General features: G+C 48.3%; 1 protein-coding gene across 1 annotated transcript; it reads right to left on the bottom strand.

Moving 5' to 3' along the window:
• Positions 1–7,163: 7,163 nt before the first annotated feature.
• ITPKB (inositol-trisphosphate 3-kinase B) lies at positions 7,164–74,347 on the bottom strand. Its single transcript, XM_036380832.2, has 8 exons — positions 74,207–74,347; positions 71,753–72,827; positions 22,427–22,526; positions 21,639–21,852; positions 18,521–18,725; positions 13,551–13,652; positions 12,114–12,185; positions 7,164–9,515 (listed from the first exon to the last, which is right to left on the bottom strand). Exons 2-8 carry the CDS (start codon positions 72,659–72,661, stop codon positions 9,300–9,302), a joined length of 1,818 nt encoding a protein of 605 aa, XP_036236725.1. The 5' UTR covers positions 72,662–72,827; positions 74,207–74,347; the 3' UTR covers positions 7,164–9,299.
• Between the last annotated feature and the right edge of the window lie 49,438 nt (positions 74,348–123,785).

The raw sequence follows: 123,785 nt of genomic DNA, 5'->3' as shown, positions 1-123,785 counted from the left end.
ATACACCTCTGGGGTACATCCAGTCCTGCAGCAGCTCTTGCTGGGAGCCCCCCAGGGCTGCAGCCACAGCACCAACACCACTCCCAGCACCTGACCTCCTGCAGGACCCAGAGAAATCAGTGTAAGCAGGTGGGCTTTGCATGAGGCCATCTGGGAGAGTCTGGGCTACTGGCAGCTGTTACACTGGTGGGGCAAAGGCAGCTTGTGCAGGAGGGCTGGGGTCAGTCCTGGCTTGCAGCTCAGCCCAAAAGGGAACCAGGGTCTGCTCACCAGCAGCTCTCACTGCTGGCCATGCAGAGACATGGAAATACACCACCTGGATATTGGATCATTTAGAGATACACATTTAGAAAAACATAATTTCAACTGTACTCTGCTCAAACTAGCCTGAGCAACCTTTAAAAAAATGTTTGTGCAGAGGATGGTTACTGCAAGGTATGCATGTACTATCTCTAAACCTCAAAGTCATGCAGTACAAATGCACATTCAGATCCACATGCAGCTATGAGAAGGTAGCACCTGATCCTAGGAGGTAATATTATAATTACAGGCTATTTCAGAGCTTGTTTCCACAGGAAAACTGCAGCCCTGTGGAAGAGGATGTGAGCTGCAAGGCTGGCAGGAGTGTATGCTCATGTCTGGGGCACACCAAGCATTGCACTGCCAGAGATGTGAAGGGAAGTTTTGGGTTTTTAAGGGACAGGCCTTGGCTTCAGGCCAGCCAGATGAATGCCAAATCCCAGCCTTAAATTCTGCTTATTCAAAGGCCCACACGCTGCTGGGTGGGCAGCACAGGGATTAGGAGCCACTGTCCCTGCAGAGACAGTGTGTGAGTGCCCTGGCACTCTCAGAATGCTGCAACCTGCCCTGCTGGAACCAGGCAGCCAGTGCCACTGCCTGTCCCACCAAAAACACCCACTGTGACTGCCTGTCCCACCAGAGCAGCCACTGCCACTGCCTGTCCCACGCGTGCCAAAGGATACAATGGGTTCAAAGGATAGGATGGGCACCAATCTGCCCTGGGGATGCTCCCTGGGCAGCAGCACTCTGGGCTGCACCATGCTGGCTCACAAGTGCTCAAGAGACATCCTCTGATCCCTAATGATCCCCCTGTGTGAACAATGCCAATCACTTGGTTTTAATTTTTTAACAATAATTTAGTAATTAAATTTTTTAATTTAATAGTAATAAAATGGTTATAAAAATAGCAATATAATTAGAGTAATAAAAATTTGGACAATTTGGATTCGGACAATATGAGACAATAAAAACAAAGTTACGGACAGTCTGGGTACCTCTTTCTGGGCAAAATAAGCCCAAAAAAGGACCCACATTAACGAAGGATTAACGCTTAAAAGCAACAGCCTGTTGCATATTCATACACCTCATACAGGATGCATAAATTCCATTCAAACAAAGGATTCGGCCATGTCAGTGTCAACTTCTTCCTCCTAATCCTAAGGTGCCTTCGATCCTTAGCCAGGCAGGAAGAAGTTCGTTTCTTCTGAGAAGAGAACAATAAATTTTTTTCTCTGAAAGATTTAGGTGTCCTGTGGCTGCCATCTGGTGCGAGTACCTCATTCCTTTCTTTAAAAAATATCCCACTTACATAGTTCCTATTTTAACTACAAAAGTTACCTTTTAACTACAGGACTACATTTATCATATTATTAAAATGTTAATGCAGCACGACTAATCAATACAACAAAATCCACGTAGTAAATATCTGCATAGAGCCATATAGTATGCACTTTTCACACCCTGTAACCCAGAGGGCCTGCGAGCCTTCCTGCAGAGCCATTTCCCATGGGAAAAGCCGCTGGGCACATGCAGAACGTGGCAGTTGCATCAGGGCACAATTGCATCACCTGCCTGGGGCTGGTGAATGGTGGGAGGGAGCACGTGGCACCCCTCAGAGCCCACCCACGGGCCCTGCCATCTCCCCTCGCTGTTCTGGAGGCATAAAAAGAGATGAAACGTGAATTTAGCACCAGAAAAAGATACCACGCTGCCAGTGGGAAATGGTTTTTTTTTAGCCACAGATCTTTTGCAAAGGGGGAAATATATCTGTAGCATCTCTATCTTGCTACTACAGACTCCTGCTGCTTATTCTTCTCACATTCCCTTCTCTGAGCCAACCCCACTGCTACAAGAGAGCAGATCTCTGTGTGTGTGTCCCTGCAGAAGTCCTGGGGTTCCTGCCACAGAAAGCAGCATGTAAACCACCTTGGAGCAAAAGCCCCTTCTGACACAGAGGTCAGTCACTAGAAATTAAAGTATTTCATTTTATTTCCTGGCTCTGGTCAGGTGTTTGAGTAAATAATTTTGTGCCTCTATTTCTTTTCGTGCTCCTTCATCCTGGTGGTTTCAAATCTTAGGTTTCTACACTAGGGAAGGTGTGTTTGGACACCCCGGCACCAGGCAACGTGGACAGGGGGCAGCTGGCCCCAGGTCTTGCATTGTTAATACACACCAAATGAATGGTAGGAGGCACAAAGTCACAAAAAACCAGCCCCAAGCAGGCAGTGCAAGAGTGCCAGAAGTGGGATGAGCTGCTGGGGTGCCAAAATTTCCCAGTTTCCTCCAGGGCTGTCCCAGATTGGAATCACTCAGCAGCCTCCTCCATGGGCTTTCTCTTCTAAGTGGCACCAGCAGCAGCTCTCCTATGCTCTCTGGCTGCTCAGGGTGGAAGCACAGTTCCATCCTGGAGAGCAGCAGGAACTGCTGAGACAGCTGGACAGAGAACACCTGACTGTATAAAAGCAACAACAGCCCCCAGAGGCAGCAAATCCCTTTGGCAATGTTCCTTCACACAGGGCACCAAATGTGGTGGTGTTCACAGGGGTCCCAAGGCAAGGGAAGAGATGAGAATCTGACTCCATGTTTCAGAAGGCTGATTTATTATTTTATGATATATATTATGTTAAAACTATACTAAAAGAATAGAAGAAAGGATTTCATCAAAAGGCTAGCAAGGAATAGAAAGGAATGATAATGAACTCTTGTGACTGACCAGAGAGTCCGAGCCAGCTGGACTGTGATTGGCCATTAATTAGAAACAACCACATGAGACCAATCAAAGATGCACCTGTTGCATTCCACAGCAGCAGATAATTATTGCTTACATGTCATTTCTGAGGCCTCTCAGCTTCGCAGGAGAAAAGATCCTAGCACAAAAAGACTTTTCATAAAATATGTCCATGACAAATCCCCATATAAAGCCTTCCTTGCTGGAGGCATCACTCATGGTGGGTCAGGCACTGGGGGTGCAGAATGTGGCAGAGCTGTGTCCACAGCCCCACTCTGGGGGTGAAGTGTGGCCCTGGGCATAGCAGGTCATGACTGGGACCCCAGGACTGCAGGAGCACAGTGGGACCACTTCCATGGACTTCTAAACTGCATGGCAAAAGACAAACCAAACCAGCTGATGCTATAGCAGGGCCCTGCCCACCTCTCCCGTTCCCAAGGGGTTTCTAAATTTTTCATTCTTACACTTCACAATAACAAAGAACAAGTTTGTATTTTTTTAAGGGCAGTGGAGCAAACAGAATGCAGACTCAAATGAGAGGGATAGGAAAGCTGTCCCCAGGGGCTGGGGCTGCTGGGGGTTCCAACCCTGCACTGGCACAGGGAGGAGAGACATGTTCCCCCAGCCTCTCACCCCTAGAACCACCCAGACAGGAGATGTGGGCACCATGAACCCTTCATCCCCTGCCCTGCTCAGGCTGGCTCCAGGATAGAGCCTGTGAAAAATGTGTATTTTATGATTAGCTTTTTGCAAATATTAAAATGAATATTATATGTGTTATGCTAGAAAGTAATGCTGTATTAATTTTCTCAAGTAGTGTGTTAAATATAGCTTTAGGGTTATAGCATAATGTTAAAATAGAAACTATGCTATGTAAGATACTCTTTTTAAAGGGAGGACTTGCACTGAGATAGCAGCCACAGGACACCTCAATCTTTCAGAGGAAAAGAATTATCAGAAGAATAATTCTCTCTATCAGAAGAAACAAACTTCTTCCCATTAGGATTCAGAGAAAGAAGCTGACACTGACCAGACCGAATCCTGTGTTTGAATGGAATTTATGCATCATGGATGAGGTGTATGAATATGCAACAGGCTGCTGCTTTACGGGTTAATCCTCTGTTAACGGGTGTCCTTTTTCGGGCTGATTTTGCCCAGAAAGAGGTACCCAGACTGTCCATAACTCTTTGTTTTTATTGTCTCATATTGTCCGAATCCAAATTTTTATTACTCTAATTATATTACTATTTTTATAACCGTTTTATTACTACTAAACTTTTAAAATTTTAAAAACAAGCGATGGGCGTTTTTCACACTCTCACCCCTAAAACCACCCACAAAGGAGATGCGGGCAACACGAACCCTTCACCCCCTGCCCTGCTCAGGCTGGCTCCGGGATGGAGCCGCCGCTAGAAAGCGCAGGGTTTATTAATTTTAACCACCTCCCCAGCTCGTAGTGCGAAACCCAAACCCCAAAAGCGCCAGAGGTGGAGAAAAAGCCTCAAAGCAGCGGCGCTGGGGGCGCATCCCGTGAGGCGCGGGGCCCTTCCCGCCGTGAGGCGAGGCCTGCCCGCCGCCGAGGGCACAGCGCCGCCTCCCGGCCCGCGGGGGAAGCGCCGTGAGGAGCCCGCGTCCACCCCACATTTGTTGTCTTATATATTACTATATATCAACAGTTCTTTTATCATTATGGTACAAGGGTTCTATATCCTCAGAGCTTCATACCTCCTCGATGTTTCTCCTAGGCAACTCCTCTAGGCACTGACTGTTCCTGGTCCTTGCAGCAGCCATCTGACTCCAGTTCTCACCAATCCACTCTTTTATGCCACTAGTTCCTATTGGCTACAGGTGTTGCCTGTTATCATCTGGCCTGCTCCTAATCTTTAGTAATAGGATCCAGCTGCAACTCTTTGGGGGATAAGATTACATTCTGGATTACCTATACTGTGTCCTCCTACAGGCAGGAGGACATGGGGGTCCTGGGGCTCTTGCCAGGCTTCAGGCTGGGGGCTGAAGGATTTTACCCCATGGTAGGGGTAAAATCCCTCCTGAGACCCCCAAAACCTCACCAGCTTGTGTTGGGATCGAGACTGAGCACACTGATCCCTGTCAACCACCACACCAAGTCCTGCATTTTCTCAGGCTGCAATGCCCAGCTGGCCCCCAGCACCCCCGGATTTATGGGAGGCTCATTCTGTCAAGTAGTGCCCCATCAGACAAGACTGAAGGAAAGGAGCTGCCCCTCCCTACCTGCAGCCTGAACAGATGACCTTACAGCCCCTGGCACTGCTGAAGGTGCTCTGTTCTGGAAGGGTAGAGACCTCAGCAAGGTGTAAAGCTTTCTTTGTTGCACTAATGTAAATCCTGGCCCCTCTTCTCTATATTGGGTTTATGAATCAATTAGTTTATTGATGCATAAGGTGGCAGGGAGCTGTGGGCTTTGCTTTGGGGGTGCAGTAAAGCCAGGCAGGGAGGCCAAGTCAGGCTCTTGCTGTGCCATGTGCTGCTTTGTGCCATGGCCCATCCCAATCCTCTGATAAACCCTAGGATCAGCAGCACTCAACCACAAGGGGCTTCTTCTCCTGACTTACTCCCTTTTCCTCTTGAGAGGAATAGGAGGAATGTGTCTTTACAGACCATGAAAATCTGCTTGTAGATAGGGCCAGAGACTTACAGATAGGGGAGGAATGGGAGAAACTAGAAAATGTTGCCAATTGACGCAGAATGCTGCAAAGCCAAGGCCATGTTAAATTCCTGAACTTGGAGAAGAAGAAGAACAAAGACTGAATGGAATGATGTATGTTACTTTGTTATAGATACAAAAAAGGAGGGATGTGCATATTAGAGGGGGACATGCAGTAGGGAAGTCTGTACCTTCCAAGTGCCTAAGCCAATTGGGAAAGGAAGAGGGTGTTGTGACCAGGAAATTAGGATAAAAAGGAGGCTGCATCCTCCAACAGTTTGACAGACCCCAGGGGAAATGCCCCATGGCCATTCCCTTTACTCAAATAAAGTTGCAGGACTGCTCTGTCTCCTTTCTGGACATAAGCCTCTGGCACTGTGAATTTTTCTGCACACTCTCCACCACAATGTCATGGTGTTTCCTCAACTCTCAAGAGAGGTTTTCACAGAACAGGGCCTTTACTCTCTGTTTTTGCATTTTAGGGTGCAGCTGGGTAAGTTTTGGAGGTTTTTGTTTTCCTCTGAAGCTAGGAAGAGGAGTCACAGACCAGAGAGACCCCAAAAACTGGACCTATAAGTAAATCATGAGCTGTCAGTTCTGCTGGAGTGAGCTCAGCAGCCAGACAGGAAACTTGTTTGCTTCCCCACAGCCCAGGAGAGACCGCTGGTGCACAGGCAGCAGCCTCACATCCAGTGTCCTGCCAGCCCTGCCTCAGACCAAGAGGTTTCTAGTCTCCAAATTCCACACTGCAGGGTTTCTCCTGCAGTTTCTTTTGGAGGATCCGTGGTGAGCCAGGTCTGGTCCCCAGGCTGGGCTGCTCCTGAGGGTCAGGGCACTAAATCTGGCTTTAGTCACATCTGTGCTAGAACAGCTCCTGCTGTCCTGTGCTTGCACAACCAGCCAGGAGGGAACGGAGCTGCCTTCAGGCTCTACAGCCTGATTCCTTCTTCCCTGCAGAAACAACCTGGGGTTTTTTGTGGTCCAAACCCTCTGGCCCTGCCCACAGTGCAGCTGAGAGGGAGAGGAGCCGGGGGAGTGTTTGGCTGTGCCAAGCAGCTCTGATTCTCCTGGGTGCTTTGGGATTCTCCAGAGCAGGAATCACAGGGTGGTACTCAGAAACCACTCAGTGGGAGCCAAACACGTTCCAAAAAAAATTGGAGCTGCCTTCAGTGGCCTTCCCTGCAGAAGGGGGATGGAGGAATTCAGGCCTCTCTGGGAAGCAGCTCCCACTGAGCCTGGGCCTCCCACAGCCCCAGTTCTGCTCTCCTCCTGCCCTGTTCCCTGCAGAGCCAGTTCCTGTTTGTCAGGATCTGTTCCCAGCACAGGGTCCTTCCCTACTCTTGCTTTTATGCAGCACTGCTGGAGCCTGATTCCCCCCCAGCCATGGACATGAAAGGCTGTTCCAAGGCTGCCACAAGCTGCACAGGGCAGACACTGACTGCACACCAGGGGAATGCTTCCCATATGCCTTTATTTGCAATGTTACAGGACTTTTTTACAGGCACTGTGCATTGGTGTTCCAGACCGGTTTGGAATTTTTCTTCTGTATTACCCAATGACCAAGAGGTGTGGTGGGAGCAGGGAAAATCCCTCACAGCAACCATTCCAGCCTCCAGGAAAGCAAAAGACATCTGAGAGCAACAATCTGCTTCTTCTGAAGCCACAAAGCGAGGGATCTGGTTTATAAACAGGCTTAAAAAATAACGTACATATATAAGAGCAGCTCGAAGCTAAAGTACAGCAGTAAGTGGTACATAGCTACATAGCATATCTGTTCACACCCTTTCTCCAAAGTTGGAAAAGGCATGGCTTAAAAACTAAAAAAACACAGTTAAAAAAAAAATATTCCATGCATTACATTTTAGTGTTTTGTGCAATTAAAATGGGATGAAAATAAATATAACTTAAAAAAAAAAAAACCCAACCTTTTCCATGACACTAATGGAACAGAGGCAAAGTCTATAAGGCACTTCCACATGGGCTAGTCTAGAAAGCCTGGCAAGGAGCTAAAACAGTGCAACCATTTACAATGGCATCTGATAAGCACAAGACACCTGTCTGGTGAGCTATGAACTGAGAAAAACCTTAGGAAACTTCAGTCCTTGGGGAAGAGGCTTGGCTGCAGATGCCTTAGTGGCCAACTCCTCCTTATTGCTGCAAGGGAGGTCTCCTCCTTGGGTGCTGGACCCATCAAACTATGGCAGAGGGGCTCTGGAGCCCTGCTCCTGGGGAGTGAGAGGGGACAGTGGGTTTGGGGATGGATGGATGGAGCAGGTGAGGGATCCATGGCTGCCAAGCTCCTGCACCACCCCCTGTGCTGCAGGTTCCTCGAGGCGGGGGCTGCCGCAGCCTCCCCTCCCCGCCAGCCTCTCCAGGGATGACCTTTGGTGCAGCAGCCCTGCCACTGCTCGCTTCAAATGTTCCAGGAAGTTAAAAAATAGCCTCCACCCTAAACAGGGAACTGGGTGTTTTCACAGGAGCAGGAGCACAGGGGCCCTCACATGGCCCCAGCAGCACAGCCACAGGCAGCTCTGTGGAAAAAAGGGGAGGCACAGGGATGTCTGATCCCAGCTTTGCTTTGCCAAAGGTGTCTAAGCTGGGTGCTGCCTTGCTGCTGTGAGCCTTCACCTGATGCAGATGGAAATTATGGACATGCTCCAGGCAGGAGGGTCGCCCTGGGCTAGGTGTGAGCATTGGTGGCGCTACACGTGTGCTCAGCTGCTGACAAAAAAGACTGATCGACCTGGATGGCCACTTTAGGTCTCATAGTAGTCCTTTATGAGCTATTTTTCTCAGCTAGGGAGGATTGGAGACCCCAGCTAAGGCAGGCTGGAAGCAGTTCCTAGCGGGGGAGCTGAGGCTCTAGAGAGGAGCCCAAAGTTTTGCTCACCAGGGCACTCAGCATGGGGAATGTGGGTGGGAAGCACCTGGCCATGGCAAATACCTGTGCCTGACTACATGGCTCTGCAGCAGGAGGGAAGCCCTGGCCCTCCAGTGCCACTCAAAAATAACAGCAACCTCTACAAGATGTCTTGAACACAAATTAAACCCCAAATCTGCCCTTCTAGCAGCTCTCTGAAGGACTTGGCACAGCCAGCTCCCTGGGCTGAAAGGTGCTGGCAGAGACAACCAAAGGGCTCCCACTACAGTGTCCTTCACCATCTCCACACCTCGCTCACACTCTCTGACTGCCAGAGGGTCCCGGCATGGTCACTGAGTGTTTTCAGGATGATCCCGGTGAAGGAAGAGGCTCCTTCCTCCACCAGCCCCCTTAACATCAGGCTGAGCAAGAGACAAAAGCACAACAGGCGAAGCATGCCCTTGCCCCGGGCCACCTGCTCCCACTGACTCTGCAAAGCCAAGGTTTCAAGTTCAGCTTTTGTTCTGGCAGGTTAGCTCTCTATTTACAGGAGGTGGGGGGGGAAACAACCAAGACAACCTAAAAAAAACCACAACAAAAACACATTAAATAGGGAGAGTATAGCTTTCAAACAGGGAGGGCGAGGGCTGGAAAGTGTCTTGTAGTGCAGTTCAGAAGAGTCAGTCGGGGGCAGGCTGGGGGGTAGTGGCAGAGTTGGATGCGCAGCTTTAATGCAAGTCTTCGCTCTGGGACAACTCTGTCAGGATCTGAATGAGGTTGTCCAGCCCCCAGAGGTAGCCATCCTCTCTGTTCCCTTCCACCCAGGGCACGTTGTGCTGGAGAACTTGTCCCTCTGGCAGTGGGGTGGTTTTCCCAAAGTCAATCATCCAGACTTTGGCTTGTTCCTGCTTGTCGTGAATGAAGAGGAGAGAGCTCCCAATTACCTGTGGAGAGGTGAGACCAATTAGTGGTGCACCTGTTGCTCATTTTCAGCCCTCTTTGGGGCTTTTAGACACCTTGCCTCAGTCAGGCTGCATTTCCAAGAGATGCTGCTGCAATTTTGCATGAGGAAAAGCAAGCTCTGTGTGCCACCGGTTGTGTTTGCACATGCAAATGGGACACTTGGACAAGCTGATTTACTCATACAAATCCCAGGTCTTGGCAGAAGGAGAGGATCAGAAAAACATGGGCATGAAAGATAAAGATGTCACTTTGGAAAATGGGCTAAGGTCCCTTAGCAAGGAATGAGATGAACTGTCTCAACCTTCAGATGGGGATTTTTTTCTTTGTGATCAGCCTGTGCTCTTCGCACTCACCAATCCTGCAGACACCCCTGCAGGGATGGGGACACTCCAAGTACAAGTAACTTGCAACCTGCTGTCTCCTGCTTCAAACACCATTGAACTACACCCAGACTGCCCCTAGAATATCCTCCTGGCACTCACAGCACTCTGGGGATGCAAAGTATAGAGCTGCATGGATTTCCTTTTCTCTGAGTTCACTTGGCTGCATCTGCTTTGAATGGCTCCTTCATATCCATCCTGAACAACCTTGGGGGAAATCCTGCAGCAAGCAGTGGCCTGGGCAAGACCAGGGAAGCCAAGAGGTGCATTTGGGCTCTGACAGCAAAAGTCTCAAGGCCTGTTGCAGTGGGATGAGACCCCACAAGCCCAATGGTCACCACACACAAAGCAGAGAGATGCTCAGCAGCTCAGCATGCTGACCCACCCTGGCTCACAGTCCCAGCCAGGCTGACAGCCAGCAGCAGCTCTGCTGTGGCTTCCCAGTGCTTAGGAAATGTGTATTAGTATCAAGCCAGTCACCATCATGCTCTTCTGCTTAATCTCTTCTTCCAGTCAGAAGATTTTAGCGGGGGCTTATACAGAAAAGCACCAATGGGTGGATTTCAGAGCTGTTCCAAATGAAAACTGCTTTCCAAATTCTGATATGAGTGAATTGGTGCATTACAGACTCACCTGCCCCTATGTCACAAATAGGGACCTTGGAGACCAGAGTGCAAGGGCTGTAGCAGAGGTGATGCAGAGCACTGAGAGCCATGAGTGCCCCTTACAGGTGTGTAGGTACATGGAAGAGAACCCAGCTGGTGTCAGCCCTCCAGACCAGCAGCACTAGATGTTACTGGGGACTCCCACATCCCTGCTATCAGCAGGGCTTAGCCTGAGGTTTGCCTTTAGACAAGGGTTTTGAACAGGATGCACGTAGTGTTTGCAAAAACTGTTATGAATTTACATTTTTCAGGAGACTTTTTCCTCCAGTGTGTTGGGAAAGCGTCCAAGGTCCAGAGATGCGTATTATTTCCAAGAAATGCTTATCTTTAGCTCTCCTCCTGCTAACCTCTGTCTTGGCCAGGACAGAGCATTCTAAATTTAAGGAAAAGCCTTTTGCTGACATTCCTCATTTGTGTGTCCTGGACTGCTCAATCCCCCTGCAGCTCCTTGGAGGAGCCCTGCTCAGCAAGGGCCTCATGGAGGGACACAGAGCTTGGCAGACCTTCTGCTGTGCTTCATCTCAAAGTGGGATGGAAAGTCAAAGCTGCTGCTTTTTAATTTTTAAGGAGTGGAAACTCCTTTCAAACCCTCTTTGAAAGGCTGCTTTGTTTCTGTGTTTTCAAATGAAACCCTGGCACTTAGTTTCAGGGAGAATTTTGTTTCCTGTGTTGAACTGCCCTGAAACCCTCAGTTTTGACATTTCCCTTCCAACTGCCTTCCAGGCACTGCCACCAGGAGGCACGGCCTCATCTGCCTTTGGCTCGTGGCAGGACTCTCCGTGTCTGGCTGGGGCTGAGGTGCCTCTGGATGAGGGACAGTGGGCTCTTGGAGCTGTGGCTCCTGAGCCCTAGGATTCAAAGGTTCCTATGAGGCTCTTTATTCCTACACTACACATGACAAGGACAAGTACTCTCGTGTTTTGTTAAGTAAATGTAACAGCAAAATTATTGCATTAAATTGTGGAGCATTTCAGTTCCTGAAATGGCCAAAAAAGATAGTGTTCCCTCCTTGTTTTCCCATCAGCACTGAGTCTTCACTATAGAAAATGTTGGTATCGTGGGCACTCATTTCTGTATGAAATTCCTTTGAAAGGCAGAGTTCGTACTGTGGTGCCCCAACCAGCTCAGGAAAGGCATTTTTGGGGTATCTGCAATTTATGGCTGTGTTGAAGCCTTGTTTGATCATGTGGAGCAACTGTCAGCCAAATGATACCTGACATGCATTCAAATAGACATTTCTCCTGAGAAAACCCCTGTGATTTTACACTAGGGAATCTTCCCTGTCATAAACAGTCTTGAGTTCCTCCTAGATCACTTTTAATCTGTTTGAACATTGGCTTTCAGTGGATTTGAGCCCATGTCAGATGCACAAACATTGTATGCTATCATCTATATTTGCACTTAAGTATTACATACACACATGAAAATACAGATATAAGATTAAACCAGCCCCTGACTTTGACTTCTCTCCTTGGACAAGCTAGGATTAAACAGTTTGCCTCTCCAGGCAGATCTATATAAACAGCAGAATTACCTCATGGCACTTGAAGAACGGGGATGTCTCCAGGGTAGCGCGGATACCCTTCAACCGGTTAAGGTAACTGTTCTGGAATTACAAAAAAAAACCCAAATCCAAGGCATTAGTGTTGCAGGAAACCTACATAAAAAACACTGCATTGGGGCAGACAGGAAAGTCACCCCCATGCCCAGCATCCTCCCACAGACCTTTCATTCTGGAGAGTTTTTTATGATCCACTTTTCCTTTTGGTTTCTACAGCACCCTGAGCTCCTGTGGCTTTCAAAACTTAGTGAAAGCATCTGCTTTTGCTGAACTGGTGCTTTCTGCATCCATGGTGGGAACACCTAGTTCAGCAGCTGCTACTTCTTCCTCTCCCCTGCACTCCCTTCATAGATCAACTCTTCACTTCATCTGTCTTTTTAGCACTCAGGCAGTCACACATCACGAGACCCTTCTGCAACTCTGTTATCAGCACTTTTGCAAAGCCGGTCCCGTGGGCAGAAGGGCTTTCACCATGGCCAGCACATGGGTCAAGAACCACAAGCCTGTTTGAGCATCCCTGCCAATTGCTGAAGGCACTAAACATTCTCAGGGGGCTCCATTGATTTTGGGGTTTATATAGAAGAATCAAGCACAGAAACACACACACAGCAAGTATCTGAGCACTGTAAAACACTTGCAAGGGGAGAGGTGGGATTGCTGTACAAAAATGCACTGGCCAAGAAACCCCATTCAGAGCCATGGTATGATGTGTGCTCCAAGTTTTTTGGGGTTAAAATGCAGCCAGGCAACTTCATCTTCAGATCCAGGAAAATCCCTGGGTAAATCTTGTGAAAGCAAGCATGCCAGTTTGAAGGAGACAGTGCCAAGGGCCACTCCAGCTGGAGCCTTGCACTTGGAAACTTTATACAGTGCAGCTTAAAATGGGAGTGCTTTGTCAAATTGGTTATTTGACACAGTTAGTGTAAATTGTTTACACCCAAATCTCTCATTCTCCTGGCAACTTAGGGAAGCTTGGAAAATGCTGCCTGTGGCTTGCCCATGTGAAGTGTGCCTGGCACAGGATCACCCTGCTGCAAGAAGGGCACAGGCAGCCCCCCATGCAGGATGGGAGCCCCCAGTACTCATACTGGGGTACAGAGAGGGCTTGGGGTGACCACCAGCCCAGGGGTGAGGGACAGAGCATGGCTGTGACTCCTCAGTGGGTTTTGGGAGCCAATCCTGGAGATCCTCAGCGGACTCAGACTCAGACTCGGGTCAAGCAGCGCTGCTACAGCCAAGTCCCCTCCCAGTTCTCCACTGCACCAGGATAGTGTTTCTCTTCAACATTTCTCATGCTTTTTAAGAGACATTGCTCAGGCTTCAGCCCTGCAGGCCAGGGACCTGATGAGCTGAGGCCAGGCTCCATGGAAATGCCCTCTCCAGGCAATGCCCCCAACATCCCCCACTCACCAAAACATTCCTGTTTCCTCTAGTGAACTCGCTGAAGGCCTCCATGACTTGTTCCTTTGTCCGTGTCTTCTTGAAGTCCCGGTTCACAGTGCCGTCCTCTTTCTTGAAAAGAAGGGACAGGGCTGAGTTGGATGGGGAGGGAGTTGGGGCAGGAGCAGTGTCTCTGCAGCCATGCATGTTGCCAAGCAGGATGTGACCAGCGTTTTTGGCAGCTGAAGGATCTGTCTGTGGAGCAGGGGTGAGCAGAGGCAGCAGGTCTCTGCTTGCACATCCCAAGTTATCCCACAGCCCCAGCGCATTGATCTCTAATGCAAACAGAACTCCCCATCATCAAACACTTGCCCAAAGTCACTGGCAATGTGGACAAACTCTCCTCACAGACTCACAAACTCTCCAGGTGCTTGCTGCTAACAGAGGCTGGAGACCACCTGTATCTGGTGTTTCTGTGCCCAAATGGTTTCCCATGGCTGCTGTGGCTGAGAATGGCACTGACACCAGCCCTGGACTGTCTCCCTGGCTTGGGGAGGACAGCAGAGCATGATCATAATGGGACAAAACTGAGCGTGGATGGGAAAAACATCTCAGGAGCAGGAGCAAAACTGCTCTGTGAGAAATCCTCCTTAAGGACCATGCAGCAAGGAGCAAGCCCATGGCTATCTGGCCTCACTGGACCTTTGATAGTCCAAGGATCACAAACCCTTCAAGGCAGCAGCCTGGCACTGAGATGCAGTGAGCAGCCTTGTGCTCTCCTCTGCCTTTTCCCGAGGCACATCCATCCTTGGCCTGCCAAGGCATGGCTTGCCCACTGCAGGGACAACACTCAGCCCTGGCCCAGAGGCTCCTGTCTGAACCTCTGGGCAGCTTTGTAGGTCCCTCTCAATTTCCCTGGTCCTTCTGGGGCTCTGACTTTTACATCAACTCATTTCATTGTCCAGAGGGGCCCTGGGACAGGCAGGCAGATCTCACTTCCTGGATACAGGGGCTATTCTAAACCACACTTGCTCGTGCTCACAGCTCCATTGCAGGGCTCCATCCCACTGCTCCAGACAGCTCATTTGCACACAATACAGCAAAGGGACAGAGGCCAAAAGACATCCTATGGGCTGGGGAAGATGAAGGATGAAGAAGCAGAGCAGAGTCTGGGGGAGGAAGAAGGCACAATGAAATCACCTGCTCTGGAGGTTTCAGACCCATCCAGGGAAGTGGCCCAGCACAGGGCGATGTACATCCCCCTGGAGAGGTGGCTTGCTGTGGGCATGGTGGCCAGTCCAACATGGGGGAAGGTCAAGTGACCAAGGCAAGCCTGCCACCAAACCAGCACCTGAAGTGCAGTTTGGGATGAATCACCCAGCACACTTCAGCTTCCAGCTTGTGTTTTGTGTAAGCATTAACAAAGGTGATAACAAAAGCAACATAGAAAAGAAAAACTCCAGGAAAAGCTTTGTTTGTACCAATTGCACTGACTGCACCCAGCTTCAAATCACCCTGGACTCAGCCTGACCATTGTGCTGCCACAGGGTCCAAAAGCAATGCTCAGGGCTGGCAGAGTGTGTATTGGCAGGGGTCAGGGACAACCTTTTCGCTGGAGACTGTGCTGCAGAGCTGGGATCTCTGCTCTCAGCTGTGACCTTGCTGAGGATGCTCTGGTGGCACGTGTGTGGCGTTTGGAGGAAGGGCACTTTGCTGCTGTATGTCCCTCCTGGGAGCCCCTGACGTGGCAGCTCAGAAATGAACCCACCCTCTCCCAGGGGGATGATCAATATCAACCTGGAGAAGGGCCACAGCACTAATTCCACGTGTAAAGAGCACAACTTTCCACAAAGCATCCAAGAAAGGAGATGGACTTCTAAGTGCTCCTAAAAATAAACACAAATTACAGATGGCCTTTCCGATAAGGCAATCTCAGCTTCAGGAAGGCCAAGCAGCCTATCCCTAGTGCTGCTCCCGCCTCCTGCAGCTTCCTTGCCCAGCCAGAGGTTGCTGCCACCATGCTTGACAGCTGCCATGACACTCACAGGTATCTGAGCCCCCAGGGGCTGCCTTCCACGCAGGAGCAATGTGAGGGGGGCTGATAAGGGCTATCACAACCTCCACCCCAGCAGCGATTCCAGCTCGCGCTGGCGTCACTGGGGCAGGGCTCAGGTCAGCCAGATCTCTGCACACTTAGGGGGAGGCTTTCCTGGCTGGTTTTGGGACCCTGCAAACATTCCAGCCCTGTGGAATGCCATCCCACAGTGGCCTTGCTGCAGGCAGTGGTGAGTAAGGCTCAGAGCAGGGCAGCAGCTCGGGAGTGTCACTTCCTTCAACTGGGCCACCAGGGATCACTTGTGATACTTTCAGCATGGAAATTTTATTAATAGCTACTGTTTCCAACAGGTTCAAGCTATTCCAGAAAGTCAAATGAAAGTCATTATCTCCTTTTGCAAAGGAAAATTTCCATTTTAAAGAGGAAGAACTGGATCTTCAAGGCCACCTGGGAAAGGGAGAACTCACTCAGGAAAGGGTTGCTATCCTCATGCCATGCCCTGAGCTGCCTGTTTGCCTTACCTGACTGTGCTATCCAAAAAGTTTCCACTGCTCCTCTCCTTCCTTCCTATAACACCTTCCCACATGTCCAGGGTCAAATCCTGTCCTTCCCTTGCACTTCTCAGAGCTCTCCTCTGGCAGCCCCAATCCATGAGCGAGGGACAGGGCAGATTCACCACTGCTCTCCCCAGGGAAGCATCCACAGCAAGAAATAAAACAAGGGAAGACACCAATGGCACCTTCCCTAACACAGAAACTCAGTCCCAGAAACAGGGATAACAGCAGGGATACAGCAGAGCATGACCAGCCCTGTTGGAAAAAAAGCCAGCTGTGAAACAGCATGAACTGCTAATGCTTTAGCTTAGGGGAAAATAACCCAGAAGCTGAGGGATTTAAGGAGAATTACAGTAATTAGAGCCTTGATCAAATTAGTCAGCCCCCTAGCAGCAGCAGGAATACTGCTGGAAGCCAGAATTTCTCAACATTTTTCAATTAAAGGGCTGCTTCACCTCTTTGAAAAAAAAATCTACTGCTCAGATCAGGCAGCAACTTGTTTATGGTCAGCTAAACAAAGGTACAAATCTCATAACTCCTTTATGGCTTTTACTTCCCTTCACAGGGTTTTTTGGCCTCCCTGGGGATATGATTTGTTTGGGGTTTGTTTTGGGGTTTTTTTTTTACATTTTTTAATTTCAAGTGCTTCATATATAGCCTGCCCCCTAAACATGCCCAGACTGAGAAGCACCACTGGAAGCCAAGGATATATCATGCTGGACTATAAATAGATATTTCTGCTTACAGCAAGAAAGCAGGGGAAGAACCAGTGCATGGGAGTTTTAGTCCCAACTGGAAATGCTACCAAGGAAGTCTAAAAAATCTGTTGTGAGGGCTTTATTGGGGACCAGCTTCATTTGTTTTAATTCTGTCATTTTGACACTGCTATCTTCAGGCAGGAGGTTTGGCTAGAGAAACCCAGACAGGCACTCTGGGAGAATTCTGCTCAACTTGGAGAGGAGAAAAATAATCAGTGATCAAGAGACAGAAACTCCTCCAATCAAGACACATGCAGATATGAACCACTGTTTCCACTAAGAGCAAGTGGCTGCTCTGAGCTACTGCCTGGGCCCTCAGCAGCTACCCAAGCCTGAATTACTGCAAACACAACTTGACAGAGCTCCCCGTGGCTGCCAAGCCAACACCATGCCCAGGCATGCAATGAAACCCTTGGCTCAAGTGTGATATTAGCTTTAATTCACACTGGCTGGCTAGCAAAAGCCATAGGCCACTGCTGGTGCTCATGCAAGCAGTATCACTAATACTCTGTGCTTACAGACCTAACTGTTCAAGTGCCATCCCAACATCTTTCTCACCTCCCTGGAGAAAATCTCCTGGGCTGGCTCACCTGCTGGGGACACAGAAGCATCCCAGCTGGCGTCTCCAGAAATGTGAGTGCTGCTCTGAGCAGGAGTAGTCAGCAGCTTACACGTGCATGCAGGTGCTGGCAGAAAGTGCAGCTGTGTGTGCTTGTCCCATTTCATGGGGTTCAGCTGCTGAATCTTCCTGGACAGGCTGGTAAACACACCCTCCTTACTGACTGTGGCTGAGCTCACAGCTCCAACCACAGATGGGCACACGTTCAAGCTGGGATTTGGATTAATGGCTCAGCCCAGTGGCAGAGCAGAATTGAAAGCAAACAACTAATTTGAGTCTTCGAGTTGGAGGATGGCACTTTGTATTTTGCAGGGAGGGAGAAATCAACCAAGCAGCTGATGTAATGAGATTATGTCTAAAACCATCCTCAGGATGATGCCCTGAGCTCAGCTGCATTCTCAGAGGAGCAGCAGTGCCCTGGGTGAGGTGCCTGTGAGGTGCTTTGGCTGCAGGGGCTGGGGATGTCCAGATGTGAGCTGCTCTCACATGTATGAGACTGCATTTATGTATGCATGATAAGACTGCATGTATGTAGAGAAAGACATCACAGTGCCCTGAAACAACTGCCCTTCCTGCTCCCCTTGAAACTCTCCCAGAATTCTCTGCTACAGCTGTTTTCCTATTTCGATCAAACCTCAAATTTACCACTGTTTACCTTGTCCTTTTGGATTATTAAAAAGAGAAAGCACCTGAATTTCTTTATTTTTAATATATTTCTGGGCAATAGCTGTAAACTTTGCCACGATCCCAACTGAAGAGCTTATCTTAGCCCAAATTCAAAGAGCAGTAGGAGCCTTGACCCAGATTCAGGAAAGCATGTGGTTAAGCACATCCTTACACTCAGGAGAGCACTTCATGATGGGAATAAAGGCAGCCAATGACTGATGCTCATTTACACCTTTCTTGAACCGATTTCTTTTAATTTATTAATTAATTTAATTTGCTCTGTGTGTGTACCTCTGTGAGTTTGGCTAGTGAGCTGTTCCCCTGCTCTGCACACTGGCCAGACTCACCTTGATGCCCTCGATCCTGAAGCCCAGCGTGGCGGTGGAGCTGATGGTCTCCCTCCACTGCATGTAGCGGGGCTTGGTCACGGCACGCAGCACGTTCTCCTCCTCAGTGGGGGCGTCAGGGTCCACCTCAATCATCTTCTGGTACATGTCCTTCCTCAGGCTCGGCTTCTTCCGGGCCTTTATCAGCTCCTCCTCCAGGTACGTTCTGCAGGGAGCGAGGGGGTGTGTGAGCAGGGCACCACATGAGGTGCCATACACCCACAGACAGCCCTCAGCCCAGAAATCAGGCTGATCCAGGATAGCTGATCCCTAAGGAGTAGTGCAGCATAGGAAACGATGGAGCAAGCCTCATTGTGGCTGAATTGATCCTGATTTAATTATCACTCCATCATCCAGACCTGATATCTCTTCAGTTCATCAAGGAACCACAACCAGTCTGGCAATAACAAGGGAAGTTATTTCTCTTGCTGCTGCCACCCCAGCAGCCTCCTCGTGCCATCCCTTGCCCTGAGCTTACCCCAAAGTTCAGGAAACCTGAGCTAAACATGACTTTCAAGATATGCCCAAACTGTGCACATGCTCTGGGAGCCAGCTGAATTGAAGACAAGAAGGACATTACTGTGTCCCATCCTTCAGCATCAGCTGCTGCTGCTCCCTTTGAGGATCAGCCAAAGCTGCTCCTGTGCCTCTCCTGTGCTTTTGCCTTCCCTCACTCTGTGAACCACGAGGGCTCTGCCTCACCAGATGCTAAATTGGGTGTTTTTCTGGGGATGATTTTGCCCAGCATAGGTCTGCTTAAAGTGGACTTCCTAGCAAAAGCTTTCTCTTCAAGATGAAGCACAGCAAGGGATGCAGCCTTGGCCAGGTGCTTACCACCACCCCAGGTCCACAGGGTGCAGCCAGGATGGGGGAATGGGGGAAGGAAGATGGAAGGTGCAGAGGAGTGTGCCAAGACCTTGGTTTTATCCATACTTTAGAGAAGCACCCCTCTGTGCCAGAGCACAGTGGCGGAAAAGTTCTGCACTCTGGCAGATGCATAAAACCATTATCTACAAAGTAATACTTCCTACAGCAATAATAAACCACCACGGAATTCCTCTTGCAGCTCCCAAATCAACCCTGGCTCAGCCTGAAAAGTGTCCAGGCCCTCCTCAAACAGCCCACCAAGCTGGGTGAGATGTCCCAGCAAAACAACACAGGAATGACCCTATCTGTCACTGTTCTACACCTTCCACTAGCCATGGCCAGTTCTGCAGAGGGACAGTGCCCTGTCCCCATGTCTCTTGTGCCAAAATCCCAGCACGGAGTGTGTGATTCACCTCCAGAACCAAGCAAAACAAGCTGGGAGGGTGCTGAGTGGATTATGTGGGACAGTGTTCCTGTGTCCCACAAGGCAAACTGGTGCATTTGCTTAGGGCAGACATCCCCAGGCCACCAGCCCCCTTGAAAAATACTGCAGGTAAAAGCAATGAAAGTCCTTTCCTTGACTGAGACCACCAAATTCATGATGTTGGTGCAGATGGAATAAAACAGCAGAATAAAGCAGCAGCATGCTTAGAAGTGCTGCTCACACGGCTCAGAGGGCTAGAATGTCTTCTTTTGAGAATGACAGATCATCAATGTCTGTGGCCTGGTCCTCCCCATTGCCTCAGGCTTGTGCCATCACCAAGGCTTAAGAAAGACAAAGTTTTGTTTAGGAGCGACTGGAACAGGCTGCCACATCCCAAAGCCAGGTTGGCATGAAAAAAACAAATCTTTATCTGCCTGGCAGCAAGCTGCTGGCTCAGAGGACAGGTTTAATACCCCTGAGGTTTAGATTATTTGCTCAGCCATGGGGATGCCCCATTCCACAGCATTAACTCCATTCATCCTCTCTCACCAGCTCCTCCCATGGCACCATCTTATTTCAGGATAACGATGCCCAGCACATTTGCCCCCTTGCCTGAGCTCCCAAACCCCAGGTGCATAAATCACCTGACATGTGATCTGTGCATGGGAAGCTTTTTCCCTCCCAGAGACAGCCACAGGGGCACCTGGGCAGCACGTCCAGCAGCTCTTCTCCTGGTGGCTGCTGTCTGGGTCCAGAGTGAGCCCTGTTTCCTTCCCAGAGCAGCATGTGTGTGCCAGCCGGGGCCACATGGCTGCGCCGGGCCCTCTGCCCTTCCCTCCACCCCTCCCCTGGAAAGTATTCCCCGCCTCTTCCCTGCCGGCAGCCCGGCACGCCAGTTCGAGTTTCACATCGGGATTCAGGAGGGGAAAAAAAGATTCCTCCCTCCTACAGAAACCATCAGCTTTTCCAGCAGCGCGTCTCCACCATGTCTGGGCTGCGCCTTTGCCAGCAAGGGGGGTCTCAGCCCTTCCTGCCACCAGACTGCAGCACACCCAGGGCTGAGGGGTGGCCTGAGGCTGTCCCAAAACTGGCAGCCACCTGGGGCCACCAGCCTGCTCCCATCTGCTCTGGGACACCCTCGTCAGCTGTGGCACGGCTCACTCAACAACTGCTGCTGGCCAAGTGGCTGTAGCCTGGGATCCTGGTGGATCTGGAGAGATGGTTCTCAAGGAGGACACGGGTAATGTTGCTCATCTGTTAGGAAATATTTCAAGGGCTTTGCGTGAAAGGCACTGAGCTACTCAGCACACGCATTTTATCCCTCCAGTGGGCATCAGAGCAAAGGCTGAGCAGAGGGAAAATTTCTCGCTCACTGAAATTGTGCCTTTCAAAGAGTCTTTACTTCATCCCTCTGGCACCCTGGGCAGGATCTCCTACACCCCATGCCTTGGCTCTGTCCTCATGTGGCAGAGAGAACCTCCCTCTGTTCACAGAACAGCTACTGTGCCATTCCTGTGTACCCAAACCCAAGCAGAGTGCTGTCCCCTCCACCATACCAAACCTTTCCCAGCATGCAGGACAGTCAACAAGCAGAGAAGGAAGGAGCCTGGTGTATCCTTTCCATGCCCAGTTTTCCCCCTGGCTCTATCATAGTATTGGCCAAGCTTTACTTGCAGACAGATGAGCCTGGTATTCTTAATTGTGTGTTTCAGGCAGTTTTACCTAGGACATGCATTTACCTTTGAATACCCCATCTTAAACTCAGAAAACCTCCTCCATGCCACTCACCTGACCCCCATTTTGCAGTCCATAACACAGGGGGAGTCAAACTCAGCCAGCAGATCTTCCATCTGGTTGTATCTCTCCCCATCTTTGACCACATCTCCGTGGTAGGCAGGGACATAGGGCTTCAGGACATCGTTCATGAGGCGGTCAAGGCACCGCTGCTCCGATTCACAGTGCTTCTTCAGGATCCTGCCATTGGCCGCCGCCTTGAAACTACCTGAGGGGCACAAGGGACAATGTGGCACTTGCTTTGGGTAGCAGGGGGACAGGAAGGGCAGCCCAACACCTTGGGAGCAGCTCCATTTACACCTCACCCAAGGAGTCCCTACAGGCAGGGACTGAAAAGCTCAGGTTGCCAGAGGTTTATGAGCAGCACTGTCACACCCCAAGAAGGCAGAGACCCCTCCTGCAGCACCCACCATGTTTGCTTCACATCTTCTGTGCACTTTCCTCCAGGCTCACATCTTTGTGTCTATGCTCATGTGTGGGGCACCTTTGTGCTGGGCAGCATCACCTGCTTGGCAATGGGTCAGGAGCTGGGCCTGGCTCTCACCCAAAGCACCCAGGAAAAAGCAGCAATAATTCCTGCTGGCCCTGGAGACTGAAAGCTCAGAGCACCTTCACACTACCCTCACTAGCATTTAGATTAAGTCACTCTCCTGGGCTAGAGACTGGGAGCTGCAAGCTGTGACACTCATGCAGCAGCCTGAAGCAATTGAGGCCAACAAAGCTCATTAAGCTGGGATAATGAAGGGCCCTGCCCCCACTCTGTGCCTCCCCATGCTCTGTACCTGCATGTCCCGCTAGCTGGATCCAAGGGTACTTCTTCTTGAAAGACATCACAAACGGGGACCAGTGCACCATATTCTTGATCTTCCTCCATGACTTGCTCTGAGGGGAAAAAAAATCATGAAGGTGAATGCAATGTTTTAAGCTTTTACTGTCTAAAAAGTCACTTCAGGCAGCACGCAGCTGTTCTGGACAGGGAAAGAGGCACCAGAGCCAGCGCAGGATGGAAGCAAACAGAAAATCTGCTCTTTTCCCATTGTGCTGTGCCAAGCCTCTGGGCCTCAACTCTACATTCAAAAATCACGAGTAACTTCACTGAAGTGGATGGTGTTACAGCGTTGTTCCAGTTGGCTGCTGCTGCTGCAGAGCGCCCAGCCATCCGCACTGCCTCGTCCCTGCTGCTCCCTGCATCCCTCTGTGGAGCAGCAGGGACATTAACCCATCCCTGGGCACTGCACCACAGGGACACTGACCCATCCCTGGGCACTGCAGGGACATTACCCCATCCCTGGGCACCGCATTAGATCGCAGCAGATGGAGAGGGAAGGCAACCCAGGACTGCCATCCAGCCACAAAACCGAGCTGCAGGTCCTGAGGGGAACAAGAGCACAGGCACACAGAGGCTCCCTGCCTGGCTTTTGTTCCCCCTGAAAGGCAGCTGCTGTGTCCATTAAGCTGGCAGCCCACGTGTGCTGATCCGCCCGCTCTGGCCCATCCGTAACTACAGTTCAGAGAACAATTCCCTGCTGACACGTTGTGTTTCTCACCAGATAGATTGCTCAAAACTATTTACATGGCTCTAACGAAGGCTGCACTGGACGGCACAAACGGCTCCTTCCTGCGAGTTTTTCCCTGGATTGTTCTAGGGAACACACCACCAGCAAAAGGCAGGGGATGACCTCTTATCTTGGCCCCAGAAGGTGACGGCACAAACAAATTATGTGAACGATATACAAGGGCAACAATGGAAAAATGCCTTCTTGCAGGAGCTGGGACAAACAGTGTAGTCCTTGGCTGCTCCAAGCTCCTGGGTTCAGCTGGAAGCCAGCAGATAAATTATCCTCATTTGCTCCGCTGTGAAGGCATGGGAGGGAGCCTTCCAGAAAGCCCAAGTAATCTCTTCCTCGTGTTTGGAGAACTGGCCCCTGTTCCAGTAATGCTTCACAGACAGGCAGGGAAGAGCCAGCAGCCCCAACTTGCAGTTTGGATGCTTGCTGGGGGTGAACTCACAGCACAGGAATCCGTGCTGGGAACTGCTGACATGTTTAAATGGCGAGCAGCAAGAAGCCAGACAGAGATGTTCGTGTCTAAAGCGTGGAAATTACACCAGGGTTATCCCGTGCACCAGCCCACCAGGGAGCAGGGAGATGCAGGGTGGGCAGCACAGGAGTGGGAGAGGGGAAGAATCAAGGCCTGTCCCCACCTCACAGCCTGGGAGGAGCAGGGCAGCCCTTCCCTGGAAGGCTGCCCGTGGCCGGGAGCGTCCCAGCACAGCCTGGCACTGGGACAGCCTTGCAGGAGTTTGGCAGCAGCTGCCCAAGCACGGGGTGACACCGGGCATCCCCTTCTCCAGGGCTCCTCCACGCCGAGGGCTTGCTTGCTTTGGCAGGGGGGTCGGGCAGTTCCCTACCTGACATGAGGATGAATGTTTTTATTTCCACACAGAGTGCCAGAACTTGTGTGTTTTAGCTGTTCTTTGTTCTCCTTCTGGCAGAGAGCGAAGGGGAAGCGGGGGGGTGTCCCCTCCTTTTGTTTTTAAAATAGTAACATCAAGTCCTGGCTGATGTCATGAAAAAAGGGGGAAGAGAAAGTCTCCGGGGGAGTTTGGACTCTAAAGGAGTGTGACCCACCTCCTCTAAAAGAAGGAGTCCTCCCCTCACTTGCAGCACAGCATCGTAAGTCACTCAGTCCCAGGAAACATGCCAAGGCAATGTGCCTTCCCAAGCCAAGATTTTGGTTGATGGTGGTTAGAGCTTTACAGTTAAAACCTTGAGGTACTTCAAGGTACAGGCAGAATGGAGGCAAACAGTCCCCAAAGCAGGGCAAGCCACTCTGGCTTCCCCCTGCCAGGGCTTTCCCAGCAGTGATGCTCTCCATTCCAGCACTGCTCCCAGGGTAGGATAATGACCCTGAGTCCCCTGGAGACACAAAACTCAACAAAAACAACCCTTCTGCTGATCTGAACGGGTCAGAGAGCCAGTCACTCAGCACAGCCACCCGAGGAACAGGTAGCACGTCCTCACCCCCTCTCCGCCAGAGGGAAATGTTTTCACCCAGGCCTCACCTGGTTTCAGGCACACCTTTAGTCAGGTATTTCCAACCCAAGTTTTAAGGACATGTGTAACAACTTCTTTTATGGTGAGGCTTGAAGCAAGCTTCATCCATTTCAAGCCACTCCCAACCTGCTGGAAATTGACTGCAAGGTCAGTTGTCACTGCTGCAGGGGTGACCCACAATTCTGATTCACAGAGCCTCTTTCTCCCTGCTTCTCACAGGGGCAACCTAATAGGGGAGAAGAGGGACTGTTGTCCCTCTGATTCCTTCAGGAGCCACTGGATTTTTGTTTAACACCTGAGCCCCCTCCCAATGAAATAAGAAGAAGTTTGCTTCACCAAAAGAATGTTGCTGTGTTGTGTCAGTGCTCAAAAGGCTCAATTTTGCAAGGTGCAGGTCCCCTACTAAACCAGCAGCTGCATGACTCCATCTATCTCTGGGACAGGCAGCAGAGGAGATCCCAGAGGAGCAACACTGGCCAATGCCCCCAGGGATCCTGCCACTCCCTTTGCCTGAAGATAGCAAAATTCTCCCTAGGTAGAGTGTTGCTCCAGAAAGTCAGCCTTTGTACTTTCCCTTGAGCCCCAAGAGAGATGGGAGGTGGCTTTTAACCATCTGCAGGGTGGTTCACCATATCCTTCACCCTGGCAAAAGGTCTCTGTTTATTCAGAAACTGATGTGCAATCAGAGATCTCAAAGCCCAGGGTTTGGGATCCTGGCCATGCCAACCCTCATGTCAGTCTCTGCAGCCAGCCATGGAAAACCAGAGCCACAAGGTTCACACCACTCCAGTCTCACTCCACAGCCACATGCAGGAAACAGCCCCTCCACTGCCTCCTGCCCTGCCTGGTGCTATTAATAGACAAATTGAGTATTAAGGCTATTTACAGTAAAGAAATCTTCTTTAACACTGTGTCAGCCTGTTGGGAACTATAAGGTAGTCACCTCCGGGCTCTGTAGTAGTCTGTAACTTTTGGTTTACATTCCAAGGAGTTATTTGCTCACACATCCAGGAGCACAGGCACAGCTGTAGGTGCATGAAGGTGTGGTAACTCCCTGGACTCAAAGGATTTTTCACCATACTGAAAGAAACAGCTCTGCAGGTGGCATTACCAAGTGATGCAGCTGAAGGGCAGATCCGTGCTCTTCTCATTTGCCTGCAAGGAGCTGAACCTGCAGGTGGTCATTTCAAAAGGTGAGCACATTTCCAAGCCTTTTGCATGATCAAAGCCTGCACCTGATGTGGCACCCGGGCTTCCAGCTCTCCCCCAAACCCAGCCCTTTGCCTCCCAGAAAACTCAGGAAGCTGTGTGGACTGACTGCACTCTTGCACAGGCAGCAAGAGCATGGAGCCTGTATAAGCAGGGAATGTGCACGAGGTTGCTGATGCAATTCGACACTTTTTATTTAAAACCTGGTTCAGCATCAGCAAATGCCAACTGATTAGCTGTTAAGTAAATTATTTAGTGACTCTGGAAATATATTTAGCAAGGAATGGCACTGTTTTCCTTAATAGTCTGCCACATGGAAAAGAGGCTCAACAAGTGCAAAACCAACTCTAAAAAATAACTTCTCAAGGTTTCTGCAGCACTCTGCTTCTGCCTCTGCCCTCTTGCAGCTTTTGTTTACTGCACAGAGCAGTATCCCAAGCCAGGAGTGGGATACAGGCCAGAGGAGTTAATCCCTCCCAGTGAGCACCCACAATTGGTCAGGGGGAGAGGAGTGCTGGCAAAACAATTTTATCGGCTGTATGTTTAACTTTACTTATCTGAAGCTTAAAGCAAACTCTAGGCTTTCCCCATCTGTCAATAGAGGTTCGTATGGAAAGAACAACACAGGAGAATTTAGTGCCAGTGCAGAAGGTCAGAGGATATATTGTGTTTAATTAGATTAAACAAAAAGTGACTGATGAGCTCAGTGGCTGCTGTACATTTTCTCTATTGCATATTTATTCCTTTAATGTCTGCTCAAAGGAGACGTGCCTTTCTCAGACTGCCTGTGGCCTCCCTTTCCCAGCATGGACACTAGTGGAATTTGACTGGTGTTATTCCCCATGCATGGAGCCAGCAGGGTGCTCTTCCCTTTCCATGCATTCAGCCAGAGAGATAGGCAGTAACTGATTTAATTTGCGAAATTATGCTTTCCTATGGTTTTATGGGACCAAATGCTCCTGGAAATAGTAGGAGCTGGACCTGTATTTTAGTGCTTTTTATTAACATGGTTAGAGGCAAGATTACACAGCTGGGCCAGGGGATGGAAAAGAGTGGGAGCAGCATTAAATTAATGATTTTCCCAATTGTGAAAAGAGCTTCAGCTCCTTTCTCCCAGAAAAATAATGAAATATCCTAGGATCAGAAGAGATGCAGGACAACTATGAGGAGACAGTAATGTCACCAATGCCCACTGCTTCCCCAAGTTTCACTAGAGTTGCTGCAGTCCAGGGACTTGGATAAGTGAGACCCTGGCTTCCAGATTTTCTAGGAAGTGACATGAAGCTGTGCTGTTGCAGGCTCCAAGATGTTTCATTCACAGCTAGGAGGGTCAGGTGGCCAGAGCCTTTCTGATTTAAAAAACCAAGGCAGCAAGGGCTGAGAAGGGCAAACTTTGCTCCACAGAGCCCTCCTCTTTAATACTAAATGAGTGGAGGGAACTTTTGCCTGCAAAGTTCCCTCCGTGCCAGCCCGCTCCACGGCCATGCACATCCAGCCAAGGAAAAAGAGGCCATTTAGTTTTCCATGTTTAAAAGAATGAATGTGTTTTCTTTTGCTCTTTAAAAAGTAGTTAAGGTTTCCCTAGTGATGATTGTTTCCCTTGACTGGGAAAAACCTTGTCACTGCAGCCTTGGTGGGGAGGCCAGCTTTGTTCATTGTGCTGGAGGCCAGGCGTGCAGGGCAGAGCTGGCAGGTACCATGGAATGAATGCCTCCTCCTCCTCCTGCTGTGTCCTGCCTTGGGGGTGACCAAAATGCAGCATACACAGTGAAAAACCTGTGATGTGATGGTGCAGGGCTGGGTGTCTGCTTGGCTTTGCCATCTCTCAGCCCCTGGCTGCCTCTGTCCTTCAGGCTGTGACCACTGTCCCTGATGCTGGCAGCAATGACAGCCCATATTCTGAATTGTCTTCCTCCTACACAAACCCCTCTCATCCTTGCTGATGCTTCTGTACTGCACAGCAGATAAATAGCCTTGTTTTGGCCAGAGGAGCAGCTGGCAATGGAAGAGAGGGGCTTTGGATCAGTGGGCATTTCTTGATTTAGTCACAAAAGGCGTAACACAAAAGTTTCAGCAGCTCCCCAAAACCTGGCAGAAGCAATGCCAGTTCCATGTCCCACAGCTTCCACTGCACAAAGATAAAGTGAGGCCCAACATCAGGCTTCACTGAAGTTAATACAAGGAAATACATTGTGATGACTGACAGGCATTTCTGGTTGCCTAGAAATTCTAGTGTAAAGCCCCAAGTCTTATTAGATAAATTATTTTGATGACTGTGGTATAGACACTCCTGTTGGGGTGTAGTTACTTCTGTTGGGGTGTACCAGCTTCTGCTACTCTCCAAGGTCTCCATCTCATTTAGAGTGAGAAAAAATCCTAACACATGCACTCTTTTACTTCAACCATTTTGTTTTTCAGAATTGTCTTGTTTTAGCCAGGAATGATTTTGCCTTTCACAAGAGAGAAACCACTCCCCTCTGGTTTTGTGAGGAATGCCCTTTTCTCCAGTGGGATCAGGGAGTTGTCCCACCAAGACCAAAGATCTGGGGTAGAGGGTCACAGAGATAAAGCTACTGCTTCTCTGCTGTCTGCAGAGATCAGCATGTGTGATAGAGGAGCCTCAGTAAAAAACACATGAAAGCCAGGAACATCTGTTCAGATCATGGAAAAAATATTCCAGCGTATTGGAAAAAAAACAGGAGCCTGTTGCAGTCTCCCTCTTCCTGCTTGTGATGGAGGCAAGGAGAATCAGAAAGAGCAGAGGCAGATGAGTGAGCAGCAGCCCTCCAGCCTGACCTCCCTGCTGACAATGGAAGGAAGCAGAGGGGCTGGGAGCCGGGAGCACAGCAGTCCCCCACTGCCTGGAAGGACATCTGGAACCTCCTCACCACCCACAAACCCTGAGCAGAGTGGAGCAGCAGCCACGTCAACACCACACTCGGGGGAAATGGCTACAGAGAGGACAGTGCTGTTAGACCTCTCTGGCCAGTTTGGCAAAGAAGGGAAGAAGACAAAAAAGCCTAAGTGAGAGTGAAAGCAAAGCCTGCATTGGAGCCTCAGAGCTACTGTTGTCTCCATGAGGCATTTCTTCTGGTGGAGAGCCTTCACTGAAGCAAAGCTGAACACCTAATGCAGATCAGCCACAAATGACCCTCCCATAAAGCCAGTGGAATTATTAATTGCCAGCATCAGATATGTTCAGCCTGCTTTCCTGAGTGGGAACTGATCCAGATCTCTGCAAATGTATTTGTTACTCATTATGTACACACCAGTAAGATTTGTTAAGCAATTTTCAGCTTGGAAAAGGTGAGTGATTCAGAAACAGCTAATCACATTTGGTGGACTGCTACTTAAGCTGTACAGTGCTTCTTCCCCAGAAAGCAGCAAGCCTTTAAAAGTCAGCAGACTATAAAAATCCTTGCTGGTAGCCAAAAGTGGGCCTTGGTGAACTGATTTGTGAGAAGAGCCCCAGAGCAGTGCAGCTCATTGGGGCACAGAGCTGCAGGCAGCCAGATCAGGTTTCCAGCTGAGAAACGGGATGTGCTGCCCAGAGATCTGACCCTGCACCCCTCTATCAGGGAACTTGTCATCAGCTTTGATGGAAACGGCTCTGTTTCCATCTGGAGACTTGTGTTTGATCCCTTTCCCAGTTCCAGGGTATTCACCACCATCTTTCTAGTTCCAAACATCGTCTCAGCTTCTCAGCTCCTGCAGCAGCACAGCACATGCTGGGGACATGGGCTCCTGGGCCTGTGCTGGCTCTAGCACTTCTCACTCTCAATGCTGCTGGCAGGGAAGGATCCCTGCAGCCTTCCCAACCCTGCCACTGTGAATCCCAAACTGCTTCTAGCTGCCACATGCTGAGACCAGGAGCTGTGCCCTTCTTGACAGCAAACAACTGCATTGAACTCTGGTTACTTGATTTGAAGTCCAGCTCAGCTCCCTACAGACAGAGATGCAGTTTAGGATACAGAAGAGACTCAGGTCTTAAAAGTCACAACAGAGTGTCCCAGAGGGCAGTGGTTTGGTAAGGCACAGCCTTCCTGCAATAAAAAACCTGAATACAAAACCTGTGCTTGTACATGTCAGGGATCTGGGATGGGAGCTATAAACTTTGCCATATGCTCCCAAGGGATGAGCCAAACCCTGGAGTCCTTTGGGAAAGGGGGGGTGTCAGCACAGGGCATGTTGGGAACACAGGTAGTCAGGCCAGGAGGAGATCATAAAAGTGCCAGTTATCTCCAATCTGGCTGATTTAGATTGGTAGAGTTAATCATAGGACAGAAGCTGCCAAACACTCTGAACTACCTTCAATTTGAAGGTAAGTTTTTAGAGATTGAAACCAGGATTTAAACACATTTACAGCCTGCCTGGAGGCACCTGGGTCAGAGACACCAAACACAGGAGTAACCTCAATGACTGGAACAAAGCAACACTTTGTTCTTAATACCTGGGGTTTTTTTGAGACTGATTTCTTTCTGTCAGCTTCAGGAATGACTGAAATGCCCAGAGCTCATGTCCCCAGAGAAGGGGGGGTGGACAGGGATCTCCTCCCCGCAGAAGGCTCAGAGCAGGCACACGCTATGGTGTGATGATATCACATCACTCATCCTTTCATTCTGGCACTACCTAGCAGGGTGGACACGGGCCAGGCAGGGCTGCCACTGACTCCCAGTGCTGCTGTAGCCATGTGAAGCATTTCCTCTGGCATAGCACAGAGGGCATTGATACGGATGCTGTACATGCAACACCCTGGCAGCATAATGCCCATAAGCACTGATGATAAGCAAGCAAGGTTAGCCAAGCCAAGTCATGCCATGCCAATGAAGCAATCTGCAGGAGAAGCTGGGTGAGAAAGGCCTGGCTTGCAGACTTGAGTTTTGCTGTTGCTGAAACCCCCAGACTGGTTCACACTGGTTTTGGACACAGAAAACGTGTCCATTGTTGTTCCCTGGCCCTGTCCACTCATGGAGTTAGATCCCTGCTCTTCTGCTGTTTCACCATAACTGCACTTCATTTTGTGGAGTGTGTGCATGAGAAACACATCTCTCCCATGAGCACTTCCAAGGGAAATGTTCACATACTTTTGGAGTGCCTTCTGTGAAGTGGGAAGGCAGAGCTGGAAGGGAAGAAAAGAAAGGGCCAAGCTCTGGCTGTGGAAATTTGTTTAGAATAGAGAATTTTTAAAATTAGTCATTAGTGCTGAACATGCTCACATTTACTGGGTATAGGAAGTGTAAAAAAGGTGATTTAGAAGAGCAGTTATAAGTTTCACAAACATGACTAAACTCTAAAGCTAAATGTTCAACAGGCGTGACCTTTTAATTCCCCTTTAAATCAGTTTAGCACTTTCATTTGTGTTTGGAGTCCCTCGTGTTTAGATAGCACTTTGGTGATTTAAAGTACTATTTAGGAGTGTTATTGTCTCTCCTGCTTTGGAGCTGGGACCATGAATCCCCTGCTAAGTGGCTGGAGGAGTTTCTGCTTGCACAGGAGCTGCTGGAAGCACCAGCCTGCCTCGGCCGTGGCTCCCCAGCACTCCCAACACATCACCATGGCATGGTCCCCTTCTCCTAGGCAGCTCCTAAACATAATCAGCAACCAGCAGAAGCTCCTCCAGGAATGGGAGTGCAGTTTGAGCCTCCTTGGTCTCAGATCCTTACAGAAGGAGCACGGTAGAAACACGATGGCTTTGGGAAACCTCTTTGCCCAGAGAGAGGCATTGCAAGCAGCCAGGAAGCCACAGGCACACGCCACGCAGCACCCTCCTCACAGCTGCAGACCTGCTGTGTATGCCCCACACAGTGCCCAAAGCATCTCCCCACGAGACTTAGCACAGCATCTCAGAGGGTTTGGTCTCTAAAGAGCACTAAGAGCTATTAAAAAAGTGGCCTAAACCTGAAGGCAAAGCGAGATTTGTTACAGGCACTGAGCACGCACAGAGCAGTCTCCCCATGTGCTGCAGGTAAGGGCAGCTCAGCTCAGCTTTTCAGCTCTGCATTACTCCTGGAGGAACCAGGGCTTGTGGGCATACATGAGACTTCTCTCCCTCAGAATGAGAGAGACACAAGCTCGCTCACCATGGTGAACTCTGCTTCTGAGCCCACCCTGTGGGTGCCCTGAGACTTCCTCCCCCACCAGCTTTCCAGCCACACTGCCCTGAATGGATATGGGAAGCACAAACCATGCACTTTAGGAGCAGCTGCTTGTGGGAACTCCTTCCTCACCGGACACATCAACCACAGGCTGTGCTGGAGCCAGAGGCTCCCGAGAGCATGGCAAGACCAAGCCAATTACAGGGCTTCACACATGGACCATCTCATCAGCTGCTCATTCCCAATTCCCCACACAGCAGAGTCGGGCTGAGAACAGGGACTCTATCCACATTTACTTCAGCTAGATTACCCTATTCCCTATCCACACAGATCCAGCCCCAGCTGCACTCATGCTCTGCCAGGCAGGGAGCTCCTCACTGCCACACCCAGGAGCAGGCTCACCCAGCCTGGCGGGGACAGAGGGTGGCACTGGCTCAGCAGAGCCAGGGCTCCGGCTGTGAGCAGCCATGTGGGACCCTGGAGACCAGGATGGAGGGAGGAATTCTTATTAACAGCACATCTCAGCTGCCCCCCAGCCCACTGCAGCAGAAGGGCTGGCAGCAAGCAGACCTCACACAGAACCACCAGTCATTTTATCCTCGGCTTCATTTTCGGAGTCAGAGCCTTACACGCACCCCTTCACCATTTTAGTTATGAGTCATGGAAAAATGTCAGCTGCAGCTCCACAGCTCCACTCCTGCAGGGCCAGGTACCTACCTGTGCTCCCAAAGCCAACGTCCTGGCACGCCTGCCTGCTGGGAGGGCATCCGAGGGGCTGGCTGGGCAGCGCTGTGCCAGGGGAAGGCCGGCACGGCGCTGGGGGAAGAAGCTGTCACAGCAGCAGGCAAGGAGGTTTCATCCTCCACCGCTCCTTCCACGCTGCCTCTGAGACTGGTGAGCAGAGCTGGTGAGCCCTGCTGCACCCAGGCACTCCCCTGAGCCCTTAGGGAAGGGAATGGGATCCTCAGACACACAGAGGGTTACCCAACCCTACATCCTGGTGCGGCACGCAGCGCTGGATCTTCCAACCCAACCCTGCGCTGACACGCAGGGGTGGGGCGGGGGAAGAAAAAGAGGATTTCAGCTGTTAACTTCTAAGAAACTGAGGAAAAGCTTATCACTCCTGTGTGACTGGCCTCAGTCTCCTCAGAGCTGGTACATGCCATGCTGCAAAGGTGTCAGCTGGGGGAACACCGAGTTTTGGTGGAAAGGGGACTGCAGGGGCCAGCAAAGAAATTTGCTGCTTTGGTGCATGTTCACAGCTTTACACAGGGTGCTAGGGAGGAAAAGGTTTCTCTAACTTAAAAGGGAAATGTTCATCTGAAACAGGAAAATGGAACTTTCTTTTGAGCATTAATAGCAGAAAATCACCTCTGCAATGGCTGTGTGTTGAATCCCTGCAGCAGGGAGAGGATGCTTGGGGAAAAACACTCTGTCCCTGCCAAGTCAGCTCACTCAGGACCCCAGGAAAGCCCTGGGGGCTGCTGCTGGCCCAGGCACAAATGGGGACATGCTGAGGTTTTGGGGGGGAACACTGCTCAGTCAGGGTAATAGCAGAGTTGGTGAGTGCCCTGCGTGGGAGTCCCGGATGTGGGGAGAGAGGGTCTAAGTTCTACAGCAATGCTGACAACACGCTGACCACAAACAGCATCACCCAAGGATCACCCAGGCAATTCAGGTAAAGACAGATCCAGAGATCTGATTGCTTTTTTTGGGGAAAAAAAAAAAAAAGTGAAATTGCTTCTAAACTAAATATTTCTCTTGAAAGAGGCTATTTTAAGGCGGGTGGAGTGTGACATCCTTTAAAGAAGTAGAGATCGTGGGTTTCATATTAAAACTCAGATAGTCTTTCTTCGAACAGCATGTTATGGTTGAAGAGAATTGTAGTGAATTTTCTGGTCCAAAAAAGGAGACAAAGATGAAGGGTAGTTATCTCCAGCCCTAAAATAGTGAGGGCACTTGCAATACAATGAACAGAGGCAATACAATGAACACATTATAAACATGGGTGTAGCACAGGCAGAATTTAGCTCATTGTGTCCTAGAGTTTCTAAATATATTTTGGCTTGGGGGAAGAGCAAGGGAGAAGAGAAATGAACATAGGGAAGACGCCCAGTCTTCTGAACAACTGGGTTTTCCATCAAGGCACAAGCCCACGATCTCTGAGGCTGCATCTGTGGGTAGGAGCCGACTGCTGAACTCCTCCTGCTGCAGGCAACTATGTTTAGCTTCTCTTAGAAGGTGAAGGAAGCAGAATAGGAAGAAAAAAACTTAGTCATCTTCTCCCCTCAGACATTTTGCTGTTCATTTACTTCAGCAGCACATGAAGCACTTAGTCACTCCGTCCCCGATGGGCTTTTTTTCTATTTTTATTTTTCCAAATCAAAACAAAAGGAGAAAAAGGAGCTTCCTTCCCAAAGAAGCAGCTAGTGGAGGAGGCTAGTGAAGCAGCTAGTGGGAGTGTGAGCAGCGAGTGACCAGGACTTCACCCCACAGCTCAGTGGCTGCTGCAGACACCCAGGCGAGTGTTTGCATGCAGGAGGAGAGAGGGCAGGAGCTGCCACTTCCTCTCGCTCAGCGACAGCTCAATGAGCTGCTCCAGCAAGCCAAGGTGCCAAGCATCCTCTGGAGCTGAGATCTGCTTCGTGTACAGGCACTTGGCACCTGCCCACACAGTAAAATCAGTGTTCTAACACACCACTCATGCTCCAGGTGTTTTCCAGCAGCAAGGACTATCTTACAACCTAAGGCACATATCCAGCTTGGATGTCCTCCATTCTCCAACTCAGAAATACAGTGTCAGAGCAGCACTTCCTTTGGGGTTGATTTTAGTAAGCCAGCCACCACAGCTCCTGCATTACAGTCCTTAAGGACAGAAACTTTTGTCCAAAATGGCTTTGTCCAACGGTGTTGTAGAACACCGGAAAACTGCTGCCCTTCCTGACTTCTCTCATCCTCAGGAGAGCCCTTGACACTGTCCCTTCCCCCAGTGAGCCTTTTGACTGTGAAATGCAGGCACCAACACCAAGGTGCACACTGGTGCTGAGATGCAGCCTCAGAAGCGAGAGCTGGAACAAAAAAAAGGGAGAGCAAGGAACAAAGTGTCTCTGAATGCAAGCACAATCTAGAGCTGGGCATTTGGTTTCTCTCCTGTGCACAGTATCCTGAAGGGTCCGAGGACAGGAAGGCAACCCCCAAAACTCCCATCATTTCTCCCCCATCAGAAGCAAACCCACTGGCGTGGCAGTGACCCAGTGCTTTACTACTGACTCAGGATGGGGTTTTTGGAGGGCTCAGAAGGCACCCAGATGGCTCACAGCTTCCTGTTGCTTCAGCTTTACAATAAAGCAACATAAATAGATCTTCATTCTTTGTTGACATTTGATGCTGTACAGCAAAACAGGCATTGTTAACCTAAAAATAGGAAACGCTGTGGCAGCTTTGAAGAAATTCAGCGTTTTTCCTGTACTGATGCAAAGGCGGTGGCCGAGTGCCAGATGCCTCTGTCCTGCTTTGAAGCACGACGAAATTCTTCGCGGTGCTCGTAAATCAGCGCTTTGTTAGCACCGGGCAAGCTCCAGTGACACCAGCAAACCCTGGTATTTCCTCCTTCTGCCTCGTAAGGGAGGGGGGGATGCTCGACGCTGCATTTCATCCCCGCTGGAGATGGACAGCCCCGCGCGCCTATTGCCGAGCGCGGCACAGGCGGACGTTGCCACGGCAGCCGCTGACGCACAGCCGGGCCCCACTTCTACATTTTTCCATTACACGGTGTTGAAGCTTGCAGAGCAGGAGGTAGTGAGTGAGCCACTTTCCTGAGTGAGGCACTGAGAGACCAGCGAGGTGGCAGGGCTCTGCAGGGCAAGCCCTGTGCTACTTACAGCGCGTTTAAAAGGAGGAGAGCGCGATGCGGCCAAAAGCTGCCCTGTTCGGAACAAATGAGTGCACGTTTTCAGAGCTGGCTTGAAAAAAGGGCACACCTAGCACTACACCTCTCAGAGGGTTGGTATAGAAAAGTCAAGGCTCCAAGCAGAGTGAGGTGTGGGTGGAGAACCAAAAATTCCTGGTGGCTTTCCTTGTGGAGCACAGGGGGAGGATGGGCTGACACAGTCCTCACTCCTGGGCGTGCTGGGATCAGGGCAGCGTGGCTGTACCAGCACAGGCACTCCCTTCACTGGGTCCCACCCACAGGGGTGCCTCTTTCACTGCTCTGCCATCATCCCCAGAGTGATTTAAGGGGGCTGAGCCAGCCCTGCTCACTCTTGGGAAGGGCCTCTGCCTTGCAGCACGGATGGGGAGCAGCAGCACAGCCTACCCAGCCACAAAAGCAGCTCTTGCCACACACAGGGTGTCTCAGGTCCATGCTTTGGTGGCTCTCGGGGTCAGGTCTCTCCAGATGTTCCTCTTAGTTCATGGACTGATTTTAACCCTCCTCTCCCCCAGCTGGGTGCCAACAACCACAGGGATGGTCCTTTAATCAGCAGCTCGGGGCAGCAGGCTGCCCAGCTTCTGCACAAAGCCAGAGCTGCGTAACATCTCTGGTCACAGCTTATCTACCTCCCACGCAGCTGGAAGCTGCAGGCCACGCTTGTGAGGTATTAAATGCCACCAAACACAACAACTTATGCAGTTTTTAACCACCTCAGAGCCTCAGAGATAGGCAACTGGTGAACATCAAGCCATTTTTGGGCATACCTATTTCAAGTACAACTCAAACGTTTTGGGGGATGGAGTACACTTGCTGGAAGTTCAGCTAACTGTTATGGTGCAATTTCATCATGACAATTCAGGATCAACACTCTAGGGTCACTCTTTCCTCCTTGGTTCAGTCATTCTCCTGTGTTCACAAATCTCTTTGTCCTTCCCTGGTGTGGGCAGAAGTAGCAATCTCTGCATTCCTTGCAGGGATCTCCTGCCCTACAGGGTTAATTCCCCCAACCACTCTGGGGCACTGTGCAGGTACTGGGAGGCTGCAGCTGCCTCACAAATCCACTTCTCTTAGCAGTGTGCTGGCTCACAGTGTGGCAATCCCACCTGTGGAGTCAGGGACAAGCAGAAATGTGTAAAACTAAAGTATTAGTTCAGTAGTACTGGCATGGGAAACATCCCCTGTCTGAAGGAAAAAAAAAGAAGGGAAAAAACCCTGTGTGTTTCCAAGCTCTTGAATTGCTCCTGATGTTGATTAGGGATAGAAGGAAGCTACAGACAGGCAGTCTCACCTACAGGGTGATCACTAGAAATTCCCCATATCTCCCTTGCAGATTTTCTATATGAAAAACAAGTCCAGCTCTCTACAGAGAAGAACTGAGACCTTCACAGTCTCAGAACAAAGGGTGCCATGATCAACTCGAAATCAGAAGTTACCTTTTGGAACTTGCTGCTTTTTGGAGCCACTGTTTGGCTTGTGGAGAACAAAACCTTATTTTTTTCTCCTAAGTCACAACTCTGTGCAACAGCCTATAGCTGCCAGGGCCTCTCAGGGATGTAACTGGTCTTACTGGATCCCTGGCCTTACATGGAATGAGGAGGAGAGATTTGCAGAAAATGAGCTGTACTGCTTTGCAAATGTACTATCCCTGGCACATGGCAATCTCCTAATAAAAGCAGTATTTGCATTTTTTGCATAAAACCAATTTGGATTCACTGTTCCTTCACCTGCGCAGCACCAAGACTCCCTGCATGAAAAACAAGTCAGGAAGCTACTGATGAAAAAGTGGCATTTGTGGTACTAGCACTTCAGGAACTACTGAAAATGTTTCATGTGCTCCCTCTCAGAGCAGACAAAGTGTTTCAAACCATGGCCACCACAAGACATTTGAGTCCCACTCGTCACTGGGGGAGGCTCACACCTCCTCACCACCGTACACTGGGGTACTGCATGCCTAGGGTGGCACAGCTACCTAGGGACATGTCCCAGGACACCACCAGGGAGAAGGATCTATTTCTCCTGAGCTGGCATCTGTGAGATGTTCAAGGAAACTGCTGCCAGCACTCTTCCTGCACATGGGCCCTGGGCCAAGGGCAGGATTGCCACCCTAGGGTTCGGTATCGACCCTGTGCCAGCATTGCACAGCTCTGCACAGGAGCTGTGCAAACGTTGTGGCTAAATCCTCTCTGTTCCTAATCCCAAATGTAATTGTCTATGCAAAGCTGGTGCACCCAGGGAGTGACTGCCTGGGCCCCCTGCCTCAGCCTGCTCACCCCGCTCACCCCTGCACAGGGGCAAGGCAGGGACCCCCAACACCCATGCTCCAGCTCATGAGGGTAGATGTAAAAATCTCACAAGACCTAAATCTGTCAGTGCTGCTGTCCAGGCAGCAGTGGATGCAGAAGAAGAATAAAAAAATCCATAAGTAAAAGTATTTAGTCTTGGCTAACACTTGCCTATGGAGGCAGCAGCACAGGTTTGTCCCTCTTACGTAGTCACCAGCACAAGCAGAGGGAAGGTGTCCCATTTTACTTAGATTATAAACAGCTGTAAGCTTTTTAGGGCATTACAGTTAGTGGTTCTGTAATGGAAAAGTTTATATGCTGGAAACAGTGTCTTGTTAATGAGCTAAGGTATTTATAGTATTTTTAATAGCCACAGGGTGTTTGAGATATTAACAAAAAACGTGTTGATGAGGTGACTATTTGTGACACCCACTGATGTGCCAGACAAGAACAAGGTATTCTCAAGTCAATGACTGGCACATCCCAGAGAGTGGCTAGATGAGAGGAGGGTAGAATAGAAGATTTTTGTTTTCTGTATAGAGAGGTAGTTAAAAAAAGGATCATTGAAGGCATTTGGAAAGTTTTAGCTGTGGCAAGCAACTAACAGAGACTCTTTTGGAAGATGCAGGTCCCATTAAGATGTAGTTAATTTGAGTTTAAGCAGCTCCAAAGGAAAGGAGCAGAAACACTCACAGAACTGAGGATCTGGACAAAATCAGGAGGGGAGCTGCAGCTGTGTTTCAGCTGCACAGCAATGAGTGCTGGGATCTGGGACTGGCAGCAGAGCTCACTGTGAGGGCTCTTGGTTTCAGTGGAAAGTTTCAGATGCAGGGGGATGGGTAATGTTCATGTGGGGCACCATCCTTCGCCCCACAGCACCGCTGCTTCCTTGGATGAGAAAGGGGACAATATAAAAAATTACCCACTCCAAGAGTCTGGTCTCAAGGGCTGGATTTTGTGAGTCAGTCCCAGTCTGGTTGAGCCTCCCAGTCCCATTGGAAACTATGAAAGAAACCCACCCTCTCTCCAGACAAGCCTGTCCTTTGTGCACTGGAGATCCTGTTCCATGGGGCCCTTCACAACTCCTGTGCTGCTTTGGGCCACAATGGGAAGGCTGTGATTTGGGGGAACCACCCTGCCCTAGCTGGGCACAGGAGAGCAGCTCCTGAATTGAAGGCATGTGGTAAATTCACCCTGGATGAGTTTCCCTTTACAGAGCCTTGTTTGAGCAACTTTCTGGAGCCAACTTTTAAAGCCTGCAACTTTTTAAAGCACCCATGAGCATTGCCTGGCTGTAATTTAACCTTGTGATAATTTCAACCCATGCAAATGAAAGCCATAGGAGCAACTTGTGCCTTTCAGCCCTGCGAGAGAGCAGCCACGCCAGCCAAGCATCCCATGTCAGCTGAGCATCCCATGTCAGCTGAGCATCCCATGTTTAGGAGCCATTAACACCAGAGTCAGGGCAAGGAGGACATAAAGAAATGGGATATAAAGCCTGAACTCAGGGCTGGAGCTTTGCCCCTTGGGTAGCTGCATGCTTTGAGAAAGCTGAGAGCTGTACACAGAGATTAAGTTGATATCAGAGCTGTGATTACTCAGATTAAGATGGCATTTCAAACCCATGCACCATGCACGATGCTGCATCATCTGGGCATATGCAGCCAAAGATATTTTCCTTCCTGACCCATTCCCATCCCACATACACAGTGCTTGCTTCTCCCCTCCTCATTTTCTGCTGGACAGACAAAAGAAACTCGACCAGCACCTCACTGTGGCCATCTCTTGCCATGGAGAGAGCCAAGGAAGAGCCAGATGCTCCTGGAGCCCCATGCCCCAGGGCAGCCCTACACAGCCAGGGTGGCATGCTGATGCTGTGCCTGGCAGCCAGCTCCATCCCTGGCCCACCAGCAGCCAGAATTCACTGTACTATCACTTTGGCACACTCCTTCCTTCCTTGGCAAGACAGGCCAGGACTAAACTTTTCCATTGAGATGGATAAACAAAGACTTTGCTTTTCCCCCTGTAACAAAGTTTAGCCCAGGAAGTCACATGAGTGCAGCTGCATCCAGCATGTATATCCAAAATGGCTCGAGCTGCTGGCAGAGTATGGATGTACAAAACCTGATACAGGACAAAGCTCTGCCCTGGAAATGCCCTTCCACCAATGTGTGGAATTGCAGCAGAAACATCCTGTCCTTCCGCACGAAGGCCAAATCTGACCCTTGGCCAGAGTGGACTCCCCTGCCTCACACCATGTGTCAGAGAGGACACATTGTCACTGAGACTGTCAGAGCCAGCTCTGTGTCCTGGCTCTCCCCCTAACTCCCCACAGCTCCCAAAGCCTCCCCCTGAACTGCTGTCATGCATTGTCCCAGTGCACAAACGGCACCCTTGGCAGGACACTGAAATGCAGGTACAGGAATTCTGCTGCTGGAGGAGCCGGGCTGCCCCAGCCAGCCTGGGGACAGAGGCTGGAAAACTACCCTGACAAATATCTGTGCTCTGGAGGATGGAGAAACTATGAACAGTTTGCCTTAGGGGCAGCAAAAACACAGGGATTTGGTGATGGTCATTTTCTGCTATTAGAGCAATAAATCCATTCAACTGTCAGCCAAAACGCCAGGGAAAAAGAATGTGAGCGTAGGGAAAACAGGCAAAAAAAAAAAAGTGTTATTAGTTGAAAATATTTCATATTTTCCTGCAACTTTTAGAGGCAGTTCTGAGCCCAGCACCAATCAGTCAGAAAACCTGCTACCCCTGAATACCCCTGAACCCATGCCAGGCCACCCCTGTGGCTATTATGCTTCCCCTGGACTCCCTCACCCTGCACAGAGGTTCACAAACTCCAAAACACTGGGAATTTCATCTGAAGCCCCTGCAGAAGATAGCAAAAGCACACTGTGCCCTTTCCCCTTCCCAGGGAGGAAGGCAGGCTAGGAGGTTCAAGGGCAGTGTTGACAGTCTGAGGAATTGGAGTTGTTCCAAGCCTGCATTTTTCTTGCTGAAAAATCATTTCTATTGATGTCATTTTACTGCATCCCCCCCTTGCGCCCCTCCTCTTACCTCTTTTCCCTCTTTGGTGAGCTTTTCTGGATGTTTTCTGATGGAGGACATTGTCCTAGTAACCTCAAACTGACTGGTGGGGAAAATGCAAGGCAAACAGGCCAGGTGAGCAGATGTGTGGTGGCTCAGCCTATCTTAAAGCTGAATCCCTGCTGCTGCCTCCAAAGGTGCCTTCAGCATGGGCTGCTGACTACAGACAGGATCCAACATCTCGTGATCCTTTTGCTGCTCAGCTGGACATTTCCAGCCCCTACACTGGGGCTGCCCATCTGCAGGCAAGAAGCTCTGCCCCGTCTTGTTCCCAGTAAAAGCACAGACACGGAGGTGTTTGGCTGGAAAACTGTTAGTAACCCCATTTCCCAGGAATCTGGGGGCTGTTGCCTCAGCTGGAATCCCCTGCCTCGTGTTGCAATATGCCATGGCTGCCTGGTGGGAGCCAGTGACAGCCAATTCCAGCATTCCCACTCAACGGCTTGATCCCCACGGAAATGAGCTGTCAGGCCTGCACAACTGGGATGACAGCTTCCAGTTGTGCTGTGGTCTCAGCTTGCAGCCCATTCCCAGTGGATGGGCAGGATCCTCAGCCCAGGTACTTTGCCCTGTTGTGTTCTGCTCCTTCAAGCTGATTTTGGCAGCTGTGAACGGAGCAGGTCGCTCAGTGGGTCAGTGCTTGCTCTCAGTGACCAGGAAAGATGGATCAGCACAGAGCAGGGCTAGCCAACTGCTCCTTCATGCCAAGCACTCCCAGCTCATGCTCAGAGACATAGAGGTGCCACGCTGAAGCGCTGACAGACCAGCAGAGTATCACTAGAAGGGCAGTGGCCCCTCTCCCTGCGGATGAGAGCGACTTTCCAGGACCAGCGGGATGTCCCTGACTGGGGCTGAGCAGAAGCTCAGCTGCAGCAGTGAGGCTGAGAGGCAGGAGGAGGGCAGGAGCAGGGGCCTTGGAACTGGTGTCCAGAACATGGGGTTGCTGTGGGACAGACAGTCCCACAGTAACAGGACAGTTCCTGGAGCACAGGGCTCACCCCAGGGCTCACCTTCAAGAAGATGATGCCGACCCAAATGTTTTGCAGGACAGATCGATGATGAGTTTCTTGGCATGGGACTGGGTTGGACTACCATGATCCATCACCACTTTCTGAATTGAAGGCCAGGCTGTGCTATCTGACCACATTCATACTGGGGCAGGGTGGAAACTGATGACCCAGCTGAGGGGGAAGGAGGAATCAGCTCGACGCGCTGCGATTTCCGCTCAGCCCTGTTGATTCCTGCACTCACTGAAGTGGCTCTGCTTGTTGATGTAACAGGGACTGACTCAGTGGGAATAAACCCCGAGGGAAAGGTCCTTCTGAAATATTTGTTCCTATTATTTATTCTGTGGCTTAATCAGACATCTCTACAGAGAAATCAGCAATAACCTCGCCTTGTAATTTACTGAAAATGAGGTCACTGGCCCTGATTCACTTACAAGGGGCTTCCTAAGAACAAAAATGCTACAACAGAAGGAAGTGAGCCCACATCTTCCACATCCCAGGACTGCTAGCACCTAAAGCACATGTTTTGAACACCTGAGTCTGAAAACACCTTTGTTTTCTTGTCCTGGGATACACCTTCCCCAATTGTGTATGGCAAACAGGGAGATATGAGAACGTGCATTTTTGCTACAGCTGCATGAAAAGCCAGGTGCTGATGAATTGCATATCCATGTTCTGTCAAACACAAAGCTCTGACAAGGAAATGACAAGATTTGGCTTCATCCTTCCACTTTGATGCAAAGCTTCATTTGAACTTCAAGCTTATCTTTGCAATGTTGAGCATGAACATCTGCAATTTCTATGGGATCTAGAGGAAATCTCACAAGAGAAATCTAGCAGACAGCCATTTAGCATAACCACATTTCTAAACTGCAGGGCGACCATATTAAATTAGGTTCCTTTCAACACACACAGAGAAGAAGAACAGGAAAGGCAGAGGCCCCAACAGCTCTAGTCTGAGACTCATGTTTCATGCAAGTGACATTATTCCAAAACATAAGCAGTAGGTAAAAAGCCTACCCCTAGACTGATTCAACTCTACCACTACTTTAAAAAAGCAGTACAAAATAACCCACCCTCAAATTGGTCATGAGCCAGTAGAAGTCACTGGTTTGCTTGGAAAGTCCTTGTCTGGCACCCCCAGTGCCTCAGTGCCACCCAGCCAGTTACTGACTGCAGGCTTGTAGTGCCCAGGGTCTGGCAATAAAGAATGTTTTCAATGGTTGGGATGGCAGCTGAGATACTAGCAGATAAATGCACAAAAAATAAAGTTACAGCTTCCCAGAGGAGCAGCTCTTTAATGCCATTCCCACCTGATGAGTTTCTCCTATTACACAGCTTCCTTGAGGTTTGTCTTAGATTTTTTGATAAGTGTGTATAACCTTTGATAAGTGTGTAAACTGGGAGTTTACACACTGAGGAATTGTCAGCCTCGAGAAGAGTAATACATGAGCATTAAAGACTTTGAATCAGCTTTTTCAGATGCACACAAGTACTTCTCTCCACAGTTCCTCGCACAAAGTGAGTAGCTCCACAAGTTTAGGTATCTACACAGTGCCTTCATGCTGCTACAATGGCACTGTGTACATTCCTAAACTCATTGAGGGTCCACAGCCTCACAAACAAGGCTGTGGGGACCTACAGGAACCCAAACCTCCTCCCCTGCCCCTAGGTGTAGGGAGGGGCACAGGCATAAGACTGTGAGCCTGCCACAAGTGCTGCAGCCCATGTGGAAGGAGGCAATCCTGATTTGCCAGGTGCCTGCTGATCCCTGCCACCTCCCTCTGCCCCATTTTGCCCTGGCAGGATTCCTTCAGAGCTGAGACAGCTGCTCCAGCTGGCACAGAGACTCAGGACCTAAGGGGTGGAGATGTGCAGGGCCACTCATCCAACGAAACCCAGAGGTGGATTTTCCATCTGTGTTTCTGGGTGGTGCCCCACAAGAAACAGGGAAGGTGTTGCAAAGTCATTTTAACCTGGTAAGCCTTGCCCCTACCTGATCTCATTAATCAATTCCTCTCAGACAGAGGCAGTAATTTCAATGGTATGCAGCCAAACTCCCTCCTCCTCCTCCACTCCTCGAGTGATCCAAAGGTGCTTTACATACCACAGCACCTGTGCCCGGATCAACAGGCAGAGCATCTGCCTTCTGCTCTCCACTCTCCTCCACCAGTAAATCCTGTATTTCACACCCTACACACTCACACTTGTAGGTCCAAGCAGCAAACTTTTCCATTTTAGCTTGATTCATCCTTTCTGCATCATTTCTCCCCAGATTTGCCCATTCAAGCTGAGGCCCCTTGTGCAACAGGACTCAGAGCTGCATGTCCAGCAGCAGCCCCTCCATTTCACAGGCTGTGGCAGCTGTCCCTGCCAGCAGGTTACTCTGTGTCTTCCAAGGAAATGTGGCAAGCACTTAATCCCTTTGTTTTCCTATTACTTCTGAAGATTGCACCAAGCATTTGTCACCCCCAGATCTCCCTGATGACGTGGGACATTCATTTCTTCATCCCCATGGGATGCAGTTCCACGGATTCTGGAGGGGTGGGCAGGGAGAACACAGCCCTTCCCAGACAGCAGCGGCATCAGCTTGTGAAACACATGCCAGGTTTCTGATGGGCTGCCCTGCACAGCAGACACTGAGAGCCTTGGGAATTGAGTGGTGACTGAGAGGAGCCAAATTCCCCTTGTCACTGCCAGGGCTTGTGGGGGTGGCCATGGCATGCCAAACAGGTACCAGGAAAGCACAAGCAACAAAGAGACTGTGTGAGGCTCTTTTCCCTCATCCCTCACAGAGTGGTGAGGGATGAGGGAAAAGGGTGGGATGTGAGGAAGAGGAAGAGGGAAAGCAGAGTAACCCTTGCCTGCTGGGCTGCAGAGCTGAGCACTGCCCTGCTTCTTCCCCACCACTTAACCCCAAAAATCCTCGCACTGCCAAAACAGCTTCTTACAACACTGCTTCAGTCAATCTCAGCTGGCCTTGAGAACAAAAAATCTCTGCAGCTCAAGCCAGTAAAATCTAAGTTGTGGGGTGGTGGGGCTGTGGGACACCATTCTGAAGATGGAAGTGGGTAAGGCAAAAAGAACCCCAAATCTAAACTCTAATAGCATTTCACAGAGACACCACAGCTGGCATTCAGAGACTGCTCATATATTCCCTGTTGTGATGGAAGGCCTTTTATCATAAGTCAAATCAAGTAAATGACTTTTCCTCCTTATTCATTAAAACATTCCCTGCACCACCTATAGCCAGGGGCCTGACACAAAACACTGCACTGCCACAGGAATAAGCATTCTCAAGTCCCTCATTTCCAGAGACTGTAGGCACCAGACCTATGTCCTCCCCCATCACCCTGCTATGCAGCCACTTCATCCACACCAACCTCCCCTGTTCCCATCTCTCTGCCACAGAAAATCAAACTTTCCAAGCACCTGTCCCTCCTCCCTGTGTGCCCCCAGAGCCCTACCTGGGACAGGAATTCCCACAGCAGCCCATCATCGCTGGCTTGCCGCGGGCAGCCCTGCATGGCAATCCCACGGGAAAGGCTCCCCCACACACACTGAGAGCTCCAGGAGAGGAGTGCCCAAAGCACTAAGTGCTCTCCTGCCTCATGTTTCTCTCCTGAGGCTCTGACGACAGGTCTCTGCTGCACCCAGGAGCCTTTATAATTCCCACATGGTGATTCCTTGAGCTGGAGGCACTTTTCCCAGAGGTTTCCCGGATCTCCTGAGCAAGGCTGTTGCTATAAATCAGTTGGATTGCTTAGTCACCCCTGTTTGTCCAGTCGGTGCCAAGGCAGACCTGCTCTTTCACAGCATGTACTGTACTGCAAGGAGCCAGTTCCTGTAAATTAGATGCACCACTGCAAACTGAATCGCATATTGTTTTCTGCTGGCCTGGAAGAAACATACTTTACAGCCATAAATAAGAGAGAGAACAAAAAAGAGTCACAGAGTCATGTTAAAGGCTGCCTGACAGAGGGCCATGTGTGCCTGGGAGACTGTGGTGTGACTCCAAGGGCTGAGTGGTGGGAAAGGGGAGCTCTCAGAAGTGCTCTGTGCTCCAGCATGAGAGGAATGGCAGATTTGTCTTTACAAATAAGCTTTGGGTCTGCTGGTAGATGAAACCAGCACTGGGAGATAAAAGAAACAATGGGAAGGATTCCACTGATTGATGAATGGAAAAAGATATTTGCTTTTACAAATAAACTTTAAGTTTGCTGATAATGAAATTAGACATTGAAAGATGAAAGAAACAATGGGGAAGAAAAAACCCTAAATTCCATAAGAATTAAAAATTAAAAGGGAGGGTTATATATTAGAGGGAAATATCTTTGGTATCAGGTGTTCTGGGAAGTCTGTACCTCTCAAGGACCTCAGCCAATGGGGAAAGGGAGAAGGGAAATGCGGCCAGGAAATTGGGATAAAAAGGGAGGCTGTGTCCTCCAAAAATTTGAAAGAACCCAGGGGAATCCCCCATGGCCTCTCCCTTTATTCAAATAAAGTAAAAAAAAAACTCCTCTGTCTCCTTTTTGGACATAAACCTGGGGTGTTTGTGGATTAATTTTCCTGACAAGCAGGCACTGGATGTGCTCACTGAAGCCAGAGTTTTTTCCCTGAGGGCCACTGAAGTGTGGAGGGCCAGGACCCTTCCTGCAGTGTTTATGAGCATGAAGCACTGTCTGAACCAAAAGCTGCACTTCAGCTTCAGCCTTGCCAGCCTCAAAATGGGCTACAAACCAGGGGTACCCAGGTAAGTGGGTGCTTAAGGCTGACCTCTCTGCCAGGCCTTCCTCATTTCTAAAACTGGGCACTCAGGGATGCCTGTGACATGATTATTCCCACCTAGATGTGAGCCCTGGAAGCAAGAGAATATTTGCTGTCCCCAGCCAGGGGGCTGCACCCCACAACTCCCAACAAAGAGCTCCCATGCCTGCCCCTGGCACAGCCACAAATGTGCTCACAAAACCAAGGGCAGAAAGCCTGGTGGGTGACATTTCAACAAAAGTACAGAGAGTCCCAAATCAGCTGGCAGAAGCTGCTGGAAAGCTCCACTTTCATTGCCCCTCACTCTGTTCCTCCACAGGGGCTCCCAAAAAGGAGGGGAGCTTCTCCAGTGCTTGCAGTCACTGTGGGGCCATACCCACTTCTTCACTTACCTGGACAAAAAAAAAAAACTGTGTCCAGCTCTTTTCTGTTGGAAAGGTTTGTATATCAGTTTTATTGATTATAAAATCCAACTTTTGACTTGTGTGGTGTATTAAATACAAAAGATTTAAAAATCTGGAAAGGCTGTGACAGAGGAGGAGATATAATCAGGAAAGCCTGTGTAGTAATGCTGAGATAATGCTTAAAGTAAACAGGAATCAGGGCCTATTTGTGGTACATCCTGTGCAATAAAAGAGATTAAAAGATGATGCACGTTACTACCAAGACCTTATAGTATAATGTGCAACTTCTAATAAAACTTTCTGCATTTCAGAGGCAGATTGTCTAAATCCTGAGAGAGGCAAGTCACTGGTGATGGCTGCAGGCAGAAGTGACTGACAAAAGCAGCCAAATTGCTTCCACCAAAGGAGTTTCATAAAAAGGTTGCAGAGTCCTCAGGAGCCTGCCCAGAAAGTCAATGCTGCCAGTCTCCCTCTGGATTTGGTGCCTGGATTTAATGGCATTCATTTGCCAGGAAAATAGGGCAGTGAGAGTAATTAAGGAAAAACAGAGAAGGGAAAAGCACAACAAGAATTAGTACAATGCTCAGGGAAAAAAATCCAGCTCCGGGGAAGAAATGCTAGGGCCCTGGTACTAGCAACCACACTCAGCAGCCAAGACCCAGCACATTTGTCCCTGGGGCAATTTCTTTTTCTTTGGCATCCTGATGGAGTAGGGGCACTGGAAGGCTGGGATGCCCATCCCTCCTGGTGACAGGCCAGCAGGTGAAGCTGGGCCAGATCAGATTCATGCTGTGGTTCTGCTTAGCAGAGCCCCAGCAGGGCCCAAAGGTCACAGCCAGGCTGCCACAGGACCAGGGACAAGGCTATGGAAATTCAGACCTGCCATATCCTCCAAAGGATGAAGCTGTTCCCACCCCAGGCTGTTCCCACCTCAATGCACAGCACATTTGTAGACACCTGGCTTCTCCTACCCAGATGCTTGGTGAAAACTTGATGAAAACCTCATCAGGTTGTAATGCCAGCTTCGGGAACAAAGTGTCCAGAAAACCCAGGCAGAGAGTTCTTGCTGATAACAGAGAAAGCCAAGGGCAGATGCTCACAGTGCAGGATGTCCCTTGCTAAGGGAGGTGCTGTAGGTCCAGCCTAGCAGCCTGAACTTCCCCAGAGAGATTCCTGCAACAGAGCATCCCTGTGGGCCCAGCATGCCATCCTTCCCCAGGCTGTGGTGGGACATGAAGCAGGAGTGGGCACTGTTCTGATGTGAGGTGATAGTGCAGGACAAACTGCCTCACTCCAGGGTTTGCAACAATCCAGATCTTCTCTGGATCTGGATTTTTCTTCCTGAGCATTGTACTAATTCTTGTTGTGCTTTTCCCTTTTCTGTTTTTCCTTTAATTACTGTCATTGCCCTATTTTCCTGGCAAATGAATGCCATTAAATCCAGGCACCAAATTCAGAGGGAGACTGGCAGCACTGACTTTCTGGGCAGGCCTCTGCTTGTGAGCGCCCCTCTTAATGAGAAGGCTCTTTGGGACAGGTTTTATTGGTGAGAGTCACAGAGGGGCCTTGGTTTTAAAGATTCACCAGCTCTTTCTCATTCCCCACATAAACAGCATGTTTCTATTCTGACTTCTATTATTACAGCAACTAGGGATGTTTGTGATTTCTGTGAAACTTAAAGTAAAAGCTACCTTAATATTGGACAAAATCATGAAGGACTTCTTTTTAATAGTCTTTTTATTGAAAAAACTCAAATTTCACTGAGAGCATTGCTTTCCAGTAAGAATGGAGGCAAAATTGAAAGAAGTTTTGGAGTTGGTCCACAGGGTGTAAATACAACTGAGGCACTTGTCAGTGCATGGGTGGAAGCACTCACATCCCAGAGCAGGAGCAGAGAGGGAGGATGTCACTTCTGATCAGTGAGATCCAAGAGCTCCTGTCCCCATCCACACCCTGCACCACAGCACAAGGACATGTAAACCCCTCCTCAAATCGTGTTCTTCTCCCCAGACAAAAAGCTCACATCTGTAGCTCTGAAGGTCCAAGCACTGGCAGTGACAGTGGCTACTCCATGTGCAGATGTGCTGCCTGTGGTGTGTGCATGTGTGCTGTGGCATCTGTGTTGGCAAGTTATTCCTGTCATCCCTGTGGCCAGAGCACACTGAGCAGGTGCATGGCAAAAGCAACACCATGCCAAGAAACACCGTAGCAGAACAGGAGGTCTCTGGGTGTGTATCCCTGGGTTCTGGGTGTGTATCCCTGAGTGTGCACCCTGGTGCCCCTGCTCCTCCTCAAGCCACTCACAAGTACCCTCCCAAGGTCTCTTCCACCTGGCATGTCACTTACTGCACCTCAGGCCAGCTGAAAGGGTTTGCAAGAGAAGTGCAATCTGAAGAGGAAACCCATAAGGCCTCGTTTGAGGGTAGAAAAGAGAGATGTTTTTATCAGTGCTAACCTGCTCACCTTGGCAACCTGCCACCAGCAGAAGGAAACACACTGCTTCTCTCTTCTTTTAGGAGAGGTTAAGGGCTCCCCTCAGCATGAGGCTGTGTACATCTCTGTGGTCATGCACCCCTGTAGGATCTGCTTTTATGTCTGACCTCACCTGTCTAGCCCTTCAGCAGTTACTTTGGGAGGTGGCCTGTGAAAAAGACCCACACAAACCAAATTGTGGATTATTAACATTCAGAGAGCTAATCATTGAAAGGAGTTGTTGACAGAAAGGGATGAAACTCCCACAGGATTAGATATGCTGTGCTTTGCCTAACCCAGCAGCACACAGCCAGGCACTGCAGGCAATCTCTGTTGTCCTGTGCTGCCTGTGTGCAGGCACTGGAGCCTGGCTGGCAGCTGGCAGAGCTCCCAGCTTGATGGCATGGTAAAAAGAGCCAGTCTCACCACTTGGAGGAGAAAAACCCAGTGCAGCAGGAGTGGGGAATTTCTGTGGGAATTCTGCCACAGACTGAAACTGCAAGGCTGTCAGCTGGCAGAGTCAGAGGGTCCACATGTAGGAAGATGTTTTGCTGGACCAAGGAAGAAAAAGACAACCACCACAGAGAAGAGGCAGAGAAGAGCTCAAGAACTGGAAGAGCATCCCTTCCCATGGGGCCATGCAGCCTAATGTCACACAACACATTGCAGCATCCAACAGAACTGCCTGGACTACCCAGATCCACAAAACAAGGTAAGGAACAGCAGTGAGCACAGAGGAAGCAGGGGCTGCAGTCCCAGTAAAGCCTTCCCCTGGTAAATAATGATGCATGTTGGTCCCCCAGATGCCTTGGGACTGCAAGCTGGCTGCTCTCTCCAGCCCATCAGCTCCTTGTTGTGGTGCTGGTGCAGCAGTTTCTCCCTTCACAGTGTCTCATGCACCAATCACCCAGATGTACCTGCAAATCCTGCTTTTTCCAGGCCCACCACACGAACCACACAGGCTGTGGATGGGAAGCTGGGGAACAACTCCAACATTTAAACTGCACAGCTCCTGTATGAGGGAATATGAAGGACCAGCTACTGCCTGAAAACCCTGATGATGTGCCTCAAATCCCAAACAACATCCTTCTTCTCACTCCTGAGACCTTCCTGGCAGTCAGGTCCAGCTGAATTTCATAAGGACACCCACCCAGCAATCCCTGGGTCTGCTGGTGATGCTCCAGCAGAGTTTCCCTCCTGGCACAGAGCAGGATTGAATTCCCTGTGCTGAAAGGACAAACACAGCCATACACAAACCCCTTGTGGGCCAGAGCTGCCCACTCTCTAAGCAGTGCTCATGTAGCATGCAGAAAGCTGGAGGAGCCCTATGGGCCTAAACACTTCACTCTTTGCTTAAACAAATATAACCTAAAACCACCTCCTGAAGAAAGGGTACCTTCTTCCCCTCCCTAGCTGAAAAATTCAGCAGCATGCCTTAACCCAAGTATCTTACTGCCTCCTTTTTCCACATTTCTCTTTATTTTCTGTTACAATAACGCATCTCAAGCAGCACTACCCCTCAGACTAAAGCTGCAGGAAAAGGGTGGGGCTCTGTAACAGAGCTCAGACTGTGTGTAACCTTTTGAGGTGGCAGCCAGATCCTCAGCTGGTGTAAAAGTGAGAGCTGGGCTGAAGCTGAGGCAGCTTGGAGACTTCACAGCAGGAGAAGATGTTGCCTACCAAGTCCATCAGTGCAAGATGCTCAGGGACACCCTGCTGATGTCACCCTTCCAGGAACAGCCAATTGGGATCACTGCAAGCTTTGCATGGCATATGCTGGGAGTTCACACCAACTTTGGAGAAAAAACATGCCCTTTTGGGTCCTGCTCCTGAGGTGCCTGAGACTGACACTGGGCTAGTGCAGTTCTGTGTGATGGACCTGGGGCTCATCATTTGTGATGTGAGGTCTAAGGAGCTACAAAACCTAAGGCTTTCACTGTCTCAGGTGCTGCATTTAATAGGAAACTGGGCAAATGCTGTCACTGAGAGTTCCAGCTATAAGGGCAGCAGAGCCTCCACGGCCCAGATCACAGCAAGTGCATTCCAGGTGTTTGCTCCCATCTGTGCTCCTGTCTCACAGGAAGATGAACCCACTTGACGAGCTGCCCTCTCATTCAGAGCACAGCCTTACACCACCTCAGAAAGCTGTGGGCCTTTGCCAAGGGCCAGGCAGTGCCTCTGCAGCCCTCTCTCCATCACAGACAGCCCCACCCATGGAGGCTGCAGGGCAAAAATTCCATCTTGTTCCTTCCAGTGTCCAGCTCATGGTCCCTGCTGAATCCCACATGTGGCTGCCCATCCAAAGCTGCAAGCAGATGGCTGGGCTGCTCCCCAGCCCTTTCTCCCCTTGGCACAGGTGGGCTCAGAGCATCCCACAGCAGGGAGTTCCCCAGAGTGGCTCTGCATGGCACCCACTAATTTCTTCTCCAAGTCTGTGTGCACATCCTCACAATTCCATCTCACAAAGTGTATGTTGATTTACCAGGCAGGGTAGAGTAGAAAGCAATGAATGGAAGAGTTTTTGCAATGATCCTAAGATATTCCACTCGAAACTCATTAGTTTGCAGGCTAAATAATTCCATATATAAACTTTGTTGATCTCCTTACTCGGTTTTCTTCACCAAGACCTTTTCACTTTCAGCCTGAGGGGTGACAGAGGAAGGCAAGAAGCAATGTTTCGCACAGGCTTCTAAACAAAATAATCTGGAAATTATTACAGTAATGTGAAACTGGCTTACTGGGTTTCTACTGATCCCCTCTGAACAGGTTTAAAGAATTACTGGGGTGAGACAACATGTTTCAACAGCGAACATGAATGTGGAAATAGAAATGTGCTGCTCCTCTGGGCATTACCAGCAAGTGATCTCAAGGCACACACCTACTCTTAGAAACCTTTGTGTTCTGAGACCCCAGGACACAAAAGAAAATGAAAGCATGGAGAAGGGGGGAGGGAGCTTTTACAAAATTAATTGCACAAAAATAAGACTTTCTAACCCACCTGCTGCCTAGGAGTGAACTCTGCACCTTGCTAGAATTGGTTCTAACAAATACATGTCTTTTCTTGACTTGTAAGATTAAGAGCTTCCCTGGAAAACCACTCAAGGGGCATAAATATTGAGAATATGTGACCTGGGGATCCAAGCTGCTCTAAGTGCTTTTGCAGGCAGAGGAAATGCGCAGCATGAGAATGAGCAGCCTCCAGTAAAGGACTAAGGGAAACAGGAGCTCAATTACGACTAATCAGACCCAAGCACTAAAAGCATTTGCCCAACATCACCCTCATTAAATTAAAACTCTCTTCTCTTCCACAGTGGAGACTGTTAAATGAGCTCAGGCCATAGCAGAGACCCACAAACTCCATGAGCATGCTGCCACTTCTTGGTGCAGAGAGAGACATTCCCAGCTTTTCCTACAAACAACCTTGAGCTGCTCAGTCAAACTGTGCCATCCTCTTGTTGCCCAGCCTTTGGGGACATTTTCTGCCATTTTCTGCATGTAAATTGCACAGAGAGTTTGAAAGATGAGCCAGGGGACCTGCAGACCTAATTTTGGAGATGAGGACATGCACAGGGACTGGAACAAGGAAGGAGAGCAGGGCTCCAGGGAGCTGGCTGGGGCAGCCAGAGGATGCCTCCAACACAGACAGGCTCCAGATCCATCCCTGAGGGATCCCATTAAATGACTGCATCTGCCTGGGCTTCTCTTGGCACATCCCAAGAGTGTTCACACAGAGATGTGGTTGTTCTTTTCCAGCCAGTCCTCTCATCACCAGGGGAAAGAAGTTGGGTCTCCTTCAGAACAGTTGGCAAGGTGGCATGGGGCAAATGGCACCACTGGGGACGGGGACTGTTCTTCCCTGTCACACTGGTGCCTCCCTGTGTGAGTTAAAGCAAAGTAACCCCCACACCTGTGGCAGAGGCAGCCAGGAGAGCTGAGACACAACCAGGCAGTCCCACAGTGCAGCTGAGAGTGCTGGGGTCAGCAGCAGCACTCCCTGAAAATGCAGCACACATCTTGCTGCTCTTCCTTGAGGCTCTCAGGAATGATTTGCAATAAAAACTGCAGACACCTGAGGAACTACAGCCTGCTCCAGCATCACAGCTCCATTTTTCAGCATCTGAGGTGCAGAGGACTTTTGCACAGAAGATGTGAGACACGAACATTGCAGCCAGGTTTGTGCTGGTGCCCACACATGCACAAGCCCTGAAACTGGGCACACACCTCCTGCATGCACATGCATGGAGGAGACATGAAAGAACCCAGCTAGATACCATGAGATTGTTTGTACTCATTTACTGTAACATTTTGTCCTCTGGACTGAAATTCATCTCACCTATTTTTAGACATGTTCAATGTAGATGACTGCATCTATCCTAGTTAACTCCTTTTACAGTCACAGGGCAGCCCAGCCTCAGCTCCTCTCATGCTGTGCAGACAGGTCACATACACTGTGTTCTGCAGGGGCCTGTTTCTCCCCACAAAGGGAGGCTGGCTCAGATCTAGCTATCTGCCACAAATCCCATCCCAGCCATCCATCATTAAGTACTTTTAAAGTCTTGTTATCCAAGCTCTCCTCTCTTCCCCCTGCCTTTCCATGTCAGCCTTGCACAACGCTTGCATGCTTTCTCCCACTACTTTTTCACAATGCAACTTCTCACATTATTTTCCCCCTCCACTTTGCTCCTTTTCCATCTCCTGATGAGATTCTGCACTCAGTTTCTCCCAAACTTTCCATTCTGCCTCCACCGCATAGCACCCTCCTCTCCACCTGATCTCTGGCCGTCACCCAGCACCCCGACACAGCTGGACACAACTCCAAATAAAAGCGGCTCCATCAACCTCTGCCCTCATCCTCATGGGACACTGCTCCACAATAATCCATGCTCCATCATCACCTCCACCTAAAGGCAGCCCTCATCACCCCCAAAACTCAGTATTTTTTGCTGGGGCAAAGCAAATAAGTCCATTTCAAGGTAACCTTAGTGTTGTTAAGAACAGCAACGAGCGGCAATAGGCAGGCAAGTCCCTGCAGAGCCGTGTCACCTCTGCCACCCCTGCACCCCACCTTGGAGCACCCACACAGTTCCCCTCGCCCCCACAGCCACCACCGCACGTCCCCACGTGTCCCCACTCACCCCAGGGGCTCACCCCACACAGCTCCACGCCGCCATCCCAGCCGTGCCCGGCCTCGCTCTGCGCGCACTGCGACGCCCCAAGGACGCGTGGGATTTACACGTGCCTAGAGCAGATTCCCAGATGGCTTCACAGCTTCCCTTGTATTCTCTTTAGTCTTCCTGGCCCCCGTGGTCATTTCCCTTTTCCACCTGCCTTTCCCCTTCCTGCCTGCCTTATCTCTCTCTCTCCCGGCCCTGCTCTCCCACGCCGCACATTCCCGCCCCATCCCGCTGGGCACCCCTTGCTCCTGCACTCACGGCATGGTCTCCTCTCTGCAGCTCGCCCCGGCCTCTGCCTCGCTGCCACGGGAGTGTTGCAAGAGGAGGACAGCTGAAAAGACAATCAGCGAAAAAGCAGGGAGGGTCTGAGGCTCAGCTTGACAGAATCCTGGAGAAAATAGTGTCAGAAAGGAATCGTGCTCTAGTTCCAGCTGGAGCATGTGACGGGACCGAAAACCCTTTGTATGCCTCTGTGAGATCAACTAAAGGCAAAAAAAAGTGATGGCAGAGGAGAGGTGAAATGTAGGACATCACAGGTGACCTGTGATGGCAGAGGAGAGGTGAAATGTAGGACTAAGGGAAGGAAAGAGAAAAAAGAAAAAAAGTAAACAGGAAAAAACAGGTAGATTCTTAGAGCCATTTCACATGGGTTTTTTTTGAAAGTTGCACTTCCTTTGAATTATCTGTGCTGGAGATATTTTCAACCCAGCTCCACTTCCCTTGAAAGATTCATTTGGCATGCATTCAGTTCTCAGCTGAACTTGCAAAACATGAAAGAAGCTCCAAGCGTCATTAAAATGTAGGATCAGCCTCAATTCCGAGATTGACAATTGTACATCTTCCTCCTTGACTGCAAAATGTTGTCTCTTAACCTCTCCCTTGCTCCTCACCTACTCTGACCTCTGCATGCCCAACTCCCAATAAATGCAAGTTTACTTTTCCTCCAAATAGCATGGTAGACATCTCAAAATTACATAGGATCTTGATCAAATTATCTCCTAACTCATCTGGAATCTGATCCAAGGACACCAAGGGAAAGCTTTCTGCTTCACCCCTGGGTGCACATTATGTACATCATCAAAACAAAATGTTCTGTTTGCTTACAGAAAGAGCAGTAGTAACTTAAGTCCCTTTGGCATGAACAAGAGCCCTGACCTAGGAAGAGAAGCTGCAGTAATTTCAAAATTGTTGACTGCACTTTCACAGAGTGTACTCAAACCGCTTTTTCCATTGATCTGACTGACGACCCTGGTTACTCAAACAGCTCCTCAGCCTACTTCCTGTTCTGCTGGAGAGCTCAGCAGCCCTGCTAAGAAACAGAGGGAAAAAAACTCCAAAATCTAACTTTATTCTTAGGTCATTACAAATAGCTGTGGCGGATGGTTCCTATTTTTGCTCCAAAAATGTATTTATAACTTTACTGCCATCAGAGGGCACAGCAATGTGACCTCTCCTGCTCCCTGGGATGCCAGCTCAGCACAGCTGGTGAGCTGAGCCCATGCACCACTGCCAACAGGTCCACATCTCTGAGCACAGGGGAAACTCAGTCTTTGTGCCACATTTTGTTGCTGGTCTCCCCTTGCTGTGATTTCAGATGCCTTGAAGGAGCCAGATGGGAGGGGGATTTTGCAACGCAGGCAGCTCTCCATGGTCTATCCATGAATACAAACAATACACTTAACCCAGCCATCTGTGGTTGGTGTTATTCTTACTCTGGGTCACATTTATCCATTGTGCAAGCCCACCAGACTCAATAGAGATACAACAGAATTGATTTGGCTCAATCTGATTCCAGTCTTGCAGCTAAACTGAAGTTCTAGAGTGCTGAACCTTCTCCATAAAGGTGACAGGGACGTGTAGTTCAAATTCGCCGACCCTGGTTCCTGCAGTAGCAAAAGAAGACAGCAAGGGACCAGCAGACAGCAGCAAATAAAGTCTTTCCAGTGAGATCAGCTGGAGCTGCCACTGCAAAATCTGCCATTGAACCTGCACCTGGAGCTTCCCGTGCTTTTCCAAAAACCACAGGGTATTTTTTTAGATTAGTGGTGAAATCTGTGGCTTATCATCACCCAATACGAAAATTAAAGTGTCTTAGGGGTTTTAAAGGGATTAGCATGTATTTTCTAAAGTATTCTGTCTTTGGAGAATTTATTCCCCAAAGTTCTTACACTCTCTGAGACATTAAGTGCCATCACATTGTTAGTGTTTCCCGTGCCAGAGCTGGTTTCTCAAATCCCCGCTAGCTTCAATAAACACTGACACCAAGTAATAACATTCAGCATGTGTGTTGCAATGTGTGCTACGTTACAGCTGGCCACGCTGTCTAAAACTGACTTGCAATTTCATTCCCAAGCAAGGAACTTCATTGCGCCAGTATATGGAAAATGTTGCTGTTATGCAAACCTCTGTTTTCTGACAATAGCCAGTAAAGCCACTTCCCTCCCTCAATTTTATATCCTGGAAATATTCTAATTCTGTTTGTTACGCCATCAGGAGTTCTAGCTAGCTTTCCAAAGGCATCCGCTCTCCAGAAGACCAGCTGCAGGTTGTAGGCAGCCTTCAGAACTGCCCTCTTGGTGTGATTTCACTGCAGTGCTCCCTGCAGATGGAGCACCTGGGAACAGCCCACCAGCTGGAATGCCACACACACAACCATATTTCAGTTCGAATAAACAAACTGAAAGCTTTCCATAGGTGTCCTGGCCTTTGCTCTGAGGATTAATTCCCTTTAAACATGTAATAGCTCTAAGGGCATGCTAAAAAGAAGAGTATTCTTGCTTTCCTCCCCATGGAGGAGCAAGGACACATTCCTGTCAGCTGGAAGGGGGAAAAATGAACACTGCAGCATCTTAACTCAAGGGCAAACTGGGGAACATGTCAGCATATCTGATGAGAGTAAATTGAAATCCAAACACCACTAGAGCTGCTAGAGAATGCTTGGCATCACTTCACACAGCACCTCTGCACCATTCAATGACAAGGTGGTTTGGGATGGTTCAGCAACCCTGCCTGGTATTTTCTGGGACCTATCACAGCCTAAGATTCCTTGCTGACGGATGTATACAACCTTCCACACACTGTCCAAATGCAGTTGCTCACTCCGAAAGTCGCTGCCTCCTCTAACATAATCAAAGCTGTACTCCCATCTCCTGGCAGCTGCTTGTGTCAAAAACCTGTGAATCACTTCTACAAGTAGAAAAAGTAATTAGCTCTCAAATTGTGTTTTATATGAACTATCAGCAGGGAAGGAGTGTGAGCCCTCTTGTGCAGTTTGTACAGTCCTCGCTCTTCAGTGACCACCTGTATCTCCTCCTGCACCCCTGCCTCTGCATTCAGCTGGGAGAGAGAGGACTTTGGGTTTTGGTGGGGATGCAGGAGTCAAACACCACCTGCCCTCCCAGGCCTCACGACAGGCATACAAACAGGAAGGCAGATTTTGCTTTAGTTGTGTATGGGCTTTTTGTTTCAGCTGGGGCGGGGAGGGAGCGCTGGCATTCTCCGATTGTTCCAGGCAGGCAGAATCGGCTTACACGCTCTGCCCTCCTGGCCTTTCTTTCCACTCAGCCCTACTCTCAACCCAGGGAAGCAGCTCTTTCAACAGGCCCTTTGCCCACTCCTGCAGCTCTGACATGAGCTCTGCCTTGTTCTCACAGCCCCCAGCTCCTGCATCATCAGGTAGCTGAGACTCTTGAGTTTTCAGGTTTTTTTAAAAAGTACATTTCTCGGCTTCTGCCTCACAGAGAACAGATTGAAAAATTGTCCTGAGTGCGACTTAATAGGCATGGAAACCAGGAAAACAATCAAACAAGACCAGCACTTCAAAGAACCTTGAAACTTTTGGTAGTTTTTAAGGTAATCCTCATTGTTTTCTGGGAGAGCTTGAGTTGGCAGTGTTTGAACAGTAAATGATCGAGGGAATTGCATCGCTGATGCACTCATTGGCCTTGACTCCTCATCCTGCTACAGGCACTGATCCCTGCCCTCTCCACTGCTGGGGGACCCTGAGCCACCACAGAAAGTATCAGAGCTATCCCAGCAGGGAGCACAGCCTGCTCTGATGCTCAGCCACTGCCAGCCCCTCTCCTCTATCACAAAAATATCCGTATCCTGTCCACATTATGAGATCCATCTTCCAGTAACGCTCATATTACAGCAGGGCAGAAAAATGCTTAAAAATCTGCCCATTTCAGGTGAAACTCAGGATTTTCCCATGAATGGAAAAGATCTTTCCTATAGCCCCTGCCCCAAAGGGGCTGATGTTAAGAAGTTTGCCATCCCACACTGTAGCATCTATGCTCCCCCTCTTTTGTGCCCAAACCCTCCCAAGGCACAGAGAGGAAGGGCTCAGGAGACAATGCAGGTAAATCTCAGGCAAGGAGGCTCCACTCAGTCACCAAGGGATGAGGAAATGGCACAATGTGTCTCAGCCAGGCAGAAAACACAGCAGGGAACAGTAAACTCAGCTATGGCTCATGGTACAGCAAACATGTGTGCTCCTTCCCCTCTGCCTGGGGAACTCTGTGGCACAGCACGTTTTGGCTACAGCAAAGTGATTACCAGCTATTTGCTCATTTTCCTTTAATGAATCACTTGAATGAGACCAGTGTGAGTGTCAGGGGAGTGAAAGTCTGTCATTCAGCTGTCTGCAAACTCTGGCTTCTCTGAAGATTTCTAGATCAGATCTCAGGGCCTCAGGAGTTTGGGTTATTTTTCTAAATGAGGTTCAACACTGCATCTTCTGGGGAAGATGCCAGTTATCTACAAAACCTACAGCTCTTATTAATTTGATACCACAGGTTTCAGTCTGAATCACAGCAATGTGTGGTTGACCTCAGAATAAACTAAAGTACTTGCTCCATGGCATTAGACTTAAGGATTGGCCAGTGTGGGAGCTGGATTTATTTTTTAACACCAGAGCTCAATCAAAAAACTAGGGGAGAGGAAATGTTCAGGTTGGGCTGGACACAGCTAAGATCATGGGGCTGCAAAAGGAAAACTCCACAATGTCTCATCTGGAGCCAAAGCAAAAGGAGGTGTTTCATTTTGGGTTATGAAAGTCCTAAAAAACCTTTTCTCTTCTCTTCTTTCAATGTGTTTTAGTGGTGAGGTCAAGTTTTAAGTGAAAAATGCCCTTTTGAATCAAATCTACATTTCAAATACTTGCAAAACATAAACAAACCATCCCCAAAATGAAACAGTTCATTCTGAAAGTGTCAGAATGACATGCACTGCTATTTTTAACATCCCTCCTTCTTCCCCCACCTCTGTATTTTTTTTTTCTAGGCCAGAACTATTCAGAAAATGTGTTTGAATTTGTGAATCATTTTGACTCCCCCTCTCCCCTGACATTTGCTGGAAAATCTATTCTCTGCCAAAAAACTGTTCTTCCAGATCCAGCCAGCTCCTACAATCTCCTGTCCTGCCAGGGTTTGTCTGGCTCTGAGGCTCTGACTGCCCTGGGGACACAGAAGAGGAAGAGGAGGCCAGGAGGGCAAACCCCAGCCTCTGTCCAGGCAGTGATGGGCTCTGAAAAAGCTCTGAGCCACCCTCTCTTGAGGCAGAACAGGGAGCTGGGCTCCAACAGAGGCCACCACACAGAAGGAGTACCTCATCAGGCTGTGGCTTCCAGGTATGAGGAGAGTGCTTAGAGTTTTGGTTCTCTTGGAAAAATCCTGCATTCAAAGCCAGGCCCCTGAAGGTGAAGTGGATGTACCACAGAGGCTTGGAGCTGTCTCCTGTCAAGGTGACAGAAAATTTAGATTTGGATTCAGTCAAGACATGAAAGCTCTGAGGCTTGCAATGCAATGTAGAGGCTTGATTCTTTGTAGCCAGGCGATTCACAGAACAATTTATGCCTTTGCAGTGCAAGTGTAAATGTTACTGCTCCCATTTGTGCATGTTTTGCTACTACCCTGAAACTTTTAGTAAGTGGAAAACTTGGATCTCTTTCAGTCCTCACATCCAACCTATCTGTAGGTCTTGCAGATTTTTTTCAGGATAGCATCCCTAAAAGAGTCTTTCCAGCCTATCCACCCAAACAAAATTCACTTTTTGGGCTCATCACATCATATCCCCACTTCTCATCTCAACAGCCTTTGCTCTGCAAAGATCCATCAAACTCACTGCTGAAAGATTGCTTTTTTGAATCTGTCATTTGGCCCTTCTGTGGCTCTCAGCCTCCCTACCTTGATTCCTTCTCCTGAGGAGCATCTCTGAGCTCCTTGGCTTTTCTTTCAACACTGTGATTTATTCTATTCCCATCACTTCTTATTTCAGCACTGAAAGGTCAACTCCTGCATATGCTCAAGCATGAGATCAGCCTATATTAAACAGGCTCCTCTGAGCTTTCTCCCTTCTGGGAAGGGTTCCCATCCACAGGAACAAACCTGGAATCTGGAACTGCCTCCTGAGCTGCTCAAATGCTCAAAAACCAAATACCAGAGTTGGTTGGGATGTATGACATGGGGAGGACAATAACAGACTAGGTGGCATCGTGCTACCTCTGCTTTTCCCTCTCATTACCAGCCCAGCCTCTGGTCAATGCTTTGGTCACTTGTGACCACCTGGACTCCTCTGCTGCTTCCCTTGGCTCAGAAAAGCCAATCCAGCAACACAGGGCAACATGAGGAAACAGAGACCTGAGGAGAGAGGCCAAGTCTTTTCTCCTCAAGATGAGACATAGATGAGGGGCTGCTAATGGAGGAGCTGAGCTACAGTCCTGGCTTCAGACCATTTGTTTTAACCTGCTGAGCAAGGTGGCTTCCACGAGAGCCAGACAACACCAATTGCTCCCTCCTCTGAGAGCCTGGTTCAATTTGGAGCTGCTTTTCTAAAAGCTCATCTTGAATATGAACTTTACACAATTTTTTGTCGGTGACTGTACATCTTGCTCAAAAGCTGTGACACGCACTGTTTGTGTGTGAAAGTGGGAATGTGACATCCAGCTTCTGTTTGCTTTGCAAAAAGATCAAGGTTAGTTCCCACTCCACTAAAAGCACGGAAGGGAAACACAGGATTTGTCAAGCAGAGATAAACTGAATTGAGAACATTTTATACACAAATTCCTAGGAGATGGTTAAAACAATGGAGCTGGGAGAGTACACTTGTCAAGGCTTTTTCAAACAATCCTTTTTCCCATATTCTTTTAAAATACAACAGTAATTCAGGTGGATAGAGATAAGCCACCGTTTTAAAATCTCTTTCCTTTGTTTCCTTTCTGGCAGCCCTGGTCTCCACCCCAGCAAGACATTCCTCCCAGGAACCCCAGGGTGGAGGGCTGTCAGCTCTAAGTAAATATGGCTCCAAGGAGAGATAATAACTTACACCCTCTTTCTGAAGCTGCTCTGGCAATTACAATTCCAAGTGCCTCCTACTCCTGTGACCACATGCCTTGCTTTCAAGGTCTATCTATTAATGGCAGCCCAAGACTATTTACAGTTTAGGGGTCCCTGGCAAGGTGAGATGCTGGGACTGAAAGGTCAATGCAGGAATGCTCATCTCTTCTCCTCCCACTTGGAGGCACTGCCCATCCCTTCTTTGCACACCAGCTGTTATCCCACACTCCATCTGCAACAGCACCTAGAGGTGGGAATACCACCCTGGGGTGGCTCATGGTCATTTGGTGTGGGTTCCCAGGGCAGTACAAGGTATGAGATGATGCTGAACTGGCCTCAGTGCAGCTAAGATGATGCTGTACAGGCATGGATTTCAAAAAAAAAAAAAAAAAAAAAAGAATTTGGCTCCATTTCAGAGTTCAAAGAAATATTTGAGCCTATGGGCACTGATTCAGGCTCATCTCTAATTATGTCCCAAGTTCAGCCTTTAAAACCCGTTCTTTAGTCCTCAGTAAGGGTCACTTAGCAGTTGTTATTACAGTTTCTTGCCAATCTGTTGTTGGATTTTCCACTTGACATTATTAAGGGATTAAGTTGTTTGTCTCATCATCTTTTATCTGTCCTGTTCAGTTTCCTAAAAACAGACTTTAGCCAGACCAGAAAAGATATGAGGAAAAAAAAAAGCCCAGCATTTTCAAGACATAACCATGGTTTTGGATTTGCCATTATTATTGTTTAAATTTATTACTTTGGATCTGTAAACTTTGCTGACTCCTTTAATCTGGAATGTATTAAAGAAAGCATTAGGCATTACAACAAGTCATTGGATTACACTGCACCGATTCAGCTACAGCTGGGGAAGAAATATATAACAGGAGATCCCGTGGAGTTATACATTTCAGACTGAGCTCATCAATTGCCATAGAGAAGACAAAAACAAATGTAGCTGAGCCTGGAAAGAATGTTGCTAAAATTGGAGAAGCATTTAATGTGAGTAGCCTAGGGGTGCAATAACTTTGCCTGTAATTTAACAAAACCCACCCACATAAAACATACCAAGAGAGATTATAGATTGGACTCTCTCATCTGCAGTCTGCCAAGAAAGCAAACCTGACTTTTTTCCCCTTCCTGCAGATGCAGGTTTAAACGGTCCCTGCAGAGTGTTAAATATATATTACCCATAATAGCAACCATATTACATTTGGACACGTTGCTAATTCTCCAACTGGCTGCTCTGTACCTTGCCTGCAGTGGGAGGATACCCCTGGATAACTAATGGAGCTTGCAGCTGCCAGCAAAGCAAGTCCTATGGTCCACATGGTGAGAAGGAGGCTGCTCACCTCCTCCTTCCTCCCACCTCTTCTTGGAGCCTTGGTCTCCCCTCTTTTGAGAGGTACCCCTGGGCTTGTACTTAAGTCCCCCTTTAATGAAAATGTTTTGAACGCATTTAACTCAATGGGGTAAAAACTAATCCTACGCCTTCCTTCCCAAAATGCAGGTTTGCAACCAACAAGGCTCAGTGGTGAGCTGAAGGCCAGCCTTGGCTCCTACCCTTCTCCTGAGTGGCAGGGATCAGAAATTGTTGAGCAAGAAATGAGAGAAAAGCACCCAACCCTGAAATGCAGCTTCCAAAAAGCCTCCCTGCAGAACTTTCCATTTACAAACCTCCTGTCTCCAAAGGCTCTGAGGCACTGTACCTGTGAACCCTCCCCAGAGGGACTGCACCTCTGGTTCATTAATTCAGCTTAAGGTTGGATTTACCACAAGATGTAACTGGATACATGCAGGAGTGAGCACAGCAAAGAAAAACGATCAAGGGCCAAACCTGCAGCACGCTCCTGCTGGCTTCAGCGGAGCTACAACAGCTTTTATCAGCGTTTTATCTGACCCTAACAAAAGGAGCAAATTGTTTAGCAAAGGAAGAGGGTTCTTTGATTCTATCTTGCTGCAGATGAATTGCCCAAGCAAGGGCAAAGGGACAGGAAGCGAAGGGGGAGGAGAAGGAGCTGATGCTGAAGGTAGGTGCTGCCATTGCTTAGCCCTTGCTAAACAGCCCCTTCTGCAAATGCTGATGGGGTGGGAGGAAAGAGTTGTGTCATGTCCTTATCACAGCCATTCGACCAAAATGTTGTGCTGGTCACTCCTGGTGTAGATATACTGGTCCTCATTGTGGCTGCAGGGAGCTTTGTGACAGCAAAGACTGTGTGCCCCATGAGTCCTTCCTCTGCTTTGCACAGTACAGGAACCCTATTGTCCAAAATGCCAAGTACAAGATTTAAAGTCAAGGATGAAACCCTGGGAAAAACTCACATCAGTTCAGCGAGGTCCACGCCACAGCAGCCCCAGGTGCCAACATCTCTGCAAATCAAGTGTGTGAAGCAAACAGTGAAGAGACAACCTGATTCTGTCCTTAGAATCTAACTCATTAAAATGTCTGCAGGCATGTCCCTCCTGAGCACATCTCTGTCTTTCACAGAGACGAGGGATGCTTTACTATTACTTAAAACCACAACAGTGCAGAATGCTAATGAAGTTCCTGTTGTGTAGCACTGATCAGATACTACACTGTACTGCTTACAAGAAGTAGTTGTAAGTGCTAAGCACTTGTTGTTTTACCCCCTAATTTCTCCTTCCAAAAGCAATCCTTGTGTTTTGACCAGCAACAAATCTTACATCTAAAAGAAGAATTGAATTCCTTCTACTGGCTTGTCCCTTTTCCCATGTCATTAATGAAAAGAACTTTCTTTACTACAAAAAAAAAAAAAAAAAGAAAAATCACCTCTTTCTTTTCATGGCTGAAATGTATGAAAAGGCTGAAATAAATATTGAGAGAGGGAAGAGTCTAACATGGGTTTTAGTAGCCTGCAGCAGCTCCTGACTCCAGTATTACCCATCTCTGGGAAATTAAGGTCAGAAACCACTCTGTAAATGCATCCATGGCTGACAGCAGCGATGAGGATCTCCACAGGCACACAGCTGTGACAGCAGCTCTGGGCTGAGCTGTGCCTGGGAAAGAAGGAGCTGCAGCCTGCATTTTCCAAAGGCTTCCACCAATTCCCAGTGCATTCACAGTGCATGCACCCAGACTGAAACTTACAGCTGGAGACCCACAACTTCTGAATGTACCTGCACCAATTCATGCTGAAAGGCACTGCTGGATGAGCATCCTGTTGCAGAGCAAGTTGAATTTTGCTGCCCAAACACTGATTTAAAAGCCAATCACAGGCACTTGCTTGTGAGGCTGGTAGACCTCATACTGAATCAGCTTTCTGAACTACTTGGAGCCGTTGTGCAGGCTATGCATGACCTGGGCTTTTATGTGTAGGAAAAAAAATGAAATTCCAATAAATTTTATAGAAGACATTCAGAAACAGATTCCTCTGTCTTAAAGCAAACTCTTGGGCTGGTTGTCAAAATCCCATTAGAGTGAGAGAGAAGAAAGCTACATTAGGAGAACCTTAGGATGCCTGAGGAGACACCCAGCAAGGCTAAGCAAAATGAATGCCATAAAAGGGCCATTTCAAGTGACACAGCAAGTGTAGGAGCCAGCAATCCCCAAAAAGTCCCATTTAAGAAAAGGGATTAGCTGCAAAGTTACTCAGTGATTTGAAAATGTTAACATTTAGTTTTCACTGTCTGTTAAATGTTAACATATCTTTCTTAGAAAGCTTGGCTGGGCTTCATTGGAAGAAAGCAGGTCAAATTTACTGCACAAATTTACCTACTGGTATAAACAAAATAATCTCCAACCATTACAGAAGACTAATCTTAGCTGAAGCAACATTTAGTGTCATCCATAGATGCCGTTATTTCTGTAGTGAGCTAGAACAGAATTACATGTAAAGAAAATATTAGCTCAGCAGTGGCTTTCAGCCATCACATGGCACATGAGAACTCAGTGCTGCACTAATGTTTTCTTCACATGCAAATCTGTCCTAACACATTACAGAAATAATATGGAAAACATGAGACAGGTGCTGACTACAGTTTGGGTTTTGTCATTGCAAGCCTCTAAAAAGATGAAGACAAAACTCTGAAGTTTCCACTGATCCATGAAATTCGCTCTGCGGACGTTCAGTTTTCCATCCAAAGGATCCAAACACGCAAGCTCCTGACATCCTGCAATTCCCACCAGAAGAGGAGGAAATCTGGCTCTTTCCAGAGCTGGGGACCCTAAGGATGATGGGCCTAATGTTTGTGCTTCCTGCACCTCAGAAGTATGGGGGGAGGTTTATTTTGCTACTTTCATGGATGCTTTCAGCATGAAGTTTTTTTTGAGAAACAAAATATGCAAGAGACAGCAGCTGTGCTAGCAAGTGAGTCCCTCTATGAAAAGGATCTGCTATGTGCCATGTAATTCCTGCCCTGTCAATCATGGAGAATGTGCACAGAGAAGAAACCCTTCCCAATGAGCTTAAAAGTGCTGATGAAAACAGACTTGAAGTAGCACCATATGTCTCTCGTTGGGTTATGGCAGCATCTTCACTTGGCCTCCGTGGGTGGGAGCCCATAAAAAAGCTTCTTATTCCCTGAGAAGGTGACGTGAGTAGGTAGAGGATTAGCTATGGAATAGGGAGTGGTGCTTTGTGAAGTCCCTGGAGTGCACAGCCTCCATCCACAAAGAGCCTGAAGCTCTGCCCAGTCCCTGTGAGCACCGGGGTGTCCCCATCCCATCCTGGCAGGCAGAACACGCCGTGCTGCCAGGCCTGCTGAGCCTGCTGCTCTGAAAGGGGAAACACACAGGTGCCCACCTCATTCCCCTCTCCCCCTGGTCTTCCTGCAGCGAGGAGACTCCATCCTTTGGCAGCTTACCAGGTGTGCTAAGCATCTTCCCTGTCAATGATGTGCACTGCTAAAAGAACAGTCGCTCTTCTGAGTAAGCCAGCAGGGCCCTAACACACCAAGCATTATATTGATAGTAAATCAGAGATACCACTCACTAGCTCATAAGCTTAGGAGCTTTTAAGACAAACACAGTGGGAGTAAGGAGTAAAACACATAAACACACTTGGCATAAAGATATATATTCACAGGGCTTGCATGTATCACCACAGCCATGTGGTCATGGTTTCTGTAACAGGGAGACTTCCTGATCACAGCGACAGCTTGGAAAGGGAATGAAAGCATATTTAATTTGATTGATTTTTATAGGAACAAATCAGGACTCCTGTTGTCAGCTTATGCCTTGGAACATCTCAAAGAGAAATAAGCAAAGGTCCCAGAGGCCCTTGGCTGACACTAGCCCTATCTAAACTTGGCTCCTTTCAGGACTGCATTAACAGCCATTGTGAGTCAAACAAATAAATCAATTAAAAGAATGCCTGTCATCAGCACTGCCGTTAGCTTTTTCCAAAAGTCCTTGCCATTTCGCACAGGTTAATGGAAGTCTCTTATTCTGAGAAATCTATTCAGCCTGCCGAAAGGAGCAGAAGTTTCACAGAGTACCAAGTCCCTTGATTACTATTCTGCTGTACATCCTTGTGTTTCCACAGCAGCTGTGGGAAAGCCAGGAAGAGGAACACTGCAGTGTCTTGCACTGTTTTTCCAGGAAGGGGTTCCTTTCCCCCCCAACATGTCATTTTTCTATAGTACGTGCTTACTTGCACAGTTCCTGCCTTTGCCCCCACTTGTCTGTTGCTTTGTCTCCAGTTTTGGAGAAGCTGACAAACTAGGGAATTTAGGTCAATGACAAGGACTCACTAATGACCAGCTTTGGAATATCTTTTGCTTAAGGGGCGCAGCCAGTTTCCAAGAGTGGGACAAGTCTCCTGCTGCAGAGTACATCCTGGTTATCAGCTCTTCCTTGGGAAGAGCCAACAGAGCCCCCAGAATGGCAAAGCTCGTACTCTGCTATTTTTCCAGTCGAGAAGCCAGTGGGAGTCACAGCTAGAAGGTATCTTGTCTTAGGTGTGAAATCTCCTCAAGAGACTGGGCTGCCATTTCAGGCTACCTGCGCCACTCAGAACCTGGGACAAAGGAGCACCTTCTCCCTTCCCTACACACCCCAACCTATGTGATCAGCCAGGAGGGGAGAAATTCTCCCCATCAGCATGAGACAGCAAGGGAGGCAGGTGCCTTCCAGCAGTCTCTGCATCCTCCTGCCTCAGGTGGTTGGTGAGCAGAGGCCTCAGGTCATCTCCTTCCCCAAACTGCCCGTGCTGGTCACAGGGGGTGTGCACAGAGTGCTCCCCTGTGGCATTTCCAAACCACAGTGTCCCATCCCAAGGTGCTGCCCGGACAGCCCGTCCCTCCCACACAGCCCCAGAAGTGCAATCGCTCGAGTGTCTCTGAAACCATCAACAAACAAGCGTGGGGTTTCTCCGGCAGCAGCCCACAGCCCGGGGAAAGCCACAGCTGCAGAAGCCCTTACAGGGAAGTTTACTCAGACCTTAAGTGGATTTGCAATTAAACAGCAAAACGTCACCGTGCTCTTACTGTCACTGCACTTCACACGTCTGCAACCACCGTGGCAGGGTCACTGTCCCCTGGTGCTATCCAGGGACAGGGACAGGGACAGCACTGAGCAAACTGTTTCAACAAACAGACACAGAGCCCGTTTCACTCAAGAGAGCTGCTCTGGGTCACAGCGTCCAAAACTGTGGCCACAATACCTCCTTCCCTTGCACTTGGCAACATGATTTTCTTACTGGCCAATTTTCAGGCCTGAACACAAAGAAAGTTTCCTACCTGCAGGACAAATGGAGGACGAGTCCATGCCAGCCGGAGGGATGTGCCTGTTTCCCCGGGATGTCAGGAGGAACTACAATAGGCCGCCGGACATCCCTAACAGATTTGCTAAACCAGACAGCCTCCAAAAAGGAAGGGCAGGAGCAGGCCTGCTGTTTATCAAATCTGTAAACATTCTATGTGAGATGTGCAGCACAGACCGTATCTGCAGCAGGAACTGCTTTCCTGCCGCTCCTCATTACCTCTCCTGCAGGTACAAGAGCCTCCCCTGTGCCAGCAGTGCCCAGTGCAGACAGGCAGGGCTCTCTGCCTGCCCTATGTTCATCTACTCAACCCACGGGCACCCAGAGGCACCTTGGTTTCTCTGGGCTGAGATCTCCCAGGATTTGACTAAAAGCATGAGTTGTGGAGAGAGCTTCTCACACATTCTCCCTCATTACACAACTCATTTCCAGACTGTGTGCGTTGTTGAAAGGAAACAGTGAGTTCATGAAAACAAATGAGTGTGCAACCTGACACTGCTTCAGTAGCTGCCTTCTGCTGTCATTATGGATTTACAAGATACTGCCAACCAGTACACAAAGCTGGGTGTTATTTATACAAAATCAGTTTTGAATTACTGGGCATTTGCACATGATCCTGCTGAGAAATTGACTATAACCTGCCAAAGTCAGTGATCAGCCCTGCATGGGACCTGTGGAGCCCAGTGGAAAGTATCATTGTAAATTAGCCTTGCTGCCCCTGCTGAGACTCCAGCACTGAAACACAAAATCAAGTGCACCTCCTTAGGCTGCCTGACACATTTTGGACCACATCTTCATCTCGTTTAGCCTGAGTAGTCCCATGGAGCCCAGCAGTTACTCTGATCTTAGACCTGATCTGAGCTCGCTCTCATCCAGAGCTTTTAGCAATACAAATGAGCCTTGCCTGTTCACTGCTGAGCCACTGCCGGCCTGGCTGAGCTCACTGGAGGCCACGGGAGGTTGTGCAGAGTCAGCCTGAGGCTCCAGGAAGCTTTCCACAGGAGCATCAGGGATGCTTCTGCCCATCAATGAACTGTTTTCAGCAGCAAATCAGTGGGATCTGGCACTAGGAACAGTCATTAGCGCAGAGAATGGAGCAGAGATTACTACAGCTCATGCACATAAAACCAGCAGAATTTAATCAGCAGAGGGATTGTAGCAGCTCCCAAAGGGAACAAGCTGATTCATCAGCTGAGAGCCCCAAAATACAAAACTGTCTGCAAACACGATGAACTACAGGCTCATAACTTTCTTAACTGCTTTTACTCAGCTGCTGCTCCATCTTGAGCAGAACGAAGCCTGGTTCTTGGAATAGGACAAAAGGAGTACAAAAGAAAAGATACTTATTTCAGTCTGCTGAGTGTTTTACAAACCACAGTCTCAGTTCTTCCAAGTTTGATGCCTTCACTTAGATGTTTCCCTGCACTAGTTTTCCTTGTGTCATTACATTTAGCAGGAGTTTCACTACCATGTGTCTACAGGAAATTAAACATAGTGAAATACATCATTGAAAGTTCATGAGCCTTTGTTAAATTCTTTAAACTAAGGAGCCACTGTGTTGTCCAGTATGTTTCAAGGTTTGTCAGTGGAATGCTCCAGTGCTGGGCTCAAATCAATGGAATGTCTCAGAGCTGGATGAGAGCAGAGACCATGTGCTGGTTGGAGAACCTCGTGATGGGTGCCCTGCACTGGGTTAAAGTGGTTCAAAGCCCTCTAGACAACTGGTGTGACAGCTCAGAGCAAAGCAGGCTCTGTGTGATGCACTCACACATGCAATGAACTCCTCTAGTGACACAACAAATCCCATGACTGTCTCATGCCTTTGGAGAATGCCTCAGAGCTCTCCTCTCTGAGGAGACCTTTCTTCTCTAAGAGTAACACAAATCAACTAAGGCGATGATTTCTCTTGCCTTAAGCCTCACAACCAGCTCCACAACAAAGATCCTGAAACAAAATGAACTTAATATAAATACCTAATAAAAATACGCTTACCTAAAATATAAGATACCCCACAACCAAGAAGTATTATTCAAAAGGGGAATTACCAGAAATTCTAGAGCATTTTGCTTCTGTGTGAAAGACACAGAGACATTGTGGTGATGGGCATCACTGTAAACCTGAACAGACAGTTGGCCCACACAGTTTCAACTCCAGGGAGGAAACAAATTCTCCCTCAGGCTCATGTAAACCATGGGAAACCTCCAGCACCCAGGGAAGCTGGGCTGAGGAAAAACTGAGGCTGGTAACCACATGTCAGCAGAAGGCTGCAGTCCATGGATGTATTTTAAGCATGCTGGCAGGCAGCTTTGCAGCACCAGGGAAGCTCTGCAAGGACTGTGCACAATGAAACAGGTACCACTACTCTCTCGTGAGAGGATTTTCCGGCTAGGAACCCCTCTTCCAAGTCTGAAAGCTTTATGTGTGAGGGAAAGCAAGCACCACTGAGCAAGTGTAAAGTTTCTCTGCAGAACTCTGCTGCAACAGACCTGTGCCCTGCTGCTGCAGCCATGCCTTGGAGCAGGGATGCCACCACCCTTCAGCCCACCTCCCCAGGGCTGCTGCAAGACTCACCACTCGGGGTTTCTGCTGGTCCAGGGTCTGCAGGAAGGCGGGGGTCTGGTCCAGGGTGCGCTCGGGGTCACTGGAGATGTCCTCCTCGGACTCCTCCCAGGACGAGGAGAAGCCAGTGGAAGATGCAGAGGACGATGAGAGCTTCCGGACGGGCAGGCTGCCAGGGGGCACGGCGCCCGCCTCCTCCTCCGGGCCCCCCAGGTCTGTGACAATGACGGCAGGGATGCTCCCACCGATGGCCGGGTGCTGGCCCTTCAGTCCTGTGGGAACCACCACCACCTCCTCCGGCCGTGCTGCAGGCCCGGACTGCTCCAGGGGGCTGCTGCTCTCTGCCAGCTCCACCGTCATCCCTGACCTCCTGGGGGGCTCTGCAGTGCTCAGACAAAGCTGCCCCCCACCAGCATCGGGGGCCTCGCTCTCTCCGAGGGCTCGGGGCCGGGGTCCAGTCCCGAGTGCCACCGCCGGTGCCGTGGGGCTGGCCGGACGGGGCCGGCCCAGCCGGGGGCTGCGGGGCGGCTGGGCAGCAGAGCTGTGCGCCTGGATGTGTGCCTCGAAGAGCCCCACTTTCTGGTTCACCTGCACGTTGTGCAGCTCCCGCTGGAGCTGCCGTGCCATGGGAGGCCCTGGCTGTCCCTCCTCGCCCCGGCTGCCCCGCCGTCCCACGGGGCTGCCCGGCTGCCTCAGGGGCTCCTCAGGCAGGGGGAAGAGGAAAGCGGGGCCACAGTGCGGGGAGCGGGGCGGCACCGGGGCCGGGCTGAAGACGGGGAGCGAGCGGCAGCTGCCGGGCGTCTCCGGACCCCTGGGCAGCACTTGTCCGGGAGGAGGCGGCGTCTTGCTCCCGCCGCTTGTCACCTCGCTGTTGCTATTCATCATCACCAAGCTATTGAGCGCATAGCAGTACACGGCCATAGTAGTCAGCCGGGGAGCACAGGGGGGCCGTCGCCACTGCCGCCTCGGCGCTCAGGCTCTGCGGGGCCGCCCGGGTTCTCTGCACGACGGGAGCAGCAGCATCGCCAGCAGGAGAACGGGGAGCTGGGCTGGCCCTGCTAGCCCGCAGCTCCATAAAACGGGACAGCTGAGGAGAGAGAAGCAGTGAGAGTAGTTCTGTGCCCTCCCTCAGCTCACCATGCAGCTGGGCACACAGCGTGCCAGACTCTTCCCTTCCTGCGCGCCCCTCCCACCTGCCCAGTGTGCCACCCGTGGGGACACAGGCCAGCCATCCGAAAGATCTGAGGGAAAGGGAAGTCAGGTTTGCGGCTGTTTCCCCTCTTCCCTGCCTTCCCTGCCCCCTCTCCAGGTTGCCTGTCGACACGGCTGCAGCAGCAGTGTCCGAGAGGACACACAGCCAGCAGCCATTCCCACAACAGAATAAGAGAATTACAGTGAACTGGTGTGAACTCAAAGTTGGCAGCTTTCAAGTGCTCACCCCAAAACCTGGCATTTTCTAAAGGAAGATAAAAAACTCCAAACAACTTATATTTGCCACCCTACAGTCTGTCATCTATAGCAAGACCAACTCTCAGGAATGGATTTATGTTATGTGATACATGGGACGACTCCCTGCTTGCACTGTTGTGTATGGTACAGGGTCACATCTCCAGTTAGTCCTTTAAGTTCCCATGTGCAACAACACGGCTTTGCACATCTTCATGAATGTCCTGGCTAAATCTGCCTTCCCTGTGCACATCTGCTGTCCGGGACAATGCAGGCTGCAAATGCCTCCAAGTCACAGCCTGGAACCCCACATGCAGAGATGTGCAGTGCTGTTTGTTGTGGCGAGTGTGTGACTGTGTACACACGTGAGAGAGGCTCTGCTTTCGGAGGTGGCTCTCTGTTCCCCTGTGCATGTCAGTGTGCTTTCTGTCATCTCCTGTTTGCTCCATGTGCCCTGGAGTTGCAGTCCCCATCCCATGCCGGGGCATGGGCGCTCCTGAGATCTGCACAAACACACTGCCCACATGAGAGTACAAACTTGTTTACACACAGTGCGCTAACTCTGGCTATGGGTGTACACGCCTCTGGAAGCACTCGTGTGCGATGCTATCAGCGGTATCCCTGTGAGGCTCCTGGCAGGTAAATGCCCTCGAGTCCAAGCGCAGTCCCAGCTGACGCTGTGACCAAAGGGCTTCCCATCCCTCCAGGCACTGCTTGCAGGCAATACGAGGCTCAGCAGAGCCCAGGCAGCGCGGACAGCCACTTTTTGCAGGGATCCCCGGCACAGCTCCCAGCACTCGGACTCGGCTGCCCAAGCGAGCACCGGCACAAGGTGCTCGGCCACACTTCGGCTGTGGGACAGCCCAGGGCAGCACCCTGCCCCTCTGCGCGCCCCCAGCTCGCCCCTTCCTCCCCGCGGGGTCCGGCTGGCCCCCGCACGGCGCCCGCCGCTGCTGCCGGACATCCCCCGGCGGAGGGGCGGCCGTGACCCCCCTGCCTTTCCCCTTCGCCGCTGCTTACCTGGGCTCGGGATCCGCGCCCGCCCTCAGTGCGCGCCGCCCGGCAGCGCCCGCCGGCGGCCGCGGGGCGCTGCCGAAACCATCGCCGCGGGGCTGCCGGGACTCCCGCTCCCTCCGCGGCCCCGAGCGCCTCTCCTCGCCCCGGGGCGGGCCGGCCGCGCCGGGCTCTGCCCCTCCGCGCCGCGGCGGCCGAGGCTGCGCGGGCGGCTCCGCGCTCCGAGCGGCTCCGGGCAGCTCCGCGCCGCGGCCCCGGCGCCCGCTCCCGGTGCGGCTGGAAAGGCGGAGAGAGCAGGAGCAGGAGCAGGAGGAGGAGGAGAAGGAGGAGAGGGAGAGGAGCGGCGAGGAGGAGGAGGAGAGCGGAGGGAGGGGGGTAGGAGAGCAGGAAGGAAGTTGTGAGTCTGTCTGGGGTTGAACTCAGCGGAACAAGTTTTTTTTTTTTTCTCTTGTCGCTCGGCTCGGGCTGGAGGGAAATACTGAAAAAAAAAAAGTTTCCATTGTTAACTAAGAAAAAAAAAAAAAAACAAACAACACCGTCGCCGTGCTTTGGTGGCTGGGCTGTGGGTTCAAGGCACACGAGGCATTTTCCACCCGCGGCCGCGGCGTGCGGTGCGGGCTCGGCAGAGCCCCCGGCCAGCCCCGGCACCGCTCGGGGGGGCATCCCCGGCTCGCCTCCGCATCCCGGCCCCAGCGCTGCCGGCCACCAGAGCCCTCCCCGGGCACAGCGGTTAAGGCAAAGGGTGGTGCCGGCAGCGCCAGCAGCGCGCAGCCTGAGGCCACCCACCTCCCCACGCAGCCGGCTCGAAGGCACGGACTGACACAGCCATTTCCCCCGGCATCCCCCTTCCCCAGGCAGCAGGGCTCAGTCCTGCTGCTTCTCTGCGTGTTGGTCATCTCATTCACACGAGCCCGAGGCTGGCACAAAGCCCTCCCTCTGCCAGGTTGCGTGGCTGTGGGTGAGCACAACCCAAGGGAGGTAGGATGATCCCCACATCTCTCTAGAGACTTTGACTTGCTGTGATGTTGCCCCCGGTTTAGGCAGGGCTGCAGTGTCCTCGTTCAGGACACTGCCCATCCTTTTTGATTCACAGCACTTTCTCAGCTCCTGCAGCCCCCAGGCTTGGGTCCTGCTTGGCAGGAGCAGCAGGCTCTTGGCTGTGATACAGCCTGAGTTCTGTATCAAGATAACCCATTGGAAATAGTTGTCTGTACGTCAGCACTTTAGGAGAGAGAGCAGGCTCTCCGATTCACTCTCAAAGCGGTAGTCAAGGTCAAACCGAGATGGCAGTTTTGGGGTTGATCTGGACTGGCCAAAGGAAAAAAAAAAAAAAAAAAAGAGAAAAAGAAAAAAGAACAGCAATTTGCCTCTGCTAGGATTTCACAGCTAGGAATTTCCCCTAGAGAGGGAAATTGATGTCACAGCAGATCAGCTTTTCTGTAATTAAGACATAACCTCTAGAGCATAAACGGGGGCAGAGAGGTCTCCGAATTGGCAGAAGGTGTGGACTACCAATCCCACAGGCAGGCAGACAGAGACACCCAAAATGAGCTTATGTTTGTTTTTCCAGTAAGAGAAACGCTATTTTGAATTCAGGGCAGGAAAAGAAATTTATAGACTCTTTCCACTCCAGTTAGTTTCCTCACAGTCTGTGCTTAGTTGGGAACTAGTCTTTGTGAAATAAAGTATGAGATCAATCTCTCTGAGAAAAGTGACCCTGCTCAGTATAATGGCACTATCCATGGCATAAGCTTACCCCTGTGTGCAAATATCTGCAGATTCTGGTCATCTGTTGCTCATATTCCCTCGTGTCTGCATACACACATCAAAAAGTAGGAGCATTTGAATGAAAGAATAAATCCAGGAATACAGGCTGGTAAACAGGTAAGTTCCTTTTAAAAACAGCTGCATTATGCTATACTGACAGCATCTGCAAATACTTGGAGGCATTACTGCACATCTGTGTGTGGATGTTTGACCATTCTTTGGGGTTGTTGAAGAATATTTACACCACTGTAACCACAACGTGTGCTTGAAGTCCCACCCTTTCTTTAAGTCCCACAAATTCAAATACAATCAAAAATTCATCCTCTCAGAAGAGACAAAGGAGTGGTGAATTCACTATGGCACATTTACAGATACAAAACTCTCTCAAGGGAGACCTGGCCTTAAAACATGGCAGCGATTTTGTCAAGTAACAGAGCTAGAGCTGTTCTGTGGGCATTATATACAATGACAAGTTCTGTTTATAAAGGAAGGGGCTAATAAAAGTGCAAAAAGGAAAAGAATGTCCAGGGATAAGTCTTTGAGTGTTCAGAACCAGTAGGTACATGAGGGAAATAATTGTTTCCAGACAGGAGCCAGGCAGCAGTCCACATTGTGTAGTGAAGAAAGAGCAGACAGCTTTCAGCACACTTGTTTCCAATCAAGGGGAAACCAAGTGTTTGAGGTCAGCCTAAATGGAAAACACAACCCATACAGGTTGCTGGTCCAATCCAGGGACAAGGATGGAAGCAAGAGAAGAGAAAAGTTGCTTTCACAGACACAGACCCTGGGCACTAGTACTGCTGTAGTTACCTGATGTTGCTGAGGAGCCTCCTCTGTGGCTTTGGCAGCGCTGCCTTAGGTGCTGTACAAAGAGAACAAAAAGATCGTTCCACTCTGACTCTCTCAGTGCACATTCTTCAAGTAAAACTCCAGTGCTGGGTGTTAAAAGATCTTGCTTCTCCTTAAGCTATGTTCTTAATTTAAATTTATGCTTCCTGCTTCCAAAGAAAATCATTACAGTGCTTAAGGATACTGAAACAGGCTGGGTTAGGGCAAACAGTTGATCCAGCCAACTTTTGTCTTGTCCTCATTCAAGGGAGTGGAGCCATTAAAATGAACAGGATCTTCCACTTAGGAGGGGCACATATCCACTGCAGAATGTATTTAGCCTGAAATAAAGCGAGGACAGACACTTAGAGAAGGGCATGGAGCTGTCCTAACTGTGTAACATCTCCCACTGACACACTGGCTAAGAGGCATTTAGGGAAAGAAATACCACAGCTGTCAAAGTTAGTGGCCTCCAGCACCTCTGTGTACTCGAAGGGAGACACGTTAACTACCATGTTTCATGGAAAATTAGTTGTCCTCAATGTGCCCCATGAGCAGCATGGGTGGCTCAGCTGTGCTGGGGCTGCTGATCACTGCAGGGTGCTGGCTTTTTCTAGGAGTGATGGGGCAGGCCTGCCAAGGGGCATCCAGTGGGAGGAACAGGGGATCAGTACAGTGCTGGTGACCCTCTCAAGCACAGCTAGAGCTGCCATTTGCTATTTTATACGCTCTCTTCCCATGGGGTTGAGGTCCTGGTCAGCATGTACTGAATTGAAGAAGAACCTCTTCCCAGTCCAAACTAAAGTAACAGGCAAAAAAAAAAAAACAAATCCAAAACACCTACTGAAACAAGATCCTGTGCTGCAGAAATACCTCCTTCTGTGGAGAAGGGAAAATACTTGCATGGTCATTGTAATCACTTGAATCCTTGAAGACACATAATTAATATGGTGTAGACTGCATTATAAAGCTAGATGGACCACAACCGATCCAGTTGTAAAAACAAAACAGAAAAAATCATAACAATTTAATAAAAAAACAACTACAATCCTCAAGTACCCTCCTCAATCCATTCTTTCTTTATTATAAGATTCATTTTAAAAATTATTACTCCCTGTCATGTTTTGGACTGGCTGGGCAAGACAGCCTTCTCTGTGTTTCAAAGATGAGTTGTCTAGACTGTCACTGTTCATCCCATCCAGCATCAGGACCATCAGCACCCTTGCAGTGGAAGTCAGTGTCTGACAGCCTTTCCTCACCAGTGAGTTGAATCTTAGGCTTATGCAAAATATAGAAATTAATGGATAAATGCAGGGTAATTCTACAGTCAACAGATTGACTTTGTGTTCAAGCCAGCATGAAGAGAATAAATCTGGCTAACATTTTACAAGAAAAAGACCCACAGAAGACACAAGTGAAAACAGGGCACTGAATTATGTGCTGAGAATTGTCTCTGTTCAAGTAGGTGGCTGTCACAGGCACGGCACACATCTGCCCTGTCTGGGCTGGCAGAGGAAACAGTGAATGTCACTGAGAAAAGGCCTCTGGATGCTTATCTTGCACCCTTTGCCTTCCTTCAGTGGTAAAACAGGTCAGAGAGAAGCTGGTTTTCCCAGCTCTCAGTGCCCTCTGAGCTGGGTTATCCAGTCACCTCCTCCCTTCCCGCTATCCCACAAGAACACACACAATGGCAGAATTAACTGGTTAATATTCCCTGTGCCAGCTCCTGTTCAGGGAACAAGAACACAGGGCTCTGCAAAGACACCTGTGGCAAGTCGCTGTGATTTAGGGCACTCTTTGTACTGCACCTACATCTGCCTGAGCTTGCATGTCCTCCCAGAGCACAAAGGAACCAGTTCTGTTCCCTGGGAGCCTCCTCCACGCATTCCTGGCTGAGCCTCGCCCTGTGCTGCAGCAAGACTGAGACTACAGCTCGGCGCAGCCAGGAAAGGCAGCCAAAGATCTCGGTGATCCATTCCAGGCTCTGCCCCTGCTGTGCCCTGGGGCTGAGCAATGAGGACACTGTCCACCTGCAGCGCAGGCAGGATGGACTGAGACATCCTGTGTCTTCTGGGGACTTGGTGTCTGTGACCTGCCTGAAGGCTGATGCACATCTGGGCGCCTTGAGGGAAGGGATACGTACATACCACGTGCCCATGCCTGTGAAAAAGCCGTATTTTATGACTGGCTTTTCACAAATATTGAAATGAATATTGTATGTGTTGTGTTAGAAAGTTATGCTGTATTAATTCTCTTAAGTACTGTGTTAAATATAGTTTAGGGTTATAACATAACGTTAAAATAGAAATTATGCTATGTAAGATACTTTTTTTTCTAAAGAAAGGATTTGCAGCGAGATAGCAGCCACAGGACACCTCAGTCTTTCAGAGATGGAGAATTTATTGCTCCATTATCAGGAGAAACAAATTTCTTCCTACCTCGCTCAGGCAGGAAAACGCCATTAGGATTAAGAGGAAGAAGTTGATGACCAGACAGAATCCTGTGTTTGAATGGAATTTATGCATCATGTATGAGGTGTATGAATATGCAATAGGCTATGGCTTTTAAGGGTTAATCCTCTGTTAACGTGGGTCCTTTTTTGGGCTCCTGCTGCCCAGAAAGAGGTACACAGACTGTCCTTAACTCTTTGTTTCTATTGTCTGGTATTGTCCTAATCCAAATTGTCCAAATTATTATTACTCTAATCGAATTACTATTTTTATAACCATTTTATTACTATTAAACTTTTAAGATTTTAGAAACAAGTGATTGGTATTTTTCACAATGCCCAGCACACATATGCAGAGCTGTAGTGCTGAGCTAAGAACATCAGTTTGCCTCACAGGCTTCAGGATTTGCAGCTGGACTTTGGAGAACTGTTACAGAGCTCAAGAGATTGAGATGTATGGATGGAAAATATTATGCATAGTGCATTAGTCTAACAAGGAGTTATGTACACACAGTATAGGCAAGAATGTTTAGGAACTCTTGAACAAGCACAGGATATGACATTTCCTCTTGATGCAATGCACATATGGCTGTGGTACCTTTCCCTCAGCTGGTAAACTCCCCAGGGTGAGGATGTGAAGGTCTGATGTGAAAGTTTGGTTTTACGTCTGGGTATGGCCAGCAGTTTCAGTGCCACCCTTCCTGTTTTTTCTGGATTCCAGGGAAGAGCCCAGCTTTGCAGCTGGTGTGTGCCACAGCTGTGGTCCTCTGGGCTGCAGCAGGGCTCTGCATGGGCACTTTGGCTCACAGTTGCTATTTGCAGATAATAGGAGTATAAACATGTGCATGTTTGGGGGCTAACTCATGATTCGGCATCAATGTGTGAAAAATGCATGTATTTGATGATTGGCTTTTCACAAATATTAAAATGAATATTATGTGTTGTGTTAGAAAGTAATGCTGTATTAATTCTCTTAAGTACTGTGTTCAATATAGTTTCAGGTTATAAAAAATGTTAAAATAGAAACGATGCCATGTAGGATTTTTTTTTAAAGAGAGGACTCGCAGAGAGATAGCAGCCACAGGACACCTCAATCTTTCAGAGAAAGAGAATTGATTGCCCTCTTTTCAGAAGAAACCAACTTCTTCCTGCCTCGAAGGCGCTGTTAGGATTCAGAGGAAGGAGTTGACAATGACCAGACAGAATCCTGTGTTTGAACGGAATTTATGCATCATGTATGAGGTGTAGGAATATGCAACAGGCTGCTGCTTTTAAGGGTTAATCCTCTGTTAACGTGGGTCCTTTTTCAGGCTCATGCTGCCCAGAAAGAGGTACCCAGACTGTCTGTAACTCTTTGTATTTATTGTCTCATATTGTCCTAATTCAATTTGTCCAAATTATTATTACTCTAATTGTATTACTATTTTTATAACCATCCGATTACTATTAAACCTTTTAAAATTTTAAAAACAAATTATTGTCTTTTTTCACACAAATGTTTTCTCTTTTTTTTTGCACAGACCAAACTACAGGCAGTAGAAGCACATCAAATAGGTATTGTTGAGTTTTACTGATATTCACTAAAACCATAAAGGAGAATCCTTCCCTGTTGGGGCTTGAGGCTACTAAAAGTTGTACCCAGGTCTGTTGCTGAGGGAATAAAACAATTAGAACTCAAATACCACTTTGTTATCTGAAGATAAATTTTCTATTCATGGGTCAAAGTTATTCCACTAGACTGTGACCACACAGCCATAATTGTGCAGCTTTGCATTTATTTGAGATAGCTACAATCCCAGCAGGAAAAAGACAGGCTGTTTTCCAAGTGAGCAGTGTGTGTCACATAGACTTTTTTGGAATCAGTAGTATATGAAGGGGCTGTGAGATTCCACTGCACCTTTTAGGGATGAGATGAGCATGGAATCACAAGAAATGCTGTCCAAGTTTCCACTCTGCAATGAGTGATAGCTGTGTTTTGAAGAACTAGGAGAGAGAAGGCACTGAAGAAGACATGATTAATAATTTTAAACTTCATGCTGAGCTGTAGCCATTTAATTTTAAATAAAACAATTTGGTTTTCTCCAGGAACCTATTTTTGCTTGCAGTATAACTATTTTAAGGATTTACCATAATATTGCTATGATGGACAGATGCTTATCTTTGTTCCTATGCCTTTGAAAGGAAAAAAAGCTGAACTTTGAAGGAGTGCAGCACAGTTAAATAAACTAGCAGGTCTGGGTCGATTCTTCCTAACTTTAAATATCTAAAGCAATAGAGTTATGAAAATATTCCTAAACGATGTTGCCAGACAGAAGAGTATTATCTGTGCTGTTTTCTGTATGCAGCACTGTTCATTGCTATGCAACAAATCACAGAGGTCAGCAGACCCTGACTCTGCAAAGCAGCTGTGTTATAGCAGTCACTGGAAAACACCAGTCCTTGCACATAAAATTGCTTCAAGCAAGAACATCTTTCCCAGAAAGACTGAGATCTGCATGTGGGATCATGCTTTTCCTCTGAACAGCTGGAGGTAAGTAAAGCCCTTATGGAAAGCATATCCATGTCCACCTAGAATATCTCCAGAACTGTCACAAGTTCCTATGCATACATCCATACACACAAATATGCCCAGGCATAATAAGGGGGCACTTTAATAGCACCAAGAGCAGCTTCTCCAGCTGCAACTAGCACTAGTCAGAGCCTTATCTCCCTGCTGCCCCCAGCTCTGGAGATAACCACTCTTGGAGCACTCTGGAGACATCCACTCCTGGAGCTGTGAGTGCTCTCTGAGCTGCCTCCCCAGCTCTGGATTTGATCAGAGAATTGAGCAATGCAGCACAGTCTCCTTTGCTGTGCTCCCACCCCCTCTGGCTGCTCTGCCCAGGACAGACTCCCCCTTGTGCTGCCCTTCCTCCTCCCTCAGGTATTTCCAGGTTGCTCCGGGATTGGCAGAGTTATTTAGTGCTGAGAGGGCACTTGTCTGAGATTTTTAAGTCACCACTGCAGAGTTTCAGGTCACTGGCATTTCCCACTCCACTGCCATGAGCTCTCTAATACCAGGCAACACTACAGCTTGAGTTTTCACCTCTGTGTAACTAAACTGAAGAATTTAAACCCTCAGGCATGTTTAGATGCCTGAGTTTGAACACAGATGTCAGGAGGTGGGATATTCCCTCACACCACCATGAAGTTTCCCACTCTTCACAATTCTCTGTGCTCCAAGGGAGGTGTTCCCAATCCTTCTTTTCCTTTGCAAAACGTGAAAGATATTTCATGGTCTGGCTGCTTGAAATGAGGACACGGACACTAAAGACACACTACAGCTGGGGAAGATGAAGGACTGGCCCAGAGGGGAGATATTAACCATCCATTTCCTATCTTGCTGAATGGGGGCTGATGAGCTAGACCACAGCATTAATGGCTCCTAAATGTTATGTATTTTCTCCCCACTTCCTTCTGGATGGGGACTGATACCACAGAGCTCCAGCTGGCTGCTCTTTTCTTCCCAGGACAATTCAAGCATTTGCTTAAGTAACTTAATGAGATGCAAAAGCAAGTGGAGAAGAGGAGAGATGTGGAGCCTGCAGGTCCTCAGCAGAAATGCTGTGTTTACTTCCCACTTGTTCTTCACTCCTTTTCCATCCTTTGCTCTCCTTTCTGGGCACACCTATAGGGACTGTAGCCCTTGGTGTCTGAACCAGATTCTCCCACAGTCCTTGACAGCAGCATTCCAGACTGGATTAGGTAGGGCTCCAGGCTGGCCTGAGCCAGGCAGAGCTGGCAGAAGATGGAGCTGCAGAGGAGCATGGCAGAGAGGCTCAACTCCTTCCTGGTGGGGAGCTCCCACAGCTCCCTCCAGCTGGGGCTGCACCCACACTCTGCCCACTCTGCCCATAGCTTCTGCTGGTGCAGAACAGCAGGACTTGGCTGCTGAGTGGGACAGAGACACCCTGCCTGGACAGAAAGAGCATGGACATGGGAGAACCAGGAGAGCTGGTGAGGCTCTGCTGGCTCCAGTGCCAGCTTTGCCCTCAGAGATGGTGGCTCCTTTGATGTCTCTTTGCCCTCTGTGGAGACACAGCCTGCACCCCCAGCTGGAGGCACTGGAAAAGCTGGCAGCTGTCATGGTCTTCTCTCCACTGGGAACAGACTGAAACTGTTTTTCTTCATGGCTGTTTTATGAGGAGCGGGAAGAGAGCACCCGGACAGAGCACTGGGATTAACTTTACGAATGTGTCTCCCTTTGACAAAATGTTTGAGCTTTGCCAGTTCCTTTACGTTCTCTCCCACTGGCTGAGGGCAGCCTTGTCCTGAATAGGAAAAGGGAACAGTGCAAGAGCACAGATGTCTGACATCTTCCTGTCTTCTGGCTCAGAGCGAGGGAGATTAATGAAAGCTGCCAGAGAAATGCCTTGGAATAACCCTTTCTGGTTGGAGACACAGTATCCTGGAAACACCCATCATTTGGCAGAGACACTCACTTCATTCCTTAGCTACACAGGCAAATTTCTTTAACTCTTCTCAAGATCATTTCTGGAGTGGATTGCAAGTGTTTTATGTTAAAACAAAAACAAACAAACAAACAAAAATGCAACAGAAAAAACCCCAACCGGTTTGTTTCTTTCTGTTTTACATACGTGGCATTTCCTAAAAGGAACAAAATGTTGAAACAATGAAATATTTTTCTTTTTTACAGCCCTATCTTTCATTAAGAGACAGTTTGCCTAACATCTCTTCTTCCCTGTTAAGATGATAGATGGGGCTGAACAAGACTTACAGGATCCAGTGGGGTGCCATTTGCGTCACCAGCAACAGTGGTCATCAGGGAATGATCTACCATTTCAATTGCTTCAAGGAGAGATGGAGAGGAAAATGGAGCAGGCTAAGATTATTTATTACAGTGGATGGAACAGACTTTGAAGTCAGACAAATGGAAATTTGGATTATTTGCAGGAACAGATCCTATGTGAGGCTGTTGAGTTAGGCAAGGCTCCGGTTTTGGAGGAAACATCACATGAGCGTACTCAGACTTGAAAGCTCCAAGAAGGACAGCTGGAGGCTGCCTTAGCAATCTAGAAAGTGGTGTATCAGTGAATCAGAGAATGGAGTTCATCAGCACTGCCCTGCTCAACAAGCTCTCCCCTGGGTGTCATTCCATTATAGTTGCTGGGGGGACACTGAAAGGGACTTCAGAATAACAGGTGAAACTCTGGTCTTCTACAAACCAGCTTCCATTTTGCTGCAGCAAGCTTTCCTTTGCACACTCGAGACCACCAGAGAGGAGGAGATGAACTCTAACAACTAACAAAAAGCCAGCCATCAGATTTACTGCCTAAACAGTGATCTCACCTGCAGAGATTTTTACACTTCCCCACTCCTAACCTGAAAGCCCTGAAGTACCTGCACTGTCACATTTCTATTTTCCCCCAGGGAAATCAACCTGGATGGAAAGTGACAAGTATACACAAGTTCTGTGAACTCTTAGGATCACTTCTGAAAGCTGAGCTAAGGAGAATGAGAGACAAAATGCCCATGCTACTGGAAGTGGTAAGTGCCCTAGGAAGCCTCCCTGAAATTCTTGACACACACCAGCAACTTTTTCTCTGCTCATCCTCAGTGAAACTTCTCAATTGTCAGTGGTTTAATGTTCCCTCCATGCCATTTTCTCATCTCCAGTCCATCAGGCTCATGGACAGTTCTGCTTATGGAGAAACCTGTAGTAATTCCATGGAAGCAAAAAGACTGAATCTGATAGGAGTGCAATCAGAGCATGAGGATTCAGTAGCAAATTTTACAGGTAAAGAGAGAACTGGGGGTTGGGGCTGTTCTAAAATAACTTGTTTGACCAAACACTTGGTAAGTTCTTTCCTCCTCGTTCCTTTCTGAGCACAGTTATTTGTCCCAGATTCACACTCTTTCATGTCCAAGCTAATTTCTTTCACAAGATTCATCAGCAGCTGGAGGCAGGTGATATCATAGACTTTGACATTAGATTGTCAACAAATATTACATTTCTCTCTCTTTTTTTTAACTAAACAGCTGCAGTGATGGCTGTGCTGGTTGGTGGCCAGCTGAGTCTCTTCACAGAAATGTAACACCCCTTGCCTCAGTTTTCCCATATTCCCAACTTGTTTGCTCTCTGATGGAAAAACTTGGCTTCGTGGCAAGACACTCAGTAGCACCTCCAGTTGCAATGCATCCAAGAAAAATATACTGCAAGGACCAGGGGAATCCTTATAGCTCTGACAAAAGAAGGGTTTGTCCTTTTTCCTTTGGAGGAAAAATAGTGCTGGGGCAGCTTCTGTGTCCTAAGGTAATTGAACAAATAGATTTTCATTTCAATTGGAAGATGGATTGAAGGAGGTCGGAGTCCCTGAGATGCAAGCTGTCAATATGAACACACATTTCAATTGCTTGTACAAGGAAATAAAATGTGTCCAAGCTTTTGGACATCCAGAAAAAGGACGGTGATCCTTGCAGGAAGAGTGCAGGACAATTTTCTGCTGATGAAATTTGCCTGGCAGTTGTTAAGAGATGTCATCTACCAGGTTTACCAGAGATAGATAATGCCTGAAGTCAGTTCTGCACTTCATTCTCTGTTAAAAATCTGATTAATGACACTCATCTTTTTCTCCCTCCCAAAATATACAGATATACTCTTAATGCTTAAATGGTTCTCAGATTCTTTTTTCCTCAAGCTTGGGGTGAATGGTACCATTTGCCTGGTACAATAAGTTGTAAAAAGGGAAGATTGGGCCTTGAGTTACCTAAAAACTTCAGGGGCTTTATCAAGTTCTGTCTCAAACAAAGTACTAGTTTAAAAAGCCCACACCTGGTCTAACCTGCCCTCAGTGATAAATTCTGTCTTTGGGAAGGTAGTCTTGGAAGTAATTTTCATTTTCAAAGTGTGCATAACACACTTGTGAGCACAAATATTGATGAGTTTTGGTTGATTTAGTTTAATTGAGACATTAGCTGTATTGCAGGTAAATGGACCTGGAATAGCTGCTAGAGCACTCAGTTTTCCAAATCATTACAGAAGGATGAGATTACAGTCAAATATTTTATGTTAATATGCTTAAGTACTTAAAATTATGGAAGCTTTTTCATCAATAAGTGCAAAATTATTGCAGCAATTCTGAGCATCAGCAGGGTTTGAAAGCCTTTAATTAATTTTGCTTACATTTGAAATAATCAGAACTATTTCAGAATAGTAAACTAGATCAGTCCCTGGGAAGACTCACATAGAAGGGATTACATCCCACCTGAAATAAGTTTTGGCTCTGTCACTTAGATAATCCATTAAAAATCCCCAAAAGGCTAACAATTGTAACTGGAAACACAAATTATAGTCTGCATATGTTACTCTGTTATGTCCAAAGAAAAATACCTGCTGATTTGAATAGGCTACAGATCAGGTCTTATACTGTACACCTAAATTAGAAATTCATCTGTCTCTGGGAGAGAAACTTATCAAGTTCTCTCTTCCAGAACTCAGTTCAAAATCCCTTCTGTTTCTGAGGAAGTAACGTTTTCCACATTTCCTATTTTCACTTGTACTATTCAAAGACCGAAAGCAAGGATTTACATACAAGATGCTAAATAATCTGCTGAATTCAAATCAGTTTCCACTGGGTAGATATAATTTTTTCCACCCACATTTAAGTTAAGCACACTGGACCAGCCTTTCTTTTAACATCTGATGCAGTGTAAACAGGATGAGTGAACAGGTAACTCCCTGCAGATGGAAGAGCTCTGAGCATTTGGCAGTGAGCATTTGGCACAAGTCAGAAAACAGAGGGCAACAGCAGTGGCAGTGATGTCCAGCACAGTGCAGGGAAGCAGCAGCAGAGAAAGCAGTAAGGCCAAGCCAGGACCACCCTGGGACTGCACTGATGGCCTTGGCTCTTATATTTAGAGAGGAGGACAGAGGTAAATAGCTAAAAATAGCTAAAGCCTTTTTCCTCATTCCTGTTTTCTCATGGTTACGTTTGCATGATGAACTTCAGTGAAGCCCACACACTGGGTAGGTTTCTTGTACTTGTCCTGTTCCTTGACACAGTTTCTGTCTGAGCTCTTGCTGTAGTAATTTATCTGCAGCTGCCTCAGCTCAGCATGGCCCTGCCAGTTCTCAGCCTGCATGGAGAGCCTTTGTTATCCATCATATCCTCTCCTCTAAGAGCCAAAATGAGAGATGTGGGACTCCAGGGGCTCTCCAAAATGCAGTTTATTCCATCCAAGAGGTTCCAGCAGCCCAGGGTGGTGGGTGACAGAGCCTGTGCCTACAGCTGTCAGCTCCAGCTGCAGGCAGGCCTGGAGATCCTGAGTTGAGGTTACAATGCATTATAGACTTTTCTTTGCTGAGCATCTTAATACAGTGGAACCAATCTATACCTTAACTTTTATCTATAGCCTACCATAACTACTGTAATTACCATATTCATGTTACTGTTCTCTAGTCACTAAAAGTTAGTACATTACAGTTTAAGCTAGAAGTTGTTTTTCAGTTTTCTTGCAGTGGAAAATTCTGAGACCTTTTTTCTACTTGCAACATTTGCTGACTTGTTTGCCTGTGCTCTCTTTCTGCTTGGTAAAAACATCTTCTTGTTTGAGGTGGGTTTATCCTTTGCTCTAAGCCATACAAACCCCTTCTAACTAACACACCCTTTGCCTTCTTGGTTATCCAGTAAGAATGGCTCAGCAATTCTTTTCTGCTATATAAAAACTTGCTTTAATTTCTATTCCTTCTTCAGATTCTACATTTAAAAATCTTTCTGCCAAGCATACATATCTGTGAGACTTTCTTGTCAAACTTTCATCCTTCCCAACACTCTCCCTGCAGGTGAACAGCAAAGCCCAGACAATTTGCTCTGTGTGTCTGTCTGGGCAGGCTTTCCATGGTGCTCAGGCAGCTCAAGGAGACCCTTCTCACTCTACCTAAACTTCCATTAGCCCCAGCTTCTATCAGCTCTGCCCATAATATTCCAGTACTTCTTGGGCTCACATTCATTGTTCTTACACTGCTGTCAGTGTTTCATAAAACTCATGGAGTCAGACCCAAATGCTGAAGGGAAGAGAATCACTGACTCCTACAGGTATTGAATCAAATTTTTCCTTTAATGAAAGACATGCAGTCTTGCAGAGAGGGTTGAATCTAAAAGCTTGGTGGAGCATCATTGGTTTTGCTGTTTGGGTTCCTGAAGGGTAAATATCAAATAAAAGCATATTAAAACCAACCCAAGAAAGGGCTGGAATGAGTAGCTCGTATCTATTTCATTTTGAAAATGTACCTAAGCAACCTTTTATGGCTATGGAGCAGCCACTGAGACACTGCTGAAAGTGAAGAGCATCACCTCAGTACCTGAAGCAGTGCTAATGAAACCACAGAGCTGGGTTATTCTGCAGAAGAAATGGAGAGACATAGAAAACAGATTTCTGTTTTCTCTTAGCATTTCTTTTAGCTGGAGAACTCACAGGTAAATAGAGGAGGCCAGGAGGTGTCACATGAAGAAGGGGAAGCCATGCCTAGAGGAGAAGCAGCCCCACAAGCACAGCAGTGGGGCAGTGACTGCAGCCCCAGCCCTGCTGCTCACAGCTCTGCCTGGACAGTGAAGCAGGAGCTTCACCTCAAGAACAACAAGTGTACAAACATTTCTGCATAGGTGAAAGGTGCCCAGCTGAAAAGATTCAAGTTTGGGGCACTGCTACTCCTAACACTTTCCCTCTTCCCCCTGGGAGACCAACTCCCAGAGGCAATTGGATGCAGCATTGACCTTTCAGGACTTATGAAATGCAAACACAGCTTTATTTACTTCCTGACCCTTGGCTCAAAAACATCTGCAGCTTTACAAATGAAAAGCAACCACTGTGATTTAGCAACTTCTTCTGCCTCTGCTTCATTTTGCCAAGAGACAGAGGCCATGCTGTGATAGGAGCATGGGTGTTGTGGTGACATTTGGGAACCATCAGCTGGGCTCCCCAGGCAGTTGGCACCACCGCTTTTCATTTTGCATCTTGTCTAGCAGGACAAAGCCTGGCTGCTCAGGTAAAGGGCCACAGCTGGAGATTTTAGTCAAATCAAGAAAATACATTGAAAATGAAGCCTTCTTCCTCAGAAACATCTCGAGTTTCTGTTCCAGACAAGACAGTTGAATTAGCAGTTTGAGCTTCTCTTGTCCCTCCAGTATGTGACAGAAAAGCTGCTGCTGCTGCTGCTTCTTTTGCACCTCTACTAGAAGAAAAAGCTGATCAAGTTTTGCCAGATCAACCCCGGGCCATTGTTGGAAGCAATTGGTTCCAGTCAATTTGGTGGGGTGATGCTGGAAACTGCATAGTGGTTGCTGCAGGATTCCTCAAAAAGAAAGGACTTCAGCAAATATTTGAAACTGAGTCCATGCAAATTTAATTTGTCAACCTAATCTTCATTAATTCAGCAAAATGGAAAGGGATTCTCCAGTATCTGCCTCATGTGACAAACTTCAAGCACTAGCAGCAGCAGGTTGTACTTTTGGCAAGGTAAATCAGTTCCTTTGCACATGAAGGAACTCTCTGGATGCCTGCTATATATACATATACAGGTACATATACAGTAAGCCTTCACAAGGTAGCAGTAGAGGATGGTAGGGAATGTCCTGATTTTGTTTCTCAGGATATTCTCAGAAAACCTTGACAGAGTATTTCTTAGCAGCAGAAATACTGAAAAAAATAGGTTCTGATTACTTTAAACCCAGGAAGTGGAAAGATAATGTCATGATATTTTGCTTTTTTTGTACTTGATCCATATCTTACTCTACCAAAAATTTTTATTTTCTTGTGGCATCTGCTGAATGCTGACTAGATAGATGTTAGCATCATGTTAGTACCTACAAATTCATTCCAAATTGAAGTGGCTGAAAACAACTAATATTTGGGTTTCTACATCAATTTTGATGCTTTGGAAAATTCTATACTTCTCCCAAATGACAGAAGCACAAAGAGGGTTATGACTTAACAGAACTGTGTTGTAACATTTTATTCAGCCTCAACTTTAGATTCAAAATGCCCCTATGAGGCCTTTTTAATCTCCACCTTTGTCTTTTTTGAAATCAAATTCTTAGTTATCATAGCTTTGTGTTTCTTGGTTTGGAAATGATGACAACTAACTTTTCTCCTCTGCATTTTTTGGTACTCTTCTATAATGTCCCCTATTTCAAGAGAGATGACATCACCTGTAAGTTGTGTAAAAAACAGCACCTGATGCACTCTCACCAGACCCAGGTTTGAAGGAAGGCTGCCTGAGGAGAAGTCCAGACATGCAGCCTGTGGTAGGAGCAGCTTCTGCAGAGGAGAATGATCCCTCATCACCATGAATCCACAGACAGACTCTGGTTGGTGTCCAACTCCATCTGATACTTCACCACACCATAATGACTCTTTCCTAGTTGGCTTGTCCTGTCTCTGCACTCTCTGTACCCCAAGGGGCTGCTTTCAGGGAGATGAACTGGTTTGTCCCAGCCCAGGGAAGGAAGCCAAAGGCCCCAGGCAGAAGTGGTATGCTCAGCAAAACCCAGAAAAAGGGCAGCATGTGGCTAATGCAGAAGCTGCACCAGCAGCAAAGGCCATTCTCATAACACACATCACTTATATTTCCTGGTGAGTCAGCCCTCCTTCCTCCCCTCAGATCAGACCAAGGGAGAGTGTAAGGAACAGGTTTGGGGTTTTCCTGTCCATCCTGCATTCTGTGGGGATGTAATGACAGCATTGCAGCTGGCAAAGCTGCACAGCTGTCCTACAGGAGTCACACACCATCCTTCCTGTCCCCGTGGTGAGTGGATATGCTTTTATGGCACACTGGAAATGACACAGTCAGTGCTCAGTGACTGCTGAATGCTCAACAGTGGCATCAGTCAGGGACTCTGGGATTTGCCAGAACAAGTGCTGCTCAGGAAGCAATTCCCTTTCCACTCCTTCCCTCCCTTTGTTCCCCTTAACCCTTCTTCTTGCTTTTCTCCCCACCTTTCCTTCTCTCCTCTCCCTCTTTCTCTCCCTCCTTTTGGAGAACAGCTCATGCTATTGTTTATCACCACATAGCATTGCTGGCCATGAGGAAACTTTGGAAACCAAGGAAAACAGAGACCTTGTGACAAAACTCAAGGGAACAATGGCTTCAAGGGCACTCAGCTCTTGGCAGCACGAGCACCATGCTGAGCTCAGCATCTGGCAGGATGAACCCTGGATTAGGATGACAAGATAAAGCACAGAAGAGCATTAGGAAAGATGAAGAAAGATGCATTGCTTTCTGGAATGACATGGGCAATGCAACCCTGCAGGCATTTTGTTTAGAATTCTATGTTGCACCATGATCCATATGCAAAAGTTTGATGTGTTTTCTCAGAACATCTGGCATAAACTGCACTGCAGACTTCTGAAAAAGTCTTAGTTTTGAAGGCAGCAGAATTAAAAGTTTCTGTGTTGTTGATTCTTTGTCCCATCTGCTATTCATTCTTCTTTCTTTCTTTCTTTCTTTCTTTCTTTCTTTCTTTCTTTCTTTCTTTCTTTCTTTCTTTCTTTCTTTCTTTCTTTCTTTCTTTCTTTCTTTCTTTCTTTCTTTCTTTCTTTCTTTCTTTCTTTCTTTCTCTCTTTCTTTCTTTCTCTCTTTCTTTCTTTCTCTCTTTCTTTCTCCCTTCCTCCCTTCCTCTTTTCTTCTCTTTTCTTTTCTTTTCTTCTCTTTTCTTTTCTTTTCTTTTCTTTTCTTTTCTTTTCTTTTCTTTTCTTTTCTTTTCTTTTCTTTTCTTTTCTTTTCTTTTCTTTTCTTTTCTTTTCTTTTCTTTTCTTTTCTTTTCTTTTCTTTTCTTCTTTCCTTTCCTTTCCTCTCCTCTCCTCTCCTCTCCTCTCCTCTCCTCTCCTCTCCTCTCCTCTCCTCTCCTCTCCTCTCCTCTCCTCTCCTCTCCTCTCCTCTCCTCTCCTCTCCTCTCCTCTCCTCTCCTCTCCTCTCCTCTCCTCTCCTCTCCTCTCCTCTCCTCTCCTCTCCTCTCCTCTCCTCTCTTCTCTTCTCTTCTCTTCTCTTCTCTTCTCTTCTCTTCTCTTCTCTTCTCTTCTCTTCTCTTCTCTTCTCTTCTCTTCTCTTCTCTTCTCTTCTCTTCTCTTCTTTCTCTTTTCTTTCCCTTTTTAGCTCTTCACTCTCTGGCAGTGAGGATTGGTCAGCTCACACAGTGGTTAGGCAATTTGACATTTGCAGACACTAGAGGAGGTGTTTGTGTTCATTGCTGTGTATGTTTGAGTAGCTGTTCTTTATGATTCAATTTTTCTTCCATGAGTCAACTTATGCTTGTTTCAGACTTCACAAGAGCTATTTTACAGCAAAAAGCCTCCCATCACTCTAAGTCCTTCAGTAAAGGTACACAGGAGGCTGCTATCATTTGCATGCTGTTTCCACTCTTTAGAGATTTCAATGGGAGAGTATATCCTATTTATAGAAATCAATTGAATAGTTCAAATAAACCACAAACAGTAATATGAGATGCTGACACCTGAGGCACATGTTTTGAGTGATTAGCTGTCCATCAGTTTTGCAGTATAGAGTGGCTGAACCAAAAATTATGTTGTTAACATAGAAAAGAACTATTCCAGCATGTCAGAAATGTATTGACTTTACAACATTAGACAGAGTTCCTCCCTTTGACTAAATCTGGTGGATGTAAAACAGCTTTGAGAAGATGCTTCTGTGAGAAATGAGAGATGTGGGTCGCATCCTTTCAGATGTGGGTTTTACACTGCCTACATGATGGCTTGTGTTTGCAGAAGAGGTGGCCACCACCATCAGATACTTTATAATGTTAACCTACTATTTAACTTTTCTTTTTTTTCACTGTAAGAAGGAAGTAATTCATTTTGGGTTGAGTAAAGTATGTTCCACAAACCAGAGAAACTCTTTACAGTTTTTCTTGTGAATGCAAGTACAACCCATATATCTCTGCTATGGATCACCTCAAACCAATTTCAGTCCAACTGATTTATTTGGCTCAGCAACCCAACTCAAAATTTATTCAAATTAGCCTATGAGTCAGAACCTCATAAACATAAGTGAAAAGCATGTGTATATAACATGCAGGAATCTCTCTGCCCAAGAGTTTACTTTCCAAGTCAGGTGTCAGAAAGGTTCTTATCTCTATGAATATTTAGTAAGTCTGTGCAGGAATTGGGAAGCCAGCCTGGACTATGAGTATTCTAAATCAGGGCCCAAGCCAGAAGCTGTTCTTTCCTTGCTGCTCAAATTTCCAGCTTACACTTCCTTCCTCCAGCTACCAAAGGTGCTCTGGTTCTGGTGGTTCAAGGCTCTCAGAAGGGCCAATTCCCTCAGTGTGCACAAGGTAATTTTTCAGAAGTCATTAGACATATTAGCTCAGCACTGGGGTTAGAGTCAAACAGAGGTTCTGTGTTCAGACAGAACCTCTACAGCAGGAACAATTCATCTTTTCAAGGTCTAGGAGCACTCCTCTGCCATCACCTACCGAGTGCCTCTGCTGTGGCACTGGCTGTTTTAACTGCAGCTTGGGATCTGAGGGCTAGACTTGATTCAGCACTCACAAGGAATCTTCCCTGAATAAGCAGAGTAGGTGTTGAGTTTATAAGAAGTGTCACAGTGGCTGTCTGAGACAAGAAATTTCTTTAAGAGGTGAAATGTTTTAACGGGTTTCTAATATAGCTGCGCTGGGCGGAAAAAGTAAATGAACGTGAAGTTGTTATGGAACCTCCTGTGTACATGTTGCAATAAACAGGGGTGTGAAAAGCTCTGAGAAAGACACAGGAGACAGAAATGCAGATGAGGGAGGAAAGCAGAGGTGGGTGAGAAATGATCTAAGCGTTGGCATTGAGTGCAGTACAGTGGGCATTGCTCAGCTCCATGCACAGCACAGCACTTGGCTACCCCTTCCCTCCCTGCCTTGAGGGGCTGCCTCGGGGGACTCCTCACTGGTGGGATTATCCTCTTTTCCATGCAGATGGGAAAACCAAGGCTGGGAAGGGTCAAGACCAACATTTTAAAAATTGATTTTCTGTGGCTTGATTTCTGCATGTCTAAAAGGAAACCAGTCTTGTTTCCTTAATGAAAGCCATGGCTTTCATGAACCTCATGACCTTCATGAACCTCATGACTTGCACAAGTGTGGACTATTGTCTGCTCAGCACATATCAAAACAAGGTCCAAGGTGTCTCAGATTCAGCATTTGAGATGGTACATGGGACACGTTGGTCTCTTAAATGCTACTGTAGCTCATGCAGAAAGTTACCACAATTAATTTCCTTTTCTAATATAGTGAAGGAATCTTCTTTTAAAATAATATATCTGTTTTGGATGTTACTTACCATAGCTTTTGTATTCACATTGTAATACAAGCTGTCCTCAAATAACATGGATATATCTACGGACTTGCATTTGCTTTTTCCTGACATTTGTATGAGTAAACTCATCTGACTTCACAGGGTAGATGAGGAAACTGCATCTTCCCTGCATGCCACGAAGAACTGTAATTTTTTCTTTATGGATTGGGGTATTGCAGCTCTCCTGACAGCACTACACCCACCCTCTGTCTTGCTGAGTTTGACACTGCCTTCAGTGACAGCAAAGATGCTGGAGTTGAGCTGCTTGGTGACTGTCAGGCAACGTGGCCACAGAGTGGTGGCATTCTTTTAGCAAGGATTTCCAGCGTGGAAAAGCTCCTGACTGAACAAAGAGGAAACCAAGTTGACTGCTTGACACAAGTCTAGATTTTCTCAGGGCAACTTTGCAGTTGGAAATGTCAGGGAATTCAGACTGCATCAGTGAGCACCAATCCAAATTCTGGAGCCACACCTCCCTTTGCTCAGGTGCTCACTTTGGCTCTACCACAGTGCATTCTCTTTTCTGCTATTTTCCCAGCTTCCATATATTAGGCCCACATTGTTTCTATCTGTGCAAGTATCCAGTTCCTCATATGGCTTTGGGACAAAAACAGTACACCTCCACAGATACCACAGACATTTTGGAAAACCTGTAGCTTGCATTCAAATGAATCTTTGTTATTTTTTATTGATTTGCAATGTCCTCTCCTCTGTAACTATCCACTGAATAATGAATTTTGGACAAGCTAACTTCACCTTGACATTGTCAGATCTCTGTGATGTTCTTTCATTTCTCTCTCCTTGACTATGCTATGTAATTCTGTGAGCTGTTAAATGGCAGCTGTACATATACATACATATAATGATCTCCAGCTCTACACAGGCTTTAGGAGACAAACACAGGAGCAGATAAAAAAGTTTATCCCACCCCAACAATCAGCTCTGGCTGCTTGTGAAAGCTGCAGCATGACTGTGTTTCATGAAGACAGTTTTTAACCAAGGATGAGTGTCTCCCATACTGCCTGCAAAGTTTTGTTGCCCTGGAAACAGGTATTATTGTTATGTGGAAACATCTGTGAGATGTATGGGAACACCAAGGTGATTTGGATGAAATATGGCAATGGAATGGCAATAAAGGTGTGCTTAAGTGTGCTTACAAAAAGTTACAGATGAGAGGTATTGTTCATCAGCAAAGTACAGTACCATGCAGAATTTTAAAACAATTCACTTCTGAAGTTCTTCTTTAAGCAAATTGATGCTTGTCAGATGTAGAAAAGAGGAGGGAAGTTATAAAGATGAGGAGGTAATAGTTACTGTTATTTCCTTAATTGGAGATCTATGCTTGAATGCCTTTGATATATAAAATAAATACTTTTTTCTTCAATTTACAGTTTCATTGTACAAGAAGGAAAAAAAATGCCTCAAGGTTTTGAAAAGCCACACTAGCTAAACTGTGGTTTAGCTGTAGATTTACCTTTCACCTGCTTTATTTGATCAGTAGAAAATCCCTGTATAAATTCTCTTATTTAATTTATCTTAATATGTTAAAACCTCTTCAGTTACTGAATAACTGAGAATGAAACCAGCTTGATCCAGTTTAACTAGGCCCATTCAAAACCTAATTTAGGGCTTGATTAAATGGTGCTAATGTAAAGTTAAATAAACTAAGTGCCAGTAAAAGCTATTTTAGGAATTGCCACTCCTGCTGAAGGGTAAGGAGTTTAAAACAAACTCATTTAATTTACTTTAAAAGTTACTAAGATAAACTATACTAAGTGCTTCTGTGCAGAAAAACTTGCAGAGCTATGACAATGGACTCTGGAAAACTGCTGCTTAACACGAGTAATGAGTAAAGCACAGAAACAGAAAGCAACTAAACCTTGCACCTTTTCTCAACAAAAATCAAAACACAACACTTTCCCCCCTTCCCCTTAGGGCAGCCAGGGAAAAATACAATTCTGCCTGCATTTTCTCAGTTTTCTTGCCATTGCTGCCACAGTTGTGCAGTGGGAACACTGGTCATGGAACAGCTGTGCCAGCAGAAGCAAGCTGGGCTCAGACCGAGGTGGAATCCAGCAAATAACGCGGCTTCAAATCAATCCTTCTTGGAGCGTCAGGAGTTTCGCAGCACAGATAGATCTCCAGCGAGGGCTACGTGAGCAGAAAATGTATTTTATTACCCTAAAAATTCCCTGAAAGGCTCATTTATCCCAGAGTGTCCCGGGGCTGGAGCTGCGGCTGTCGGAGCTCATGGCACTCCCGAGGAGAGCGATGTAGGCGGCAGAGCTCTGTCCCCTAGCGGGGACAGCGAGACGCTCCTTCCAGTGAAACAGGGATGGATTCATTTGAGTTTGAATGTATAACTCACGCTCCTCACTCATGTCCCACTCATGACATGAGTGGGAAAAACGCCAATCAACGCTTGTTTTTAAAATTTTAGAAGTTTAATAGTAATAAAAGGGTTATAAAAGTAGTAATACAATTAGAGAATAATAATTTGGACAAAATGGAATTAGGACAATATGAGACAATAAAGACAAAGAGTTAGGGACAGTCCGGGTACCTTTTTCTGGGCAGCAGGAGCCCGAAAAAGGACCCACGTTAACAGAGGATTAACCCTTAGAACCAACAGCCTGTTGCCTATTCATACACCTCATACACACTTTAATCAATGAAAGCATTTCTTATATTATGGACATAGAATTTCCTTGTCTTGTTGACCTGAAATTTCCCTGTGTGTTGTCCCAGTGGTCACAGACCCCTGGTTTAATTCATCTGAACTTTCACAAACACTGTCTGTGTGAGGAGCCATGTGCTCTGGTGCATTGGGACATTTGTCATCCAATTCCTCTGCTCAGGGAAAATGAGAGATGGGTGCACTCCCTCACCTGCACCCCTTTTGTCTCAGCTTGCATGGGCTTAGGGACCATGGCTGCCAGGGAGGGTCCAGGCTGGCCAGGAAGCTGCAGAAGCACAATGAATTCACAGCTGGCACAGCTGTGCTGCAGATGGAAAGCTGTGGATGCCCCATCCCTGAAAATGTTGAAGGCCAGCTTGGATGGGGCTGTGAGCAGCCTGATCTAGTGGAATTTGTCCCTGCCCATGGCAGGGGGTTTAAGTAGGTGGTCCTTGAGGTCCTTTCCATACAAACCTCATTTCCACAGCTGAGCTGTGGTGCTTGGGATGCCCACCTGCTCAGAAGCCTGCTTGGGGTACTCCAAGAGAGCAGGTGCTGCTGCTGTGCTGCCCACATGGTGTCCTGCAGTGGACACAGCTTGTGCTGGGCAGCCTCAGTCTCTGGGTAAAACTGCAACTTGTGCCAGTGTCCCAGCGTTGGCTCTTGGAGCTGAGAGCCTGTGCCCAGCCCATGCTGTGGCACCCTGAGTCTGGTAAAAACACAGCTGGGCAGGGCTTGGAAAGAGCACCTCTTATGGAAAGCAGGATACTGTGATTTACTGAGTAGGCTACTCATAGAAAGCTTTAAATCGAAATCGAAATTTTACATTTTCCTTCCAGAGTTTAAAGTTTCCATCCAGAGAAGTCCCCATTCCTTCTTTCTACCCACTATGTCTGCTAGCTGCAGCAGTTGCCTCTTCACTGCAAGCTTGAGCTGAGCTTTGCATTTTCATCAACAGCAGCACTGGCGTGTGGTGACAGTGCTTTCTACTTCACACGCAGCAGGCTTGTGGCTCAGGGAGGGATTCAACCCACAGAATTGGCTCTGGTTTCCTCAGTGCCTGAAATGCCAGGAAGGAGGAAGTTTCTGAAGTACCCCAGGCCTGCAAGGCTCTTAAGACAAGCTGATCTTCACCAATCAGTGGTCAGATATCAGTGGGATCGTGGGACAAACTTGGGGGCAATTGCTTCATTTAGAAAAGCAGAGTTGTTGGATTTTTCTAAACCTTTGTGTGTTCATGAGTGATGTACAGTTTGTTTGTCAGACTGCCTTTGTATCTTCATTAAAAGAGATCCAAAGTCAATTTTACCTGTTGCCATTTATTGCAAAGGGCCAGCATGCTTTTGTTTCCCCACTCAGTTTGCCAAGACCTGCTCATGGTGCTTTTCCCCCCAGGTGGAGGAGACACAGACCATGATTTTTCCAATTCTATAAAGGGAAAGCTCCATCTGTCTAGAAGTAAGTTTTGTACAGTCTAATGTTAAGCCTTTAATTGGATTTTGTTTACTTGTAATCATGCTTTAAACACATTTCTTGTCCTTTACCAAAACCAGTGTCTTCACTGATCTCTGTATTCATATTTTCAGTGAAGGAAATAGGTGTGATGGTTTGGCTTTCCATTGTAGGTGTCAGACCTGTCCTGTCAAGGGTCTGGAACTTTCTCAGTTCTCTGAACTTTCAAAGGAAGGCAAAGGAGTTTGAGATCAGAATGAATTGTGATCCAAATTGCTGTTTTGCTTTGCTCCTTTTCTCTAAGCAGTAGCTCAGAGGAAATGAGTTAATGCCAGAAAAGTGCCACTGCAAAAAAGAGCAAAGTAGAAGAATGTTTGGATGTCAATAAGCTGCATGTCTCCTATAAATCCTGAGATCCCACTGCTTTACACGTTTTCCTGTGTGATGCAAACAGAGAATAAGGAGTGGGAATATTTAATTACCATTAATTGATATGGATAGTTCTGTTCCTTGCTTTGTGCACACCTTGCACAGGTAGAAAGGAGTGAAAGCAGGGTGTGTGTGGGCAACATGAGAGACAGCGTTGTGTACAAAGTGTATAGCTGTTCCAGAGACAAGCAGGTGAGAAGGAATTTCTTTCCAGGTGCCTTGGATCATTTGCCAGTGACACAAAACACATCCTCTGCAGGGTGTCTTGTCCCTTAAGAAGTGAGAAAGGCTGAGTTTCACCCTCTGCCCACCCCGTGGATAAAACAATAGGTGTAATGAGGGGATGAACACCGTTAGCCTTCTGTCTCCAGCAGCTGCTTTTGGAAAGGTTCCTGTGCCACTTGTAGCCCTCTGGCAAGTCACAGAGAGGTCAGAAAAGCATCTCCTCACTTTGTCTCTCAATGCTACGGCTGCTCTGATCTATTTACTGATAATTTACTGGTAAAAGTGGAGACTGTTTTCTGGTCTAACACAATTATGTTTAAGGGCTGCCTCTGTGACCAGTTAAAGCCACAGAAATTGATTTCAGCAACAGGTTTCTGTTTTTCAATTACTCAGGAACAGATGATCCTTTTCCACCTTGAAAACAGACAGTTCTGGACAGGGAATTGCCCTTTGGCTGACTCTAGAGGTGAAGCATGTTTTTCATGGCCTGTTTTGTCTGGGATAGAAGGATCTGGGGACATAACCACCTTTTGCAGTGGAAATGATCATGGCTGTACAAAAATTACCAGCCTACAAACAGTGGCAATAAAATCTGCTGTGGCAGATCATTCTTACTCTTGCTTCTGTTTCTCTGTAGCTTTTGTAGATCTGCCTTGACTCCTTGTGTCTGAGCTGACAGCTTACTTTGACTTTTGGGTATGATGGGGCTGGGAGAGTAGAACCCAGTGCTTTTTAGTGTTCATCCTGTGCCTGGCATGCAGAAGACTCAAATTTCTTTATATACTGATTGAATATTGGGGATGTGATTTTACTTTTCTCTGCAGAAGACCAAGGTCTTGTGCATTCCCAGGAATGACAGCCTCACAGTTAGATGGGGTCATGGAACAGAGGTCCCAAGATTCTGGGGTGAGATGGTTGTTCAGGAAAGTGGATGTCCTAATGGATCAATGCTGCAAACCTCATTTTGCTGGGTCTTTTGCCTGAACTCAGCCAGAGCACAGAGGGAAGGCCCCCCTGCCATGCCTCCCTTTCCTGGCTAGAGACCCTTGTGGTGTTTGTGAGGTTCCTCGGATGAGGGAAGAGATGAATCTGACTCCATGTTCTCAGAAGGCTGATCTATTATTATATTATATTACATTACATTACAATACATTACATTACATCATGCTATACTAAAACTATACTAAAGAATAGAGAAGGATACAGACAGAAGGCTTAACAAGAATGATAATGAAAAACTCATGACTGACTCCTCAGAGTCCAACACAGCTGGACTGTGGTCATTAATTAAAAACAATTCATGTGAAACCAATTAAACATGCACCTGTTGGTAAACACTCTCCAGCCACATTCCAAAGCAGGAAAAGAGGGAGAAGCAAATGAGATAATATTGTTTTTTTCTCTGAGGCTTCTCATCTTCCCAGGAGAAGAAATACTGGCAAAGGGACTTTTTAGAAAATATGACAGTGACAGACCCTCTCTGTGGAAAGCCCACACATTTTGTTACTATGCAAGATGCCAAACAGCCTTTCACACTCCTTGGCCAACTGAATTCTGGGGTCATCTACTGGGGAGTGCAAACCTGCTTTTACTTCAACTGCCTGGTGCCATTGTTTGTGTCCCACCACTTTGTTTGATGTGAAGAGAATGAAGCAAAATCCCACACAACAAGCTGCAACCCAGAACTGAGTGGGAATTAGAGAATTAAAGGCCTTGACTAGTGGCTTTGGAAAGGGTCTACATCCTAGACAGTGTGAAAGCCTCAGGCCTGGCCTGGCTGGGCTTAGGGCTGGCTGCCCTTGGGAAGGGAATGGGAGGGGATGGAGCTGGGCTGGGGTTTTGCAGCCATGGAAACGAGAGAAGCATGGGGAGCGTGTCACAAAGGGGCAGCCCCAGGCTGGGCTGGTGCAGGCTGTGGCTGACACGGCCCCAGCGGCAGCAGCCGCCTCTGGCTCTGCCTCTCTGTGCCGAGCGCTGGCGACTGGAGTCACCCTCAGGCCTTGTCTAAGGCTGGGCCCAAGCTCCCGGCGCTGCCTACACTGAGCGTGTTCCAGACTCAAACCCTGACGCTTGTGCCAGGCAGCAGCACGGGTTCAACCATGGATTTCACCAGAAAAGGAAAGACCACGGAAGGAAAAGGTGAACATAGAAAGGAGCAGAAATGCTGGAGCCAAATGGAAAAAAATCTCCCCAGACTTCAGGGAAAACTGGTCCATGGTGGTCAGTGCTGGCTCTGAGTCAGAGTAGGTGCCTGACAGCTACAGATGATCCTGCAAGGACACCCATGGCATCACAACACCGTCTCATTAGTTTTCGCTGCTTTCTCCTTTTTGACAGTGGCCAAATGACTCCTTCTGTCAGCCAGGACAGGGACTGTGGCCACAGCTGACCCCAAAGTGGACATGGTCATGAGATGCAAACCCTGTTGCTTTCTTTGCCTTCAATGTTGAGTCTCACTACAGATAAATTTCCCATTCTTCCTCTGCTTGCTGATCGGGTCCAACCCTGAGGATGGTATTATGGTGCTATAGAAACACCAATAAGGCCTGCCTGGTGGCTGAGAGGTCTTTGTGGTTTTCAGAAATAGCAGTCACAGCTGTGTGGGTATTTCCTGCAGATTCACACAAGGCCAGCCTCAAGAAGGAATCTTTTTTCTCCTCTCACCATTGGAGCCTTCCATCTTTCCCTTCAGACTTGCTAACTCAATACAGCTCAGAGGAATTAAACACAGCCTAGTTCCAGGAAAAATAAAACCAAAGAAATTGTCTCAAAAATTAAAAAAACCCTTGAGTATCTCACCCATTAGATGTGTTGATGAAAAGGTGGGAGTTCCCCTAAGTCAAATCTTGCCTTGTGAGCATGGCTCAGCCTCACACAGAGGTGAGGTGGGAGCTGGGCTGCTCTCTGGTGGGAGGAAGGGTCTTGTGGCAGCCCAGAGAGGCTGTGCACATTGGCAGGGAACAGCTGTGCCCTGCATGTGCCCCTGCAAGGAGCTGTGCTGCTGCCAGTGCCCCTGGAGCTGCAGGGCTGCTGAGCTGTGGGGCAGGCAGAGGAGCAGGAGGGTGCCTGTGTAGCTGAGGCATTCCTGGAGAGCACAGGGCTCTGGGCTCCCTGCTGTCCCAGGGCAGCCCTGAGGCCAGGCTGTGCCTGTGCTAGCTCATGGAAGTGGCTCAGGGTTTCCCCCTGGCCTGATTCAAGTTGCTGCCATTCAGAGCATGTTTCCCTGTGCAGCTGTTTAGAAACTTCCAGGGAATCTGTCCCATGAAATACAGAACTTATGTGCTTTAGGTGTGCATTGCAGGCTCTGATACATTTTGTGTCCCCACTTTGCAGGCCTGACTGGCTCCCCTCTTGCCAAGAGGGTTTCCCTGGCAAATCCCTCCATGCTCCTTCCTTCCAAGCCATTGCCTCCAATCCAGAAGAGCTCTCTTGCAACCCTGGCAAGCAAGATATTGAGCAGAGAGCAAGAGATTGGCAAAAATGTCACCAGTTATGATGAGGACAGTAGAAAAACCCAGGAGCAGAGTTCAGAGAGAAAAGGACGTAAGGTAAGGAGACCAAGCTAAGTCCAGTGTGGTGAATGTTCAGTTTATGTGCAATAGGAAGAGCTCTGAGACCTTTTCCTGTGCTGTGAGCCCAGGGCCATCCTTCAGAATGACTCTGTGGGCACTTCAGAGATGGAGATCAGCACTGGCTGTGAGGCACCTCAGGGGCAGGGAGAGAACAGTGATCTAAACCCACTGCCATGCCATCCTAAAGGCCAGTGGAGGCAGTGGCACCCCAGAACACCTTGATGTCAAACATGTGGATGGCAGCTGGAAATGGAGCCACATTTCCACGGAAGTGAGAGAAGGCAGGGAGTGCTTGGAAATGTGGGACATGGTCTCTCCCTCAGCACTTCCCTTTGCATTCCCCATCCTTTCCCAATCAGCTCCATCAGTTTGACTTGTTTATTCCTGCCAGGTGCCAGTTGAGGGCACATCTCAATGTCTTGAGGCATGAATGGGGGCAAGGCTGGATGCTTGATCTGAGCACTGGGTTTTATTCCTTCCTGACCTCCTTGCGTTCTTCCAGCGTTGGGGAAATGAAGAAGGGGTCATTTGGAAAATCTTTGATCCCCGTAATTTGAGCTCCAATCTGTAGAAATTTAGCAAAAGAAGTTGGACATTCAGAGGATAAAAAGAGAAAAAAATGCTTTGGAAGGATTTTTCCTTGCTAGTGAGTGAGTTTCTACTTTAAAGCAATCCAAAAGTGCCACCATCCCAGCAGAAGATGGAGGCCAAGAAGAAGAAGAGAAAGGCTGGACATGGCCAGATTCCTCCATCTTGCCTCCTGAAGCCCCATGCTAAAAACTTCAACAATCTATTTTTCACCCCGTGATAAATTCACCATCATCCTACTTAAACTTTCATGGCTTGTCAATCCTCCTACAAGGTTGGTCATTTTTTCCATGGGTCAAGATCAAAGGCACAGGGGTCTTGGGCTCTGTGCCAAGGTCTCTGAGCCCCCTGGGCAGGTTCTGGAGCCCTCCGGGGCAGCCAGAGGAATTTGCTGGGTTCCCACAGGTGAGCCCCAGGCAGGGCTCAGCCCTTGGGCATGGTCAGCACAAAAGTGTTGCTGAAGATCACCATGGGCTGAGGGGAGCCTTGTGCTGCCAGCTCCTCTGTCCATGGGCAGGGTGGGAAGGGTGGGTTGGGCATGGCCAAGATTCAGTGACCGCCCACAGGAAAAATCTCAGCCTTGTTGTTCTCTGAATTTTCAGGAAGGAAAAAACCCTGCCTGTAGGTATGTAGGGGGATAGAATAGAAGAAAATAAAGATAGAGTAGAAAGTAATCTCAGCCCTAAGGAGTTGCAGCTGGGCCAATGATCAAAGATTGGGAGCAGGCCTGACATTACCAGGCCACGGCTGTAAGCAGTGAGAAGAAGATGCTCTAAAAGAGTGGCTGGGTGGCTGGGTGAGAAGGGCACTGGAGTCAGTTGGCTGCTTTGTGAGAAGAAAGAGGCAGTGCTCTGAGGAGCTGCCCATGCACAACAGCAGGAAGGTCTGGAACTTTTGTGATAAGGAGACAGCAGTATGGAACCCCTGCAATGAGATGGCAGCACAGGTCAGCTTTGGCTTTGGAGCTCCTCCTGGGGCAACTCAGGGAATTACTGGGATGGATTCAGGTCCAGAGCAAGCAGGGTTGATGCCAGCTTGCCTATTGCTGCAGTGTTTCGTGGGCAGATGTTAAAAAGGGCAATCACTTGTTTTTCAAATTTTTAAAAGTGTAATAGTAATCAAATGGTTATAAAAATAGTAATACAATTAGAGTAATAATAATTTGGACAAATTGAATTAGGACAATCTGAGACAATAGAGACAAAGAGTTAGGGACAGTCCGGGTACCTTTTTCTGGGCAGCAGGAGCCCGAAAAAGGACCCACGTTAACAGAGGATTAACCCTTAAAAGCAGCAGCCTGTTGCATATTCCTACACTTCATCCATGATGCATAAATTCCATTCAAACACGGGATTCTGTCTGGTCAGTGTCAACTTCTTCCTCTGAATCCTAACAGCGCCTTCGAGGCAGGAAGAAGTTGGTTTCTTCTGATAAGAGGGCAATCAATTCTTCTTCTCTGAAAGATTGAGGTGTCCTGTGGCTGCTATCTAGCTGCAAGTCCTTTCTTTTTAAAAAAAGAACCCTACGTGGCATCGTTTCTATTTTAACATTTATTATAACCTGCAACTATATTGAACACAGTACTTAAGAGAATTAATACAGCATTACTTTCTAACACAACATATATAATATTCATTTTAATCTTTGCAAAAAGCCACTCATAAAATACATGCATTTTTCACAGCAGAGTAGGCAGATAAGACGTCCTAAAAAGGAACAATTGGCCCAGCTGCCACCATCAGCGCTGAGAGCTTTGGCTGTCCTGCTCTCCCTGCCCCACTCGTGCTGTGTGGGCTCCTTGCTGCTCCTTCCCCCAGGCCCTGGGGAGGGAGGGACAGCTGAGGTTGCTGGCTGGCTCACGTGTCCTGGCGGGTGTTTTTATTTTTTTATTTTTATTTTTCAAATTTTGTTTTTATTTTTTTCATTTCTGTATTTTATTTTTGGAATTATTTACGTTTCCTTAAGGGTTTTTAGGGTTTCTTTACCGGGGCTCTACGCCGTTTGCGGAGGCTGCACGCCGACTGCGCAGGCGCGCGCCGTTTGCGCAGGTTCTACGCCGTTTGCGCAGGCTTTACGCCGATTGCGTAGGCTCTACGGCAAATGCTCAGCCGCTCGCCTGCTGCTCAGGCGCGCGCCGTTTGCGCATGCTCTACGCCGGTATCTTAGGCCCTACGGCAAATGCTCAGCCGGACGCCGACTGCGCAGGCGCACGCCGATTGCGGAGGCTGTACGCCGACTGTGCAGGCTCTACGCCGATCGCGCTGGCTGCACGCCAAATGCTCAGCCGCCGGCACGCCGTTTGCGCAGGTTCTACGCCGTTTGCGCAGCCTCTACGCCGATTGAGCAGGCTGCACGCCGATTGCGAAGGCTCTATTCCAAATGCTCAGCCGCACGCCGACTGTGCGGGCTCTACGCCGTTTGCGCAGGCTCTACGCCGATTGCGCCGAACTTGGAACAATTTCCAGCACCTAAAGGGCTCCAGAAGAGCTGCAGAGGGACTTTTTACAGGCACGTGCAATTGTAGGACAAGGGGGAATGACTTTAAACTGACAAAGGAATGTTTTCAATTGGATAGTAGGCAGAAATTCTTCACTGTCAGGGTGCTGATGCTCTGGAGCATCTTGCTCAGGGAAGTCTGACCTTGGTCCCTGGTGTTCTTGCCTTCTTCTAGCCATTTCAGTGGTGGCTGGGAGCTGGGATTAACTTCTTAATGGAAAAAACTTGAATCTATGAATTTGATGCGTATTGAATATTGGCCTTTAAAGCCTGCTTCTTTTTTCTTTTTTTTTTTTAATAATAATATGTAGAGCCTCTTTGTCTGGTATTGACTTCCATCCTTCCATTCCTGGGACATCCATGCCAGAGGAGGTGACCCTTTGTCAAACACCTGTCCTTTAGGTTCAGTAGGGTCAGGTGTTCTTAGGAGCTCAAGATTAGACTTAATTTACTGCAGACTGCTCAGACCTTGCTGGGAGGTGGCAAGAGATCAGCCAAGAGTATCAGAATGATCCCCTCTGGCCTATTTGTATTTCTGTACAAGCAGTGATGGTCTTTCCTCTAAGCGCCTCTTGGCTTCAGGTGGGGCTTGAAAAAACAGAAATCTCCCAGACATCCAAGTGAATGAAATGAATAATGGATTGAAGAAGTAAAATTGCTTGACATAGGGTCAAGTGAGACAGTGTGGCACGTCCTGCTGGATGGGAGGGAGGGAGGGAGGCAGCGGGGGTGCTCTGACACTCCTGCCCAGGCAATGCCTGGCCACAAAAACTGCTCCGGTATTCCTGAAAGGCTCTGAAGTGTGTCCTGTCCACAGCTCAAGTCCTCCATGCCCAGTTAATCACAAGGTCCAAGGTTGTGTGGGGATGAGCTACAGGTCTGAGTTGTGCCCATTTCTGTTTTGTTTCTGTCAATGAAGTCCCTTTAGTTTTGTGCATGCCAGAGGAAGCAATTGAGGTGCAGCAGGTCTCTCTGGCAGGAGCCAGGGGATGGTTTTGGCTCTTGCAAAGATGAATCTGTTCCCTTTAGGTGCCAATCCTTCCATCTAAACTGGAAGGATAACAATAGAAAAAAAATGCTTTGGAAGGATTTTTCCTTGCTAGTGAGTGAGTTTCTACTTTAAAGCAATCCAAAAGTGCCACCATCCCAGCAGAAGATGGAGGCCAAGAAGAAGAAGGAGAAAGGCTGGACATGGCCAGATTCCTCCATCTTGCCTCCTGAAGCCCCATGCTAAAAACTTCAACAATCTATTTTTCACCCTGTGATAAATTCACCATCATCCTACTTAAACTTTCATGGCTTGTCAATCCTCCTACAAGGTTGGTCATTTTTTCCATGGGTCAAGATCAAAGGCACAGGGGTCTTGGGCTCTGTGCCAAGGTCTCTGAGCCCCCTGGGCAGGTTCTGGAGCCCTCCGGGGCAGCCAGAGGAATTTCCTGGGTTCCCACAGGTGAGCCCCAGGCAGGGCTCAGCCCTTGGGCATGGTCAGCACAAAAGTGTTGCTGAAGATCACCGTGGGCTGAGGGGAGCCTTGTGCTGCCAGCTCCTCTGTCCATGGGCAGGGTGGGAAGGGCGGGTTGGGCATGGCCAAGATTCAGTGACCGCCCACAGGAAAAATCTCAGCCTTGTTGTTCTCTGAATTTTCAGGAAGGAAAAAACCCTGCCTGTAGGTATGTAGGGGGATAGACTAGAAGAAAATAAAGATAGAGTAGAAAGTAATCTCAGCCCTAAGGAGTTGCAGCTGGGCCAATGATCAAAGATTGGGAGCAGGCCTGACATTACCAGGCCACGGCTGTAAGCAGTGAGAAGAAGATGCTCTAAAAGAGTGGCTGGGTGAGAAGGGCACTGGAGTCAGTTGGCTGCTTTGCGAGGAGAAAGAGGCAGTGCTCTGAGGAGCTGCCCATGCACAACAGCAGGAAGGTCTGGAACTTTTGTGATAAGGAGACAGCAGTATGGAACCCCTGCAATGAGATGGCAGCACAGGTCAGCTTTGGCTTTGGAGCTCCTCCTGGGGCAACTCAGGGAATTACTGGGATGGATTCAGGTCCAGAGCAAGCAGGGTTGATGCCAGCTTGCCTATTGCTGCAGTGTTTCGTGGGCAGATGTTAAAAAGGGCAATCGCTTGTTTTTCAAATTTTTAAAAGTGTAATAGTAATCAAATGGTTATAAAAATAGTAATACAATTAGAGTAATAATAATTTGGACAAATTGAATTAGGACAATCTGAGACAATAGAGACAAAGAGTTAGGGACAGTCCGGGTACCTTTTTCTGGGCAGCAGGAGCCCGAAAAAGGACCCACGTTAACAGAGGATTAACCCTTAAAAGCAGCAGCCTGTTGCATATTCCTACACTTCATCCATGATGCATAAATTCCATTCAAACATGGGATTCTGTCTGGTCAGTGTCAACTTCTTCCTCTGAATCCTAACAGCGCCTTCGAGGCAGGAAGAAGTTGGTTTCTTCTGATAAGAGGGCAATCAATTCTTCTTCTCTGAAAGATTGAGGTGTCCTGTGGCTGCTATCTAGCTGCAAGTCCTTTCTTTTTAAAAAAAGAACCCTACGTGGCATCGTTTCTATTTTAACATTTATTATAACCTGCAACTATATTGAACACAGTACTTAAGAGAATTAATACAGCATTACTTTCTAACACAACATATATAATATTCATTTTAATCTTTGCAAAAAGCCACTCATAAAATACATGCATTTTTCACAGCAGAGTAGGCAGATAAGACGTCCTAAAAAGGAACAATTGGCCCAGCTGCCACCATCAGCGCTGAGAGCTTTGGCTGTCCTGCTCTCCCTGCCCCACTCGTGCTGTGTGGGCTCCTTGCTGCTCCTTCCCCCAGGCCCTGGGGAGGGAGGGACAGCTGAGGTTGCTGGCTGGCTCACGTGTCCTGGCGGGTGTTTTTATTTTTTTTTTTTATTTTTCAAATTTTGTTTTTATTTTTTTCATTTCTGTATTTTATTTTTGGAATTATTTACGTTTCCTTAAGGGTTTTTAGGGTTTCTTTACCGGGGCTCTACGCCGTTTGCGGAGGCTGCACGCCGACTGCGCAGGCGCGCGCCGTTTGCGCAGGTTCTACGCCGTTTGCGCAGGCTTTACGCCGATTGCGTAGGCTCTACGGCAAATGCTCAGCCGCTCGCCTGCTGCTCAGGCGCGCGCCGTTTGCGCATGCTCTACGCCGGTATCTTAGGCCCTACGGCAAATGCTCAGCCGGACGCCGACTGCGCAGGCGCACGCCGATTGCGGAGGCTGTACGCCGACTGTGCAGGCTCTACGCCGATCGCGCTGGCTGCACGCCAAATGCTCAGCCGCACGCCGACTGCGCAGGCGCACGCCGACTGCGCAGGCGCACGCCGTTTGCGCAGGCGCACGCCGTTTGCGCAGGTTCTACGCCGTTTGCGCAGCCTCTACGCCGATTGAGCAGGCTGCACGCCGATTGCGAAGGCTCTATTCCAAATGCTCAGCCGCACGCCGACTGTGCGGGCTCTACGCCGTTTGCGCAGGCTCTACGCCGATTGCGCCGAACTTGGAACAATTTCCAGCACCTAAAGGGCTCCAGAAGAGCTGCAGAGGGACTTTTTACAGGCACGTGCAATTGTAGGACAAGGGGGAATGACTTTAAACTGACAAAGGAATGTTTTCAATTGGATAGTAGGCAGAAATTCTTCACTGTCAGGGTGCTGATGCTCTGGAGCATCTTGCTCAGGGAAGTCTGACCTTGGTCCCTGGTGTTCTTGCCTTCTTCTAGCCATTCAGTGGTGGCTGGGAGCTGGGATTAACTTCTTAAAACAATGGAAAAAACTTGAATCTATGAATTTGATGCGTATTGAATATTGGCCTTTAAAGCCTGCTTCTTTTTTCTTTTTTTTTTTAATAATAATATGTAGAGCCTCTTTGTCTGGTATTGACTTCCATCCTTCCATTCCTGGGACATCCATGCCAGAGGAGGTGACCCTTTGTCAAACACCTGTCCTTTTAGGGTCAGGTGTTCTTAGGAGCTCAAGATTAGACTTAATTTACTGCAGACTCCTCAGACCTTGCTGGGAGGTGGCAAGAGATCAGCCAAGAGTATCAGAATGATCCCCTCTGGCCTATTTGTATTTCTGTACAAGCAGTGATGGTCTTTCCTCTAAGCGCCTCTTGGCTTCAGGTGGGGCTTGAAAAAACAGAAATCTCCCAGACATCCAAGTGAATGAAATGAATAATGGATTGAAGAAGTAAAATTGCTTGACATAGGGTCAAGTGAGACAGTGTGGCACGTCCTGCTGGATGGGAGGGAGGGAGGGAGGCAGCGGGGGTGCTCTGACACTCCTGCCCAGGCAATGCCTGGCCACAAAAACTGCTCCGGTATTCCTGAAAGGCTCTGAAGTGTGTCCTGTCCACAGCTCAAGTCCTCCATGCCCAGTTAATCACAAGGTCCAAGGTTGTGTGGGGATGAGCTACAGGTCTGAGTTGTGCCCATTTCTGTTTTGTTTCTGTCAATGAAGTCCCTTTAGTTTTGTGCATGCCAGAGGAAGCAATTGAGGTGCAGCAGGTCTCTCTGGCAGGAGCCAGGGGATGGTTTTGGCTCTTGCAAAGATGAATCTGTTCCCTTTAGGTGCCAATCCTTCCATCTAAACTGGAAGGATAACAATAGAAAAAAAATGCTTTGGAAGGATTTTTCCTTGCTAGTGAGTGAGTTTCTACTTTAAAGCAATCCAAAAGTGCCACCATCCCAGCAGAAGATGGAGGCCAAGAAGAAGAAGGAGAAAGGCTGGACATGGCCAGATTCCTCCATCTTGCCTCCTGAAGCCCCATGCTAAAAACTTCAACAATCTATTTTTCACCCTGTGATAAATTCACCATCATCCTACTTAAACTTTCATGGCTTGTCAATCCTCCTACAAGGTTGGTCATTTTTTCCATGGGTCAAGATCAAAGGCACAGGGGTCTTGGGCTCTGTGCCAAGGTCTCTGAGCCCCCTGGGCAGGTTCTGGAGCCCTCCGGGGCAGCCAGAGGAATTTCCTGGGTTCCCACAGGTGAGCCCCAGGCAGGGCTCAGCCCTTGGGCATGGTCAGCACAAAAGTGTTGCTGAAGATCACCGTGGGCTGAGGGGAGCCTTGTGCTGCCAGCTCCTCTGTCCATGGGCAGGGTGGGAAGGGCGGGTTGGGCATGGCCAAGATTCAGTGACCGCCCACAGGAAAAATCTCAGCCTTGTTGTTCTCTGAATTTTCAGGAAGGAAAAAACCCTGCCTGTAGGTATGTAGGGGGATAGAATAGAAGAAAATAAAGATAGAGTAGAAAGTAATCTCAGCCCTAAGGAGTTGCAGCTGGGCCAATGATCAAAGATTGGGAGCAGGCCTGACATTACCAGGCTACGGCTGTAAGCAGTGAGAAGAAGATGCTCTAAAAGAGTGGCTGGGTGAGAAGGGCACTGGAGTCAGTTGGCTGCTTTGCGAGGAGAAAGAGGCAGTGCTCTGAGGAGCTGCCCATGCACAACAGCAGGAAGGTCTGGAACTTTTGTGATAAGGAGACAGCAGTATGGAACCCCTGCAATGAGATGGCAGCACAGGTCAGCTTTGGCTTTGGAGCTCCTCCTGGGGCAACTCAGGGAATTACTGGGATGGATTCAGGTCCAGAGCAAGCAGGGTTGATGCCAGCTTGCCTATTGCTGCAGTGTTTCGTGGGCAGATGTTAAAAAGGGCAATCGCTTGTTTTTCAAATTTTTAAAAGTGTAATAGTAATCAAATGGTTATAAAAATAGTAATACAATTAGAGTAATAATAATTTGGACAAATTGAATTAGGACAATCTGAGACAATAGAGACAAAGAGTTAGGGACAGTCCGGGTACCTTTTTCTGGGCAGCAGGAGCCCGAAAAAGGACCCACGTTAACAGAGGATTAACCCTTAAAAGCAGCAGCCTGTTGCATATTCCTACACTTCATCCATGATGCATAAATTCCATTCAAACATGGGATTCTGTCTGGTCAGTGTCAACTTCTTCCTCTGAATCCTAACAGCGCCTTCGAGGCAGGAAGAAGTTGGTTTCTTCTGATAAGAGGGCAATCAATTCTTCTTCTCTGAAAGATTGAGGTGTCCTGTGGCTGCTATCTAGCTGCAAGTCCTTTCTTTTTAAAAAAAGAACCCTACGTGGCATCGTTTCTATTTTAACATTTATTATAACCTGCAACTATATTGAACACAGTACTTAAGAGAATTAATACAGCATTACTTTCTAACACAACATATATAATATTCATTTTAATCTTTGCAAAAAGCCACTCATAAAATACATGCATTTTTCACAGCAGAGTAGGCAGATAAGACGTCCTAAAAAGGAACAATTGGCCCAGCTGCCACCATCAGCGCTGAGAGCTTTGGCTGTCCTGCTCTCCCTGCCCCACTCGTGCTGTGTGGGCTCCTTGCTGCTCCTTCCCCCAGGCCCTGGGGAGGGAGGGACAGCTGAGGTTGCTGGCTGGCTCACGTGTCCTGGCGGGTGTTTTTATTTTTTTTTTTTTTATTTTTCAAATTTTGTTTTTATTTTTTTCATTTCTGTATTTTATTTTTGGAATTATTTACGTTTCCTTAAGGGTTTTTAGGGTTTCTTTACCGGGGCTCTACGCCGTTTGCGGAGGCTGCACGCCGACTGCGCAGGCGCGCGCCGTTTGCGCAGGTTCTACGCCGTTTGCGCAGGCTTTACGCCGATTGCGTAGGCTCTACGGCAAATGCTCAGCCGCTCGCCTGCTGCTCAGGCGCGCGCCGTTTGCGCATGCTCTACGCCGGTATCTTAGGCCCTACGGCAAATGCTCAGCCGGACGCCGACTGCGCAGGCGCACGCCGATTGCGGAGGCTGTACGCCGACTGTGCAGGCTCTACGCCGATCGCGCTGGCTGCACGCCAAATGCTCAGCCGCACGCCGACTGCGCAGGCGCACGCCGACTGCGCAGGTTCTACGCCGTTTGCGCAGCCTCTACGCCGATTGAGCAGGCTGCGCGCCGATTGCGAAGGCTCTATTCCAAATGCTCAGCCGCACGCCGACTGTGCGGGCTCTACGCCGTTTGCGCAGGCTCTACGCCGATTGCGCCGAACTTGGAACAATTTCCAGCACCTAAAGGGCTCCAGAAGAGCTGCAGAGGGACTTTTTACAGGCACGTGCAATTGTAGGACAAGGGGGAATGACTTTAAACTGACAAAGGAATGTTTTCAATTGGATAGTAGGCAGAAATTCTTCACTGTCAGGGTGCTGATGCTCTGGAGCATCTTGCTCAGGGAAGTCTGACCTTGGTCCCTGGTGTTCTTGCCTTCTTCTAGCCATTCAGTGGTGGCTGGGAGCTGGGATTAACTTCTTAAAACAATGGAAAAAACTTGAATCTATGAATTTGATGCGTATTGAATATTGGCCTTTAAAGCCTGCTTCTTTTTTCTTTTTTTTTTTTAATAATAATATGTAGAGCCTCTTTGTCTGGTATTGACTTCCATCCTTCCATTCCTGGGACATCCATGCCAGAGGAGGTGACCCTTTGTCAAACACCTGTCCTTTTAGGGTCAGGTGTTCTTAGGAGCTCAAGATTAGACTTAATTTACTGCAGACTGCTCAGACCTTGCTGGGAGGTGGCAAGAGATCAGCCAAGAGTATCAGAATGATCCCCTCTGGCCTATTTGTATTTCTGTACAAGCAGTGATGGTCTTTCCTCTAAGCGCCTCTTGGCTTCAGGTGGGGCTTGAAAAAACAGAAATCTCCCAGACATCCAAGTGAATGAAATGAATAATGGATTGAAGAAGTAAAATTGCTTGACATAGGGTCAAGTGAGACAGTGTGGCACGTCCTGCTGGATGGGAGGGAGGGAGGGAGGCAGCGGGGGTGCTCTGACACTCCTGCCCAGGCAATGCCTGGCCACAAAAACTGCTCCGGTATTCCTGAAAGGCTCTGAAGTGTGTCCTGTCCACAGCTCAAGTCCTCCATGCCCAGTTAATCACAAGGTCCAAGGTTGTGTGGGGATGAGCTACAGGTCTGAGTTGTGCCCATTTCTGTTTTGTTTCTGTCAATGAAGTCCCTTTAGTTTTGTGCATGCCAGAGGAAGCAATTGAGGTGCAGCAGGTCTCTCTGGCAGGAGCCAGGGGATGGTTTTGGCTCTTGCAAAGATGAATCTGTTCCCTTTAGGTGCCAATCCTTCCATCTAAACTGGAAGGATAACAATAGAAAAAAAATGCTTTGGAAGGATTTTTCCTTGCTAGTGAGTGAGTTTCTACTTTAAAGCAATCCAAAAGTGCCACCATCCCAGCAGAAGATGGAGGCCAAGAAGAAGAAGGAGAAAGGCTGGACATGGCCAGATTCCTCCATCTTGCCTCCTGAAGCCCCATGCTAAAAACTTCAACAATCTATTTTTCACCCTGTGATAAATTCACCATCATCCTACTTAAACTTTCATGGCTTGTCAATCCTCCTACAAGGTTGGTCATTTTTTCCATGGGTCAAGATCAAAGGCACAGGGGTCTTGGGCTCTGTGCCAAGGTCTCTGAGCCCCCTGGGCAGGTTCTGGAGCCCTCCGGGGCAGCCAGAGGAATTTCCTGGGTTCCCACAGGTGAGCCCCAGGCAGGGCTCAGCCCTTGGGCATGGTCAGCACAAAAGTGTTGCTGAAGATCACCGTGGGCTGAGGGGAGCCTTGTGCTGCCAGCTCCTCTGTCCATGGGCAGGGTGGGAGGGGCGGGTTGGGCATGGCCAAGATTCAGTGACCGCCCACAGGAAAAATCTCAGCCTTGTTGTTCTCTGAATTTTCAGGAAGGAAAAAACCCTGCCTGTAGGTATGTAGGGGGATAGAATAGAAGAAAATAAAGATAGAGTAGAAAGTAATCTCAGCCCTAAGGAGTTGCAGCTGGGCCAATGATCAAAGATTGGGAGCAGGCCTGACATTACCAGGCCACGGCTGTAAGCAGTGAGAAGAAGATGCTCTAAAAGAGTGGCTGGGTGAGAAGGGCACTGGAGTCAGTTGGCTGCTTTGCGAGGAGAAAGAGGCAGTGCTCTGAGGAGCTGCCCATGCACAACAGCAGGAAGGTCTGGAACTTTTGTGATAAGGAGACAGCAGTATGGAACCCCTGCAATGAGATGGCAGCACAGGTCAGCTTTGGCTTTGGAGCTCCTCCTGGGGCAACTCAGGGAATTACTGGGATGGATTCAGGTCCAGAGCAAGCAGGGTTGATGCCAGCTTGCCTATTGCTGCAGTGTTTCGTGGGCAGATGTTAAAAAGGGCAATCGCTTGTTTTTCAAATTTTTAAAAGTGTAATAGTAATCAAATGGTTATAAAAATAGTAATACAATTAGAGTAATAATAATTTGGACAAATTGAATTAGGACAATCTGAGACAATAGAGACAAAGAGTTAGGGACAGTCCGGGTACCTTTTTCTGGGCAGCAGGAGCCCGAAAAAGGACCCACGTTAACAGAGGAGTAACCCTTAAAAGCAGCAGCCTGTTGCATATTCCTACACTTCATCCATGATGCATAAATTCCATTCAAACACGGGATTCTGTCTGGTCAGTGTCAACTTCTTCCTCTGAATCCTAACAGCGCCTTCGAGGCAGGAAGAAGTTGGTTTCTTCTGATAAGAGGGCAATCAATTCTTCTTCTCTGAAAGATTGAGGTGTCCTGTGGCTGCTATCTAGCTGCAAGTCCTTTCTTTTTAAAAAAAGAACCCTACGTGGCATCGTTTCTATTTTAACATTTATTATAACCTGCAACTATATTGAACACAGTACTTAAGAGAATTAATACAGCATTACTTTCTAACACAACATATATAATATTCATTTTAATCTTTGCAAAAAGCCACTCATAAAATACATGCATTTTTCACAGCAGAGTAGGCAGATAAGACGTCCTAAAAAGGAACAATTGGCCCAGCTGCCACCATCAGCGCTGAGAGCTTTGGCTGTCCTGCTCTCCCTGCCCCACTCGTGCTGTGTGGGCTCCTTGCTGCTCCTTCCCCCAGGCCCTGGGGAGGGAGGGACAGCTGAGGTTGCTGGCTGGCTCACGTGTCCTGGCGGGTGTTTTTATTTTTTTTTTTTTATTTTTCAAATTTTGTTTTTATTTTTTTCATTTCTGTATTTTATTTTTGGAATTATTTACGTTTCCTTAAGGGTTTTTAGGGTTTCTTTACCGGGGCTCTACGCCGTTTGCGGAGGCTGCACGCCGACTGCGCAGGCGCGCGCCGTTTGCGCAGGTTCTACGCCGTTTGCGCAGGCTTTACGCCGATTGCGTAGGCTCTACGGCAAATGCTCAGCCGCTCGCCTGCTGCTCAGGCGCGCGCCGTTTGCGCATGCTCTACGCCGGTATCTTAGGCCCTACGGCAAATGCTCAGCCGGACGCCGACTGCGCAGGCGCACGCCGATTGCGGAGGCTGTACGCCGACTGTGCAGGCTCTACGCCGATCGCGCTGGCTGCACGCCAAATGCTCAGCCGCACGCCGTTTGCGCAGGTTCTACGCCGTTTGCGCAGCCTCTACGCCGATTGAGCAGGCTGCACGCCGATTGCGAAGGCTCTATTCCAAATGCTCAGCCGCACGCCGACTGTGCGGGCTCTACGCCGTTTGCGCAGGCTCTACGCCGATTGCGCCGAACTTGGAACAATTTCCAGCACCTAAAGGGCTCCAGAAGAGCTGCAGAGGGACTTTTTACAGGCACGTGCAATTGTAGGACAAGGGGGAATGACTTTAAACTGACAAAGGAATGTTTTCAATTGGATAGTAGGCAGAAATTCTTCACTGTCAGGGTGCTGATGCTCTGGAGCATCTTGCTCAGGGAAGTCTGACCTTGGTCCCTGGTGTTCTTGCCTTCTTCTAGCCATTCAGTGGTGGCTGGGAGCTGGGATTAACTTCTTAAAACAATGGAAAAAACTTGAATCTATGAATTTGATGCGTATTGAATATTGGCCTTTAAAGCCTGCTTCTTTTTTCTTTTTTTTTTTAATAATAATATGTAGAGCCTCTTTGTCTGGTATTGACTTCCATCCTTCCATTCCTGGGACATCCATGCCAGAGGAGGTGACCCTTTGTCAAACACCTGTCCTTTTAGGTTCAGTAGGGTCAGGTGTTCTTAGGAGCTCAAGATTAGACTTAATTTACTGCAGACTGCTCAGACCTTGCTGGGAGGTGGCAAGAGATCAGCCAAGAGTATCAGAATGATCCCCTCTGGCCTATTTGTATTTCTGTACAAGCAGTGATGGTCTTTCCTCTAAGCGCCTCTTGGCTTCAGGTGGGGCTTGAAAAAACAGAAATCTCCCAGACATCCAAGTGAATGAAATGAATAATGGATTGAAGAAGTAAAATTGCTTGACATAGGGTCAAGTGAGACAGTGTGGCACGTCCTGCTGGATGGGAGGGAGGGAGGGAGGCAGCGGGGGTGCTCTGACACTCCTGCCCAGGCAATGCCTGGCCACAAAAACTGCTCCGGTATTCCTGAAAGGCTCTGAAGTGTGTCCTGTCCACAGCTCAAGTCCTCCATGCCCAGTTAATCACAAGGTCCAAGGTTGTGTGGGGATGAGCTACAGGTCTGAGTTGTGCCCATTTCTGTTTTGTTTCTGTCAATGAAGTCCCTTTAGTTTTGTGCATGCCAGAGGAAGCAATTGAGGTGCAGCAGGTCTCTCTGGCAGGAGCCAGGGGATGGTTTTGGCTCTTGCAAAGATGAATCTGTTCCCTTTAGGTGCCAATCCTTCCATCTAAACTGGAAGGATAACAATAGAAAAAAAATGCTTTGGAAGGATTTTTCCTTGCTAGTGAGTGAGTTTCTACTTTAAAGCAATCCAAAAGTGCCACCATCCCAGCAGAAGATGGAGGCCAAGAAGAAGAAGGAGAAAGGCTGGACATGGCCAGATTCCTCCATCTTGCCTCCTGAAGCCCCATGCTAAAAACTTCAACAATCTATTTTTCACCCTGTGATAAATTCACCATCATCCTACTTAAACTTTCATGGCTTGTCAATCCTCCTACAAGGTTGGTCATTTTTTCCATGGGTCAAGATCAAAGGCACAGGGGTCTTGGGCTCTGTGCCAAGGTCTCTGAGCCCCCTGGGCAGGTTCTGGAGCCCTCCGGGGCAGCCAGAGGAATTTCCTGGGTTCCCACAGGTGAGCCCCAGGCAGGGCTCAGCCCTTGGGCATGGTCAGCACAAAAGTGTTGCTGAAGATCACCGTGGGCTGAGGGGAGCCTTGTGCTGCCAGCTCCTCTGTCCATGGGCAGGGTGGGAAGGGCGGGTTGGGCATGGCCAAGATTCAGTGACCGCCCACAGGAAAAATCTCAGCCTTGTTGTTCTCTGAATTTTCAGGAAGGAAAAAACCCTGCCTGTAGGTATGTAGGGGGATAGACTAGAAGAAAATAAAGATAGAGTAGAAAGTAATCTCAGCCCTAAGGAGTTGCAGCTGGGCCAATGATCAAAGATTGGGAGCAGGCCTGACATTACCAGGCCACGGCTGTAAGCAGTGAGAAGAAGATGCTCTAAAAGAGTGGCTGGGTGAGAAGGGCACTGGAGTCAGTTGGCTGCTTTGCGAGGAGAAAGAGGCAGTGCTCTGAGGAGCTGCCCATGCACAACAGCAGGAAGGTCTGGAACTTTTGTGATAAGGAGACAGCAGTATGGAACCCCTGCAATGAGATGGCAGCACAGGTCAGCTTTGGCTTTGGAGCTCCTCCTGGGGCAACTCAGGGAATTACTGGGATGGATTCAGGTCCAGAGCAAGCAGGGTTGATGCCAGCTTGCCTATTGCTGCAGTGTTTCGTGGGCAGATGTTAAAAAGGGCAATCGCTTGTTTTTCAAATTTTTAAAAGTGTAATAGTAATCAAATGGTTATAAAAATAGTAATACAATTAGAGTAATAATAATTTGGACAAATTGAATTAGGACAATCTGAGACAATAGAGACAAAGAGTTAGGGACAGTCCGGGTACCTTTTTCTGGGCAGCAGGAGCCCGAAAAAGGACCCACGTTAACAGAGGATTAACCCTTAAAAGCAGCAGCCTGTTGCATATTCCTACACTTCATCCATGATGCATAAATTCCATTCAAACATGGGATTCTGTCTGGTCAGTGTCAACTTCTTCCTCTGAATCCTAACAGCGCCTTCGAGGCAGGAAGAAGTTGGTTTCTTCTGATAAGAGGGCAATCAATTCTTCTTCTCTGAAAGATTGAGGTGTCCTGTGGCTGCTATCTAGCTGCAAGTCCTTTCTTTTTAAAAAAAGAACCCTACGTGGCATCGTTTCTATTTTAACATTTATTATAACCTGCAACTATATTGAACACAGTACTTAAGAGAATTAATACAGCATTACTTTCTAACACAACATATATAATATTCATTTTAATCTTTGCAAAAAGCCACTCATAAAATACATGCATTTTTCACAGCAGAGTAGGCAGATAAGACGTCCTAAAAAGGAACAATTGGCCCAGCTGCCACCATCAGCGCTGAGAGCTTTGGCTGTCCTGCTCTCCCTGCCCCACTCGTGCTGTGTGGGCTCCTTGCTGCTCCTTCCCCCAGGCCCTGGGGAGGGAGGGACAGCTGAGGTTGCTGGCTGGCTCACGTGTCCTGGCGGGTGTTTTTATTTTTTTTTTTATTATTTTTCAAATTTTGTTTTTATTTTTTTCATTTCTGTATTTTATTTTTGGAATTATTTACGTTTCCTTAAGGGTTTTTAGGGTTTCTTTACCGGGGCTCTACGCCGTTTGCGGAGGCTGCACGCCGACTGCGCAGGCGCGCGCCGTTTGCGCAGGTTCTACGCCGTTTGCGCAGGCTTTACGCCGATTGCGTAGGCTCTACGGCAAATGCTCAGCCGCTCGCCTGCTGCTCAGGCGCGCGCCGTTTGCGCATGCTCTACGCCGGTATCTTAGGCCCTACGGCAAATGCTCAGCCGGACGCCGACTGCGCAGGCGCACGCCGATTGCGGAGGCTGTACGCCGACTGTGCAGGCTCTACGCCGATCGCGCTGGCTGCACGCCAAATGCTCAGCCGCACGCCGACTGCGCAGGCGCACGCCGACTGCGCAGGTTCTACGCCGTTTGCGCAGCCTCTACGCCGATTGAGCAGGCTGCGCGCCGATTGCGAAGGCTCTATTCCAAATGCTCAGCCGCACGCCGACTGTGCGGGCTCTACGCCGTTTGCGCAGGCTCTACGCCGATTGCGCCGAACTTGGAACAATTTCCAGCACCTAAAGGGCTCCAGAAGAGCTGCAGAGGGACTTTTTACAGGCACGTGCAATTGTAGGACAAGGGGGAATGACTTTAAACTGACAAAGGAATGTTTTCAATTGGATAGTAGGCAGAAATTCTTCACTGTCAGGGTGCTGATGCTCTGGAGCATCTTGCTCAGGGAAGTCTGACCTTGGTCCCTGGTGTTCTTGCCTTCTTCTAGCCATTCAGTGGTGGCTGGGAGCTGGGATTAACTTCTTAAAACAATGGAAAAAACTTGAATCTATGAATTTGATGCGTATTGAATATTGGCCTTTAAAGCCTGCTTCTTTTTTCTTTTTTTTTTTTTTTTTAATAATAATATGTAGAGCCTCTTTGTCTGGTATTGACTTCCATCCTTCCATTCCTGGGACATCCATGCCAGAGGAGGTGACCCTTTGTCAAACACCTGTCCTTTTAGGGTCAGGTGTTCTTAGGAGCTCAAGATTAGACTTAATTTACTGCAGACTGCTCAGACCTTGCTGGGAGGTGGCAAGAGATCAGCCAAGAGTATCAGAATGATCCCCTCTGGCCTATTTGTATTTCTGTACAAGCAGTGATGGTCTTTCCTCTAAGCGCCTCTTGGCTTCAGGTGGGGCTTGAAAAAACAGAAATCTCCCAGACATCCAAGTGAATGAAATGAATAATGGATTGAAGAAGTAAAATTGCTTGACATAGGGTCAAGTGAGACAGTGTGGCACGTCCTGCTGGATGGGAGGGAGGGAGGGAGGCAGCGGGGGTGCTCTGACACTCCTGCCCAGGCAATGCCTGGCCACAAAAACTGCTCCGGTATTCCTGAAAGGCTCTGAAGTGTGTCCTGTCCACAGCTCAAGTCCTCCATGCCCAGTTAATCACAAGGTCCAAGGTTGTGTGGGGATGAGCTACAGGTCTGAGTTGTGCCCATTTCTGTTTTGTTTCTGTCAATGAAGTCCCTTTAGTTTTGTGCATGCCAGAGGAAGCAATTGAGGTGCAGCAGGTCTCTCTGGCAGGAGCCAGGGGATGGTTTTGGCTCTTGCAAAGATGAATCTGTTCCCTTTAGGTGCCAATCCTTCCATCTAAACTGGAAGGATAACAATAGAAAAAAAATGCTTTGGAAGGATTTTTCCTTGCTAGTGAGTGAGTTTCTACTTTAAAGCAATCCAAAAGTGCCACCATCCCAGCAGAAGATGGAGGCCAAGAAGAAGAAGGAGAAAGGCTGGACATGGCCAGATTCCTCCATCTTGCCTCCTGAAGCCCCATGCTAAAAACTTCAACAATCTATTTTTCACCACGTGATAAATTCACCATCATCCTACTTAAACTTTCATGGCTTGTCAATCCTCCTACAAGGTTGGTCATTTTTTCCATGGGTCAAGATCAAAGGCACAGGGGTCTTGGGCTCTGTGCCAAGGTCTCTGAGCCCCCTGGGCAGGTTCTGGAGCCCTCCGGGGCAGCCAGAGGAATTTCCTGGGTTCCCACAGGTGAGCCCCAGGCAGGGCTCAGCCCTTGGGCATGGTCAGCACAAAAGTGTTGCTGAAGATCACCATGGGCTGAGGGGAGCCTTGTGCTGCCAGCTCCTCTGTCCATGGGCAGGGTGGGAAGGGCGGGTTGGGCATGGCCAAGATTCAGTGACCGCCCACAGGAAAAATCTCAGCCTTGTTGTTCTCTGAATTTTCAGGAAGGAAAAAACCCTGCCTGTAGGTATGTAGGGGGATAGACTAGAAGAAAATAAAGATAGAGTAGAAAGTAATCTCAGCCCTAAGGAGTTGCAGCTGGGCCAATGATCAAAGATTGGGAGCAGGCCTGACATTACCAGGCCACGGCTGTAAGCAGTGAGAAGAAGATGCTCTAAAAGAGTGGCTGGGTGAGAAGGGCACTGGAGTCAGTTGGCTGCTTTGCGAGGAGAAAGAGGCAGTGCTCTGAGGAGCTGCCCATGCACAACAGCAGGAAGGTCTGGAACTTTTGTGATAAGGAGACAGCAGTATGGAACCCCTGCAATGAGATGGCAGCACAGGTCAGCTTTGGCTTTGGAGCTCCTCCTGGGGCAACTCAGGGAATTACTGGGATGGATTCAGGTCCAGAGCAAGCAGGGTTGATGCCAGCTTGCCTATTGCTGCAGTGTTTCGTGGGCAGATGTTAAAAAGGGCAATCACTTGTTTTTCAAATTTTTAAAAGTGTAATAGTAATCAAATGGTTATAAAAATAGTAATACAATTAGAGTAATAATAATTTGGACAAATTGAATTAGGACAATCTGAGACAATAGAGACAAAGAGTTAGGGACAGTCCGGGTACCTTTTTCTGGGCAGCAGGAGCCCGAAAAAGGACCCACGTTAACAGAGGATTAACCCTTAAAAGCAGCAGCCTGTTGCATATTCCTACACTTCATCCATGATGCATAAATTCCATTCAAACACGGGATTCTGTCTGGTCAGTGTCAACTTCTTCCTCTGAATCCTAACAGCGCCTTCGAGGCAGGAAGAAGTTGGTTTCTTCTGATAAGAGGGCAATCAATTCTTCTTCTCTGAAAGATTGAGGTGTCCTGTGGCTGCTATCTAGCTGCAAGTCCTTTCTTTTTAAAAAAAGAACCCTACGTGGCATCGTTTCTATTTTAACATTTATTATAACCTGCAACTATATTGAACACAGTACTTAAGAGAATTAATACAGCATTACTTTCTAACACAACATATATAATATTCATTTTAATCTTTGCAAAAAACCACTCATAAAATACATGCATTTTTCACAGCAGAGTAGGCAGATAAGACGTCCTAAAAAGGAACAATTGGCCCAGCTGCCACCATCAGCGCTGAGAGCTTTGGCTGTCCTGCTCTCCCTGCCCCACTCGTGCTGTGTGGGCTCCTTGCTGCTCCTTCCCCCAGGCCCTGGGGAGGGAGGGACAGCTGAGGTTGCTGGCTGGCTCACGTGTCCTGGCGGGTGTTTTTATTTTTTTAATTTTATTTTTCAAATTTTGTTTTTATTTTTTTCATTTCTGTATTTTATTTTTGGAATTATTTACGTTTCCTTAAGGGTTTTTAGGGTTTCTTTACCGGGGCTCTACGCCGTTTGCGGAGGCTGCACGCCGACTGCGCAGGCGCGCGCCGTTTGCGCAGGTTCTACGCCGTTTGCGCAGGCTTTACGCCGATTGCGTAGGCTCTACGGCAAATGCTCAGCCGCTCGCCTGCTGCTCAGGCGCGCGCCGTTTGCGCATGCTCTACGCCGGTATCTTAGGCCCTACGGCAAATGCTCAGCCGGACGCCGACTGCGCAGGCGCACGCCGATTGCGGAGGCTGTACGCCGACTGTGCAGGCTCTACGCCGATCGCGCTGGCTGCACGCCAAATGCTCAGCCGCACGCCGACTGCGCAGGCGCACGCCGACTGCGCAGGTTCTACGCCGTTTGCGCAGCCTCTACGCCGATTGAGCAGGCTGCGCGCCGATTGCGAAGGCTCTATTCCAAATGCTCAGCCGCACGCCGACTGTGCGGGCTCTACGCCGTTTGCGCAGGCTCTACGCCGATTGCGCCGAACTTGGAACAATTTCCAGCACCTAAAGGGCTCCAGAAG

The sequence above is a fragment of the Molothrus ater genome, chromosome 3 (assembly GCF_012460135.2).
Source record: "Molothrus ater isolate BHLD 08-10-18 breed brown headed cowbird chromosome 3, BPBGC_Mater_1.1, whole genome shotgun sequence".
Lineage (NCBI taxonomy): Eukaryota > Metazoa > Chordata > Aves > Passeriformes > Icteridae > Molothrus > Molothrus ater.
The sequence above is the reverse complement of the archived record's forward strand: the minus strand, read 5'-3'. Positions and strand labels throughout refer to the sequence as shown.

What these genes read in the sequence shown, in the direction of transcription:
- ITPKB (XM_036380832.2), bottom strand. Translation starts at nt 72,661, where the DNA reads ATGGCCGTGTACTGCTATGCGCTCAATAGCTTGGTGATGATGAATAGC. An exon ending in TCAGGATCGAGGGCATCAAG is followed by an intron (nt 13,653 to 18,520) that starts GTGAGTCTGGCC and finishes CTTCTTTTCAAG; the next exon opens with AAAGAGGACGGCACTGTGAA. An exon ending in GAGGAAACAGGAATGTTTTG is followed by an intron (nt 12,186 to 13,550) that starts GTGAGTGGGGGA and finishes TTGTAATTCCAG; the next exon opens with AACAGTTACCTTAACCGGTT.